General features: G+C 31.5%; 13 protein-coding genes and 1 long non-coding RNA gene across 23 annotated transcripts in view; 8 read left to right on the top strand and 6 right to left on the bottom strand.

The window, feature by feature from the left end:
• The first annotated feature begins 6,394 nt into the window (after nucleotides 1-6,394).
• Nucleotides 6,395-10,912, top strand: LOC101254171 (acidic leucine-rich nuclear phosphoprotein 32-related protein). Of its 3 annotated transcripts, none has more exons than XR_740326.4 (3): nucleotides 6,395-8,213; nucleotides 9,860-10,338; nucleotides 10,550-10,912. XR_740326.4 is itself a non-coding variant. In XM_004234512.5 (2 exons), the coding sequence occupies exons 1-2, from the start codon at nucleotides 7,104-7,106 to the stop codon at nucleotides 10,139-10,141; spliced, it is 1,392 nt and encodes a 463-aa protein (XP_004234560.1). In that variant the 5' UTR covers nucleotides 6,395-7,103; the 3' UTR covers nucleotides 10,142-10,912. The 3 variants fall into 3 exon arrangements, 1 of the variants encoding a protein (XP_004234560.1); XR_740325.4 differs by having other exon boundaries at nucleotides 9,860-10,342; XM_004234512.5 differs by having other exon boundaries at nucleotides 9,860-10,912.
• A 124-nt stretch (nucleotides 10,913-11,036) lies between these two features.
• On the top strand, nucleotides 11,037-11,811 carry LOC101253866 (uncharacterized). The gene has a single exon (XM_004234511.5). The coding sequence runs from the start codon at nucleotides 11,169-11,171 to the stop codon at nucleotides 11,622-11,624; it is 456 nt and encodes a 151-aa protein (XP_004234559.1). The 5' UTR covers nucleotides 11,037-11,168; the 3' UTR covers nucleotides 11,625-11,811.
• Nucleotides 11,812-12,718: 907 nt separating this feature from the next.
• LOC101249711 (proline-rich receptor-like protein kinase PERK1) lies at nucleotides 12,719-17,794 on the top strand. Its single transcript, XM_004234565.5, has 9 exons — nucleotides 12,719-12,819; nucleotides 13,120-14,093; nucleotides 14,559-15,101; nucleotides 15,508-15,594; nucleotides 15,744-15,814; nucleotides 15,934-16,010; nucleotides 16,234-16,381; nucleotides 16,671-16,832; nucleotides 17,288-17,794. The coding sequence occupies exons 2-9, from the start codon at nucleotides 13,235-13,237 to the stop codon at nucleotides 17,573-17,575; spliced, it is 2,235 nt and encodes a 744-aa protein (XP_004234613.1). The 5' UTR covers nucleotides 12,719-12,819; nucleotides 13,120-13,234; the 3' UTR covers nucleotides 17,576-17,794.
• A 495-nt stretch (nucleotides 17,795-18,289) lies between these two features.
• LOC104646174 (uncharacterized) lies at nucleotides 18,290-19,706 on the bottom strand. The gene is made up of 2 exons (XR_011220208.1): nucleotides 19,284-19,706; nucleotides 18,290-18,586 (listed from the first exon to the last, which is right to left on the bottom strand). It is a non-coding gene; the product is annotated as an uncharacterized lncRNA (long non-coding RNA).
• A 5,822-nt stretch (nucleotides 19,707-25,528) lies between these two features.
• On the bottom strand, nucleotides 25,529-27,580 carry LOC138347361 (uncharacterized). The gene is made up of 2 exons (XM_069295488.1): nucleotides 26,228-27,580; nucleotides 25,529-25,901 (listed from the first exon to the last, which is right to left on the bottom strand). The coding sequence occupies exons 1-2, from the start codon at nucleotides 27,432-27,434 to the stop codon at nucleotides 25,867-25,869; spliced, it is 1,242 nt and encodes a 413-aa protein (XP_069151589.1). The 5' UTR covers nucleotides 27,435-27,580; the 3' UTR covers nucleotides 25,529-25,866.
• A 1,521-nt stretch (nucleotides 27,581-29,101) lies between these two features.
• On the bottom strand, nucleotides 29,102-33,357 carry LOC101253563 (protein AE7-like 1). Its single transcript, XM_004234510.5, has 5 exons — nucleotides 32,905-33,357; nucleotides 32,038-32,143; nucleotides 30,360-30,459; nucleotides 29,699-29,744; nucleotides 29,102-29,350 (listed from the first exon to the last, which is right to left on the bottom strand). Exons 1-5 carry the CDS (start codon nucleotides 33,017-33,019, stop codon nucleotides 29,250-29,252), a joined length of 468 nt encoding a protein of 155 aa, XP_004234558.1. The 5' UTR covers nucleotides 33,020-33,357; the 3' UTR covers nucleotides 29,102-29,249.
• Nucleotides 33,358-35,393: 2,036 nt separating this feature from the next.
• Nucleotides 35,394-37,225, bottom strand: LOC101249151 (late embryogenesis abundant protein ECP63-like). Of its 2 annotated transcripts, none has more exons than XM_004234564.5 (4): nucleotides 36,908-37,225; nucleotides 36,559-36,623; nucleotides 36,330-36,479; nucleotides 35,394-36,245 (listed from the first exon to the last, which is right to left on the bottom strand). In XM_004234564.5, the coding sequence occupies exons 1-4, from the start codon at nucleotides 37,114-37,116 to the stop codon at nucleotides 35,836-35,838; spliced, it is 834 nt and encodes a 277-aa protein (XP_004234612.1). In that variant the 5' UTR covers nucleotides 37,117-37,225; the 3' UTR covers nucleotides 35,394-35,835. The 2 variants fall into 2 exon arrangements, with proteins under 2 accessions (XP_004234612.1, XP_010317711.1); XM_010319409.4 differs by having other exon boundaries at nucleotides 35,394-36,176.
• Nucleotides 37,226-52,395: 15,170 nt separating this feature from the next.
• Nucleotides 52,396-57,105, top strand: LOC101248848 (U-box domain-containing protein 5-like). Of its 5 annotated transcripts, none has more exons than XM_010319406.3 (6): nucleotides 52,396-52,461; nucleotides 53,214-53,278; nucleotides 53,899-54,084; nucleotides 54,616-54,723; nucleotides 54,856-55,964; nucleotides 56,234-57,105. In XM_010319406.3, exons 2-6 carry the CDS (start codon nucleotides 53,222-53,224, stop codon nucleotides 56,979-56,981), a joined length of 2,208 nt encoding a protein of 735 aa, XP_010317708.2. In that variant the 5' UTR covers nucleotides 52,396-52,461; nucleotides 53,214-53,221; the 3' UTR covers nucleotides 56,982-57,105. The 5 variants fall into 5 exon arrangements, with proteins under 5 accessions (XP_010317708.2, XP_069151588.1, XP_010317707.2 ...); XM_069295487.1 differs by having other exon boundaries at nucleotides 52,427-52,461; nucleotides 54,813-55,964; XM_010319405.4 differs by lacking the exon at nucleotides 52,396-52,461 and adding an exon at nucleotides 52,474-52,861.
• Nucleotides 57,106-61,330: 4,225 nt separating this feature from the next.
• LOC101252663 (U-box domain-containing protein 5-like) lies at nucleotides 61,331-65,663 on the top strand. Of its 2 annotated transcripts, none has more exons than XM_069296288.1 (5): nucleotides 61,331-61,637; nucleotides 61,745-61,809; nucleotides 62,774-63,879; nucleotides 64,687-64,794; nucleotides 65,016-65,663. In XM_069296288.1, the coding sequence occupies exons 3-5, from the start codon at nucleotides 63,709-63,711 to the stop codon at nucleotides 65,388-65,390; spliced, it is 654 nt and encodes a 217-aa protein (XP_069152389.1). In that variant the 5' UTR covers nucleotides 61,331-61,637; nucleotides 61,745-61,809; nucleotides 62,774-63,708; the 3' UTR covers nucleotides 65,391-65,663. The 2 variants fall into 2 exon arrangements, with proteins under 2 accessions (XP_069152389.1, XP_004234556.1); XM_004234508.5 differs by having other exon boundaries at nucleotides 61,340-61,637; nucleotides 63,697-63,879.
• Nucleotides 65,664-79,141: 13,478 nt separating this feature from the next.
• LOC101252363 (transcription factor BEE 2) lies at nucleotides 79,142-82,476 on the top strand. The gene is made up of 5 exons (XM_004234507.5): nucleotides 79,142-79,721; nucleotides 80,255-80,443; nucleotides 81,122-81,433; nucleotides 82,070-82,164; nucleotides 82,257-82,476. The coding sequence occupies exons 1-4, from the start codon at nucleotides 79,491-79,493 to the stop codon at nucleotides 82,136-82,138; spliced, it is 801 nt and encodes a 266-aa protein (XP_004234555.1). The 5' UTR covers nucleotides 79,142-79,490; the 3' UTR covers nucleotides 82,139-82,164; nucleotides 82,257-82,476.
• An 11,294-nt stretch (nucleotides 82,477-93,770) lies between these two features.
• LOC101251858 (cytochrome c-type biogenesis protein CcmE homolog, mitochondrial) lies at nucleotides 93,771-97,395 on the bottom strand. The gene is made up of 2 exons (XM_004234505.5): nucleotides 97,097-97,395; nucleotides 93,771-95,192 (listed from the first exon to the last, which is right to left on the bottom strand). Exon 2 carries the CDS (start codon nucleotides 94,874-94,876, stop codon nucleotides 94,031-94,033), a length of 846 nt encoding a protein of 281 aa, XP_004234553.1. The 5' UTR covers nucleotides 94,877-95,192; nucleotides 97,097-97,395; the 3' UTR covers nucleotides 93,771-94,030.
• A 5,628-nt stretch (nucleotides 97,396-103,023) lies between these two features.
• LOC101251554 (tubby-like F-box protein 5) lies at nucleotides 103,024-106,879 on the bottom strand. The gene is made up of 5 exons (XM_004234504.5): nucleotides 106,381-106,879; nucleotides 104,906-105,284; nucleotides 104,715-104,802; nucleotides 104,036-104,165; nucleotides 103,024-103,921 (listed from the first exon to the last, which is right to left on the bottom strand). The coding sequence occupies exons 2-5, from the start codon at nucleotides 105,254-105,256 to the stop codon at nucleotides 103,270-103,272; spliced, it is 1,221 nt and encodes a 406-aa protein (XP_004234552.1). The 5' UTR covers nucleotides 105,257-105,284; nucleotides 106,381-106,879; the 3' UTR covers nucleotides 103,024-103,269.
• An 18,013-nt stretch (nucleotides 106,880-124,892) lies between these two features.
• On the top strand, nucleotides 124,893-128,870 carry LOC101251261 (isoflavone reductase homolog A622-like). Its single transcript, XM_004234503.5, has 5 exons — nucleotides 124,893-125,180; nucleotides 125,559-125,693; nucleotides 126,341-126,581; nucleotides 127,398-127,601; nucleotides 128,470-128,870. The coding sequence occupies exons 1-5, from the start codon at nucleotides 124,998-125,000 to the stop codon at nucleotides 128,637-128,639; spliced, it is 933 nt and encodes a 310-aa protein (XP_004234551.1). The 5' UTR covers nucleotides 124,893-124,997; the 3' UTR covers nucleotides 128,640-128,870.
• A 4,682-nt stretch (nucleotides 128,871-133,552) lies between these two features.
• LOC101250965 (uncharacterized) overlaps nucleotides 133,553-134,367 on the top strand; it is a 6,306-nt gene continuing 5,491 nt past the window's right edge. For both annotated transcript variants that reach the window (XM_004234502.5, XM_010319404.4), the window contains exon 1: nucleotides 133,553-133,960. The gene's annotated coding sequence lies outside the window, so the exon portion shown is untranslated. The remainder of the gene's footprint in view (nucleotides 133,961-134,367) is intronic.

The raw sequence follows: 134,367 nt of genomic DNA, 5'->3' as shown, positions 1-134,367 counted from the left end.
TTGTTGTCCTTATAGAAGGAAACACTTCCATTACTTCTTAAAGAGCTAAGAAGAAGATGCCTTCTCGCGACGTCGGCGCTCGCTCGGCGTCAGCTTCGGATTTGATTGATAAATTTTTTGGACAAAATTTATTTAATCAGTTTTTGTTAAATCGAATAAATCCTGTTAAAATTATCTCTTATAAATTTTGCAGGTAACGATAACATTTTGAAAAGTTGTTACTCTTTCCGAAAAGTCGTTACTTTCCAAAAAGTCGTTATTTTCCTAACAAACACAATTTTCCGAAAAATTGTTATTTTTTCCAAAAGACACAACTTTCTAGATAAAATGAGTCTGAACAGATTTCACTGAACAAACACGTTCCTTGCTGAAAATGGCTATAAAAGGAAGTCAATTTTTGATTTTTTAAAACACTGAATTTTTTTTCCTTCTCTGCATTTATTTTTCTCTCAAATAAAATCAAACTGTCGATCGACTGAGTCTGTGTGACTTGTTGCTGTTCTTAAGTTCGTTGAAGTTAAAAAAGTTTGAGGTACCGTTATTTCTTTAACAGGTTTAATCCGTTTTATCTTGGGAGAAATTAATCCATAACCCTGGGTACAGTGAGGGGATTGAATTTCTTAAGGACACACAGTAGTTTCTGTGGACTCGGATTAATTCTTGTATTTTATGTATTTTCTGCTTCATCTTATTTCTGTTTCTGTTCATTGGTTAACCTTATAAATACGGGTTACTATAAGAATAATAGTCATTTGCCACGATATAATATTTTTAATAATTTATTTGTTATTTTAATTCTAATTTAGTATGAATATTTTACTATTTTCCTATCTGAAAGTATTTTTATCTTATATAGATGGAAAATAATTATTATAAATTTTACTGTAGTTATGAACATGTACAAATAACAATTATAGTATCATTATTCATCAGTTATAAAAGGGATAATGCACAAGTATCCATCAATCTCAAAGACACACTTATATTATACAAATGTCATGTTACCCTCTGATCTTATTTTATTAATAATTTTCTATCCCTTTTTTGGCACTATCTTGTGGACCCAACAACGGTTGACTTTTTTATCAAGTTAGTGCCACATAAGCAAAAAAAAGATAAAAAATTACTTATAAAATAATTTCAAAGGGGTAATAGGACCTTAGTACAGTATAAATGTGTCTCTGAAATTTCGTAGAGAATATCTGTGTATTTTCCGTTATAAAAGGTATGCAATAATTTTTTCACTTATATTGGCAAAATAAAATAAAATTGTTATAAAGTATTTGTATTATAGTGAATGTCTATCATGTGGAGTCCTTTTTAGGATATGATTAAAGAGTCCTCCTACTTGGGGACCAAGTTAGATTTCTCCTATAAATAGAGTGCTCCTCTTCATTGTAAATTCATTCATCAAGAGAAATAACAAGTTTTCTCTTCTTTTCTCTCTAGCTTCTTCTTCTTATTTAATAGTTTTATAACACGTTATCAGCACGAGACTCTAATTTCTCAAAAGTGAAGGTTAGATTTGAAGAATTAATAAAGGTATTATTTATTCTTTTGTTGGCCAATCTTACAAAACTAGAGTTCACTGCCCTCCAAAGTTCGGGCAGGAACTACCTCTCATGGGTGTTGGATGCTGAAATCCACCTTGATGCAATGGGTCTTGGAGACACCATAAAAGAAGAAAATAAAGCATCAAATCAAAACTGTGCACGAGCAATGATATTCTTGCGTCATCATCTTGACGAGATTCGACCACTTGAAGATGGTCATACATCCAAAGGCACGATATGGTTGTTTTCGTCAAATAAAAAGGAAAAAAGAAAGGATGAGAAACGTGAAGCAACTAGGGAAGGTTGTTTTCGATGTGGTGGAAGAGGTCATTATGCACGTGATTGTCGTACTCCCAAACACTTGGTTGAGCTTTATCAAGAATCACTAAAGAAGAAAGAGAAAAATCCTGAGGCAAATTTTATCTCTGAAAATCAAGTTGACATCACGCACTTGGATATAGCAGATTTCTTCACACATCCTGAAGGAAAAATAGATCACTTAATTGGTGATGGTTCTGTGAACATGGAAGAGTGATATTTTTTTTTCTAGTATTTATTAATAAATTTTATGTAATGATAGTTGTTTGCATGAATATTAGTATTTTAAATTATTTTAGTCGCTCATTAGCTTGTTCCTTAATTCTTAATAAAATAATATATATTTTTTATTGTTTTATTTATATGATTCTAATATGATAGAGTTAGTCAAATACTAAACTTTATCGCGTGTTTGTATTATATTAGGTCTTTAACTTGATCTAATGTTAAAAACATGCACTCTGTTATTAACTAGGATTAAATAATGATTTTATTTTATTTTCCAAACAACTCATTTTTGACTTAGAGGAAACAATAAATTAAGGCTCAATTTTTAATATTTAATCATTAATTTATTCCTTTGAATATATTGTACCTTTTTGACAACACTAATATTTAATATATATTTATTTTGTGTATGTCATTTCATGTGAAGATATGGATAATTCTAAGAACATATTATCGAAATATGAAGATATTTGTTTGATTGATTCTGGTACAACACATACGATATTCAAAAATAAGAAATATTTTTCTTATTTAAGTATGGGAAAAATAAATGTTACTACAATTTTTGGTAGTACTAATATGATTGAGGGCTTTGGAAGAGCCATTGTAATTTTGCCCAAGGGAACTAAACTCATCATTAATAATGCTATGTTTTCTCCAAAATCTAAGAGAAACTTGTTGAGTTTTAAAGATATCCGTGAAAATGGTTATCATATCCAATCAATGGATGAAATAAATCTTGAATATCTTGGTATCACCAAGTGATACCAAGATATGTCTCTGGGCAGACATGTGTTATAGAAAAGTTCCATGCTTTATCTTCTGGCTTGTATTGGACAAAAATTAGTGCAATTGAGGCACATTGTATAGTAAATAAGAAGTTTACTGATTCCAATACATTTGTACTTTGGCATGACCGTCTAGGACATCCTGGGTCAATAATGATGAGACGAATTATAGAAAATTCGAATGGACATCCACTAAAAGACCTAAAAGTTCTTTTAAATGGTGAATTTTCTTGTACTGCTTGTTATCAAGGCAAGTTAATTGTGAGACCATCACCAATGAAAGTTAAGATTGAGTCCCTTGCGTTCTTGGAACGTATACATGGGGATATTTGTGGACCTATTCACCCATCTAGTGGGTCATTTAGATATTTTATGGTTCTAATAGATGCGTCTTCTAGATGGTCTCATGTGTGCCTATTGTCATCTCGTAACTTGGCATTTGCAAAATTATTGGCACAAATAATAAGGTTAAGGGCACACTTTCCTGATAATCAGATTAAGTCCATTCGTCTTGATAATACTGCAGATTTTTCATCCCAATCATTTAATGATTATTGTTTAGCAATTGGGATAAGAGTTGAACACTCCGTTGCTCATGTTCATACTCAGAATGGTCTCGCTGAATCATTAATTAAACGTTTGCAATTAATAGCAAGACCATTGCTTATGAAAACTAAGTTGCCCACTTCTGTGTGGGGACATGCAATTTTGCATGCTGCAACACTTATTCGTCTCAGACCGACAAGTTATCATAAGGTTTCTCCATTGCAATTGGTTATGGGTCAAGAACCTAATATATCCCATCTAAGAATTTTTGGAAGTGCTGTATATGTGCCTGTGGCACCACCAAACCGCACTAAGATGGGCTCTCAAAGAAGGTTAGGAATATATGTTGGGTTTGAGTCACCCTCCATTATGCGCTATCTTGAACCATTGACTGGAGATATGTTTACTGCTAGATTTGCATATTGTCAGTTTGATGAGACAGTTTTCCCAAAATTAGAGGGAGAGAATAGTGAAATGAAATGAGAAATTTTGTGGAAAAATTTATCATTGTCTCATCTTGATCCATATTCTTCTACTTGCGAACAAGAAGTACAAAAGATTATTCATCTGCAGAAAATTGCAAATCAAATGCCAGACGCATTTACAGATTTGAAAAGGATTACTAAATCACATATTCCTGCAGAGAATGTCCCAATTCGAATTGATGTCCCTAAAGGACCATCCACTAGTGTCATAGCCAATGAGTCAAAAACACACCTAAAGCGTGGTAGACCATTGGGGTCTAAGGATCAAAATCCTAGAAAAAGAAAGATTAAATGTCAAGATGACACTATGAAAGAATCTCATATGGAAGTTCAAAATTTGAATAAGTCTGATATTCATGAAAGAATCAATGAACTTGAAACTCAAGGAAATAATGAACTATCCATAAATTTAAAAGATGTTGAAACTAATATGAATCGATCAGAAATAGTGGTTGATTATGTCTTTGCATATAATGTTGCAACAAATATCATGCAAGATAATGAGGATCATGAACCTCAATCTGTTATAGAATGTCGACAACGAAATGATTGGCGAAAATGGCAAGAAGCAATTCAATCAGAGTTGAATTCACTTGCCAAACGTGAAGTTTTTGGACCTATAGTTCAAACACCTAATGGTATTAAACCTGTTGGTTACAAATGGATTTTTGTGCGAAAAAGAAATGAGAAAAATGAAATACAAAGGTATAAAGCACGCCTTGTGGCACAAGGATTTTCTCAAAGGCCTGGCGTCGACTATGAAGAGACATACTCACCTGTTATGGATGCAATAACATTGCGTTATCTCATTAGTTTCACAGTCCATGAGCAACTTGGAATGCATTTGATGGATGTGGTTACAACCTACCTTTATGGATCACTTGATAATGAGATATACATGAAAATTCCTGAAGGATTTGCGATGCCTAAATCGTGTAATTTAAAATCTCGAGAAATGTATTCAATTAAATTGCAAAGATCATTATATGGTTTGAAGCAATCTGGGTGCATGTGGTATAACCGTCTTAGTGAGTATTTAAGTAAGGAAGGTTATACAAATGATGCAATTTGTCCATGTGTCTTTATAAAGAAAACAATATCGGAATTTGTTGTACTTGCTATTTATGTTGATGACATAAATCTTATTGGAACTCCAATAGAGCTTCAAAAGGCAATTGATTATTTAAAGAATGAATTTGAGATGAAAGATCTGGGAAGAACAAAATTATGTCTTGGTCTGCAAATTGAGCATTTGACAAATGGTATTTTTGTTCATCAATCTGCCTACACAGAAAAAGTGTTGAAAAGATTCTGTATGGATGAAGCGCATCCATTAAGTTCTCCGATGGTTGTTCGTTCACTTGATGTGAATAAGGATCCATTCCGACCTCAAGAAAAGGATGAAGAAATTCTTGGTTCTGAAGTACCATATCTTAGTGCAATTGGTGCACTAATGTATCTTGCTAATACTACAAGGCCTGATATAGCTTTTGCTGTTAACTTGTTAGCAAGGCAAGGTATAGTTCTGCTCCTACTAGGAGACATTGGAATGGGATCAAACACATTTTGCGATATCTTAAAGGGACAACTAATATGGGCTTATTTTATTCTGTTAATTGTAGCCCAAATCTTGTTGGTTATGCTGATGCAGGATGTTTATCTGATCCACACAAAGCTCGATCCCAAACAGGCTATGTGTTTATATGTGGGGGGACTGTCATATCTTGGAGATCTACAAAGCAGTCCATCGTAGCCACTTCATCTAATCATGCTGAAATAATAGCTATTCATGAAGCAAGTAGAGAATGTGTGTGGTTAAGGTCTATGATACATCTCATTCGAGAGAAATGTGATAAAGTACCCACCACTTTATATGAAGATAATGCAGCATGCATAGCACAACTTAAGGGAGGATTCATAAAAGGAGATAGAACAAAGTACATTTCACCGAAGCTTTTCTATACACATGAACTTCAAAAGAATGGTGATATAAATGTGCAACAGATTCGTTCAAGTGACAATGTGGCTGATCTATTTACCAAGTCTCTACCAACTGCAACTTTCAAGAAGATGGTGCACAAGCTTGGAATGCGAAGATTCAAGTCTCTGGATTAATGTTCTCATTAGGGGGAGTGAATACGCGCTGTACTCTTTTTCCCTCACGAGGTTTTGTCCCACTGGGTTTTTCTTGTAAGGTTTTTAATGAGGCAGCCTAGATGCGTATTAATAGATATGTGTACTCTTTTCCTTTACTAGAGTTTTTCTTTTCTTAAAGTTTTTTTTAGTAAGGTTTTTGACGAGGCACATCATCTATGAATTAGACATTCAGGGGGAGTGTTATAAAATATTTGTATTATAGTGAATGTCTATCATGTGGAGTCCTTTTTAGGATATGATTAAAGAGTCCTCCTACTTGGGGACCAAGTTAGATTTCTCCTATAAATAGAGTGCTCCTCTTCATTGTTAATTCATTCATCAAGAGAAATAACAAGTCTTCTCTTCTTTTCTCTCTAGCTTCTTCTTATTTAATAGTTTTATAACAAAAATAAAATAAAGAGTTCCTTTTCTATGTGAAAAGGAAAAAAGAAAATAAAAAATAAACTTTCTGTGTATAGGCCAGTGGTATTTCCGTGATATTAGAGAAACATAAGGGTATTTGTATACATCCCCGATATACAAGCGTCAACAGTGACATGTCCGTTCTCCATAATAACAAAATAAAAAACGAGTCATTAGCTTTTTTAATAAAGAAGCACACGGTACTTCAATCATCACCGTTCATTTCGTGTCCACGTCATCGATCCGCGTTTCTGAAAATAAACGGCTGTAAATTACTCTCTCAACAAACACATATAAACCATGACTCTGTTTAGTTAACTCAACCCTGATTACTCTTTTTCTCTCAACCCTGACTCGACCTCGAGTTTTCTCAACTCGCCTCCCCCAATATCAAGCGATAGTGTGTAAGCTTGTTAGAGAGAGAAAAAAACTAGAGAGAGAAAGAAAAAAAATTAGGTTTTCTATGCATTTTCCGGCGCCGACGAAGAAGATACTGGGAAAGTTTGAGGTAGTTTGAACTTTTAACGCTGTTTTCTTTCGACGTTTTGGCTCTCGGATATCGTTTTTTGGTGGTCCTGTAGTTTTTCTGAAAATTTGTATTTATATATGAGTTGTGGTTCTGATTGATGGACGAGATTTGGGAAAGAGCGGTGGAGACGGCGTTAGACGGCGAGAGAGACTTTGGTTCTGTGAGAACCCTAACGTTGGACGGAGCGGTGAAGTGTATTCATGGTAAGTTGGCTCCTCCGTCGATTTTCGAAAGGTTTCAGAATCTAGAGCACCTTTCGATTGCAAACACCGGTGTTACATCGCTTGAACAGTTTCCTAGGCTTCAGAATCTACAGAAGTTGAATTTATCGGACAATAGAATTGCTGGAGGGCTTGAGTTCCTTGTAGAGGCTGGTTTAAATTCTCTTAGGGACCTTGATTTGTCTAATAACCGGATTCAGGATATCGATGATCTTCGGCCTTTGGCTGAACTCAGGCTTGTCTCGCTTGATCTCTATGAATGTCCCGTAACGAGGGTTAAGGATTATCGATCTAGGGTTTTTGGTTTGATTAGGTCGTTGAAGTTTTTGGATAAGATGGATGCAGAGGGTAATGAGAGGCCTGAATCGGATGATGAGGAGGAAGATGAAGAGGAGGATGAAGATGATGATCCAGGGAGCGGGGAAGTTGATGGAGAGGATCGTCCGTTCAGGATGACAAATGGACATAGGGTTGAGAATGAAGGAGTCGTAGATGTGGATGAAGAAGAGAGTGATGCTGATGAGGAGGAGACAGAGATAACTAGAGTGACTAATGGGTCTAAAGGGGATGGTTCCAGTCACTCAAATGGTTTTAGAGTAGAGGCAGCTTCTGATGGAGAGGACGATGATGATGATGACGAGGATGATGAAGATGAGGACTTTGTGGAGGAGATAGATGAAGAGGGAGATGAAGATGATGTTGTGGAGGTTCATGAGATAGAAGACACTGATGAGGATGAAGATGGTGTGGAGGACGACGAGGACGACGATGACGACGATGAGGATGAAGAGGAAGTTGATAACGATGATGGGGATTTTGCTGAGCCCGAAAGTACTGGGAGGTTGAATAGCACAGAAGGAGAGATTGATGGGCATGAGCATGGGGAAGATGATGCAGATGAGGATGATGATGGGGAGACAGGGGAGGAAGAGCTAGGTGTTGAGGAGGACGGAGATTTCGAAGATGATGAGGATGCTGAAGATGAGGTGAAAATTTCTCCTCTTTTAGTTGGTTATTTCCTGTCCCGTTTTAATGTATCACATGCCATAATTTCTTTTGTTAAATGCCTTTTGCTTGCTGCATAACTTATCTGCACTCCTTTAAACTTTGTTGTTTCTCTTGCTATTAGTTTTATGAGAACTGTTAAGAGTTCTTATCTTATTGGAGCTCCATAGTGATTAATCAATTTGTTACACTAACTGCTTTTGGAAATACCAGTAATTTGGGCTGACTTGTTGGTGAGGAATTGCCCTCAGGTTACTCTGAACCTGGAAATTTGGTGTATAGATTGATTTTGTTACCTTCAAACCAATCTGATTTATTAGATTAGGATGGTTTGTAATATATATTATTCTGGTTGAAGCTGTGTATTCTACAAAATATTTGATGCAGCTACCCATCTAGGATTAATCATTTATATGCTACCTGAACTATAATTGTGTAGAAAACTGACTAGAGACACTAGCTAATTGATGTTTAATGTATGAATCAAAACTTGTAAGAAGATTGTTGAATGGTGTCACTTTTATAATTTATGTTATACTTGCAGCTTTATCGATGTGATCTTCCTTTCTTACATGATTATATTCTGCATGGCCAGTCTAATATCCACTGGGATCTCTGATTATGGCTGAGATCTTAATTGTATTATGTTTTCTGACCCAAATAACATGTGTGCATATGTTCCAGTGGATTGTTATTTGTTAGATGAGAGTTCTGAGTGTTTTTTTTCAAATGTTATGAGGTTCAAAGTGAAAAAAATTAGTGATTTTCCATAGTCTTCTGTGTCGCTGTTGTGCTATTATCCCAACTGTATGGCTCGCTGTTTTATGCACTATATCTTGATTTCCATTGAGCTTTGCTTGAACAACTCCCCCAAATCTCTTTTTGGGTCTTCTCCTCTTGGCTTAAGGTACTAGTATCCTTTATTTATAGAAAAGAGGGTATGGTTATGGTGGTTTAGTCCTTTCATCTTTTTGTTGGTTTTAAGTTGATGTCCTAAAAATGAAGCTTTAACACTGTTTTCTTTGATTTTTCTCTTTTTTTGCCATCATAATCCTATTTTTCCAGAAGGTGACTGCCGCCTATGTATAGGGGACCCTGCTTTGTTGAATCTGCTGCTTATGTGCTCTGTGCTTACCCTTTTTTTTTTAAATGGTTAAATGATGTCTATTTGCCATCCTTTTTTATGAAGTGATTATCCCAAGTTAAATGTGTTTTCTTGTTTTCCACCTCTTTGCTATTTATCTACTGTATTTCTTTTCTGGAAGGGACTGTCAAATAGCATTGCTGAAGTCTGAGTAATTTGACCTTGTTGAATCCACTGCTGTATTGGTTATTATTGTTTTCTTGCTTCTGCCATGATCTTCCTCCATGTGTGATTCTTTAGCGCAAGTGTCGTTGTTATGTATGTATGATTTCTACCTCTGAAGAATGTTTTATGGTGCTGCATTTTGTTTGACTCGGTATTCACCTCTGGAAAGTTTTTTTATTTTTTTTATTTTTGATGGCTTAGTTGGGATGATCATTATTATATTGGTTTGTGTCAAAGTTGTGTTGTGGATTTTGCAGTTGAGTTAGTTATATTTTTGGCATGGTGGTGTTTAACTGATTTTGTTGTTATGTATGGCAGGAAGAAGATAATGGGAATGGCTACCTTGTTCAACCAGTTGGTCAGGTTGTAGTAGATGATACTGAAGGCAGTGATGTGGAGGCAGTAATTGGGGATGAAGATGATGCAGATTTGGAGGAAGATGTTGATGATGATGAAGAAGATGATTATGGAGAAGTTCAGGAGCAGCCACCATCGTCCTCTCAGAAGAGGAAGAGAGATGATGAGGATGATGATGGTGGGGACAATAATGACGATGGCAACGCAGAAGAAGATTATTCAAAGTCATCCAAGCACCGTTAGTGAAAGTGATGATGGTGGCAGTTGACTACTTACTTTTGAGCAGGTGTAGGATGGAAGGGGAGGAGGATATAGAAATGTTGAAAAGTAAAATATATTGGCGTGGGTGCAGTAGCCGTTGGTTAATGATTCAAATGACAGTTATTCAATGCCCTAGTTTGTTGGAGGGGAATTTGAATTGATGGGAAAATCTTTGGCTAGTAGGTGATAGAAACTTGTTTTATTATTTTTTCTTGTTAAATTTAAAAAAGAAAAAACTTTATTCGATGGGGGATAAGTAGTTTTAAATTGGCTTTGTAAAACCGCGTTGTGGATAATAGTTGGTCTGTGTGTTTTTAAGTGTGAGCGTGTTGAGAGAGATGCTGATGATGGAGGGTAGAGTAAAAGCTAATATGTTTTTGCAACTTGCAGGTGATGCCAGATGTCAGTCAGCTAATTTGATTTGCATGCGATGACATGATATGATAACACGCCCGCTCCGGCTCAGAATATCTTATTTAAATAAAGAGAAAAAAGGAATGGTCCCAATTCGACCAAAAAAGGAAAAGCTTGTTTTTGTGCAAAGCTAAAAATAGTGCTGTTTTTTAACCCAAGATGATGGGATTGGTGCTCTATGATGCCTCCTTTTGCGTATTTAATGGGCCGTGAGCTTCAACAGTTTGGATTCCACTTTGTAGCAAAATTACAAAGACATGTAGCGCGCGTGTGCGCGCTTGGTTTTGTATCATTACATTTATTATTATTCAATTTAAATAAAAATGCAAACTACATACATATTCTCTCTCTCTCTCTCTTAGTAGCGCCCCCTCCAAATTATTTCCATCTGACTTTTATTCAAACATACATATATTTTTAATTTTAAAAAAACACGTAATTAAAATATAAATTAAATGATTTGGTGGTATTTGATTTTTTCCACTTAAAAAAAAAAAAATAGTAACAATAAAACATCACTCCTCCTATCCCTACCCCCAACAAAAAAGGTTATATTGCATACAAATACTAGCTGGGATTGTGTTTTCTTGTGAAAATGTTGGTCTTTGTATCTCCATCATGTCTTCTCCCATCACAAAAACCACATCCCTACTACAATCCCAAACCCATCAAAATCCAATGTATGTCTACCCAAACAACCCCCCCAATCGAAAAAATCGCCATAGCCGGTGGACTCATATCGACACCAGTAATTGGATGGTCACTATACACCTTAAAAACAACAGGCTGTGGGCTTCCACCAGGACCTGGTGGCTCCATTGGAGCCATTGAAGGTGTAAGTTACTTAGTCGTGGTGGGTATTGTGGGTTGGTCACTGTATACCAAGTCCAAAACCGGGTCGGGCTTACCTAATGGACCCTTTGGATTGTTGGGTGCCGTTGAAGGGTTCTCCTACTTGTCGTTGCTCGCCATTTTGGTTGTCTTTGGGTTGCAGTTCTTAGAACAAGGTTCCATTCCTGGGCCACTCCCTAATGATCAATGCTTTGGCTAAGTTCTAATCTTTGTAGCTATGGTTTTTAAAAATTATGAGTTTGTATTTTTATGGTTTATTCATGAATTTTTATGCATAACAATGAAACTATTGAATTTCGATCATGGACCTATGTATCGTGAAAAATCCAGTGCACACAAACCTGTATCTCTCTCAAAAGCAATAAAATGTCGAGTTATGTGTCTGAGATTAATTTTTACTTACTGTAACTTTCTTTTAATGGTGTATTATATATATATGAGAAATTTTACATGTTGCTATTAAAAATAGAACAAGAGTTGTTCTTTTTTACATTTTTACTTTACTTTTTGAGTTTGTGTTGATGATGGTTTGGTACTTTAGTATAGGCCATAGAATTGTTATCCAATGTTATGTGGTCTTGGTTTTTCTACGCAAAAAAAAAATCAAAGGGACGGGGTTCTGTTCATTCTTCTTTTCTTCTTCTATTCAAATAACTTATAATTATAATACTATAATAATTAAAAAATTATGTTGAGTAAAATTTTTTCTTTTAAAAAACAACACAAAATACGAACAGAAGTGCAAATACACTTAACTTTGAGTAAATGGAGCCCTGAACACATTGAAAGGGTAAATATCACAACAACACTATGAATATTCGAATTAAATTCAATGAGTAAATGGTATCAATCAGAGTGAAGAAACAAGACAACAATAATACGTAATTGTTATACATCTTATTTAATTAAGGGCATTTTGCTTTTTAAAATTTATTCACGTATTGCTATATACGTAGAGAGATGTTAAACTTTACTTGCCTTACACGAATAGTTGAAGATTAATACATAATCATATATTATATATATTAGTTATACAAAATTTCTGTTAATCATATCATATACATATATATATTCTTCTTTTGTCATTTTTTATTTGTCAAAGACTAATACTAATTTTTACTTAATGTTTTATTTTGGATTTAAATAGACGAGTAAAGAAAAACTAATGTTATAAGTAAACATGATAGCCTTAGTCGAACTAGAAAACTATTGACAATTGTTAGGTGAATATTAGAGAATTAGGTCTCCTCCAAATTTGAGGTGTTTAAAAGCACAAAAATTTGAGTGAGAGGAAAGAGAGATAGGGACTTTCTCCCTAAGAAGGGAAAATCGATCTCATTGTTAGTCCCAATAAGATTTCTCTCTCTATCCCTTCATTTTCGGTATTCATTCAGGTACATGTTTTCTATTTTTATTTTTTGTTTTACCTTTTTAATTTCTTTACTAAAAAAAAAAAATCATTAACCAACTTCAAATATAATTCAAAAACGAATGAATATGGCAAACCTTCAATGAATCTTAATGCATATTGTATATATGCATTGTAATGTTTGAAGGATCTTGACTTAATTCAATTCGTTAATATCTTTTACACGCGAATAATTTTGATAAGGAAGTTGTGTCACACTTTTTCTTTCGCGTTGATGTGTGCGAGGTAATTTTTTTTTTTATTCTTTTGCGTGGCAATGTATTAGGGGCATTGAGGAATTGTTGAGACAAACAATTAAGCGGTAAAAGGTTGATTTTCCGGCAGTTGCGTGTAGATTTCTTCACGCACAAAGTTGGCCGGAAGGTCAGCGTTTGATAAAAATGGAAGATTCTCCTTCTTCTCGTTCTTCAAACTCTTCATCTTCTACTCCACCTTCTTCTTCTTCTTCGCCGCCCCCTCCTAACTCTTCTCCCCCTCCTTCTCCTCCTGAATCTTCTCCACCACCGTTAAAATCTGACTCTTCTTCACCTCCACCACCAAAATCTGACTCTTCCTCACCGCCACCTCCACCATCAAAATCCGACTCTCCTTCACCACCACCTCCTGAATCATCACCACCACCAAAATCTGAATCATCTCCTCCTCCCCCATCGCCTAATCAATCACCCCCACCAAAATCCGAATCATCTCCTCCTCCTGCATCACCACCTCCTACAGAATCATCTCCTCCTCCTGCATCACCACCTCCTACGGAATCTTCTCCGCGTAAACCGTCAGATTCTTCTCCTTCTTCTGACAATGACAAACCTAATACACAATCACCACCACCCTCCTCGAACTCCAACTCCTCCTCCTCCTCCTCATCATCATCCCCATCACCAACCACGAACACCAAACCCTCTCCTTTAAAAAATTCCTCCTTTAACGAACCTAATTCTCCTCCATCATCTACATTCTCTCCCCCCGCTCCCATTTCTCCAGAATCATCTCAATTTCCGCCTGGAAAGGCGTTACCTACTTCTCCACCTTCACGAGATGCATCATCAAATAAATCACCTGGTTCCTTAGGAACCATTAACTCGCCAACGCATGAACAATCTTCTTCCTCAACTGTGGCAATAGTAGCTGCAGCAGCTGTGGCAGGTCTATTAATTTTTGCCATTATCATTGTCTGCCTATTATGCAATAGAAAGAAGAAGAAACAACCATACTATGTCGATCCTGCACATCCACCAAAAGGTATGTTAATTTATCATCACAAATCTACCATTTTCACATAATATGATTATATAACTAAGCACACGTTCAACTGAATCCATAACTTCTCATTTACACATATTTGAAGATCTAATCGTGAATTCATCTTTGTAAGAATATCACATTATGTTGTCCTTAAATTATTCAACTACTAAGTCATACCTTTCTATAATATGATTTTTTCACGATATATAATATATTAGTATATATGTTCAATATACCAGCATTATCCTATAATAACAAAAAACATATCCCAATAAAGAATATGTGATTATCGAGAGGTTTGACTGTATTTACTTTGGATATAAATTAGGGTTTATTGATATTTGTATTGTTGTATGTAAACATTTAGAAATTAAATAAGACATATTATGTGATGTTTTCTATCTATGTCGTCAATGTATATAAGTAAAATACAACTAAAAGTGTGATTGGGAATTAGTGTAGGTGGTGATCCTTATTACAATACGGGCAATTATTCTAGTCCTCATACAGATCACATTGTTACATTAGCTCCACCACCAGGTGTAATGGGTACTCCTCAAGAAGGGGGTCGCGGGTGGACCCCGCCACCCCCTCCTCCAGGCGCGAACACGAGCAGTGAATTTAGCTCAGGTTATTCAAGCCATGTTCCTGGTGGAGGGCCAGCTACGATACCATCCCCAAATTATGGTGGACTATCGAAAATACAATTCACTTATGCTGACCTGGCGACCGCCACGGGTGGATTTTCGGATGCTAATGTGTTGGGTCAAGGAGGGTTCGGGTTCGTGCATAAAGGTGTTTTGACAGATGGAAATGTAGTCGCGGTTAAGAGTTTGAAGTCTGGAAGCGGACAAGGAGAGAGAGAGTTTCAAGCTGAAGTAGAAATTATTAGTAGAGTTCATCATAGACATCTTGTTTCACTTGTGGGATATTGCATTGCTGATGGACAACGTATGTTGGTATATGAATTTGTTCCAAATGGAACTTTGGAGTACCATCTTCATGGTACGTATATTTATTTAGCTACAATATTTTGTTTCGAAACTAATGTTCATGTGGCTATTTCTAGGCACTAGACACAATTTTCACACCTATAGTTGAGTATATATAGATGTGACATTTTTTATTTTATTTAGAAATTTTTTATTTTTATTTTAATGACATGCTAAAGACTCTTTTTGTTGTCTTTTGTTATCTGTCAGATACGATCATATGAAAAGAAAATAAGACTGTCTTACTATTTATTCGCTCAAAGTTATTTAACTAGTAATTGTTAAGAATAAGTCGATGTCAGTTAATGGTGTGAAATAAGAATTTCTTATTAAGATAAAAAAAAATATTTAATTGTTGAAATACATTTCTGAGCAATTTAAGTGTGATAATTGAAAATAATTGTGTGGTGTGATTGCAGGTAAAGGTCGACCTGTTATGGATTGGGGACTTAGGCTTAAAATTGCTTTGGGATCAGCCAAGGGATTGGCTTACCTACATGAAGATTGTATGAAAATTCCCTTTCTACCCTCTCATTTCGAGTTAATTTCACTGAATTTCATCCATTATTACGATGATAATATTAGAAAATTATCTTTCATCGAATTAAAATTTCATTTCTTATAACGATAAAATTACAAAACTATTTATATGCAGGTCATCCTCGAATTATCCATCGTGACATTAAGGGTGCAAACATTTTACTTGATAACAATTATGAAGCCATGGTACAATGAGACATTTTATAACTTTCATTTGTATAATTATTTTTTGGTTATGCCTATAATTTTTTATTTTTTTTTAAAGATTTACAATAATGTTTTTTTTAAAAATTATATATAATTAGGTGGCTGATTTTGGATTAGCTAGACTTACCGAAGACAATAATACTCATGTCTCGACTCGTGTTATGGGAACTTTTGGGTAAGAAAATTTTGTTTTGTGTCTATTTTTGAAAATATTTATAATTCACACTTTGTATATAAACATTTTTATACACTTTATACAAGATTGATATATTAGATACAATTTTGATCAATTAAACAACAATTAATATAGGACAGAAAAAACAATAGAAGTCATTTTTAACTACTTTCATAATAAAAACCTAATAAAAGTTACTAATAAATTTTTTGTTATATAACAGGTACTTAGCTCCAGAATATGCATCAAGTGGAAAATTGTCAGAAAAATCAGATGTATTTTCATTTGGAGTTATGTTATTGGAACTTATAACTGGAAGAAGACCTTTGGATACTACCAATAAACTCATGGATGACAGTCTAGTAGATTGGGTAATTAACTTAATTTTTTCTTCATTTTAATATATTCTTAGAATTCATATTCGAATTCAGAATCTATAGTTTATAGATTTTGAATTCTAGAAAAGACTATTTACTAATACTAAACAGAACTAATAATGTATAGGTATATATATTAAATAAATTTCTTCATAACTTGAACTCGACTCTTTTACTAGGGTTTAGTAGTTATATTTCTATTACATATGTCTTTTATGAAATGCTATTTTTTTTAAAATTCAAATTGTAACGAATTATTTTGTAACATGTCCTTTGTGAACAGGCTAGACCTTTCCTTACAAAAGCGCTAGAAGAGAATAACTATGATGAGTTAGTAGACCCTCGGCTAGAAGGAAACTATGATCCTGATGAGCTACAAAGGATGGTAGCTTGTGCTGCTGCTAGCGTTCGCCATTCGGCTAGAAGACGCCCTAAAATGAGCCAGGCAAGTCCTCAAAACTCTATATATGATAACAATGTTTTGTTCGTCATATTAAAGTAACTGAATCTAAGTGTCCGCTATCAATAAAAATTATTTTACTATTTACTTTTTTTTACATTAAAATAACTAAAGTACATGTTAATTTCAAGAAAATACAAACGATTGGAAAGTCAAATTTCTAGCTCCAATGTCTTTTGCCCCAACCAAACCCCCCACCCATTATTTTTATTTTCTCAAATTTGACCTTCTGGTCATTTTTATTTTACGAGTTATATACATATGTATAATTCAATTATTTTACCATAAAAAAAATAGTATCATAATTTTACTGTTACGACAAAAGATATATAGTTAATGACTATATTATTATAGAGAGTAAAGTTAAAGTGATCATTCATGAAATTAGTTATATCATAATGTTACATTTAGCGCTTATACACATCATTATGATAATTTAGATTGTACGTGCCTTGGATGGCGATTCATCTTTGGAGGACTTAAACGAAAAAGCTGGCAAGAACAACACGGCTAACTTTGGCGGTGCAAGTGGGCCCGCGTCGGATATATACGACACACGTGCATACAATGCTGACATGGTGAAATTTAGGCAAATGGTGATGACAAATCAAGATATGAATAGTAGTGAATATGGTAACACAAGTGATTATGGACTCCATCCTTCTGATACTAGCAGTGATTTCAGCAGTGACAATAATCATTCTGGACCAAACAAGCAATCAAAATGATCAATTTGATTTAAGGTGGAAGTATATCGTGTTGTTCAGACTCTATAAAAATGTTATCGCTCCTGTCATATGCTTTTTAGGTGGCATTTTGTGAAGAGTTTGAAAGTAACATAATTTATTGAGAAAAAGGAGACTCTAAGTATGGAATGGTTAAGTTCCTATATATATATACATTTAAATAGGAAGTTAATGAAATATAATTATCCACTAATTTAATTAGTTTTAATGTGCATTATGATAATTGTAATATTGTGCACGAACTAACCAAAAAAAAAAAAAGGAAAAAAGAAGATTGTTATATATATTTTGAGGTTTTGTATCGATTATTGAATGATGAACAAAGTGATTATCTTGTGTTGGCTATGCAAGTTCTTGCAAATCTTTGATTAATTATATTGTATAAGTGTATCATATATTTACTATTATATAGTTTATAGTACGTATGTATTTTTATTATTTTGAAATTTATTGGGATTGAGAAGACTAAGGAGGGATGAAATCTATATATTAAATTAACTAATTTTCAAAGTAAATAAGGTTTTAATTAAAAGTACTTATTTTGTGTTATTGGTCACAGAAATTACCTCTTTACTAATCCGTGACTCAAAACTAGGGGATGATATGTATGCTTAGGGTTCGATTGAATTTAATAGGTTTGATCTAAATATTGAAATTGTCTTAACAAATACATTAAATATGTATATTCTAAGGTGCTTTATCGAAAAAGCTTTATTAGGGGTATGATATTATAAGACTAAAATTTATTTCAAACAAATAAAAAAGAGATGATCAAAAAACATTAATAAAAAAGAGAGAAAATAAAAATTAAAAAACATTATGACTATGAACAAGAATTCTTGATCGATTTAAATCAAAATTAATCTTCAATATCTCCATCCTTGAACAGGCCATCGTCTGTAAGGATCGGGAAGAAACGTAGGCGGCCTTATTTTCTTCTTTTTCGCAACCAACACTTCATCTTGTTTTTGTGTGATTTCACCATTTCTTTCCCTACGCATAAAGTTTCAATTTTTATTCATGATCTAGATGTTAAAATTGTTGAAAATTTTGTAAATATGTTCTAAACCATAATTTCAACTAAAATGTACAATTATTTTATTTGATCAATTTGATGTGTATATTCACTTATTTTTCTTTAAATGGAGTATCAATTTGATTGGTCTTTAAAGTTAAAGATTAGATCAATTCGGTAATTTCTTAAAATCAAAATTTTGAATATTCGAAAACTATATATATATATATATATATATATAGTAAGTTTCAATTCCCTAAGAAAAGTGTCATATAAATTGGAAAACTGATTAAATGTACTAAAATAAGACAAAGAGGAGGTTGCTCTCACGACTAAAAGATCACTATTTTCCCATCAAAATTTTTCACTAGAAAATGTTCAATGACTATTACGACGAATATTGTGATTTGTGAGAAAAGAAAATATGGTTAATGAATATTTTCAATATTTCGATAAGAATCTATTTTTCACCATGCGTTTTCCAGTTAGTTGATTTGATGAAAATGGGGGGTGTAAAAATCATATTTTATAGCTTAAATTAAAAAACTTTGTTTCTAATAGTATCAGAGGCAATCAAGAACGATCCACCTCCGATCATAAAGTTGTAGGTTCGAGTCACAGCAGGAGCTAAAAAGTGTGAGCTTCTAGGAAGAGATAAAAAAAAAAGAATCTCACCATGATAAATATTGCATCTTCTTCTTGTTCATCATATTGACTTCCATAGACTTTTCCTCAACAACAACATGACTTTCATCACTTGTTGTCATTTTCTTGAAAGAAAATACTTTCATGAGAAATACCCATGCTTTACTTTTCTTCTTCTTCCACTTGTGTCTTATTATTGGGATGGCCTCATCATCATCAATCATTTCAACATGTCTCATAGATTGTGAAATTCTCTCATAATAATCAGTATCTCCACAAGGAATGTTAATTAACTCTGAGGCTAATAGTGTGCTTTTGCTTCTTCCTAACTTTTTTAGTGATGATTTTCTCTCTAGCTTCATGTTCAACTCCATTTTTACAATTCTTGATTTATTTGGCTACTCACATTTATGCTTATTGGCTTTTGTGTAAGGGAAGAATATATATATATATATATATATATATGTATATATATATATATATATATATATATATATATATATATTATTTTGGTTTGTTGTTTAAAGTGGTTGACAACAAACTAGGTAGCTTATATTTTGCATCTTTGACTTAATATGGTACATAGTATTTGGAGATGATTAGGCAAAAAGGATACTATGAAAACTTAATTTGCAAAATAGATGTATAATTTCATTTTCATTTAAAAGGCACCTTAATTTTAAAATTTTGAAGAGTTTGAGGCAAGATTTCGAGTTTATTAATATATATATATATATTTTTTTGAGTCTTTTAATTTGGTTTTATATCATATCCTATATCATTCAATTTTAGGTGTGCATAATTAAACAAGTTCAATTCGTATAAAATTGAACAAGTAAAATACACGAATCTTATATGATATAATACATATAAAATTACATAGAAGACAAATTGTCATATAGGATATCATTTAGGACTTATGTGTCTATAAATAGTGCTATTTTGTTATGTTGTTTTAAAGTAGTTGGCAACGACTAGGTACCTTGTGTTTTTGCATCTTTGACTTAATATGGTACGTAGTATATGTACTTATTCTTCTTCTTTTTAATTAAAATTTAGTACTAAAAAATAATTAAAAAGTAGAAGGGTCTACACCAATATTATTTTATTTATGTACTACAACAACCACAATGCAGTGTACTGTAATTTTACAAGATGGATTTACGGAGGATGATGTGTATATAGCTTTATTTTTATAATTATAAGAGTAGAATGACTGTTTTCGATAGTCCATTAGGCATTAGCTCAAGTAAAATATATCAAACTCAAGTATAAAAAGAACAAAAACAAAATTATTTATGCACAGGCATGTGATAGTACAATTATAATCAACGAATTAACTATAATATAGTGAATAAAAATAAAGGAATACTTACCGATGTAATAATAATACAACTAATAATATGTATAATTTATCTATACTTTAAAGACATATCTTTAACCAATTCTGACCTATCGCTAACACATTTATTCTTTACATTTTATCTTACAAAAAATTATTTACATAGATTCCAACTTAATTTAGTAAGATATTAATTAATAACATCAACAAATACGATATTAATTATGCATAGATTTTTTCTTTTTTATACAACTAATCAAATATTGTATTAGTTAATAGTTATATGAGATTATTTTTTATAACCAAGTCAACCTAACTTGATAGTGGTACTATTGTTTTTTTTTTATGTGTTCTAAGTTTGTCAATATGGTAAAATGTGCCTCTCAATGTTATTTAAAAATGGGTTAAGTAAAGGTCATTAGTACTTAATTAGTAGTATTCTAATGCCTGATAATTAATTAATTCAGTGTTGAGTTTAACTAATTCGAAGAATAGAGTGTGGACATTTTTGTAAATTAATGGTAACTTTGATGCAGTCTTTTCTTTTGACTCCTCAATGTCAAAATGCTCTAAAATTCTAATGCATAGCATTTTTTGAAAAATACAATTACCTTTATATGATTTTTTTTTTCACTATCAAACTAAGAAAACATTCCATTTAGACTAAGAATTTGACCATTTCAAAATATATTTTTTCATCAAAATTAATATGAAGAAAAATTACAATCTATAATAATATTGTAAACATTTGAATATCTATAAAATTTAATTATAAAATGTTGGGTTAAATGTGATGTAGTTTAGGTTTGAATTAGTCATGTTAAATCTCAAGATATAAAATATGAAAATTCATTTCGAATGGAGATAGTATAATTTAAATCTTTTACGTATTTGAAAATTTGAAACTTATAATTCTTGGTATTTAGACGAGTGCGGAGCTAAAAGGGTAAAAAAAATTGTCAAAAATTTCAAAAGGGCACATCAATTTTTTAAAAAACCAAAACGGTAAAATCGCTCACGATGTAGCTGACTTTTGCCTTCTGAAAAAGCGAAATCGCTGCAATAGCAGCGATTCTTAAATTTGCTTTTTTTTAAAAAAAAAAATTAAATATATCGCTCCACTCGGAGCGATTTTCAAAATAATAATAAAAAAATTACTTTTGTTATAAGTCGCTGCAGAAGCAGCGACTTCCATTAAGTTTTTTAATTTTTTTCTTTATTTAAAAAATAAATTGATTCAATTTTTTTTAAAAAAAAAAATCATTGACAACGATTTTTAATTAGTTTTTTTTAAAAAAAAAAATCAAATCGCTGTAAAGCAGCAATTTACACTTAATTTATATTTTTTTTGAAAATTTAATTAAATCGCTGCAAAAAAAATAAGACGATTAAATTAAGTTTTCAAAAAAAAATGAATTCTTAATTAACACATTTTTTGGGACTGATCTTTATATGTGTTTATAAAATGAATTCTTAATTAACACATTTTTTGCTTTACACTTAAATTTTTATTTTTTTTTGAAAATTTAATTTAATCGGCTAACTTTTTTTTTACAGCGATTTAATTCAATTTTCAAAAAAAAAATTATAAATTAAGTGTAAATAGTTGCCTTTACAGTGATTTGATTTTTTTTAAAAAAAAAAACTAATTAAAAATCGCTGGCAATGATTTTTTTTTTAAACAAAAATTTGAATCAATTTTTTTTTTTAAAAAAATAAAGCAGAAAATAAAAATAAAATTAAAAAAATTAGTGCAAGTCGCTGCAGAAGCAGCGACTTATAAAACAAATTTTCTTTTATTTTTTTTGAAAATCGCTCCGTGTGGAGCGATTTGTTCAATTTTTTTTTAAAAAAAAAGCAAGTTTAAGAAATCGCTGCTATTGCAGCGATTTCGCTTTTTCAGAAGGTAAAAGTCGCTACACGGTGAGCGATTTTACCGTTTTGGTTTTTTAAAAAAATTAATATGCCCTTTTGGAATTTTTGACAATTTCTTTTACCCTTTTAACTCCGCAGTCGTATTTAGACATGTGTAATTAGATTATGAGAAGGGAGTCAGTCGTATGCACATTTATTGTTGATATTTCATCAACTCAAAATGTATCAATCTCGTCGTTTTATTGTGTTTAGGTATTTTTTGTAGAAACAATTGAACAAGATTAAGAGGAGCAAGATGAAGAAGAAGAAGAAGGATTTGGAAGAAAAAATCTCCACTTCTATTTCATTGGAGAGTAATACCAGAACTGCTAGAAAACCAACTAAAACACTACTTTATATAGAACTTAAAATATTAACTAACTAATCTAACAGATCCTAACTATAATTTGTTATAACTAATTTTAGTTAGCTAAGTAATAACACCTTTCTCATTACTCCCCCTCAAGCTGGTAGGTGTGAATACATTTGGTTTCCAAGCTGGGAGTTGTGAATACATTCACAACTCCCAGCTTGGAAACCAAATGCTCATGTTGTGCTCTTGTCAGCCCCTTTGTCATAATGTCTGCTTGTTGTTCTTGTGTCCTTATATACAGTGTTTGAATCAACCCCATTTGTATCTTTTCTCTGATGAAATGGCAGTCGACTTCAATGTGCTTTGTTCTTTCGTGGTAGACTGGATTAGCTGTTATCTGTAAGGCTGCTTTGCTATCACAGAAAAGCTTTACAGGTAGATGTATTTCTTCTCCTAACTCTTTGTATAATGCAATGATCCAGACCAATTCTGATACAGTAGAAGCCATGCTTCTATACTCTGATTCAGCTGAACTTCTTGATACTGTTGTTTGTTTCTTTGACTTCCAAGAAATCAAAGACTCCATGTTTGATTAAGAACCCTGTCACTGATCTTCTTGTATTTGGACATGATGCCCAATCTGCATCACAGAAGGCTATTAATTCTCTGTCTTTCTTGCTGCTCATCAACACTCCCATTGCAGGTTCTCTTTTTATGTATCTAACTACTTTAAGAGCTGCTTCCATGTGTGATTTCTTTGGACATTGCAGAAACTGACTTAAGGTTTGTACTGCAAATCCAATGTCAGGCCTAGTTAGTGTCAAATATAACAATCTTCCAATTAATCTTTGGTATGGACCCTTGTCTGCCAATACTTGATCATTTGTAACATTCATGGCTTCATCTAGCAATGTATTTGTTAACTTCAAATTGATGTCCAGTGGTGTCCAAGATGGTTTAGCTGCAGTCAATCCCATCTCCTCTATCAATTCTAAAGCATATTTTCTTTGGTTCATCAGTATGCCCTTTTCTGATCTGCTGAATTCTATGCCAAGGAAATATCTCAAAATTCCAAGATCCTTAATCTTGAATCTAGCATGTAACTCTTGTTTGGTGTGCTCTATTAACACCAAATCATTTCCAGCTATCAACATGTCATCTACATACACCAAAATCACTATTATTTGTGTATGATGCTTCTTTATGAACAATGAATGGTCTAGACTGCTTTGATTAAAACCAAGATCAACTAATGCATCAGTCAATTTTACATTCCATTGTCTACTTGCCTGTTTCAATCCATACAATGATTTTACTAGCCTACACACCATTCCTGAAGTCTCCCCCTGGCTAGAAAAACCCTCAGGCAAAGACATGTACACTTCTTCATGTAAGTCACCTTGTAAAAAAGCATTATACACATCCATCTGATGTATATGCCAATGAGATCCTGCAGCAATTGATAAAACACTTCTTACTGTGACCATCTTCACAACAGGTGAGAATGTATCTTGATAATCAAGACCCTCCCTCTGATTGTAACCTTTGGCAACTATTCTGGCCTTATATCTCTCCACTGTACCATCAGCCTTAAACTTGATCTTGTAAACCCATTTACAACCAATAGGTTGTTTGTGAGAAGGTAAAGGTACTATCAGCCATGTCTTATTTGCCTCAAGTGCTTGAATCTCTTCTTTCATAGCTGAAATCCATCTAGGATCTGAACATGCCTCCTTGTAAGATTTAGGCTCAGTGATGCTAGAGAAAGCACACAAATAGGACTGATATTGTGAGGATAAATTGGCATAATGCAAACAATGTGATAAAGGATGATGTAATGAAGTAGAGGCAGCATATGTGACAAAATCAGTCATCCATGTAGGCTGTTTCCTAACTCTTTGTGACTGTCTCAAAGGCACAGAGTTAACACCAGTAGTCATAGTATAAATATCAACATCATCAACCTCAATATTAGGAACAATGTCAGGCCTATCAAGAACATCATGTGGAGGAGACAAGGTTGATTCATTAATAGGAGAATCTTCAGTAGGAGATATGTCCAAAAAAACAGTAGGAGATGGAGATGTATTTTGGAAAGGAAATGAATCCTCCCTAAAACTAACATCTCTAGATATGAAAAAATTATGAGTGGCTAGGTTATATAACACATAGCCTTTTGGAACTTCAGAGTAACCCATATGTACTGCAGGAACAGCTTTGGCTTCAAACTTATCTCCAGGTGGTAAACACTTAGCATAACATAAACAACCTATTGTTCTGAGGTGTGTTAAGGACCCTTTAACACCATGAAACACTTCAAAAGGAGACTTGTTGTTGAGAGCTATAGATGGCAATCTATTCATCATATACACAGCCCCAAGCACACAATGACCCCAGTATATAATAGGTATAGAACCCTGAAATCTGATAGCCCTGGCTAGTTCTAGAATATATCTGTGTTTCCTCTCCACCACCCCATTTTGTTGTGGTGTGTAAACACATGTTTTCTGATGTACAATACCAAGAGATGTAAACAAAGCATGACAATTAGAGTTGACAAATTCAGTGCCATTATCTGTCTCAATACTTTGACCCTTTTTCCAAATTGTGTACTGACCAGCTGAAAGAAATTTCTTAACACTACCACCACATCACTCTTTAATTTCAGCAAAAATATCCAAGTCATACGAGAATGGTCATCCACAATAGTCAGAAACATTCTATAACCATCAAAAGTAGGAACATGAAATGGTCCCCATACATCCAAGTGCAACAAATCAAAAATACAAGAAGATCTATTCTCACTATTAGGAAAGGGTAATCTGGTTTGTCGAGCTAATGGACACACATCACATTTTTCTAAAATCCTTTTGCATTCATTAGGATCAATATTAAAAGAATGACTCATAGCTCCTACAGATGCATGACCCATCCTTCTATGCCAAAGAAGGATGTCCAGCTTATTCTTGGAAGCAACCATTTCTCTTGGTGAGCAATCAACACCTCTCCCTCTGTGACTCATCATATAGAGGCCATTCTTTTCTTCACCAATCTCCAGTACCTTCCCACTTGAGAGGTCCTGGAACACACAATAATCAGGAAAAAAATGAACTGAGCATTGTAGTTCCTTAGTGATCTGAGATACTGAAAGCAGATTATATCTAAAATCTGGAATGTATAAAACATTTTTCACAGATCTTCCATCCATCAATTCACAACTACCAATATGTGATACCTCTACGATCCCTCCATTTGGTAAATGTACTTGTTTGTTATAGTCAGTAACAGGCTTCATAAAATTCAACATCTCTTTATGAGATATCATATGGTTGGATGCACCTGTGTCTATTATCCATTCCTTATCATCATTACATGCATAGGAAGCAAATGCTTTAGAAAAGTTACCTCCCATGTTTGAATCAGATAATATGCACATATTTAAGGAGGAAGGTTCTGGTACATCATCAGCCTTGTGCTGTCCCAGATTAGACTGATTAAGATGTGATGATTTATCATATTGTTGCATCATCTGTAGGTGTTGTTGTGAAGGAATGTGTGATCTATTCCAATCAGCATGAAGATTATCAGTTCTAGGATAGTTATTGTAACCTTGATCATTACGAAAATTCACATAAGCTGCTCGAGCTTGTGATCCATCATTGTGTAATCGACTTTCCTCATCCCTTACATTGTGAGCATGACTTCGATTTTCTCCTTCCTTCTCATAAGAATCATTTTGCTGTCCAACTTTCTTCTTGAATCTGAAGTTGGAAGGATATCCAATTAACCTATAGCAATTTGCTTTAGTATGACCCATCATCTTGCAATGATCACACTGAGCATTCCAGCCCCTTTTAAACTTGTTAGGAACTTGACGAGTAGTCATAAGAGCTGCTATCTCCAGATTATTAACATTCCTGGCTGAGTTTGCTATGACTCGTTGGCTTTCTCTTTCAATCATCATTGAATAGGCTTGATTAACAGAAGGAAGAGGAACTAGCATCAAGATCTGACTTCGAGCCTGCTCATAAGTCTCATTAAGACCCAATAAAAATTGCAACAATTTCTGCTGCTTCATAAATTCTACAAAACCTCTCGATTCTGTGCAATTACAACCAGGAAAAGGCGCAATGCAATCAAATTCTGCCCAGCACAATCTCAATTTTGTGAAATACTCTGCGATAGTACTCGTACCCTGTACCAATGTGACAATTTCTCTATGTAGTTGAAAGATCCTTGATCCATCCGTCTTATCAAATCTCTCCTTAAGATCTCGCCAAACAGAACATGCATCTGTAGAGTAAACAATTCCACCCAATAATTCCTTTGAAACACAATTCATGATCCATGAAAGGACAATTGCATTGCATCTCTCCCACAAATCACTCAAATTAGGACCAAATCCATCCTTCCTGCACTTTCCATCGATTAGCCCCAACTTGTTTCTTCCAAGTATGGCTATTCTCATCGATCTGCTCCATACGGAATAATTCTCAGCACCTGTAAGTTGAATCGAAATCAATACAACTCCAGAAGTGTCTGCAGTACTCAAAAAAAGAGGGTGATTGTGACTAAGTTTTTCCGGTAACTCATTGTCGACAGTAACAGCCATTGTTGAACTTCATCAACAGCTTTAATTCTTCCTTGCTAAACTTCAACTCAGACCATATCAATGGCTGATTGCTCTGATACCATGTAGAAACAATTGAACAAGATTAAGAGGAGCAAGATGAAGAAGAAGAAGAAGGATTTGGAAGAAAAAATCTCCACTTCTATTTCATTAGAGAGTAATACCAGAACTGCTAGAAAACCAACTAAAACACTACTTTATATAGAACTTAAAATATTAACTAACTAATCTAACAGATCCTAACTATAATTTGTTATAACTAATTTTAGTTAGCTAAGTAATAACACCTTTCTCATTATTTTTACTTTGAAATATCATTATAGGGTATTATAAATTTTGTAATGATCATAAAATATTTTTTTCCGTTTTTTTTTCTTCTTATGCTTGTTAATTAATGTTTCTTAGAAGTCTATTAACTTATTATTAGAATTGGTAAAATAAGGCCCAACTTTCATTGTTTGTAGTTATCCTTGTTGAGGTTTTTTATTTTTGATATTAATATAGAAAATCGCTAGACAAGGGGGTGTGCGCCAATTGATTTGGTTTATATCGATTGATTTATCGCTTTTCAATTTTTAAATACGTTAAAATAATAAAAAATCAATAAGATATTCTTTATTGATTTTTAATATACGGTTATTAACCTATCGATTTTTAATTTACCCAAAAGAAGTGCTCAAAAAATAAATATACTGGGGATGAAGGTGATTTAAAGGACGCTATGATAATCATCAAGATTTACAGTGATTTTTTTTTTTTAAACTATAGGAAATTAAAGTAGTAGGGATTCTAGATCATTCATTTAGAATGTAACATAAATCCCATAATGGTAGGGAATAATGGAAAATAAGGGATTTGGAAAATTTTAAAAATGGTAGAGAATAATGAAAATTATGAAAAAAAAAGAAGATGAGTATATAGGTAATTTTTTCATTGTATATGTTTTTTCCTTAATATGTCGTAACTCCTATTCCTAAAAAGTTTCCTAGTTTGTTTTTTAATACCCAATCTAAAAAGACTTAGGACATATGCTCTTTGAACAATTGGTTAATCCTAATCCTAATCCCAATAGATTTCTAAATCAAGACTTTAATTATAAACCCTTCCCTTCTTAGTTCTTCCTACATTCAAAACTCTTGCTTTAAGAGTTTTTCATATAAATTTTTAATCCGCAACGAAAATACTATTAAAATGATGTCAATTAATCTTGATGTTGTTATGATTTTCTTAGGCTTGTTATTATGTGTGATCATAATGTTAACGATATGTATTCGTAAAAAATCACTACCAGATTCAAATTATGTCTCACGAATCGCGCCAGCTCATGTTGTAGGAGTTCAGGCAGCCCCATGTCCAGTGGAAAATTCAGCTATCGAAGTATGTGATTGATATTTTTGATGATGAAGGAGGAACAAGGTCACAACCAAGAATTGTAGGTGTAAACAGTGATTGTTGTATCTGCTTAAGAGAACTTGAACAAGACGATATATGTGGTGTGACGATACTTAATACTTGTGGTCATAGGTTTCATTCTACTTGTATTATTCCTTGGTTTGATGAGAACACGACATGCCCCATATGTCGAACTCATGTTAATGTCATGACATGTACTATGAATGATGAATAAATCACTTCATGTTAATCAACACTTATCAAACATATTGGTCATTATATTACTCCGATCCTAGCATTAAGAGTGATAAAATCTCGTAAAACAAAATCCATGTCCAGATAGCATTTGTTAAAGACAAGTTGATCTACTATACAATTCGTTAGGATATAAAAGGCATAGTTCGTTTAAAGCTCACTTGAATAGAGACACTCATCCACAAGCTGGCGAAGATTTGGGTTCTCCATTGCAGCAGCAACCCGTTCTTTATCGTTCAACTGCTTATTAACTGCAAGTGAATGGTAATAGAACATGCTTTAACATTGAAGGGTCTAAATTAAGAAGCTGAATGACTCTTATGTAACAAAAAGATAGAATAATGATTTTTGTGTGTTAAACACAAATCTGAATGACCACTGGCGAAATTTACTCCAGAATAGAACTAATACTAGATGCATTTTTGCAGGTTAACTTGTCACTAGTCTGTGTTTTCAACTCAGCGGAGAAGTTTACACATATTTCTCAACGTCCATTATAAGATCATAACTCATAAGACTTGTATGTAGTATGTATGCCGCAATTGAAAGTTTCATTTCCTATACAAATAAAATTATAGGTACTCGAAAATTAAATCTACCTGACTCTTCGTCCGCATGAGATCCAGGAGACACTTTTATATCCACCTGTCACACAACAAAAATAAGGACTTAAGGAGAGAATCGAATATATAAAAGTTGTGCATCACACTTTAGCAGTGCACCTTGTCATAGAAGTCAATTTTTTGTAGCACAATCTTAATTCTCTTAACGTGTCATTCGATTTTACAAGGAAAGTTACAACATCGAAAATAGACTCTCTCCACCTCTAAGGTAGGAGTAAGGTTTGCGTAATCTACCTCCCCAAACTCCCACTTTGTAGGACCACACTGGCTATGTTTTTGTTGTAATCATGGAAGCGAGACTTTGAGATACGTAGATCAGAATAAAATATATTTTTAAACTACACGCTCTTTGTTATTCTTGCAAGTAGTTATTGCAGGATGCTCCCCGAAAGTAAAAGTACACCCATGTGCTCTTTCCGAGTTAATAATACCACCATTTTACCTTGCTCATTTGAATACACACACTTCTTTACTCGTTAAAACAAGGAGTCCTCTGCTCTAAGTATATGGGAGATGTTTCGGAAAAGTTTAAAACTAGATATTCTTTTCTCAGATTAATTAAGTCAATAGACTAATATGAACAGCCAAAATCTAACACGACTTTATATCGATCCAAGTCAGAGATAAGGAACACCACCTTAAAATGTAGAGGGAAGCAATTCTTCAACTTTTCCCTCAAACAGAGGCCAATGACAGTTGCCATGGTACAGTGCTGGATGGTTGGGGTGAAAGTTATCCTACAAATAATTTTAAGAAATCGTAGATAAATAAGCAAAAGAAACATGAGTTAAGGATTTATGAGTAACTTGTTCATTACTCCCTTTGTTCCAGATTTCCAGTTTGTTTAGAATAATTTGACACCGCACGAAGTGTAAGAACATATGCAGACTCTAAAACTTGCTGTTTTTAAATGTCATTACATTTATGTGGCTATAAAAGCTTTTCGTTAAAATTACTCCTTCCGTCTCTTAATGTCCCTATTTCCCCTTTAGTTTGTCTCAAAAAGGAGTCCCTTTCTTTATTTGGCAACACTTTAACTTTAATCTTCCACGTGTCATACTTAAAACACATGATTAAAGGGCATTTTGGTACATTTGACATAACTTAAATTTTGAAACACAAGATTAAAAAGTCTTCTTTCTTTTTTAAACTCCATTCCAAGTCAAACTAGGTCATCCTTTTTGAAACGGAGGGAGTATTGTTTTCTAATTTAGAAATGTATGAATCTTCTAGGGATGGACTCATAAGAAAACAGTGCCAAACAAAATGGAAATATTAGGGCTCAACACAATATCTTATATAGCACCCAATGGACGCTTTCACAGGTGAAAGACAGCAAAGAATCATAGTAGACAACTTCATTTTGCTGTAAAAAGAAGGGGGAAAACAGCGTTTTAGTCACGAGTCTAGTTTACAAAGTTAGAAGCTATTTTGCTCTAATCTTGTATTTTTGGGGTTCTTCTTCCCTATTTCGCTAATCATAGAAACATATTTGTTACCAGAACTTAGGAAATTGCACAGGAATCTATGATATTGTCAACTCAAGATAATGAACCAGGTAACTGTTTTCACATTAGTAAACACGAAATCTTTGGACATAAGATGTATATTCTGGTAAAATTGTATTGAATTTATTCATCAGTTTCAAATTCCACAAAGCGTAAATCAGAGCATAACTTAGAGTATATGACATCACATTGCTAGTAGAGTGAAAAAAGGGTGGTGAAACTCCAAAAAAAAAAATAGTTACCTCAACAAAGTTGGAAGTCCAACTCATTTTATGGCAAAACTGTTCATGAATTCTAAACAATACAACAATAACAACATTACCATTGTAATCCCACTAGTGGGTTCTAGGGAGGTAACCCCTGCCTCGCAAAGGCAAGAGAGTTTATTTTCGGAAGACCCTTGGCTCAAGTATAGCAGATCAAAGTAGTTATGAGAAAGAAAATACAGCAACGGAGATAACATAACAAGTAATAAGGAAAGCAATACAAAGCATTCAGAAAAAAAAAAGAACAACTAAATGAATTCTAAGCAGTGAGCACGAAAAATTAACTCCAACACAAATAAACTGGATTTTCAACATTGCCTAGAGTGAAGATGATCAATGGGTCTGTTATAGTCTTTGTCGCGACTAGAGTGAAGATGACTTATATAACTAACTATAAGTTTACACGACTCACCAATCAGTTATTCGAACAAGATATGGCTAAAATTCCTTGTTTGGAAACGAAAGGAAAAAACAAGCAATATTTTATTTGGATATATAATAAACAAGCTAATATAAGAATGGAAGGTCACAATGATCATACAGAATGCGCCCAAGCTTCTCGTCAACAGTTATGGACTCCTCGGAGAGTACACTCAGCTGCTCTAAAGAATAAGGATGCTCCGGATCTCTTATATCCCTCACAAAATGTATCCACTTTTAAATCAAGGATCACATCAACTTCAAACTCAGTAAACTCAACAAACAATCAAATTACAGAAAATCAAACTCTAAATTTCACTCAATCAAAACAATAGAGATATTGCCAAAAAAAAATGAACATATTAAATTCACAAACACTTAGAACTACAAAAATCGCAACTCCAGATTTCAGTACATAAAAAAAAAATTGTAAAAAAAAAATACGAACAAACCAAATGTTATAGCTAAGTTTCTTCCTGTTCTTAACTCAATTTTTCCAGTAGAAATCTTCAGCTAAAACAACATAATATTGAAATTGCAGCTAGAACTCCAATTTAGCTGAAGCATTCAAAAAAAAAACACAGAGATGAATAGCAAAGAGGATGACGATAAATTCACAAACATTTGAACTACAAAAAAATCGCAATTCCAAATTTTATTATATAAATAAATAAAAATACAAATTAAAACTTGAAATAGCTAAGTAACTCCTTTTTCTCCAGTAGAAATTTTCAGCAATGAACTGCGATTTAGCTGAGCATTCAAAACACAGAGAAATCGCAAAAAAAAAAATTAAAAAATTTTAACAATCTAGAAAGAACAGTAACTCCAAATATCAGCAAATCAACATACTAAAACTGAAACAAATAGCTAAGTTTCTTCAAATAAGTAAGAAATTTACTACCGGAGTCAAAATTACAGCTATGAACTCCGATTAAGCTGAAGGATTCAAAAAAAAATTAAATGAAAAAGAAAAAAAAAAGGATATCATAAATTTCGAGAGGATCAACAGCGTCATCGGCGTGAGGAAGATCATCTGCACGAGCGATTCTTTCCTTCTTAGCGTGAACCACTGGATTTGCATTGATCAGTCCCAAAGTCATTTCGCCTAATTTTTCTCTAAATACACTCCTCCTTTTTACTACTCTATATTATATATAATATATATATATACCAGGGTCCGAGATTCTTTTTTCATTTTTTTTTTTTTTTGGTTTTTTAGCACCTGTCATTAAAATATCAATCTGCATTAGTTATTGAATCATCCCATTGAATTTATGTGATAAAATTGAAACTTTAAAAGCTAATAAAATTGAAATTAAATTAATATCATATGATAATTTCGTTTTTCATTTTTTCTTTTTCGACCTTTTAATAAAAAAAATAAAAACATCTGAATTGGATCCAATTGCGCACAAAGTTCACGGATACGGAGTCTTGTGTATCGTTAAAACAAGTGGTGATTTTTATAGTTATAAAAAAATTGTCTGGTAGTGCGCACTATACGTAACACGCTGCCAAATAGCAAGTACAGTACTTTTTTTTATATATATATATAAAGACAAAAATGCTTTACGAAGAAATGAACATTTCAACGTGAAAGTAGCTAATGAGAATATTATTCAAAATTATATCATAGATGTTAAAATTTTATGTGACTCTCCTTTGAAAATTTCACCATAAATTTATGAAATATTTATAAAGAAATTAATCTTTCAAATATTTCACAGATTCATGAATTATTTATAAAAGGATCAAATTTAAATTATTCTAATTCGAAAAATACGCTATTAACAGTGGTCGAATCTTGAAGATCAAGTCCAAATCATTTTAATTTGAGAAATAAGTCTCTAACGACCCTCAAATTATGAAAATCAAGTTCATATCATTCTAGTTCGAGAAATACACCACTAACGGTACTCAGATCCAAATCATCAAATTCGAAAAATACATTACTAACGACCCTCGAATCATGAATAAATCTCATGAGAGAATAATCAAGAAAGGATCAGAATTATACCCGTAATATTTATCAATAAAGAATTGATTTAATCATACAAAGATCGAAAATGATCACTTTTTAACTCTACTAATTAAATAAGAGAGTAGATAGGTCGAGGGCAATATAAGGAATACACGGTGCAATATTTATGTCAAGTATGATACGTCAAATGACATTAGTCAATATTTATGACTAGCTATCAAATACTATTTAAAAGATTATTCTAAATCTACTTTTCCAAAAAAGATGAGGGATCAGTCTTGTCATTTTCTTTTTTTTAAAGATGACTTTAGTTAGTATTTATGTTAATCACCAATTTGTTATAACCATAATCCATTAAATTATATTCGATAAATAGTGGATAATATAGTATAAGATGCCCACATAGTACCCCTTTTTTAGTCTGATTAAGAGATAAGTATAACAAACAATTAATGTCAATTTAGTAATCAAACTCTTCATGAATTGATATGTGACCTATTAGGTTTGGTGAGGTGTGATAATGGGTCACTTGCTTTGTGCAAATTTTGAAGATAATGATTTTAAATTTTTGTAGGGACAAAATTCATTAAATAATTTTTTTCTTAGTTTTCTAACCCTTATTCTCGAAATTTATATTCATAAAACATATTCCAGACAACCTGTTGTTACTGTTCTATTTCTGTATGTGCTTATCTATTATTTCTCTAGTACTTGCTTTGCCTGCTTCACTTCTGTATTTTATCTTTTTAAAATCGATTTTACGATTTTATGAATAATATCGAAGTAAGTATAAAATCAGTTGAGTCTAAATTTTTTCGCTTTCCCAAAATTGTTGGGATTGGTTACTAACGCGAAAGCAGAATCTCAAGGTCGTCTTTTATACCTCTGGCTTGGTTGCAGCCATGAGGTTGAACTGACCGTTCCACCTCCGATTCGTATTAAATTTGACGATTAATGTGAAGATATGGTAGTTAGAAGAATAATTTTTCATCGATAGAAAAATCAAGATAACACTTTTTATAAATAAAATTTAAGTGAACCATAAATTGATTTCACAAGATAAATCTTGACATTTTGTGATGTCATAAATAACATCAATTGAAAATAAATAAATAGCTCCTAATTCATTTGTAGTAACCTCTTAACTTGTCTTCTCATCTCCTAAGACATTTGTTCTTTCTTTCTCTCTCGTATCTTTCTCTCTCGTAGTATTTCACTTGTACTTTTTTTTTTGAAGTAAAATAAATATTGATAAACTGTGTCCGAAAACTAAAAAAAAAAAAAAAATTTATCGAACCTGGCTCATTTACTATTTATTAGCTACATTTTGATATAGCAGTTGTGGTTCTACCACTCTATATATTCGACTTCCGCAACAGTTGGCGTGTTCTGCTGAGAGTACATCAATTTGCTGCTTCTGTGAGGAGTTGTAAACCTCCTGAAGACTGAAGATATAACGTACATTGATGAAGTTACAAAAAAACAGCAGCAGGGGAAGAAATCAAGGTAAAGGTATAATGAACATCAACTCTTGTGCTTTCAAGCTAAACAAAGAACATAGAGAAATGAAGTCGATGAAAAATAAAAACAGAAAGATGTAAAAAGTGACTAGTGATTCCTCATAGTTCTGTACTTCCACTTCTCATCTTTTGTCCAAGGTTGCCAGCAGCATCTGAGGCCTTTTCTTTTGCATCTTCATACTTTTCCTTGGCTTTCTCATTCATAGTATCCTTCACAGATTTATATGCTTCGTAGACCTTCGATTGTGCGTCTTCATATTTATCTTTCACCCTCGTCGAGTCTCTTGCATCAATGGTACTTCTATCAGTAGACATTTTTATGGTTTGGTCGTCTGCATCCGACGCTTTACCTTCCACCATTTCTTTTACATTAACAGCACTACTAGATGCCATGTCTTTGGCATGATTCAACTTATCAGATAATGTATCTATAAGCTTCTTTTGAGCGATCCCTGGCCTCAGATGCTCTATCTTTTACATTAGCTGCGCTACTAGAAGCCATGTCTTTCGCTTGATTCATCTTATCAGATGTGTATCTACAAGCGTCTTTTGCGCCATCCTTGGCCTCACCTACCATGTCTGAAGCCTTGTCCATGGCTTGACCTGCTTTGTCAGCGGCAAAATTATAGGCATGGCTAGCTTTATCTTGCACTTCTCTCCCCATTTGGGAAGCTGTGTTCATTCCATCATCCACTTTCTCAGCAGCGGAATCATAGGCCTCGGAAGCTTTATGTTTGGTTCCTTCTTTAGCATTGGCTGCCATGTCATCAGAGGCAGAGTCATAAGCATGATGAACTCTATCTTTCGCTTTATTATTGATATCACCTGACCAAACAGGAAGTCCACAACAAAATACTAGATACAACTACAAAGAACAGCACAGCTAAGTAAGAAATTTCACTGCCATACCTGCTTTCTCCGATGCAGAGTCATATACGCGATGAGCCATTTTAGCTGCTGCATTCATTGCTTGATTTGCCTTCTCGCAACCAACATTCTTAGCGTCAGATGCCATGTTTACCATTCCACTAACCTTCTGAGCCGCCTCTCTTTGGGTTCCTGTTAGCAAAAACAGATCATTAGTTACTCCTTCAAAATGTTTCGTGGTGCATCATCATTGAAAAAAAGGGAAAATTACCATACGCAGTAGAACTTATAGCGTCCCTAGCATCTGATGCTGCATCTTTCACATCATCTTGATACCTAAACATAAAGAGTAAATACATCATCCGTTCTAGACATGTTCATATATAATAAAGTCGCAATGCATATTTCATGATCCTTAATTTGAGGCGCCAATTGTGTGCGCATAATTGGACGCTTAAACTTGTATAAAATTTGATTGTGATTGAACAAATGGACATGACAATTGAGTGAGCTAGTATGTCAACACTTGTGTTTGTTTACTTAATATTCAAAATTAAAAAGCACAATTGTTCATTAAGAATGATGTTTGTGTATAATAAAATGGCAGGAGGTTGCCTTACTGGGAGAATTTGTTAGAGGCCCAATCACCCAAAGAATTTGCTTTCTCGTTTGCACTATCCATAGCCTTTTCGCCTTCGATTTTCACCTCTCCGGTAGCCAAATTCGTTCTCTGCTTCGCAGCCTCTTCTTCCCCCTCCATCCAACACGCACACATAATCATCATCATCGCAGCTACCCATAGTATAAACAACAATCTCTTCTTCTCCATTGAATCCTCAAAAAAAAAAACAGCTCTACTTTGTAATTTTCAAAAAAATTTAGTTTAAGTATTAAAGTAAGTAATTTTTGGGAAATTTTTCTAAACTGTGAAATGAAAAAATGGAGTGAAATAAGCTAGATATAAAAACTAAAAAGGGCGGTTATTTTAAAAAAAATTTTAAAAAAAAATTTAGAGGCGGTTGGTTTCAAAAGTAGTAAATTAGACACGTGGCGATATTTTGGATGGTGTGTGTACATGTTGTTCTCTGATTCTGCCACGTATGTCGAGTCACCTGTTAATGGAATCTTTTTATTTTAATCTGATATAAATTAAAGTTTTTTTGTTTTTTTTTTTAAGATAAAGGTTATTTCAACTGAATCCTGGAATTTCTAAAAGAAAATTTTGTTAAACATTTTTTATTTGAATTTCATTTTTTTATGACGTGTGTTTTTATTCTTTTACAAGTAGTTACATTACTAGTATAATATATGCTATTGTTTTTAATTATATTATAACAAATTTAGTCAGTTTAGAATGATAATTTAACAATCGAGTTAATAACTAATAGAGTCTGTATCTTAAAGGGTATAAAATATTAATAAAAATTTTAAAATAGTATATGTAATTTTATATTAACTAAAATAGTAAAATTGCTGGAATTACAGTTGATTTACTCCATTGGAAAAAGCAGAATCGCTACCACTGCAACGGTTTTGCAAAATATGAAATTTTTTTAGAAAAAAATTCAAATCACTACCTAGGCAGTGATTTTCAATTTTTTGTTAATTTTTTTTTTGTAGAAAATCGCTGCATAGGCAGCAATTTCATTTATTTTTTAAAAAGTGTTTTTTTTAGAAAATTGCTGCCTAGACAGCGATTTTCAATTATTTTTATATATATAAAAAAATTTAAATCACTGGCAGCAATTTTATAAAAAAAAAATTAAATCGCTAGCAGCGATTTAATAAAAAAATAATTATGGCAGCAATTTTCAAAAAATAAAAAATTATAAAAAAACTTGGAAAAAATTTAAATCACTGCCTAGGCAGCGATTATACAAAAAAATTGAATTTTTTTTAAAAAAATAAAAAATATTTCTTTATTAAAAAATTAAAAATCGTTGCCTAGATAGCGATTTGAATTTTTTTTAAAAAAAAATTCACATTTTACAAAATCGCAGTAGTAACAACCATTTTGTTTTTTCCGGTAGAATAAATAGTTGTTGTTCCAGCGATTTTACCGTTTTGATTGATATAAAATTTTTATATATCATTTTAAAATTTTTATTAATATTTTGTACATTTTAGACTCTAGACTCTTAATAACTACGAGATTGTTATTTGTATATGCTCTTTCTTAAACTATATCAAAATTTCGTTTAATCAAATCATTTTTTCTCTATTCATTCTCTTAAAAGCACCACGCTTAACCTTTTAAATCTTAATACATGATCTTTTCAGAAATTAAATTTTAAATTCTAAAGAAAAGTTATTTTTACATAAGTTTTTAAGTGAAATTTAAATTAGATAGCAATGCAAAATAATATTATTTTTATAAGAATGTAATAGCCCAAGAAGTATTAACTTTTGTCTTCGTCTAATGTTCATCCATGACCTGCGAAGGCTCTCTCTCACTCTGTGGTCTTATGTAATGTCTTTTCGCTTATTTTTTTTTATTGTTTTGATTACTTCATATAAATAAGGAAACTACATAAATATATCATTCGATCATTTAGTATATGAATATGATCGAAGTGTATAAATTATCTATACATATCTTTATATATATATATATATATTATGTATAATATTATATGTATATATGGTATAAAATATGCATTACGTGTAGCACATATTTGTAAAACTAGATAGTCTTAATTAAAGACCTTAAACTGTAATTTTACCAATCCCACTTTAGAAGTTAGGAAGTCTAGTAATTGACTTTTTACAGTTGCGTAATTATCTAATCTTGATATCTTTGATTTGTAGGGTTCCTTTTTTATTCTCATCTATTAAAAAGACAACAGTACAAGACTATTAAGTTTAAACAAAGTATCGAGTTTAAGCTATATATATTAATTCATCGTTAACTAAGAAAGTGTTTGTTACAATCCAGGGAGATTGAAAAGAATCGTTCATAATGTGATTTGAGACACTTCAACACTTCCCGATATAAAGTTATCTCGAGACGAGGATTCCTATACGAAAGTGACCATACAATTAGACATCTTCACAATGATTTTCAGAGAAATCAACGATCAGTCTCAAATCTTGCGTTAGCCTGTTTTCATCGCGTAACATATTTAAAATTATCAAATTGAAGAATATTTGATATATTAAACATACTTTTTATTTACAATTGCAGAATTAAAAAGTTTTCTTTATTGTTTTAAAAGTTTCATATTAAATTAAAATATTTCAGATAAATTAAAACGAATAAGTATATTATACTTGCGACAATTGATTTACTTATTTCTTTGTAAAAAAAAAAAGAAGGGGGAGAGAAATGATCATAAGATGTTGATAGTTGAGGTTTGGAATCTTTCTCATGAAAATAAGAATCATTTAACGCGGAAACTTTAAATTTATGATTTTTTTTAAAATCAATTTTTTATAAATTATTTTTGTATATGATAACAATATATACATAATTTACATTAAATTACCAAATTTTAATGACGTTAAATTTCAAACTATGAAGTCTTCGTACAAATAGCATATAGATTGTCCATATACAAAATAGTGAAATCAACACATAATTATAATATTTTGTAATATGTATGTATGTTTTTAAAAAATCTAAACTAAATAAGTACAATTAATAAATTCTGATTACATATAATAAATCAAATGAGTTTTGTGATAGAAATTAGAATCTCAAATATAAATTTATAAAGTTTAAATATTGAATCCATCTCTAAAAATTATAATATGCTTTATCTTCTTTATTCTACTATTGATGCTTTGAGACGGAAAGAAAGTGATCGAGGCAAATTCAAAATTTTAAGTATATATAAAAAAATTTATCTTAAATAAAATGTTATAAAGGATAAGGTAAAAATTTGGTAATAAGTTATATGTTGTTTCGCTTATAATTATTTCATTTTGATAGTTGTTATTATTTATTGCTTCTTATATTTAGATTATAGTCTTATTTTATTCTAGTTATTATTTCTTTTATGGAAAAAATGATTTGTCATGTTATAGTTTTTTATCATTATTTTTTCGTTTTATTATTTTATTTTATTTAAAAGTAGAGGTATATTAAAAATAACTTATTTACCCTCTAAGGTAATGGTAATGGTGGGAAGATAAATTTATGTATGTATTATTCTCTTTAAATCGCACTCGTGAAATTATACTAGATATTCTGTTGTGCATTTGTTGTTAGGTTTTCTCAATCACAACCTTTTTTTTTGTTTGCTTATTAGATTATGAAATAATTACTTTACATATTAAATGACAATTTTAATATAAATTTAGAATTTGAGTAAGAAGCAAATTTTGAATTTATATTTTACGGGTTCAATCTTTAAGATTCTTTGCATTGAACGTAATATATTTCTAAAGTTATAAATTTATATTTAGTATATATTACTATAAATTTAATAAGTTTGAACGTTTCTCCTAGGAGTAGTTAAAAAGTATGATGAAAAGAAAACAATAACCTTACAAAAAAATTCTATTTTATTTTATTGATTTTGTGTTTTTTTTCATTAAAAATCTGAGGATAAGAGAAGGAAAAATAAGAGATGTAATTACAAGGTGTGATTAAATTTTTGTAAGATTATATTATTGTTTTTAATTAGTTATATACTTCCACTTGTGTACTATTATTCTTTCCCACGAGTAACATCTCCCAAAATAAATACTATTTAGAAGAAGGATAGAAGAAATATATTTGTAAATTTTTTTCAAAAAAAAAAAGATTTGTTATTTTTGGCCGTCACAATAATTAGTCTTCATCAACATCACATTACATCAATATTTTTGAACAACAAACACATCACATCATTATAGTACTAGAGTGAATATGTTTTCTTCATTCTTAACTAAATATTTTAAGTTTGAAATTTGATATATGAAAGCTAAAATTATAGAAAGTAATTTTCTAGGAAATGAGTCTTGGGACTCACGAATACAAATTAAAACAAATTAAAATTTTAAAAATAAACATCTAATATTTAAATAAAAAATATATAGTACATCAAATTTCTTTGACCTTGAGAGATTCCAAAACCAACCAATGAACAAAGTTGAATTGACATGATGTGTGTGTGTGTTTGTAAAGAATTGAATTGACATGATATATTTTAAACACCACCAATTTATGAGTAAAGAAAATTAGTAGATAGTAAGGTATATATATATATAGTATTATATTATATTATTTTGATAAATATAATGTTCAAATAAATTTTATTATTTATATCGTTACATAATATCACATGTCGACAATTTAAAGGATAAACTTATATACTACTATGAGGAAATAAGGCTACATACTGAGCTAGGTGGGAGTTCGTGGGTTCAGACGAACTCAATAATTTTTCATAAATTTTCTGTATTTGTATTAGAAAATTAAATAAATATATACGTATATTAACTCGTGAATCCTAACAATACTGATTGATAGCTTACACTTTGTTTGGATCATTGTTACCCATTGTTTCATAATGTATTGTATTGTATTGTATCATACTCTATTGTACTGTATTGTATAATAGATACAATGTTTGGCTATATTGTATTGTTTGTTGTTGTTTAGTAACATTTTAATTTGTTTAGTTTGATTGTATCGTACTGTATTGTAATTTATAAATTTACTTAAATATGCTTAATTATTCTAGGGTAGTAGTTTGACTAGATTTAAATAACTAAGGTAAAGGGTAAAATAGTATTTTGATATATTATGTAAAGATATAATTGAAAAAAGAAATTAAGTAACAATGGGAACACACCAAATTGGTTGTTTCATAAAATAGGGGTTTCCATTGTTACGTAACAACGAAATTTAACAATACAGTACAATACGTTTTAAGTAACAATCAAAACAAACATTTTAGGTATAATAACAATACAATACAATGGATAACAATGATCCAGACATAGTGTTAATAATAACTAGTAAGAAAGGGATCGTGAAAATATTTTTCATGCTAGAGTGGGTTCAAATCCTAAATTTATGATTCCCAAACTGCTAATCTTAACTGTACCTCTTACTGCATGATAGTATTATCATTAAAAGAAAAGAAGAAAAATGTCACAATCCAACGCACCAAACCTTGCAGACACATATTCTAACATCTAGATAGGATAATCATTAACCCCAAAATCCATTAAGAAATGCGAAAAATAATTAAAATATAGCCCAACACCCTACAATTATAATGAAATACCCTTAACTTAATTTAAAATCAATGTTATTTAAAAAGAAACTATTAACTCTTTCGAATAAATTAATCTAAACAAAATATACGAGCTATTAAAATAATACAATATAAAAAAAAAAAGGCTTAAATCATGTACCATCATCAATTATCACCAAAATTTTCTTTTGTTTGTCAATTCTTTAGTAGGCCAAATATTAGAATTAAAAGACCCTTTTTTCTTCACCTAGGGAACATACACGTAAACAGAAAAAAGGAAAAAAAAGACATTGGTCAATTTATTATATATTTTTCGTTTTTGTTTGATATATTTCTTTTAGTCAATAAAATATATCATTTTCTTTTATATCATTTTTTACGTGGAATATTTAAAATTATAAAATTAAAAAATATTTATTATATTTATCATCTCTTTTATTTATGTTACATAATTTAATTTAATTTTTTCATAAAAAACTGATGAAGTATATTATACTTGCACTAGCTGATTGACTTATTTCTTTGTAAAAACAAAAAGAGAGGAGAGAATTGTTTCCAACCTGTGTTATAAAATCAGAAATTACTGGTTCTAATAAATCATTCAGAAACACAAAGTAACTGAGATTTTTTTATAACCAGTAAATAAGATGAACAAAAATTTATTTGTAGAAAATAATTTAATCTGTAAAAAATGTACCAGAATCTGAAATACTCTTATTGAAATTTTAGGAAGAAAATCAAGTCCACTGAATTCACAGTGTCCCCTTAAGGAAATTATTCCCCTCTAGTATCCGAGGTTTGATTTGAAATATAACCTCCCAGGATAAAATGATTTTAATCAGCAGAGTATAGATACCAAAAACTCTACTGTCAGCGAATCAATCCACAGCAGGAAAGTACACGAAGAAATGTATGTTTTTAAGAAGAAGGAAGATCAGAAAAAAATCGTAGTAAATATTCTGAAGACTGAATGGTATTTATAGGCAAGAAGAATATATTCTGAAAGGTTGCAACCCTTTCAGAATTAACACGACCATTAATGAAAGGTTGCAAACTTTCAATTGGTATTGACTGTTCCTGAAAGTTGCAACCTTTCAGAACAGTCATGGCGGGAAATTTTGAATATAACGGAATTTAAAACGGGTCACTCGCGCGGATCCGAGTCGGGTCGGGTTAACTAAAAAGTTGAAAACATTTCGGTTAAGTTCTGTTATCAACTAATTTATTGAAAATAATTTTTGGCCATTTAAAATTAATTAATAAATAATTAAAATAAATTTTGTCCAAACAATTATCTCTTGATCGATCATTTGCGACGACGGCGCGAGGGGGTCCCTCTTTCCAACCCTTTTAACAATTAATAGGAGTGTTTATTTATTTAAACTCTCCTATTTTCCTTTCCATTACCGATGAGGGACTATTGCCTTTTTTCAATAAAGCATTAGAGGACTTTTCAAGTTCCCAACCTTTCAAGTTCTAAACCTTTCAAATTCCTCTTCTTCCCTCTATTTCCCATTAATTCTTGCTACATACCCAACAATCCCCCACATTGATGGGGAATAGTTATAACATAGGAATGCACGGACAATTGTGTACTTTACAAGCAAGGATTAATTGCATCTGGATAAGTAGGTTTCCCCTTGGACTTTCCGTAGTGAACATATGTCGGATATACTCGGTCAATCAGTAGATGTGATATCTTTGAACCGTCGAACTTTGGTGTATATCTAGACAACCATATGTCACACAATTAACCCTTTACTGTTTATGATTCTTACTGTTGTGTTCGTTTCAGCCATGAACACCTCCTGATTTCATAAGTGTATAGAGAATAGGCTTTTGACATAAATTCTCTTTGAAACGGCTTCCACTTCACACTCACATAGGTGATTTCTAACCGTGTCATCTCGTAGATACACTATTTGGTCAAATCTACCAAACTTAGCAAATCATTAAAAACTTTAAGCTTTATTACCTCATTAACAAGCCTTAAAGTCTTAACCTTTTCCTGAACATTGTCTTCATCATGAGAATGGATTGAGTTATTTGACAATGTCGAACCGTCAGCCACAACTTTGTTTTTCTCCTTGAATCTAGCTCTTGGGATCTCCAGTCTGCTAGATAGAGTTACCGTCATGCTGACTTGTCCTACGCCGTAAACCCATTCCCTTAGATGATCTTTCAACTGTCTCTCTCACTAGGCCTTTCGTTAGTGGATCTGACACATTATCGCTTGACTTTACATAGTCAATTGTGATAATTCCACTAGAGAGCAGTTGTTTTATGGTGTTATGTCTACGTCGTATATGACGAGACTTCCCGTTGTACATAATGCTCCCTGCCCTACCTATTGCTGCTTGACTATCGCAATGTATGCAAATTGGTCCGACAGGTTTGGGCTAGAATGGAATATCCTCTAGGAAATTCCGGAGCCATTCTGCTTCTTCACCAGCCTTATCCAAAGCAATGAATTCAGATTCCATTGTGGAGCGAGCAATACATGTCTGTTTGGAAGATTTCCAAGAGACAGCTCCTCCACCAAGTATGAATACATAACCACTCGTGGATTTTACATCATTTGACCCGTTGATCCAATTTGCATCACTATATCCTTCAATCACAGCAGGATATTTATTATAATGCAAAGCATAATGTTGTGTCCATTTTAGATAACCCAACACACGTTTCATAATCATCCAGTGAGTTTGATTCGGATTACTAGTGTACCGACTCAGTTTACTAATAGCACATGCTATATCTGGTCGTGTGCAATTCATAATATACATCAAACTTCCCAACACTCTGGCATATTCCAATTGAGAGTCACTTTGACCTTCATTTTTTTTAAATGTACAACTTAAATCAATTGGAGTTTTGACTACATTGAAATTCAAGTAATTGAACTTATCCAATACTTTTTCAATATAATGAGATTGAAATAATGCTAGTCCCTAGGGAGTTTTGATAATCCTGACCCCTAAGATCAAATCAGCAACTCCTAAGTCTTTCATATCGAACTTGTTGGACAACATGCGCTTAGTAGCATTTATATCATCAATTTCTTTACTCATTATTAACATGTCATCAACATACAAACAAACAATGACTTCATGATTTATAACATTTTTTATGTAAACACATTTATCACATTCGTTAATTTTGAATCCATTTGCCAACATTACTTGATCAAATTTAGCATGCCATTGTTTGGGTGCTTGCTTGAGTCCATAAAGTGACTTCACAAGTCTGCATACTTTCTTTTCTTTACCAGGAACTATAAACCCTTCAGGTTGTTCCATGTAAATTTCTTCCTCTAACTCTCCATTTAAGAAGGCTGTCTTTACATCCATTTGGTGGATTTTAAGATCATGCACTGCTGCAAGTGCTATTAACATCCTAATTGATGTTATCCTTGTTACTGGAGAATATGTGTCAAAGTAGTCCAGACCTTCCTTTTGTCTGTACCCTTTGACTACCAATCTAGCCTTATATTTGTCAATAGTCCCATCAGTTTTCATTTTCCTTTTAAAGATCCATTTTGATCCTAAAGGTTTATTTCCTGGAGGAAGATCAGTCAATTCCCAAGTGTGATTGCTTAAAATTGATTCAATCTCACTATTGACTGCTTCTTTCCAATAAGTTGACTCTGACGAAGACATAGCTGCTTTAAAAGTTTGAGGCTCATTTTCAAGCAGTAGTGCTACAAAATCTGGTCCGAAAGAAACAGATTTTCGTTGTCGAGTACTTCGCCTAGGTTCCTCACTAGTTAGAATATTTTCCATTGATTCTTCTCGTGGTCGTTTAGATCTTTCACTTGTTGACTCACTTTCAGTTTTATACGGATAAATATTTTCAAAAAACTCTGCATTACTGATTCAATTATCGTATTAACATGAATCTCAGGATTATCAGATTTGTGAACCAAAAATCGACAGGCTTTACTATTCACAGCATATCCAATAAAGACACAATCTATTGTTTTGGGTCCAATTTTAACCCTCTTCGGTAAAGGAACCTCTACCTTGGCTAAACACCCCCACACATTAAAATATTTCAAGTTGGGTTTTCTTCCTTTCCACAACTCATATGGAATTGATTGTGTTTTTCGATGGGGTACTCTATTGAGTATTTTATTAGCTGTAAGAATGGCTTCCCCCCCAAAGATTTTGCGGTGAACCAGAATTGATCATTAAGACATTCATCATTTCCTTTAATGTTCTGTTCTTCCATTCTGCCAAACCATTTGACTGTGGTGTATAAGGTGCAGTAGTTTGATGAATAATACCATATTCCAAACATATCTCTACAAAAGGAGATTCATATTCTCCACCCCTATCACTCCGAATCATTTTTATCTTTAGATTCAATTGGTTTTCCACTTCATTTTTGTATTGCTTAAATGGATCAATTGCTTCATCCTTACTATTAAGCAAGTATACATAACAAAATCGAGTGCAGTCATCAATAAAAGTTATAAAGTACTTTTTTCCACCACGAGATGGTGTTGACTTCATATTGCATATATCTGTGTGAATTAAGTCTAAAGTTTTAGAATTTCTTTCAACAGACTTGTAAGGATGTTTAACAAACTTACTTTCCACTCAAATTTCACATTTCGACTTATCGCATTTAAAATTAGGCAATTCTTCTAAATTAACCAATTTTCGCAAGGCTTTGTAATTTACATGTCCCAAACGTGCATGCCATAAATCACTTAACTCCAATAAGTAAACAGAAGCAGAATTTTTATTGATACTGTCAATAACCATTACATTTAGTTTGAAAAGACCCTTATTGAGATAGCCCTTTCCTATGAACATTTCATTCTTACTTATTACAGCTTTATCACTAACTAGGACACACTTAAACCCGTTCTTAACGAGTAGTGCAGCAGAAACTAAATTCTTCCTAATAGTAGGGACATGCAGAACATTGTTTAAAGTCAACACTTTGCCGGATGTCATTTTCAACATTACTTTGCCAGTTCCTGCAATCCTTGCTGTTGCTGTGTTTCCTATGAATAAATCTTCATCGTACTCAGCAGGAGTGTATGTTGCAAAGGCTTCTTTTGCAGAGCAAATATGTCTAGTGGCACCTGAGTCGAGAAACCACTCCTTGGGATTTCCAACTAAGTTACACTCCGATATCATTGCACACAACTCATCTGCATCTTCCATTTTTTCCACGATGTTTGCTTGATTTTTGCCTTTGCCTTTGTTTTTGTCCTTTCTTGGAGCATGACAATCAGAAGATCTATGACCAGCCTTGCCACAATTATAACAGTTGCCTTTGAATTTCTTCTTGGCCTGTTCTGACTTCTGCCCGTTGGACTTCTTTCTCTTTTTGTCTTTGGTAGGAGCTTCTTCAACAATATTAACTCCAATGATTGTTGAACTCTTACGCGACTTCTTTTCGGCATTTCTGTTATCTTCCTCAATGTTGAGCCGAATCACAAGATCTTCAAGCTTCATTTCTTTACGCTTGTGCTTTAGATAATTCTTGAAATCATTCCACGAAGGAGGCAACTTTTCGATCATTGCAGCCACTTGAAAAGCTTCATTTACTACCATATCTTCAGCAATCAGATCATGGAGAATAAGTTGAAGTTCCTGCACTTGTGATCCAACAGTTTTACTATCTGTCATTTTATAGTCTAAAAACTTTGCGACCACAAACTTTTTCAAGCATGCATCTTCTGTCTTATATTTCTTCTCAAGTGCATTACACAACTCTTTTGAAGTTGTTATTGCACTATAGACATTATATAAGTCATCCTCTAAAGCACTCAAAATGTAACCTTTACATAGGAAGTCTGACTGTTTCCATGCTTCAACAATCATAAATTTTTCCCTGTCTGGCATATCATCAGCAGGAACTGGAGTATCTTCACTTGTAAATTTCTGCAGACCAAGAGTGGTAAGCCAGAAAAATACTCGTTGCTGCCATCCTTTAAAATTCACACCTGTGAATTTACCCGGTTTCTCTGCTTGTGATACAAGAGGTCGGGTTGGTGCAGCAACAGCCACTGTAACACCAGTGTTTTCCATTTCTGATAAACAAAATTGATATAATATAAGTAAGCAATAAAAATATAATTGCAGACTTAAAGGAGTATAAAATCACAAAGATTTTTGTCTCCACCAGAAACACAGATTTAATAATTTCCTTAAGATTGTTTCCAACCTGTGTTATAAAATCAGAAATTACTGGTTCTAATAAATCATTCAGAAACACAAAGTAACTGAGATTTTCTCATAACCAGTAAATAAGATGAACAGAAATTTATTTGTAGAAAATAATTTAATCTGTAAAAAACGTACCAGAATCTGGAATACTCTTATTGAAATTTTAGGAAGAAAATCAAGTCCACTGAATTCACAGTGTCCCCTTAAGGAAATTATTCCCCTCTAGTATCCGAGGTTTGATTTGAAATATAACCTCCCAGGATAAAATGATTTTAATCAGCAGAGTATAGATACCAAAAACTCTACTGTCAGCGAATCAATCCACAGCAGGAAAGTACACGAAGAAATGTATGTTTTTAAGAAGAAGGAAGATCAGAAAAAATTCGTAGTAAATATTCTGAAGACTGAATGGTATTTATAGGCAAGAAGAATATATTCTGAATGGTTGCAACCCTTTCAGAATTAACACGACCATTAATGAAAGGTTGCAAACTTTCAATTGGTATTGACTGTTCCTGAAAGTTGCAACCTTTCAGAACAGTCATGGCGGGAAATTTTGAATATAACGGAATTTAAAACGGGTCACTCGCGCGGATCCGAGTCGGGTCGGGTTAACTAAAAAGTTGAAAACATTTCGGTTAAGTTCTGTTATCAACTAATTTATTGAAAATAATTTTTGGCCATTTAAAATTAATTAATAAATAATTAAAATAAATTTTGTCCAAAAAATTATCTCTCGATCATTTGCCAAAGCCGAAGCGAAGCAAGCGAGCGACGACGACGGCGCGAGGGGGGTCCCTCTGTCCAACCCTTTTAACAATTAATAGGAGTGTTTATTTATTTAAACTCTCCTATTTTCCTTTCCATTACCGATGAGGGACTATTGCCTTTTTTCAATAAAGCATTAGAGGACTTTTCAAGTTCCCAACCTTTCAAGTTCTAAACCTTTCAAATTCCTCTTCTTCCCTCTATTTCCCATCAATTCTTGCTACATACCCAACAAGAATAACCATTAAGATGTTGATGCTTAGGTTTTCTTTGTATTTATGAATTTTAATATATATATATATATATATATATATATATATATATATATATATATATAACACATAGAATTTATATTAAAATTACTAAATTTTAAAGACGTTTCAAAATAAAAAGTTTTTACCCTTCAGGATGACCGAGTGGTTTGGACTTGAGACTTTCATTTTAGAGGTCTCAAGTCAAAATCCCTTGCTAGCGAAAGAAAGAGATTTATTTTCTGGGTCGAGCTTATCGCACTGGGTTTGTCTAGTGTGAGTTACCTCTCCTATCTGATTTATAAGTTATAGGCAAGGGGTTGACCTTTTGAATTGAGTTCATCACAACGAATTCACATAGTACGAATTTTCTATCCTACGTGATTTGCAAGCTATTGATACTACATGTTTGGAATCTTCCTCATGAGAATAAGATTCATTTAAAACCTTAGAATACATGAATTTTTAATAAATTATTTATATATATTAAGTAACCTCATAACACATAGGATTTTCATTAAAATTATACAAAATTCTAATGACGTTTCAAAATATAAAGTCATTGTTATCCTCGGAATGATCAAATAGTTTAGACTTATGGGATTTTCATCTCGTTTGAAAGAATTTGTCTTTTGGATTTGAGCTCGTCGAAATGAATTTGTCTAGTGTGGATTACCTTTTCTATGTGGTTTGTGAGCTATTGACAAGGATTTTGCCATTCTCAGTTAAGCTCGTTACGTCGGGCTTGCATAGTGCATATTACCTCTCCTATGTGGGACTATAGGAATACAGATTTTACCTGTGTCCATCCAAAAAATAGCAATTACGATTTTCTCTTTGTCATAAAATAAAATTAAAAAAATAATATAAGTTGTAATAATATGAGTCGTAATTCAGTTAATATTATCTCTTCAATTTTAATTAAATAATTTTGGATTTGAAGCTTCAGTATAAAAAACAAAAAATTGTTAGAAACTGCTTTCCTAGTAAATGAGTCTTAGGAGATTCATGAGTAACAAGTTCAAATTAACTGAAGCTTCGAAATGAATTTAAATATTGAATGAATTTTTTTAATATATTACATCAATTTTTAAACAAACCAATAAACAAAATTGAATTCACACAATATATTTTGTTTTTATATAGGATTGAATTTGTGTTATATAGGATTGAATTGACATGATATATTTGAAACACCACCAAATTTAAAAGGAAAAAAATGACTTAAATATAGTTGAGATAAACGCCTGTTGTTTCTATCCAAAGCGTGACAAAATTGATTAGTCAATTTTTTTTTATAAGTACTTGTCATAGCTTAAGGTTCTTTAAAATTCATAGCACTCTTTTAATATATATATATATATATTTATATATATATATATATATATATTGATTTCAATTGAAAGTTAATAAGTAACGAAAAATGAAAAAGTGTCTGAAATATATTAACTATGATCGAAATTGTTGTTACGACTTACGACATCAAAGTCTGGAAAAGATCTTTTACACTTTTACTATTAAATATTATATTTTAAAGGTATATATGTGTCTATGTGGACATCATAAATATTGCGTTATTTTAAGTAAGTAATGTGTCCACATGAACACACACACACATATATATATATATTTAAAATACATTATTTTCTATAAAATTTGATATTATAACAATAATTTTGATTAAAATTAAAATATCTTTAAAAATCTTTTCATAAGGAAAAATGATGAAAGAAATAATAAGATAACAATGAGACTTCATTGGTATATAATGAAATTTTTTTACAATATTAAACAATAAATTTTAATCACAATAAAAAAAATGTATATAAAGTAGCAATAAACAATAAATTTTAATTCCAATCAAAGAATCAACTTACAAATTAACAAATAAAGATCATTTTGAAAGGATAAGTATTCTTTATTTTAACATTTTGAATATAAAATATCTTTATAAGAAAAAAAATAAAATATTATGCAATATTAAACCATGCAAAAAGGAAATATGATCAGTTAAATCACTAGCAACAGTGTTGTTGACTAAACATTCAAGAGAGTCTGCTACTTTTATTCCTGTCATTATTCATTATAATTTTCTTATTTAAACACATATTCTTTATTTAATTTTACTTATTTTTATTTCTCAAATAGATTTTTCATTTTTTTCGTAATAATAATAATAATTTTTTCATATTTTACTACATTATTCTTCAAATCGTTCTTGAAAATCTAATAAGTATGGTTATATTTATTTTTTCACAATAAGTTTGTAAAGTCAAACAAAGACAAGTAAAATAAACGAAGAAAATATCTGAATATTGTATTTGTTTTTATGACTTTTAAAAAATAATTAACATAATTTTAAAATTTTATACTTCAATTATACGCTATAAAATTTTATGAATAAATTATCATTATTTTTATATTCAACTTTAGAAATTCAAATTATATCACAGTAATATTAAATCCATATAATACTGAAGTCTAAAAAGAGGATAGTATAGTATCATACCTTTATAAATGTAATTTCAAAGGTGAGAGGTGGGTAAAATTTACTCGCATCATCGAAGGTTCACATCAAATCAATATTTACATGTTATGTATTTAAATTTATAATTTATTTTATTTTATTAAATCATATAATAATATATTTTACATTAATTTAATATAACATTATCAATAATTTATATACAAAACTAAAATGAAAAAAAAGAAACTTTATATAAGTCTTCGACGACCATAAAGTTATTGCCTTTACCACATTGACGGACCAATGTCACAATAGGTTGTTTTCTGTGTAGTTTTGGCATTTTGTGTTAGTCTTTTCAATTGATTTTTGTACTTTGAAGGGCTTATTAAAGGCTGAGCTGAATGTGTTATATAGCAAAATGCAAGTAAATGTGTTTCTTGTTTGTGGGGTTTCTCTTCTTGCGCATGTGTTTCTTGATTCTGGGGTTTCTGTTCTTGCCCACCAAGTGAATGATGAAATGACTTGTATAAAATTTGAACTTTGAGCAAAAAAATTGGATCTTTTTAAGTAGAGATATCTTTCTTTTAACCCCATGTTCTGAAATGTGAAATTTGGCTCAGTTTTGAATAAACTGCTGAAACTGTGTTGAAGGGGGTTTTGTATTTTTCTCTTCTGGAGTGAGAATTCTTGAAATTTTTTGTCAGCTTAGTTCTTGGTAAAATTCTGAATTTGATGGTCATTTTGATAGTTTCATTGTTTTCAATATTTGGAATTGCTATCTGTGGAAAGCTTTGTAATTGGATAGAGACTTGGTTGTGTTTATGAGAAATGAACAGTTCTGATTGTCTTTGAACAGTTGAAGGATTTTGTTATTACCACAAAAAAGTTGTAGTTCATTGTAATTTCAAGGCTTCTGTTTTTGATTTGTAGCTGACAATCACTTTTCTTTTTTTTTCACTTTGTATTTATTTGGTGTTGATAGTATATATTACTACTATGTCAACTGATCATAAAGAGATTAGTATTATGTTAAATTTGACACTTGGTTTTCTGCTCATTTTTACCAGAAATCATCATGTGGAGTGGTTCTTCTGAAGTAAGTGAGACGCCGCAGTCTTATCGTGCTATTAAGGTATATAATACTAAGCTCCTCTCTTTTTTTTTCCATATGCGTTAGTTCCATTTTTGCATCCCCATGGATGAGAAATTTTGCTCCTATATTGTTAGTGGAATGAGAGAGCTTACTCTAAAAGTAGGCTTTTTCTTAGCACAAGTAGTTATTAATTCCACTTCTTGGTTAATTACATAGTTAAAGTTAGAGGCTTTTCCCAGTATTAGAAGATGTCAATAGTCCTAGTTAGAATGGCACCGGAGGGTGTGGCCGAGGACTCTACGAAATAGGTTGAGAACCATAAGGTTCTTTGGTTCAATTTCCGACTGCAAAATGCTAATCTATTTGTTCAAGTCTTGGTGTACACGGTACCTGCCACAGTTGTCAAAAAAAAAAGGAGGAGGTCCTAGTTAGAATTCTATAAAGGGAACTGGAAATTATAACAAAAGATTCTTGCCTCAATGGAAAATTCTGCTGGCTGGGGTTTTTGTCGTTGAAACATTGTTAGTTTTCTAAATGCAATGAAGCAGTTCTCCAAATGTCATTTCTCCCATACCACGGTACTGTTTTCTGTAAGTCTTAAACTTATATTTCCCTTTTCGAAATTAACTCAATATCTCTGCTGGTTATGATGACGACAGGTGCATTATCTAATGTGCATGAAGCTATTTCAGTTTATAACTAGAGTTTCAGTATTACTTCCTGAAATTGAAGCAGCCCGTCCTGGATGCTCTTCTGGAAGAGAGGCACTTTGCCGGTTGAACATTGAAATTGACATAGCCAAGACGCTGTGTCAGCGTTGCACTGAATCTAGTAAACTGTACTTGGTATGCATTCTGGAACAAGCTAAGCCAACCAGTTTTGTTTTAAGTGTTTGTGTTAAATTTATCTTCCAAATAAGCTTACACTAAACTGTTTTTGTTAAATATATCTCAAAAATAATGGGAGATCTACCAGCTAAGCTATACTTTGTGTGCAGCCGACTAATTTCATCTTGGCTGTTTTTGTAAAGTATATCTCCTAGGTATTGGTAGATTGGTACAAAACTTTAAAATCTGGTGGAATTTCCATTCTAGATCAATATACATGGTTTTTTCTTGATGCCATCTTGTTTATGTTTCCTTGGAGGTCAGTAGCTTAGGTTAGTCCAAGGAAGAGTGTACAACTATACGGGATGGGTGGGATGTTAGAGGCACATTCAAAGTATCGTCTCATGCTTCTAACACAGTCCTTCGGTTTATGCAGTTATGTGTATGTATGATACCTATAGTACATCTAGACTTTATGAACGAATTATGATGATACTCTTATGTCTATTGTCTTCATTCACTGAACAACAATCTGTATTGTGTTTTCAGGCGCTAACAGGAGATTCCATACTTTCAAGATGTGAGAAATCAAGAAACTTGTTTAAGCAAAGCTTAAGCCAGGTGCAAAATCAGGTTCCAGTAGCGCTGGCTGCGGAGGTCAGTCAGAAAACATTCCCTTGATAGGTTCATCTATGCATATTTTCTATTCCTGTGGTCTTGATTGCATAATTCTTGATGTGTTTCAGTTATTTAAGTGTATTTATGAGCCTGTGGTGCAACTGGCTGCAGATTTCACAACTGATCGCTGAACTGAGTGGTGTGGTATTCAGCTTGGACCCATCTGAAGAGGAGGCAGGGAAGGTTCTAAAGGAATTACTTAGCCGATATGCAAATACAACAGATTCAGCTGAAGAACATGCCTTTGAGGCAATTCAAGTTGCTATGTCGAAGCTTCATATCACATCTCTAAAAGCTCTTTCAATTGAGAAAGGATCTATAAAAAAACTTCTGGAGAGAGTTGGTGAGAGTGAGACATCAAAAAGGAGGATCTTATCGATATTTCTGAAGCTCCTTAATAAGCATGGAAAATCAATTGTGACAGAGCAAACAGAGAATGGCTCTCTTCAGCAGGAAGACTCTTACCAATGTGAAGCAAACTCTCGTTTGGGATGTCGACTTGATGATGCTGAAATGGACGTTCTGAGGAGCTCTCTACCTCCGGATGAGTTTAAATGTCCTTTGTCTTTGAGATTGATGTATGAGCCCGTTGTAATTGCATCTGGACGAACATATGAAAGATTTCAGATACTGAAATGGTTTGCTGAAGGTAATGATACATGTCCAACAACGAGAAGAAAATTGGCTAACTTATCTTTGACTCCGAATCACACAATGAAGGACCTAATATCAAGGTGGAGTGCAACACATGGACTTAGCATTCCCGACCCCAGCATGGAGGCTGCAGGGGCTCACTTGTTGAAATCTCGTTGTAGTTCGATCGCTAGCTTGAGCAGCTCAATGAATAATCTACTTCTTCCCAGCTTCAGCAATTTATCTCCTGAATCTTCAGATGCAGGTCAAGTGTCCTATGCTAAGAAACTATGCAACTTCGATGCGATATCAGAGGAAAGCAATGACAGTATTCACAAAGTTCAATTTCAAGATATGGACCTGAATCCTTTAACCAGGCTCAGTTCACTTTCTTGGGGGTCACAATGCATCTTGGTCAGAAAAATTAGTAACATTTTCAAATATAGCGATCAAGCTTGCAATTGGACGTCATTCGAGGATTTTGTTCCTGCAATGATTAGATTTCTGAAAGATGCACATGATTTAAATGATCTAAATTCCCAAAAACTGGGATGTCTATCATTATCAACTGTTCTGCAGAAATGCAGGTAAACCTTTACCCCGCCCCCTTTGTGTTATAATTCTACGCTTTTTAAGTTAATGCTTTACTAGAGTGTGAAATGAATTTGTTCCATTGGTTAAGCCCTTTCAGAAGCATTCTGGTTCAGAATTTGAATACGATACTAGGATTTTAAGTTGTAGTCAATGATGCAAGCTCAACTTGTCCGCTGTTTCGTTTACTTTTTGGGTTCTCTTGCCCCTTTAGTCTTGTTTTTGTTTCCTCACACTAATCCTAGACGGGGTTTTTTCATATCAGGAGCAGTTTGGCATATTTGAATGACGACACTTTTGCACTTCTGGTATCATTTCTTGGAACGGATGTTTCCAAAGAAGCCCTTTCTGTATTGAAGGTGTTGTCCTGCCATCAATATTGTCAACAAAAAATTATGGCTTCGGATGCTCTGACTCCCATTTTAAAGATGCTTGATGACCAGAACAGAGAATTGCACGAACCAGCCATCAAAATATTATGTAACTTGTCCGGAAACAGCATAATTGTTTCATTCATCACACTTTCAGATGTCATTCCGAAGTTGATCCCTTTTCTAGAAGATAAAGCTCTAGCAAGAGACACTCTTATTATTTTGAATAATCTTTGCATCACTGAAGTTGCTACAGCTTCCGTAGCTGAGACAGATGGATGCATTCCTTCAATTGTGAAGCTACTCGACAGTGATAGTCTCGAGGATCAGGAGCATGCAGTGTCTCTCCTTCTTTCATTGTGCTCTCAATGCATTCAGTACTGTCGGCTTGTCATCCACACGGATGGACGAGTCTTTTCTGATCTTGCCAATATATATGCCAACGGAAGTAGCAACGGGAAGGTAATGGCTTTGAAGTTACTGAGACTGTTTAATAATAATGGAGAATCTTCAGTTGCAGATGTTGACATTTCTAAAGGCTCTACCGTTGACTATACTCAGCGAAAATCGAGTTCAAAGGTACCAGGATTACTCCGGAAGTTATTTTCGAAACAAGGTTCTGTTGCTAAAAGTAAAAAATAGATGCTTGAAACTCTCTCTAGTGTGCTGATTTCTTGTAAATAAACGTGTAAAGGATTGCATTGGAAGATACTATAATACAATTTTTTTTTTACTTTAGATTTTTTTCAAAAACTAAAGTTAACCACACACGTCTTGCTCGTATACTTTTATTACTTAACTCTATGTATTTTTACTTTAATTTGTACTCCCTATGTCCCAGTTTATATGACATAGTTCTGATTTTGAGAGTTTGACTCTATATCCATTAACCAATTTTCTTGACACAAGTGCACCTGGTGTGAGTGAAAATCAATGTATGTGTCAAACCAATTCTCTGAGCAGATAGATCCTATTACATTTTGCAGAAATATCAGTCTGAATTTAGTATCATCTATATTGCTTGGACTCTTTAAAAATGTTTGGTGTGTGTTAGACACTTCTAAAAATAGTGCATTTTGGAGAATCCGATATGGACTTGACAATTATTTTGGAGAGTCGATCTTCGTATCCATAATAGTTAGGAAGTAGTTGTTACCATCAAAAGTAGGAGTTACAAGGACTCCAGAGGTCTAAATGGATCATCTCCAGACTAAATTATAGATGGATGGAGCCAGCCACCTTAGGTGAACTGTCTGGTGCACACCCTTCATCGAAATATTATACCAATAAATAGATCTTGAAAAGCACAAAACTCAGGAAAAGATAATTAACATTGTAATTCCTTAACTTAGAAACCGAAAGAAAATTATATCTAAACAAATTATCCAGATCACTGATTAATTTTTGGAAAAAAAGTTTGATATATCCCTAAACTTTGTTTTTTAGAGTTGATATATCCTCATTATGAAAGTGACTCATATATATACCCTTATTTCTATACATATGACTCACATATACCCTAGTTCTTATGGCATGTCGAAAGATTGAATTCCTGGGTAGCTTCTTCTTCTCCATTACCAATCTGATTTAACTTTTCTATGTTGGTAATAATAATTTCGTTGCAAAGACTAGCTTTTTTTTCCGTATAAACAATGGATTTCTTCGATTTTCTATTTGCTAAATTTTCATGGCCCTGCGAGGATACACACTTCTTCTTCTGTGACATTTAAAAATACTAGGGTTTCAGGTTTCTCTTTTTTTTTTTTTCACATCAGTAGTCAATTTAGCGATTTTGAAATTTTTTATATAAATTTATGCACAAATGAATCCCAATTCAATTATTCTTCTTACGAATAAGTTTTTATCTTCTATAAATACTCGAATAGTGTGTGAAGAAAAAAATAATATATTTCTTAACAAAATGAAAAGAAATATGTTTTGCATATATATAAAATAGTTTTGAAATCTTTTTTTTTTTAAAAAAAAAAAAAACCCATAAATACATAGATATACTTATCAAAAAAAGAAGAAAAAAAATAAAGACCACAATGTGCATTGTTTATATTGATTTTCCGAATATTGAGACTAAATGAATCATAAAAAATTTAGAGAAAAATGCCTCTTCATCCTCTATTTTTTAATTGATTTGTCGTATGCTCATATTTCTTTTAATGTAGTATATATTGTTACTTATGTTTAACTGATCATTGTTCGGTGTAATAATTTTTTTTTACAAAATATGTATGAATTTCAACTTCACTGTACTGATATATTTATAATAAAAAAAAGTTAAGAATATATTCAAACAAAGTAGGGTAGGAGGATTGTTATTCAAACTAGTTAGAGACATTTTTTTTTATTTTAGAAAAGACTCAAAAATATTCATGAACTATCAGAAATAACTCACTTATATTCTTAAATAATATTTTTGTTCAAAAATACCCTTTCGTTAAAATATTGGGTCACTTTTACCCTTACTTTTAACAGAGGTGTATTAAGTGCCATGCAAACGCCACGTGAATGTCATGTGAACGCATAACTTTTCCAGCTTTTTGATTTTCTTCTCCCAAAGCATAACTTTTCCAGCTTCTTGGACTGAAACAAATTTCATTTCTTCAAACAAAATTTCTAGATTGCCCTTTTCATCCTTTTCTATTCCATCAACAAAACGAGTCTCTTCATTTTTCCTTACTGAAGAAATTTGCCAGACCATGGAGGTAGATGTAGATAAGGAAAGGACACAAAGCTTACAGTGAAGTATAATGAGTTTTAACAAGTTGACAAATTTGAGATTGATGTACCTACAAAATCTTCATCTTTCTGTCATAACATTTTGTAATGAAATTAATTAATATATATATATATATTTATATAACACTTGAAAATGTACGTGTGAGTAAGAAAAACACTTGAAAAGGTACATGGCGGCCATATGATACTTGACATACCTTTCTTAAAAATAAGGGTAAAAGTTACATAATACTTTAATAAAAAGATATTTTAAAACTAAAATATAATTTAAGGATATATATAAGCTATTTTCAATAATTTAGAAGTAATTTTAAGCCTTTTTCCTTTTTAAGAAAAAATATAATTTTCTGTATATGAATATAAAAATAAACTTTGGAAAGCCATGTGTGAGTAAGAAAAACAGTACAAATTAAAAAGTCTATACTCTTCCATTCATTTGTCTTCTTCAGGTATTAATAGTCAATTATATTATACTTCTCCAATATTAATATTTTTTAAAATTATAGTACAAAATTTAAAAAATAAATATAATATTAAATCTTACAAATCTTCAACATGTATAACATATAAAATATGTTTTGATATCACGATTTTAAATATGTTAAATAGAAGTTAAAATTTAAAAATTATCAAAAATTATTATTTTTTGAGAAAAATTAAAAACAAAAAGATAAATAAATAAAAATGTATTATTAATCTTCTTATAGTTGAGCTATATTGTTGCTTACGAATATGACACAATTTAATTACTTTGCTCCCAATGTTATTTTAATATTAAGATATTCAATTCATTAAATAGTTTATCGCAAATTCAAATCCAGTACCATCAATGTCAAAGCCAACCCAGTAGGACAGTACGTACCATCGATGTCAAAGCCAACTGAGATTTTGGTGAAAAATTATATTATTTGAATATGATTAAAATTATTTTTATATACATATAATAGAGATTTATTTCCTTTCATTATTCTGAGTTATTTCTTCATATTTTAACCTGAAAATTCTCTGCCATTAAATACTATACATCTAATTCGTCCTTAAATTTTTCAGTTAAAAATTATTTTTTATTCTCATTTTATGTGACATTATTTTCTTTTTGGTCAGTTGCAAAAAGAATGTCACATTTTCTTATATGATAAGCATTTAAAGATATAATTTCTTTTTTATCCTTATTGGTCCCACTTAATTTTCTAATACATTTATAAGAAGAGATAAAAGTGAATTATTTTTTTAAAGGATAATTTGATAAACATTTCAAAGTGTTCATTATTTCTAAAATTTAATGTCGAGTCAAATGTTGCCACATAAATGCTACGGAGGAAGTATTAAGTTTCATCGAACATAATTTTAGGTTTATTTTACTATTGTAAAAGGTATCAAATGAGTGGTTTGCGCTAATTGAATTTAGGGTCGTTTGGTACAAATATGCATAATGCATGGATTAGTAATGCATGGATTAGTAGTGCATGATTATTTTTTAGCAAGTGTTTGGTTCATTATTTCCTACCTAGTCTTATGTTTGATTTAAAACTTTAGAAAAAGTTTATTTCCTATTATACCTTTAGTTATTGCGAGATTATGTTTAATTCAACTAGTCAAGTTAAATATTAAAAAAATATAAAAATATTATTAATTTTGAGGTGTGATATGTCACATGGTATATTTCTAATTTTTTGTTGGTCAAATATACCTTGAACTTAACATGAATTTAAGGCTACTTAAATTGTTCAAATACGCTTAGCTTATTTAAAAAATAAAAAAAAATCATTCACGTGGTCAATTGACGAAATATATTTAAAAATAAAAAAACAAAAAACCAACCAAATATAACAACTCAAACATGGAGAAAAAAAATATTAGTTTGTGAAATCATCAAATTACATGAAATAAATTTGGAGAATTAAACGAACATTTATAAATATTCTCATATAAATAAAAAAAGAACATGAATTACAAAAAAAAATAGAAAAAAAGATTTGGGGATAATTTAGTCATGTAAGGGTTTTATTCAAAGATTGCTAAACCTTGGATTAGGTGTCTCCCTTTCATAGGAATAAAATAAGACCTTGTATGAGGTATAACTAATCCATGGATTAAGTTAAATAAAGTAACTAAACAATAATTTTATTGGATCATATTTTAATCCATGGATTATTTTGATTAATACTTCCTACCAAACGGTCCTCAAAGAGCATTAAAATAACTACTTTATAAATTGGACCCAACCAAAAGTTTACTTTATAAGCCTTGAATTTGTACAGCTGAAAGGCTTATTAAAGGCTGAGGCTGAGTGATTATAACTTTTATAAAGCAAAATGCAAATGAATGTGTTTCTTGATTGTGGGTTTCTCTTGAAATGGCTCATATTTGAAAAATAAGGAGAGAAATTGAATCTTTTTATATAAAGAAATCTCTATTTGAAACCCAAGTTTTGAAATTTTTTCTGGGAATTTTTATGAGTTCTTGAAAATGTGGTGTTGGGCTTAGTGATAAAGTTTTTTTTTTACATCTTAAGAAGAAAAGGGTTTGTGTATTTTTCTCTTCTAGGTAAGCATTCTTGATATTCTTGGTCCCTTGTTCTTTGTATTTGCTTCTTGTTGATATTATTTAGTAGTATGTCAAATGTGACACTAAGTTTTGTGTTTTTTTACCAGAAATTATCATGTGGATTGATGCTGCTGAAGTGAGTGAGACACCTCCATTTCATCATGATATTAAGGTATTATGAGTACTAAGCTCCTCCTCTCTTTTTCTCTGTTTTCTAGTTCCTTATTTGCATTCCTAAGGGGAGAGAAATTGAGAAAAAAATTGACAGTAATGAGAGGTTTTACTTTGTCGTTTGGTGTGATCGATAAAGAAAAATAATTTCCGGGTAAGTTCTTAGTACCCCTCAATTCTTTGTTTAGTTACAAAGTGTGGGATAAGTTATCCCTACTTGTGGCTGGAATACTAACCCCGAGGTAATTTACCTCGGAATAAAAATGTTAAATAACAAAAATACACCTTTTTTTTTATAAAAAAACAACTTGTTCGTAGAGGGTATTTTTGCAAACAAATAACTTATTATTAGAAATTATGCCATGCATATGACAAACCAAACAACCAATGGAAAAGAATCTTAGTAAAACTAATCTCTATCATAACTTATTTCAACATTTTCCGATCATAACTAATTCCAACATAATTTGTATTCAAACCAAATGACCCCCTAATAGTAGGGGTTGTTTGGTTGAGAATAAGTTATCCCGAGATAAGTTAACTATATATCTCATCACTAAGGTAAAAATTGTGGGATAAAAGTAGTCCTGCATTTGAGTCCAAGAATTATTATATCTTACGCCTTACATCAAATGATTCCTTAGTTAGAATGGCCCCTTGGGTGTGGCTTAGCGTTCAACGAAGTGGGTTGAGAACTATGAGGTTTGAGTCCCAATGGAGGCAATCTGGGAGCAATGATAGACATCGTAAGAGAAGAAACAACCTATGGAACAGTGAGGTCCAATCTTCTTTACCGTCTATTCAAAGATGGTGCAGGAAGAGCGGGTGTCGCCTGTGGAAAAGATGATAGGAGTGGAACAATGGCGTTTGCACTACGAGTACGATCCACTTACCGGACTCAAGGTGAGGGGGAGAAACAATAATGTGGTATGTTCACATTTTAAGAATATGCTAATGACTCGCAGGTTACCTGGAATGGACAAACAACACAAATGTGAAAAGATAAAGGTTGCCACGGAAGAGGTCAACCATAGTAGCATAAAGATGGTCTGGGCGTTGGATAGGGAAGAACCAATTATTGTTCCAATGTTATAGTGACCAAAGATGGCAGAGGATCGGACACAAGATTGATGAACATAGGCCTGACGGAACCACATTTGAGTATGACACGTGAATTGTGTCATTGAATTTATATTCCAAGAATTTTGTTTTAGTCTTGCTCAACCTGAAGCCTTTAGACTCGGGATACCGTAAGTTTTTTCTAGGTCAATAAACATCATATGTAAGCTGCTCTTCCTTTCTCCCTATACCGCTCCATCATTTGATTTATGTCTTCTATAGTCGAACACCCCACATGAAACCAAATTGAAGTTATTTGACACTATGTCGAGATGAGCCGTTGGTCGGTCATATATCCTATATTCCTCGGCTGATGTTTTTACAAAGGTATTGGAAGGTCGCAATATGATCTACTTGGAAAATTGGGCATTTGGAGATTCTCAAGCTCCAACTTGAGGATGCGAAGAGAGTACAATAATAAATATATGGTTGAATTGTATTTATGGTAGTTATATAATTGTAATAATTATGTTCATTGAATCATTGTAGTTCAATTAGAAAATAAAAGAAATTGTAGTAATGAATGTGATATTGTGAATATTGAACAACTCAAAAAGAAGAGGAAACCAATACAACATGTGTTAACGCAGTGCACACAAGCTGGCCAGACACTAAGGTTATTAAAAATATTATAGTTAGATGGGATTTTGTAGTTGAACATTGTTAGATTTCTAAATGCACTGATCTATTAGTCAATTCCGTTTAAGCTTTAAACTTATATTTCCCTTTTGCAAATCAACTTAATATCTCTTGGTTATGATGATGACAGGTGCATCATCTAATGTGCATGGAACTAATTCAGTTTGTAACTAGAGTTTCGGTATTACTTCCTGAAATTGAAGCAGTCCGTCCTGGATGCTCCGGAACAGAGATACTTTGTCGGTTGAACAATGAAATTGACAAAGCCAAGACACTACATCAACACTGCAGTGAATCTAGTAAGCTATACTTGGTATGCATTCTGGAACAAGCTAAACCAACTATTTATTTTTTGAGTTTTTTTTGGGTTAAATTTACCTCCCAAAATAAGCTATACTTCACTATTTTTGTTAAATATATCTCTTATGTAATGCTACATTGAACCCATTCCTCCGAAACTTAGTCAATTGAGCTTTATTGAACTGGTGACAACTTAAGGAACACTTTAAAGCTCCGTGCGGCACTTGACAACTTAAGGAAGAAAACTTTTTATTACTTGAAAGATTGTTTATACTTTGTTGGATGATTTACAAATGAGTGGCAACTCTATTTATTCTAACACCTAGGAGCTAAAGTGTAATTTATAATTATTTTACAAGTCCCTAAAATATTTACACTTTAATCCTATTCTAGAATTCTCTACATTTTCTAGGAAATTCTAAGACTTAGTTGGAAATTATCTAAGTTATTCTAGAGAATTCTAAGGAATTCTATAGCCTTTTTAAATAATCTAAAAGATTCTACAATTTTTGCAAACCTCTCCACAACTCTAGACTCTTCTGCCCCTATCCAAGTGCAAAATTTGACTGTGAGGTGGCGGGACGTGACATTAGGTTAGTCAAGGAAGAGAGAGTAAGACTATGTGCGACGGGTAGGATGGTAGAGGCACATTCATATCATAGCATTGCCATTCCTACTTCTAACACAATTCTTCTGTTTATATAGTTTACACAATTAAGTGTTTGCATGACCAATGTAACATTTCTAAACATTATATACACACAACGAAGGTACTCTATTATCTTCAGTCACTAAACAACAATCTATATTACATTTCCAGGCATTCACAGGAGATACTATACTCTCACGATGTAAGAAATCAAGAAACATGTTTGAGCAAAGCTTAAACCAGGTGCAAAATATGGTTCCAGTATCGCTGGCTTCCGAGGTCAGTCAAAACATTCCTTTGAGAGCTTCATCTATGCATATTTTCTGTTCTGGTGGTCTTGATTGCATAATTTTTGATGTGTTTCTGCATGCTAGTTAGTAGAATTTTCAACTAAATGAACAAGTCCATAATGCTCATTTGGCTGCACATTATGTTGCATGGAAATTATCTATTGTATTTTCTTGGTGGCAATCCACCTTAATGACAAATACTGGCTGCAGATATCACAACTGATTGCTGAACTAAGGGGTGCGATATTCAGCGTGGACCCATCTGAAGAGGAGGCAGGGAAGGTTATAAAGGAATTACTTCATCGGTATGTCAACACAACAGATTCGGCTGAAGAATATGCCTTCGAGGCAATTCAAGTTGCTATGTGGAAGCTTCATATCACATCTCTAAAAGCTCTTTCAATTGAAAAAAGATCCATAAAAGAGATGATGGATAGAGTTGGCGAGGGTGAAACAACGAAAAGGAGGATCTTATCGATATTTCTTAAGCTCCTTAATAAGCATGGAAAATCAATTGTGACAGAGCAAATTCATAAGGAAGACTCTTACCCATTTTACAATCAGTGTGAAGTGAACTCTCATTAGAGATGTCAACTTGGCGGTGCTGAAGTAGACGTTCTGAGGGGCTCTCTAACACGAGGACATGATTCTAGATAGGTAACTATGGAGGTTGAAGATTAGGGTAGAGGGTTAGTAGGTATAGCGTCATCTAGTTTCCTTTTTAGTATTGTTATTATTAGTATCTTATTATTCGACTGTAGCATTACCCATTATTTCGTCGTTGCTACTTTTCTCTTCTTCATTGTTTTCAACATGATTTCTTCGCTATTATATTTACCTTACATGCTTGTCTTTTGAGCTGAGGGTGGATTGGAAACAACCTCTTTATCTTCCCAACGTAGGGTAAGGCTGCATTCATTATACCCTCCCCAGATTCGACTTGTGGGATTATATTGGGTATGTCGTTGTTGTTGTCTTTGAGATTGATGTATAGTCCTGTTGTAATTGCGTCTGGACAAACATATGAAAGACTTTTCAGATTCAGAAATGGTTTGCTGAAGGGAGTGATACATGTCCAATGCTTTCTGGTCTGTTGAGAAAATAGGATGCACGCAGACTTTATCTCTATCTTTATGGAGTAAGTTGTTTCCTATATATAGGTCCTCAACTTAGATTAGTATACTACATATGATCCTAATTTCCCAAATATATTACATTTAAATTGCTTACTTATATCATTAGAAGCAACCAAGGTCCTTAGCTTTGAGAAAATATTTAAAATTTCAAAGAAAAAAAAGTATATTTTTAGCCTTTTTAATTCTTTCGGTTTAGGGATTTGTCATTTTCAGGAAAATCTCGCTCATGAAATGTCGAAAGAATCTAAGCATTCAACTCAAAATTTTAAGATAATAATTCAACTCATTTTGTTTCAATCCGCTGCCCTGCATGTGTTGCCCCACTCTAAACCCGTCCCGTCCTATTGCCATCTCTACTATGCAAGAAAGTCTGTAACACTAACTTGCACAATTAATTAGGCCTACATGAAGATTGCAATATTCAGATTGATCTTCAGGTGCAATGGATCATTTGGGTGTATGGCCCAAACATAGTTGTTTGGGGTAGTTGTGTAAAGCCTTTTCTTTTTTCATCTAGGGGTCGGAGCCTGTATTGGAGCTTCGACTGAATTTAGATCGCACACTACACGACTTATTCGGTTGACACTCCTATTATGATTTTCTCAATAGTCATAACTTAAAATTCAAAATATCTGGTTAAGGATGGAGCAGTCACATCACTACACCACAACTCATAATGGTGTGTAAAGCCTTTACTCAATGAGAATAGGTCCCAACTTTTAAGGGCAAAGATGTAATTTTAGCTATAAATTCGATAAGACTCAATAATTTAAAATCAAATATTAGATTTGTGTTTAAAAAAAAACTCATTTGATATGTATATATAATTTATTGAGAATCTATAAACAAAATAGGATTATAATTTTATGAAACTTTGGATACTGGTTTAATTTGTAGGACACCCAAGTATGGTTACCCTTCTGATGTTCTCAACTTTTTTGTTGGTGTCCACTCATATATTAGATAGGAATAATTAATGTAGGGCCTAATTTACTCTTTGCGAATTTAATGTGAACATATGTTAGAGGTGAAATCAAAATCAAAATTCAAGTTTTATCATTGAATCAATTATATATATATATATATATATATATATATATATATATATATATATATATATATATATATATATTATACTTTGCGCTCCTTCTCTACACCAAATCGAACAATTTTAAAATTAAAAGTAAAAACAGACTGCAGTTGACGATTGCTAAGTGGTGAATAAAAATGTAGTACTAGAAGTTTAAATTTCGAATCTCAAATTAAAGTGAATTGTGAATACACTAAATCATTAAGTTAACCTCTAGCTTGGTGTTTAAGAGATTCAAAATTTATAACACCTGATAGACCTTTAAAATGTGATGTAGATAACCTGTTAGAAGCATGCATCAGTGATTGATTTCACGTGATTAATCAAAAACTCATGAACAACAAGAGCCTGTTTGGATAGACTTTAAAAAAGTAGTTTTTAAAAAGTACTTTTGAAAGTACTGAAACTTATTTCTAAAATAAGTAGCTATGTGTTTGAATAAAAGTGCTGAAGTTAAAAAACAAGTTGTTGATGTGTTTGACAAATAAGTGCTAGTAAACACTTTTTTTAAATCAAAATATCTGAAATACCCTTAAAAGTTGTTAACATGATAAAAGTTGATTAATTTAAGGTTTTTATACTTAAAAAATGAAACAAAATTAATATATATTTTACATCCATAAGTAATTAATAATAATATATAATAATAATAAATAATAATAATAATATAATAATAATATGAAAATAATAATAATAATAATAATACATAATAATGATAAATAATAATAACAATAATAATAATAATAATAATAATAATAAAAATAATAAAAAATAAAATAATAATAATATATAATAATAATAATATATAATAAATAATAAATAATAAATAATAATAATAAAAAATAATAAAATATTAACAACAATAACAATAATAATAACAAAATAATAATAATAAAGAATAATAAAATAAAGAATAATAATAATATATAATAATAATAATAAAGAACAATAAAATAAATAATAAAAATATTAATAATATTAATAATATAATAATAAAAATAAATAAAATAATAATAATAATAATAATAATAATAATAATAATAAAATAATTAAGGGTAAAAAGGTAATATACATGGTTAACATAAAATGACTTTTAAGTTGAAAAAAAACATCCCTCACCTAGCTTTTAGCTTTTAGTTTTAAAAAAATCATTTTTGATTTTATAATTGTCAAATTAAAACCATCCAAACAAGCTCCAAATCACACGTAAATAATTTTACATTTACTTCAAAATTTCATTATTTTCCTTCACATATATACTGAACCAATTTTTTTTTTTCATCTTAAATTATTTGACATCTTTATGGTGAGTTATTCACAAGCTTCCACCTATTCAACTTACTTCCTCCAAAAGCAAAAAAAGGTTTTACTTCCTTTTCTCCAAGGGACATACTAACTAACTAGTAACCATTTTTGGAAAGAAAACATATCATATTATTAGTTCATTGTCTTTGCTCTAAATTTTGGCTTTCCAACTATGAAGAGAGAGAAGAAGAAAAAATCATTATTAATTATAATAATATTTGGAAACATTGCATCTTTCATTATTCATATCACATCAAAATTATTTCAATTACCCCCCAAAAAAAAGTATATTTTCTTTTTTACTTTTGGACTTTTTCCACAATTAGGGGTGGGCATTCGGTATTTCGGTTCGGTTCGGGTTTTTTTTCGGTTTTTTCGGTTTTCGATTTTTGTAAATTGCGTACCGAATACCGAATCGAAATATTTCGGTTCGGTTCGGTTTTTGTTAATTCGGTTCGGTTTTTATTAATTCGGTTCGGTTTTTTATTTCGGTTTTTTAATGGGCCTGTTTAGTGGGCTTTTTAAACTTAACAATTTTTTCAATTTTTTGTTTGATATTTCAACTTAATGGGCTTTGATATTTCAACTTAATGGGCTTTGATATTTCAACTTAGGATTTCTTATTTTTTTAAAAAAGATTATTTAATATTAATAATTATTAAATATAATATAATTTATAAATTATAATTTAATATTTCGGTTTAAACCGAAATACCGAATTCCAAAGTAACATGTACCGAAAACCGAACCGAAATACCGAAAATATAAAAAATTAAACCGAATACCGAACCGAAAACCGAAATACCGAAACCGAAATTCTGAAAAATTTCGATTCGGTTCGGTGTTTCGGTTTTCCGGCTTTTATGCCCACCCCTACCCCAAATCTTTAATTTATACAAGAATACTACTCTTAAGTGGATAAGGTACATGGATGACTTCAATTGGTTGACTTGCTTGAAAACTCATTCTTTATCCCTTCACCAATCATACTATTAGAATTTGGATTGGAGATTTTGAATTTTATAATAATTTTAAATTAATGTATAATATTTATTAAATAAAATATCTATTATTGAAAGTATGAAAATTTTAGGGATAATGCCCAAATACCCCCTCAACCTATGCCCGAAATCTCAGAGACACACTTATACTATACTAAGGTCCTATTACCCCCCTGAACTTATTTTATTAATAATATTTTATCTCTTTTTAGCTTACGTGGTACTATCTTGTGGGCCCAATGATGGTTGACTTTTTTTTCCGAACTAGTGCCACGTAGGCTAAAAAGGGGTAGAAAATTACACATAAAATAAGTTCAGGGGTGTAATGGGACCTTAGTATAGTATAAGTGTGTCTCTGAGATTTCGGGCATAGGTTGAGGGGGTACTTGAGTATTTTCCCAAAATTTTTCATTGTTTTTGTCTCTTATAATTTTTTTTATGTGACTGATCATCCTCTCGAATTAGTTAATCATCGTTAATATTGCATTCACAACCTATAAGTCAAAAATTTGTTTGTACTTTATATGTTCTATGGATCTCTATATTCTAAATGGATTTAAGAATATTGTAAATATTTTGACATGAAAAATATTTTGTTTAACAAATATGTCAACTATCACTAACCTATTTAGCCATGTTTTTCAAAAGATCAAAAATACTTATTTTTTAAAAAAGTATTTATTTTAAGAAATGAAGGTGTTTAATTAAGTTTTTATGAAACAATAAGTACTTTGAATTATATCATAAGATGGATAATACAGTTTCACCAAAAAAATAGCAATTTTGATCTTTTTTAGGACAAGATTACCAGTATACAAAAAATCACGTATGCATTGCAAATTATAATCAGTAAATAACTTTCCTTTTTGTAATTTTTCACTTAAAATCAATTTTTGAAAATATTGGTCAGGCACAAACTATAAACGAAATTACTTTTAAAATAATTAGCCAAACACGAAGCATAAATCACTTTTAATAAGAAATACTTTTCAAAATAAGTTAATTTTGACAGACTGATTAAACGTAGACACTACTTATTAAGCTATTATCAATTTCAATGTACACTTAATTAAATCCAAACACATAATACTTATTAGTTAAAACAATTTTATTACTCACAAATATTTTAATAATTAATACATTATCAACAACTTTTAATCAGTTAATTCAAATGTTATTATCACCCCTATATATAGTGGTTTCCTCATCACAAATTAGTAGAAAGTTTATGTTATAAACAAAAATTTCCATCAGATCATTTTCATCCAATCAATTTACTATAAATAAACTTCATTGAAATACCGAAAAGATTCCTAATTTTTCATATGAAAATATTTTTATTTTTTTCTCACTGATTCAATATATATATAGAAATATATTCTATTTGTTTGATATCGAAAAACACACACACACATCTATATATATATATATATATATATATATATATATTTTCGATGTCAAACAAATAAAACATATTTATCATTTTCATTAACAAACTCATATTTATTGATTAAAAAAAAAACTTAAAATTGATTTTTTAATTTACAAATGTACTCAACTATACAAAATATTACCTCACCCACTTTTCTTTTTTTAAAGGCTTAAGTTTGGAGGGCTAAAAAATAGTGAGGTAAATTTGAAAGCTACATGGCATTTTTGGGATTAGAAACCAAATTTTAGATTATTTTTTTAATTCAGTAAATATTAATTTGTTAATGAAGATGATAAATACGCTCTATTTATTAGATAACAAAAGTATATAAAACTAATTTTTTTATTGAGGGATATGTTAATTCTGTATCATAAAATTAAAGAATATGTCTATCATTTTCGAGATTAATAATTTCAAATCATACGTACTGAAATTGTAATATTTTTTTTTACTATATTCTATATTGAATAATAATGTTAGAATTATTATACCTTCCCAATTCATTAGGTCGATATATTAATTATTTTCTTCATTTAAATTTATCTGTCTTATTTTTTTTTATTTTTAGCTTGTTTTAAAAAGATGATTCTTACTATGTTTTATACATCATCTTGAATCTTACTGGAGTATTTATTATTCTTATTATTTTTATTATTATTATTAATTTTTTTTTAAAATTTTCTAATCTCACTTCTATTTATGATTTTCCATAGTAGCGTTACTTGTTACGAGTTGTCTCAGTCACCAAACGGGAGACAACTGTTTGGCTAAGTTTGTCTCTAGTTGCCTTTCACTTTGTTTTTTTTTTCTATTAAAAGCAATTTCACAATCTAGGCCCGAATATATTTTTTCCGAATATAATATTTATTATTGTGAGATAATTTTTGACGATATAGTCTTAGAGCCTGTTTGGCTCATCTTAAAAGCTGGTCAAACTGACTTAAAAGCTGGTTTTTGACTTATTTAACTGTTTGGCAATACTCAAAATAACTTATTTTAAGTTAAAAAAACTTATTTTAAGCCAAAAGTTAAAAACTGGGGTAGGGGTATTTTTATTTTTTTTTAGCTTATAAGTTGTTTTAAGTTGACCATATTTTTATCTTTTTGCCCTTAATATTTTTATACAATCTCCAAATTACCCATATAACCCTAACATCTCTATCTTCCATTTTTCCCTTTTCACGTGTAACATAGCAACTTCAGCACTTTTATCCAAACGCATAACTGCTTATTTTAAAAATAAGTTTCAGCACTTTTAAAAGTATTTTTTAAAGCTACTTTTAGTAAGCCCATCCAAACGGACCCTAAATATAGTTAGTGATGGTTATTTTTGAATATGAAAATATTCTCTGACACACATACATAGATCATAGATGACATTGCATGTGAAATTTAGAGTCCTTTCAGTTTTTGTTTTTGACATGCTATAAAAGGAGGTAAAAGGGATAAATTTCTCCTTGAAATTATACCGAAAAGGTAATTATATGTTTAAATTATTACGGCGATTTATTACATATCTAATTTTGTCCAAAGTGATATTAATAGAGTTCAGAGCCTAAAGGGTACAAAATATTAACAAAAATTCCAAACGGTATATAAAATTTTATATTAACCAAAACGGCAAAATCGCTGCATCAACAACAATTTACTCCACTGAAAAAAGCAAAATCGCTGCATCAACAACAATTTACTCCACTGAAAAAGCAAATTTGCTGCCTCTACAACAATTTTACAAAATGTGATTTTTTTAAAAAAAAAATGAAAGCGCTACTTAGGCAGCGATTTTAAATTTTTTTTTTTAAAATAAGGAAAATCTGTAACGACCTGTTTAGTCGTTTTGAGCAGCAGATTTTATTTCTGGAAAAACTGGCTAAGTCGACGGATCCCACTACGAACCGTCATGGGCACGACGGACCGTCGTGGGGGTCTCGTTCCAAAACACTTAGAATTCTGAAATTTGGGTACTGAAATCGACTCTCTGAACTTCGCGACGAAGTGGCAGGACGGACCGTCACAGGTGTGACGGGCAGTCACAGACCCTTGGTAAAAATCTAGTCTCTGAACTCTGTGACGACTCAGCAGGACGGACCGTCGCAGGCACGACGGCCCGTTACAGACTGCGTAATTCCAGGCTGGGTCGGATTTCTTTAAATGTTCTAAGGGACGTTTTGGACTATTTCTGCTATAATTATAAATTTAGTGGGTGAATATTAATAATCCAATTTCTTGAGGGTTAAAAGAGATAACCTTGAATTAATTAATGGGTTGATTTATCATCTGTTATACTTAATTATATGCTAATTAGGGTAAAAGAAAAAGGGGTTTGAATAAGAAAAATAGAAAGAACAAGAGAGGGAGAATCGATCAAGAGAGAGAGGAACGAAGAGAATAACAAGGCTTTGGGGAAATTGCTTGCTTGATCACGAATATTCGGTGGAGGTAGGTTATGGTTTTTATGCTATTCGTAGGAAACTCTTAACAGCGAATGATATGTATTGGGTAGTGTTGTAAACCCTTCTATATGCTTAATTGTATGCTTGCATGAATGTGATTATATAATTGTGATAAAATAAGCATGATGAAGCTATTGAATCCTAAATCTTGAAAAGCCCTAATCTACTTTGTTAATGATAATGCCTTGGTATAAAAGAAGGCTTGATGAACGAAAGTAGTGAGATTAGGGGATCGGGTGCCACGTTCCGGTACCAGGATAGTATATGAGGATCGGAGTGTCACGTTCCGACACCAGGATAGTATATGGATCGGGTGCCACGTTCCGGTACCAGGATAGTATATGAGGATTGGAGTGTCACGTTCCGACACCAGGATAGTATATGGATCGGGTGCCACGTTCCGGTACCAGGATAGTATATGAGGATTGGAGTGTCACGTTCCGACACCAGGATAGTATATGGATCGGGTGCCACGTTCCGGTACCAGGATAGTATATGAGGATCGGAGTGTCACGTTCCGACACCAGGATAGAATATGGATCGGGTGTCACGTTCCGGCACCAGGATTAGTAAAGAGAATGAATCTTGAAATATGTTAATATACTCAATTAATGAACCTAATTCCCAATGAGTATGATGGGGAGGCGTGAGTCCTCATTGATGTGCTTGGTGTTGTGACCAAGGGTTATGGTAATTGTAAATGCCGCATGTTGAGTATTGTAGTTGATTTTATGATATTATCTGATGTATACTGTTTTCTATTTTGAGTTGGCCGATCATATCTACTCAGTACCTGTGTTTTGTACTGAACCCTACTTGTATGTTTCTTTCTTCGTTATTTGTGGAGTACAACAAATGTACCGTCGTCTTCAACTCAACCGCAACTCTAGCCAGTCTTCATTACATCGGATTTCAGGGTGAGCTAACGCTTCTAGCTTGGACTGGATCTTCTTCTTCATGTCTTGATGCCTTGAAGTTCCGACATGGACTAGCTTTTTATTTATTCTAGCTTTCTAGATACTCTTAAAATTAGTGATTTGAGGATAGATGTTCTTGTGATGATGACTTCCAGATTTTGGGAATAATAAGTAATGAATTTTTAGAAGTTATTTAATCGATTTTTATTAATGAGTTTAAGTCTTCCGCATTATATTATGTTAATTATGGTTGAAATGTTGAGGTTTAGATTGGTAGGTTCGCTCACATAGTAGAATAAATGTGGGTGTCACTCACGACGCGTTTTGGGTCGTGACAAACTTGGTATCAGAGCATTAGGTTCGTTGGTCTCATCACACAAGAACGAGTCTAGTAGAGTCTTAAGGAACGGTAGGGGGACGCCTTTACTTTTCTTTGAGAGGCTATAAGACTTTAGGAAAATTCCATTCTTTCTTTCTTCTTTTGTGCTATTACTTGGGTCCAATTGGTATCTAGGTGATACAAATTGGTATCTGACCATCTTCACTCTATTTCGCAGATGGTTAGAACTAGAGCAACGACTGCGCCAACACCAACACCGGCAAGACAAGAAGCGTCTGAGTCAGCCACTGGGGCTGTAGCTCTAAGAGGAGTAGTGGCAAGAGGCCGTGGAAGAGGTCGTGGGAGGACGTCCTCTAGAGGAAGAGGGCAAGCACCTAGCCCCTCTGATACTAGGGTGGTGACTCCTCCACCGACTGAGGAAGTGGTAAGAGAGGGTGAGGAAGGGGAGAATGAACAAGTACAGAATGAGGGATTGCCACCCCAACCTACCCCAGAGATGATCAATCAGGTTCTTGCTTATCTTAGCGGGTTATCTGATCAGGGCCAGACACCTCCAGTGTTTTCTGCACCAGCACCTCAGGTTCCGGAGGTACAATATGCGGCTACTGTGGCTCCCCGCATGGATGCCTCATTGGAAATAGGCACGTTTCCTCGTCTGACTACAGGGCCTATAATGACAAATGATCAGCATGAACTTTTCAGTAAGTTCTTGAAATTGAAACCTCCAGTCTTCAAGGGTGCTGAATCTGAGGATGCCTATGATTTTCTGGTTGACTGTCATGAGCTACTACACAAGATGGGTATAGTAGAACGGTTTGGTGTTGAGTTTGTGACTTATCAGTTTCAAGGGAACGCCAAAATGTGGTGGCGGTCACATGTTGAGTGTCAACCAACAGAGGCACTACCTATGACTTGGGCATCATTCTTTAGCTTGTTTATGGAGAAGTATATTCCCCGGACTTTGAGGGATAGGAAAAGAGATGAGTTCTTGAGCCTAGAGCAAGGTAGGATGTCGGTTAATGCATATGAGGCTAAGTTTCGTGCATTATCCAGGTATGCCACCCCACTTTGTTTCAGTCCACAAGAGTGGATTCGCCGTTTTATGAAAGGGTTGAGGTCAGAATTGCGCATTTCAGCCTTACAGGTAGCGGCTACGGCAAAATCCTTTCAAGAAGTGGTAGACTTCGTGATAGAGTTGGAAGGAGTGAAGCCAGATGACTTCACCATGGCATCGACATCAAAAAGGTTTCGAAAGGGAGGTGAGTTTAATGGTTCTTACTCTAGAGGACAGGGTTCAGGAGGTTACTCAGTCCGACCAATTCAGTCTTCACTACAGACTGTAGTTGGGGGTCCACCTCAGACCGGTCAACACTTCTCTGAGAGACCTATGCTTGAATCCAGAGAATGTTATGGATGTGAGGAGACTGGACACATTAAGAGGTATTGTCCAAAACAGAGTTACAGACCTCAAATAGTCAGAGGTAGAGGTGGTCATGGAAGAGGCCGTCATTCTGGAGGGCGTGGTGGCCGAGGTAATGGTGGTCACCAAAATGGCGGGGGTGACGGACAAATGGGAACTACTGCAGCGCAACCTGGTAGAGGCAACGGGCAGACCGGTGATAGGGCCCATTGTTATGCCTTCCCTGGGAGATCTGAAGCGGAGACATCTGATGCTGTCATCACAGGTAATCTTTTGGTTTGTGATTGCATGGCTTTTGTATTATTTGACCCTGGATCCACATTTTCATATGTATCTTCCTCATTTGCTACTGGTCTTAAATTAAATTGTGAATTGCTTGACATGCCTATTCGTGTTTCTACTCCGGTGGGTGAGTCTGTGATAGTTGAGAAGGTGTATAGGTCTTGTCCTGTGACTTTTATGGAGAGCAATACTTATGTAGACTTGGTTATCTTAGAAATGGTTGACTTTGATGTAATTCTGGGTATGACTTGGCTTTCCCCAAATTTTGCAATCTTGGATTGTAATGCTAAAACTGTGACGTTAGCCAAGCCTGGGACAGATCTGTTAGTGTGGGAGAGTGACTACACTTCCAATCCGGTTCGTATCATCTCCTTTCTTCGTGCTAAGAGAATGGTTAGTAAGGGTTGTTTAGCTTTCTTGGCACACCTCAGGGATGATACCACCCAAGTACCTTCAATTGAGTCGGTTTCGATAGTTCGCGAGTTTCTAGATGTGTTTCCTGCAGACCTTCCTGATATGCCACCGGATAGAGATATTGACTTCTGCATCGATCTTGAACCGGGTACTCGCCCCATTTCTATACCCCCTTATAGAATGACTCCCGCTGAGTTAAGGGAGTTAAAAGCTCAATTTCAAGAGTTGTTGAGCAAAGGCTTCATTAGACCAAGTGCATCCCCTTGGGGTGCTCCTGTTTTATTTGTGAAGAAGAAGGATGGAAGATTTCGGATGTGCATAGACTACAGAAAACTGAATAAGGTAACGGTTAAGAACAAGTATCCTCTTCCTCACATTGATGATTTGTTCGATCAGTTACAAGGCGCTTGTACCTTCTCAAAAATCGACTTGAGATCTGGTTATCATCAATTGAAAATACAGGCAGCAGATGTGCCCAAGACTGCTTTTCGGACCAGGTATGGGCATTACGAATTTGTAGTAATGTCTTTTGGTCTTACGAATGCCCCTGGTATATGATGATCGGAGTGTCACGTTCCGACACCAGGATAGTATATGATGATCGGAGTGTCACGTTCCGACACCAGGATAGTATATGGATCGGGTGCCACGTTCCGGTACCAGGATAGTATATGAGGATCGGAATGTCACATTCCGACACCAGGATAGTATATGGATCGGGTGCCACGTTTCGGTACCAGGATAGTATATGAGTGTAGATACTTCTTTTTCTTTAATTTCCACATTGACTATAGTATTATTTGGGTGTAGATACTTCTTTTTCTTTTCATGATGTTTTGTCATGCATATTTAGTACTTTAAGATTAGAAATAATTAAATGGCATGCGAAGTCTAACAAAGCAAATCTTAAAGATCATGAGTAAGAAAATAAACAAGAAATATATATCAAAAGACAAAAATTTAACGTGATTCGATTTATATACTTACATTCGCTAGAAAAGATGAGAAATTCACTATATAAATGTGAGAGTAAAGATATCAAGAGAATTTGTTTTTGTAAAAAAGAAGGTAACAAACAGGTGAGAAATCCTGAAATAAAATATTTGTTTCGATAACGAAAATTTTTATACCACTGATCTTAGTTGTGATCCCCCAATCAAACTAGAGCTTACGGGCGCCTTTTTATTTGCATGAGTCAAAAGGAGGTTCATAGAAGTAATTAGCAACGTATCACTTGTGCCTTATCGTTTCTCCCCTACACATAACTCTCAAAGCCCACAGGAATACATTGTGAATGACATTAAGTTAGAAGGAATGAACTTCTATTTATAGAGTAATAGACATTTTCCTAAAAGAAATATGATTGGCCAAATATGGAGACTTTATGTTCTCCTTTTTATAAAGGAAAACCCAATTATGGTAAGAAACTCATGGTGAATATCCAACAAATCTTTCCCTTGGTCGAACAGTTGTATTTGGTAATTTTATTCTTTTTTTCTTTTCTAGTTTTTTTGTTCTATCTTGTAGTTGTCGCTCATTGTTTGACAATTCTTTGGTGGTAATTTTAGAGAACACATTCGTAATTCTTGTTGATTATAGTGGAGCTTTGATCTTGTTATTTTTGTTCTTCACTTTGAAGAGATTTTCATGTAAATTTGGTGTCTCGAATCGTGATTTATTTTGTTTTGTCTTGTTTGTTTTTGGTTGATTTATGAAATCAATAGATATTTTTACACTTAGATTCTTCATAGTTATTTCTCTGTTGCATTTTTCAAGAAAATGTATTTAGTATATTCAAAGAATGACATAATAAAATTATATATACTTCTATTTATAATTTTTTAAAATATCTACAAAATTAATAATAGACAAATATTATTAAAAAAAAATATATTATATCATTTATAATAATGGCTTTTGAACTAAGTGAGGAGTTGGATGTCCACTCATTGAACCCTACCATGGCTTATCAACACATTCTTGATTTGCTTTGATTTTAAGGCCCCTCTCTGTCCCTCTCCCTTTATCTGGAGGTCGGTATAAGTGAATTAATATATTTTATGTAAAATATAAATTTATATAATAAATAATATATAACAAATATTATTTTATTTATAGTATTCTTTATATATAATATTTTTATTCTTATTCTTACTATTGTTGTTAAAAAAGAGAAGACATATTTCACTATTTAGAAACTTTTGTTAATTTTTCAGTTTCTCAATTTAGTTTCAATAACAAGCTCTTATAATTATTGATATGTCACATACTTTAAGAATATTTGTGAAATTATTCAGTTTCTTATAGTTTCATGTCCAGTCATATGCCCCAAATGTGATAACATAGATGAGTAAATTATGAACACATGATGTTAAAAATATTCTTTTTTTAATTTTAATTTATGTGATATATTTTTTTTATCTGATTTTTTTTAAAAGAACGATATATTTGTACATTTAAAAGTAATTTAAATTACACAAAACCATATATTCATGTGCCCCGTATTTTTGCCTATAAATCCACTCCTGCTAAAAGGTATTTTAGTTGCGCGGACTCTTCACTTTTGTTGCTGCATTTATTTCAAATTCTTAAAAAATACATTATTTTTTGTGAATTTGACCCATATTCATTGACATTTTTGAAGAGTCCGAGCAATATAGACATTCACAGAATTTAAAACTGGGAGACTATACTTGATTCGATAATATCAAATCTTAACCGTTAAACTCATCAAGTTCTAATTCTGAATCTGTTTCTGCCTTTTATCTATATCCAAATAGTAACTTATACTTTATCTATATAAATCTCCATTCAATAATATCAACTTCCACTGATTAGAAGTACAGTACCACAAAACTCAGATTTGCCAAAAATTCATTTCCAATATTTTTCAAAATGAGCATTCTTGAAAGACAAAGAGCTATTTTTGAACATTTGTACCAATGCCAACAACAACAACAAACTTCTAATTCTTTGCCAAATCAAAATCTTGCTCAACTCAATAGTTTAATGAGTGAAAATACAATGGAATTCAGTCAATTTCAGAATTTTCCCTTCAAGATTGACACACAAATTGATTTTGGAAGTGAAAAGAGGAATTGGACAAGCAAGAAGAGAAAATCAGAGGTTTGTAAATGTTTTCTATTTTTATTCTATTAATGATTGCGTCCGAGCTCGCTTTCGTCACCTAGATAGATCGAACTTCACTAACAAGGTGAAAGTTTAGATAGTCAATCAACTGAGTTATTAAGATTTTCTATTTTACAAGCACCTCAATTAGGCCACCTAAGTAGATATTTCTTGCATCTCGATTTATGTGATGATGTTAACTGGATACGAAAACTTAAAAATATAAAAACAGATTTTTGAAATTTATGATATAAAATAAATGATAGTACATATAGATCATATGTATATGATATTTACCTCCCACGAATACAAATATAAGAATGTCATATCACTCAACTAATAGTTATATCTTTATTTTAATACGTTGAAGAAAATATAATTATGACTTTGTAAAATAATGATTATTACTTGAGTTGCCATCAGACAAATCAATCTATCGAGATTAAAATAGATAAAAAGAAATCACCTGACGTATTTTTGGCTTAGCAATTGGAGCCCTAATTTTCCTATGTTGTTTGTTCATTTTTCAGGTTTATGAAGAATATGAATGTAAAGTTGAAAGACTTGATGGAGAAGCAGGGGAAGTAAAGACAGAGATGATCGTGAAAACTGAAAAAGGGAAGAATTCGAAGGAGAATTTAGAGGCTAAAAATACTGATTTTATTCATGTTAGGGCTCGTCGCGGCCAAGCTACTGATAGCCACAGCTTAGCTGAGAGAGTAAGTGATCTCTTACTACATTAATAGTTTCTAGCTTGTAGCATCACTGTAACTTGAGTTGTCGTGGATTACAAGTTTGAGTCGTGAAATCAGTCATTGGTACTTGCTTAGAATAGAATGCTTATATTACGCCCTTTGGAGGTGTGATTCTTCCTTGAATCTTGGGTGAATGTGGAATGCTTCATCCATTGAGATGCTTTGTTTATTGTTATGTTGTTGTAGTTGTGGCTACCAATGGATTTATGTTTTAAACTCTAGTAGAAGGCAGCTAGTATAAGTATCCGCTTGTGGACCATAGGTTCAAGCTGTGAAATCAGGTCAAGACAGACCGTCTACATTACACTCCTATAAGATGTGGCTCGATTTCCAAACTCTAGGTGAATGTGAGATGCTTCATCCTCCAAGCTAACATGTTGTAGTGATGGCTATCGATGAATTTATATCACCTACCCTTAGGAGCAACAGTGAAGTTATTTCCGTGTGACTTAATATGTTACAGATTCAAAACCATGAAATCAACTATTGATGCTTACATCAGGATAGGTTGCCCATATTATATTACTCTGAGCGTGAGGCCTTTCCCCGAACCCTAAGTGAACATGAGATGCTTCCTGCATCGAACTGTCGTTTTTTTAGGAATTAATTAGGCTAATTACTTTTATCAATCAATTTTTGCAGGCAAGAAGGGAGAAAATAAGCAAGAAGATGAAATGTTTACAAGATTTAGTACCAGGTTGTAACAAAGTGATTGGCAAAGCAGGAATGCTTGATGAAATCATCAATTATGTTCAATCTCTTCAAAAACAAGTGGAGTTTCTTTCCATCAAACTTGCCACTTCCAATGTGAACACAGACAATTTATTTGCCAAGGAGTTACCTAATCCAACATTTTTACAACAACAAGGAAACATTAATATTGGTGTTACACAAAGAAGAGAAAATTGTTTGATGTCTTTCCCAGAAGCTGTTCTTGATTCTTCAAATGTTCTGGTAATTTCTTTGATCCTTTGAAACGTAATATAATTAAGTAATTAAAAATGTTGAGTTCGTTTAAAGACATGTCTTATGTCATATCGGGATAAATTTCAGGACTCCGTATGACCTGTACAATTATTCTTCCTTTGAGCTAACTTTTGGACTTCTGTTAGGTCGAAAAATCATTTCTTTACTCTGGTATCAGAGTTAGACCCATTGAATCCAATTTGTGGATTGTGAATACACTCTCCGTACATAATTGTGCACACTCCAGTCTAGAAAGTGTATGGGCGTGAGGGGGTGTTAAAAGAAATGTCTCACGTCTAACGATAGAGGCGAGATTTCAGGACTCTTTATATACCTTAGACAATTCTTCTTTTTTTAGCTAGCATGTAGGGCTAAATTAGAACTAAAAATTATTTATTTACAGTAACACGCAATTTAACATGATTTTAGCCACCTGAAAAGCGAAACTTTTTTTCCACTTGTTTGACCTAAGAAAAATCAGGCCAACATATAAGGGTGACGTGTGAAGACATAATATAATTAAGTAACTAAAAATATTTTCTGTTTTTTAATTCTAGCTTAAAATATTCTCAAAGATTTTCCATATTTTCTTTTATATCTCAAGTGGAATTGTTTCATTTGCAGGCATTACAACAACTACCAAATCTTGAAACTGATCTACAATGCCTTTTTGGTGTACGGTTTCAGAAGTAACAGAAAAACCAAATTATTTAATCAAGGTTGGTTTTGGTTTTGACTAATTAAATTGATGTGAAAATTCAAAAAAAAATCATATTTTTCTGACATTATTTTTTTAATGTTTTTTTTGCAGGTGCAGGAATGATAAATTGCAATTATAAAGAGTAATTAGCTATTGAAGTACAAATTTTCTTCACATCTTTTAGTACATTTATTGGGGCATATATATAAGAATATGTTCACATGTATAGCCAATGTTGGGACTGTTTATTTGGATGTAATTATCTTGTTAAAACTCTTTCTCCCTGTTTGTGTTGATTTAAAATGCTTTTATAAAAAAAAAATTATACTAATAGTGGAAGAACTTTGCAATAAGAGATGGTTGGGTTTATGTATTAACAAAATTCATTCAATTGAATTTAACGAAAGGTTCAATTTAGGGAAAAGGCTCAAATATGTTATCAAACTTTTAGAAAAGGCTCATTTATACCATCAGTTAAAAATTTGGCTTATTTGTGTCATTGTCGTTTAAGAAAAGGCTCATTCATGTAGTTATCTTTTAACAATGGTTTTGCAAAATCATTTGTAACACGTGACCAATTATAATTCGGTCACGTCATTAATTTTTTTAATTTAAAAAATTAATTCAATTTTTTTTCAGAATTTTGATTTTTTTTTAATTTAAAAAATTGATGACGTGACCAAATTATAATTGGCCACGTTTCAAAACTAATCTGTTAAAAAATAATGGCATGAATAAGTCTTTTCTTAAACGGCAATGGCATAGATATGTCATAATTTTAACAAATGACATAAATGAATTTTTTCTGAAAGTTCGATAACATATTTGAGTGTTTTCCCTTGAATTTATAATCCACAACATAAAAAGAGTGAAACAAGAAAAGTCCTTTTGGCTAGCTTAGCATAAAGAGTTTTTCAAAACCCCAACAAACTCATGGGTAAGGAATTGTTTAATAGGGGTAGTAAAAGCACACCACACTTAATAGACCAAAATTGTGTAAATGGCACTAGGGTTGGGTGGATAATTCACAAGGGCTATAGAGTCAACTTCATTGGATATACCTTGATACCATACTCAAATACTATACATGAGAGCATACAATGGCCCATCTTGAGAGAAAACAAACGCATTAAGATTAGGTACATCCACCAAAATAAAGAGTGTGATTTTGAGAAACTTTTGTTTTCCCTCCCTAAGAGGGGGCTCAAAAACATTATCAACAACTAACTAATCCTTGTAACCATATTAAGCAAAAGAGGATATGGGTCTAACTAGTAATTGTCTCTTATCAACCTACAATCACATCAATGAGAGTCTCTAGAAAAATCAATTAGAATCCAACAAAAGATTCAATTGGATATGATCAACAAATGCCCCTAATAAGGTCAAAACCTTCCTTTCGACTTTTATATCCATGTACACTATCGATGGATCACTCACTTTATAGTAAATGCCTGAAAGTAAATTTAAAATTCGACCTTTGTGACCTCCCCCAAAGGACATAGATCACATCTTTTGACTAGTAGCCTCAACCATAGACACAAATGCCACCGACAAGGAAATTAGACTTTTTATTTTTGTGGTTCTAAATTAAAGTTAGGTCAAATGTACATAAATGTCATTTAATCTAATAGTCTTAAATATATCATGTGGAAAGTTAAAGTTAAAATGTTGCTAAAAAAGGAAATGAGTCATTCTTTTTTGAAACAAACTAAAGAGAAAATAAAGTCATTCTTTTTTAAACGAAGGAAGTAATATTTTCCTAAGTTGGGTGGCCCAAATAAGTATCAATGCGCATTCCATCGAGGTGGATGCCCAGTACTCTCTTGAACTAAACTTCTTTTAGTATGAAATCTTTGATAAAAAAAAAAAAAGGAAAATGCATAAGTACCTTTCAAACTATGTTTGAAACTTCAGAGACACGCTTATATTATGTTAAGGTCTTATTATCTCGGATTTTATTTTATAAATAATTTTCTACTTCTTTTCGGCCTATGTGACACTATTTTGTGGATCCAGTGCGTGTTGACATTTTTTCCCAAGCTAGTGCCACATAGGCATAACAAGGGTATAGAATTATTTTTAAAATAATTTTAGGGGTAATAAGTGTTATTCTTACAATAACCTGTATTTATAAGGTTAATAAACAGAAACAGAAATAAGATGAAGTAGAAAAATATAATACAAGAATGAATCCGAGTCCACAGAAACTAATGTGTGTCCTTAAGAAATTTAATCCCCTCACTGTACCGAAGGTTATGGATTAATTTATCCCAAGATAAAACGGATTAAACCTGTTAAAGAAATAGCGGTACCTCAAATTTCTTTAACTTCAACGAACTTAAGAACAACAACAAGTCATACAGACTCAGTCGATCGACAGTTTATTTTTTTTTATTTGAGAGAAAAATAAACGCAGAGAAAGAAAAATTTGCAGTGTTTGAAAAATCAAAAATTGACTTCCTTTTATAGACATTTTCAGCAAGGAACATGTCTGTTCAGTGAAATCTGTTCAGACCCATTTTATCCAGAAAGTTGTGTCTTTTGGAAAAAATAACAACTTTTCAAAAAAATATGTCTGTTAGGAAAATAACTACTTTTTGGAAAGTAACGACTTTTCGGAAAAGTAACAACTTCTCGGAATGTTACCGTTACCCGCAAATTTATAAGAGATAATATTAACAGGATTTATTTGATTTAACAAAAACTGATTAAATAAATTTTGTCCAAAAAATTTATCTATCAATCACATCATTTGCCAAATCCAAATCCAAGCCAAAGCCGAGCCGAGCGAGCGACGACGACGACAGCGCGAGGGGGCATCTTCTTCTTATCTCTTTTAAGAAGTAATGGAAGTGTTTCCTTCTATAAGGATAACAATTTCCATTTCTTTTGCCGATATGGGAGAAATGACTTTTCATTTGCATTTTGCAAATGACTTTTCATTTTCCCTCCAAAGTAGTTCCCTCACTTTTCATATTCTCTCTTTTCTTTTCCCATTCACACTTGCTAAAACCCAACAATCCCCCACATGAATGGGGAAGGATATTGTTAAAATATATGCATGAAAAAACTTGTGTGTCTTGTAGGTAAAGGTTAATCGCATCTGGATAAGTAGGTTTCCCTTTAAACTTTCCGTAGTGAACATATATCGGATATACTCGGTCAATCGGTAGATTTGATATCTTTGAACCGTCGAGCTTTGGTGTATACCTAGAAAACATATGTCACACAATCAACCCTTGAACTGTTCTTAGTTCTCATTGTTTTGTTCGTTTCAGTCATGAACACATCTTGGATAGTAAGTGCTTAAAGAACTGGCCTTACTGGATTCTCCTTGAAGCGACTTACACTTCACACTTACATAGGTGATTTCTAAATGTGTTATCCCATAGATACACCATTTGATATTCCCTGTATCAAACTTAGAAACCATTAAAAAGTCCTTATGTCTTTATCCTGGTTACTAAACATTGTCTCATCATGAGAATGGACCATAAAATAATAATAATAGTTTTTTCCTTTGACAATGTTGAACCGTCATCAATGACTTTGTTTTATCTCCTTGAACCTAGATCTTGGGATCTCCAGTCTTCTAGGTAGAGTTACCGCCACGATGACTTGTTCTCGGCCATAGTCACATTCCCGTCGATGATTTTTCAACTCCCTCTCTATTTAGGCCTTTTGTAAGTGGATCCGACACATTATCTTTTGACTTCACATAGTCAATTGTGATAATTCCACTAGAGAGTAGTTGTCTCACAGAGTTATGTCTTCGTCTTATGTGACGAGACTTGCCGTTATACATAATGCTTCCAGCCCTTCCTATTGCAGCTTGACTATCACAATGTATGCATATAGGGGCCATTGGTTTGGGCCAAAATGGAATATCTTCTAAGAAATTCCGGAGCCATTCAGCTTCTTCACCTGCCTTGTCTAAAGCAATGAATTCAGACTCCATTGTAGAGCGAGCTATACATGTTTGTTTGGATGATTTTCAAGATATTGCTCCTCGACCAATAGTAAAAACGTATCCACTTGTGGATTTTGTTTCAGTTGACCCAGTAATCCAATTTGCATCACTATATCCTTCAAGAACGGCTGGATATCTGTTGTAATGTAAAGCATAGTTTTGAGTGTCATCTAAGTATCCCAAAACTCTCTTCATTGCCAACCAATGATTATGATTAGGATTACTTGTGTATCGACTCAGTTTACTGATAGCGCAAGCTATGTCTGGTCGTGTACAATTCATGACATACATTAAGCTTCCCAATACGCTAGCATAGTTCAATTGAGACTGACTTTCGCCTTTATTCTTTGCAAGATGAAGATTAACATCAATTGGAGTCTTTGCCTTTTTAAAATTCAAAAATTTGAATTTTTCAAGTATCTTTTGAATATAATTAGTTTGAGACAATGCTAGACCATTAGGAGTTTTAAGAATTTTAATTCCTAGTATCACATCAGCAACTCCTAAATCTTTTATATCAAACTTACTAGCAAGCATACGCTTTGTAGCTTTTATATTAGCAATGTCTTTGCTCATTATAAGAATATCATTTACATATAGGCATAAAATAACTTCCTGATTTGGAGTATCTTTAATGTAAACACATTTATCACATTCATTGATATTAAATCCATTTGACAACATGGTTTGATCAAACTTTGCATGCCATTGTTTTGGTGCTTGTTTTAGCCCATAAAGTGACTTAATAAGTTTGCACACTTTCTTTTCTTTACCAGGAACTACAAAACCCTCAGGTTGTTCTATGTAAATTTCCTCTTCAAGCTCTCCATTTAAGAAGGTTATTTTCACACCCATTTGATGAATTTCAAGACCGTATACTGCAGCTAGTGCAATTAACATCCGAATTGATGTAATCCTAGTCACTGGCGAATATGTGTCAAAATAATCAAGACCTTCTTTTTGTCTAAAACCTTTGACAACAAGTCTTGCTTTATATTTGTCAATAGTTCCATCGTCTTTCATCTTCCTTTTAAAGATTCATTTTGAACCCAAGGGTTTGTTCCCTGGAGGAAGATGAAGCAGAAAAATATAAAATACAAGAATGAATCCGAGTCCACAGAAACTACTGTGTCCTTAAGAAATTTAATCCCCTCACTGTACCGAAGGTTATGGATTAATTTCTCCCAAGATAAAACGGATTAAACCTGTTAAAGAAATAGCGGTACCTCAAATTTCTTTAACTTCAACGAACTTAAGAACAACAACAAGTCACACAGACTCAGTCGATCGACAGTTTTTGTTTTTTTTTTTTGAGTTAAAAATAAATGCAGAGAAAGAAAAATTTGCAGTGTTTGAAAAATCATAAATTGAGTTCCTTTTATAGCCATTTTCAGCAAGGAACATGTCTGTTCAGTGAAATCTGTTCAGACCCATTTTATCCAGAAAGTTTTGTCTTTTGGAAAAAATAACAACTTTTCGAAAAAAATGTGTCTGTTAGGAAAATAACTACTTTTTGGAAAGTAACGACTTTTCGGAAAAGTAACAACTTTCCGGAATGTTACCGTTACCCGCAAATTTATAAGAGATAATATTAACAGGATTTATTTGATTTAACAAAAACTGAAATCCAAAGCCGAGCCGAGCGACGACGACGGCGCGAGGGGACATCTTCTTCTTATCTCTTTTAAGAAGTAATGGAAGTGTTTCCTTCCATAAGGACAACAATTTCCATTTCTTTCGACGATATGGGAGAAATGACTTTTCATTTGCATTTTGCAAATGACTTTTCATTTTCCCTCCAAAGTAGTTCCCTCACTTTTCATATTCTCTCTTTTCTTTTCTCATTCACACTTGCTAAAACCCAACAATAAGATCTTAGTATAGCATAAGTGTGTCTCTAAAATTTCAAACATGAATTTGAAAATACTTGTGCATTTTCTCATTAAAAAAATTGATTCATTAAGAATGGGGACATACAACACCATCCTTTTAAGGGCTATTATTGAAGATTGTATATTTTTATTGGATACTCATAAATTTTCTAATAAACATATCTAGAAAGAGGCGAATCAATGTATAGACTTTCGAACAAATGACACAAGCAAGATGAAGAACTAATAATTTGGGGAAACAAGGATATAGGGTTTCTTCTCGTGACAAACTTAATTAAATCAACATTATTTTTAATATAATGTAACCTGTTTTAACCCTTTCCAGCGTAACAATAAGAAACATTTTCCACGAAATATTTTTTTTTATGTTCGCTCAGTTAAAATTGTTAGTAAACTTTTTTTTTATGAAAATAAGTTTCTTAAAAACGAGAAAAATGACTTTTTCACAAAAATAGAAAAAATTTCATAAGTATTTCACATTAATTCTAGGCTAAATACATAAAATGATCCCTAAACTTGTAGGTGTTTTTCCCTCAAGTACCTTAACTACGTCATTTTCCTATTGAATTATTTAACCAACCATTATTTGTTCCTTTAAAACACTGTTGGTTGATTTTGATCGGCTTTTCTATTGTAAATGCATTCAGTTGTGTTCGAATTGTAATAATTTTTATTGAAAGAATGAAGACAAATCGTGTTAGTCTCATATGTTTTCTAATGTGTCAAATGACTTAAGAAAAACACAATTATTCTCGAACATTTTCATCATCAATTGGACTAATGAGTTTTGGAACAACATATATATTCTCTATCAATACCCTTCACAAATCTGGTTCCACATCCAACAACGGTGTTTGTTTAAACAGAACAAATTGTGGGTGATTCAATTATTCAATAACAAAATGACATAGCTGAAATACCTGAGGAAAAAAACCCAACAAGTTTAGGAATTTGTTTATGTATTTGGCCTTAATTCTATTCTCCTTATCCTTCGACTTACTTTTATCTTTTGCTCTCCCCTAGCCCCCATGCCCCTCACCCCTATTCCTACCCCACCGTCATATAGTTATCTTGATTATATACAAATGCTATTAGAATACTAAATATTTTTTACTAAAAATAATAATAATTTCCTAACATACCCTTAGAATCGTTTTAAACTAGGGGTGTCAAATGAGTGGGTTGGATTGAAATTAAATATATTAAACTGAGTTGAAATACAAATTGGGTTGGGTTCTGACTCACCCAAGCTTACTTTGGACTTAAATGAGCTTTAAACTGGTTGAGTCTTGACTCACCCAATTTGACCCGCTTAATCTCAATAATTTTAATATATAGCTATATAAGTTTTATAACCCCAATTTAAATTTCAACTCAAAATTTTTTTAAAAAAAGATACTAGTGAATAGATAAATTCTAAAAGATATAAAATAGATAGTAATTTGTGCCTTCAATATATGAATATATTTTACATCAATACAAATAAAGAGCCTTAAAATTTGTTGAAATTCAATATTGTATTGAGCTCAAATGATGATTCTCTTTAAATGAGCTAAGTATTAAATGAAATGAAATTAAACTCAATTGAAATTATCTTGAGCCTTTCTGAACGAATTTGACGAATTACCTATAATTAGGCTCATTTATAGCTAGCTTTAGCTTTATCTTAAACTTCCAACAAACTTACTAAGAGAACATGGGGAAGGAGTCAAGAATGATATAATAAGCAATAAAGACTCCAAAAAAGCACCAAGGCAAGGTGGGACACAACATAATGAACTTTAGTTATGAACCTTAAAAGCAGTCTAGGGGGAAGAATTGAGATTAATAGGGAAAGATAAGGAAAGGTAGTGATAAATGATTGGTATAAAGAGATCTGACGACAGTAATGAGCAACCAGTCCCTTTTCTGACATAAACTTGTCTACTTATTCAACTTATAATAGCTTAAAAGAGTCTACCATGCACATTTAAAATTGAAGAACTTAGGTATCAACTGAAGCCACGTTTATGTATCAAACCCAATTATTATAATAAGATATTCAATAATATAGAATACGACTAGTATAGAGAGATCTGACGACAGTAATGAGCAACCAGTCCCTTTTCTGACAGGGTCTTTAGTACTTAGTACTGCACATTTGACAAACCAACAAGTTGTCTTGAAGTCTAGCTAGAGTACCAATCATTCATAAATTATTGCTATTGTGATCTATACCAGTAGGCAATAGTACCTTTTAAGATGACTCAAACAACAAGGGCCAGGGTCCTCTTTATAATCACATACTAGTGTTAATAACCTATATTAGAGTTAGGTATGACAGTAGGTCTGAGATGTACCACTAAGGTACATAGTGGAACGGAAGAAATCTCTTTATTCGAAAATATAAATTTGTCATTCAAATTATGAGAATAGAGAACCTTTTAGTAGGGGACGCTTTTCCCTTCAACGTCGAGCCAATAAATTTTGCATAGAAATGCATAATGCCAAAACCAAAAGAGAGTTAGACAGGTGGAGGTTAAATTACCAAACTTCGTCTTTTTTTCCATCACTCTCTACTTCGTCGTCATTTTTTTTATTTGAAAGGAAGTTCAGTTAATTGGTTGTATCAATCTTTAATTAGATGAATTTTCTTCGAACATCGAAAAATGTTTCAGTTTAATAAATCTAATATGGATGTGTCGTTGTTAAACTTTATTTGTTGTCTATCTTTAGTGAAGGGTGCAACTTTTTCAAGTGCAATTTTTATATTTTGATATATTTTTTGTGCCTGGTATAATTTTTGAAATTTGACGAATTTTTGTGTAGTATTTATTGTTAATGTTTTTTTCTTTCATAGGTTTCATTGAATTTAAGAAATATAATTTATTGAATATTTGAGGAGATCAATAGTGCTATTTTAAAGAAATTTAAAAGATCAAAATTACTTTAAAAAATATATATTCAAGAAACTACTTTAAACCTAAGCTAACCATAACATACCAATAATTATTATTATTTTCTATCTAAGATTTACTGGTGCAACAAAATGCTTAACTAATCAAATTGTGACACGTTGAAATAATATTTCTTTATTCTAAATTGATGTGAATGTAACAACTTATCACTATCTCTGTCAACACTAATTCTCAATTGCCATTATAGTAAATTAGTAACAAATATTTTATTTTATATATATCAAATAAAATTTTAAGATAAATAAAAGATTCAACATAAATTTTGCCAAACTCATATAATCACCTCTATCTATCATTACACAACTACAGAAAATATTGTTTTTGTATAAATTTCGTGAATATGTGTTTATTTATTTATAATTTAATATGTTCAAATTTTAAATTTACTAAGTTAAAACCAAAGATAAATTATACACTAGTGTTTAGAAGATAAATTTTAATTATTTAGTATCCAAACTAAATTTAATGTTCTTATCTTACTTCTGACCCTCCATCTCATATTACCCAAGGGCTGAATCTTAGTAGTAAGTACAACCTGTCAGAAACTAATCGAAGCGACTAGGGCTGAAACAAGTTCTTTTTTGCGTTTTTTTTGGTATTAATTTCTAAAATAACAACTTATAAGTATACCATGTGATAGAATTATACTCCATTTTTTTTGTTTCCCACTCAATATTTGACATCCATTGGGATTCCCCCATCGTGAGGTATCTCTAATAAAAGGTGGACGGATCTTATGCATCCCACCGCTACCCTTGTTGGTTTTATATATATATATATATATATATATATATATATATAAACAAATCTATATCCAACTCTAAAGGATGATTAACTAGATTGTTCTCAAAGTAAAAAAGTTATCAATCTTGGGAACTAGAAGTTTGGTGTAGAAAAATGTCAATCACAAACTTAATGTCATATCAATGTTTCATCTCATGTTCCTAACCCCCAAACAATGCAAACCAAAACTGGAGACAAAGGGAAAAAGAAGTAAGTAAATGAGACAACATATAAAGATTGGTTGTGATTGTAGACCATGTGGCAATAGCTTTTGGAATTTGTCTTGGAGCTTTTGGCTCTTTTAGTGCATCTCATTTCAATTTCCTCTATCAACCAAAAGTCAAATTTTCATAAACTTAAAAGGTCAGAAAATGTTCTTGAATACATTTGAGGAAGGCTTGAATTTATTTTTTTTGGATGACCCAGAAATCCGTCTGGGGGATGACTATAACTACAACTCTCAAAACTCGGAGATACTGAGGCATGCACCCCTTTACTATTCTCCACTTATACACTAGGCCTAGTTTTTATGGCGCTGTGGACTTGAATTCACAATCCAAGTCACAAGTCCATCAACCTTAGTCGCTTGAACCAAATGCATAGCAATCAGTTCTTCCTATAAGAAGCTCACACTAGCTAGATTGTATGCAAAGTATGAAGCTATAACAGTTTTAGTATGGCATTAATAGATAGGTTTCTACAAAAAAATGTCAGGCCGATGCATGTCACAAGATATGTACAGTAGCTCCTCCCAAGGGTTCAGTCATTCGACAATTCAAGTGGTACATGAGTTGAGTTTAGAAAAGTTCGGTTTCTACCTAGCTCTTTGTCATGCTCTGATGCTCTCCTTCCCTTTAGAACTACAACGGGCAGTAGTAGCTTCCTTTTTCCTTTATCTACACTTTGGCCAAAGACAGATCTCAAGGAACTCTGTCCATTTGATCCAAGTCCTGATCTTCTGAATTACCTATACTATTCAAAACTACGCCTAAATATAAAAGCTGCTAATACACAATTCCGAGGGGTAGGGACGTGGGTGTATCTCTTTAGGCCTACACCTAAAAAGATGAAAACATAGCAAACTGGAGTAGAGAGAATGTTTCATGAACACTAAACGTTAAGCCAGTTGCTGTCAAAACTCTGATTCTCATGCAAGATATGGCAAATGATTAATGATGCAAAATATTCTAAGAGATTTCACTTTAAACACTATCGAGTCTACAACTTTCAAGAGACTCAAACCAATGATATAAGTTATAACATGACTAGGATTTAACATTTTACACTCCCTTCCAGTTTATGTTACAAACTTTCCTTTTAGTCAGTTTCAAAAAGAACGACACACTTCTAAATTTTGGAAACAATTAGCTTTATAACTGAGCAAATGTTATGGCGGCATGTTTAAAGCTCTACTACTTTCAAAAGGTTTATAACCACACAAATGCTATGCCATATTTGAGGCCATAAGTTTCAAAGTTCCCATCTTTATTTCTTTCTCAACTCCATACGGATTTAAACCATCATATGAAAGCACATTCATTGTTGTTCCTGTAACATGAACAAAAGAATTAACGACCACAACACTTCTAGTACTATTTCCGTGAAAGAGGTTGCTGGCGTAGTTGTTGCCACCGAAAGCAAGTAGACCATGTGTAGAGTCACAATAACAACATACCCAATGTGAGGGTGGTGTGTACGCAGCCTTGTTTCCGATAGACCCTCCGCTCAAGTAAAGCATAATAAAATCACATATGGAAAGGAAAATATTGTAATGCAGAAGACAACGGTAACTACAACACATGGGTTAAAAAGCAAATAGACCATGTGCAGATTCATGCAAGAAAATAACAAAAAATTAACATCACAGGTTTCAACACGCAACAAATGAAAAATTGGAGGCGTCAACTATAGGGTTTGCAAGTAATGATAGAACTGCACAATTATAAAGAAACTTGGAAGTGATTTCTTTCTCCAATGACCTCTATATTGAGTGTACACACAGAATTACAAGCCCCCGATGTCATAAAAATATAATTACCGTCATTTATTCACTAAATATTCCAAAATTTCAAAACTGAAACCCCATTCCTCAGGGTTAGTACAGGACATAAATTCTATGACAACAAAATTCATTGTATAACCTCAGTAAACCAACTATATATCCCTTCATTTTTCTAACTTCCTTCAATAGTATAGTCATAATTGAAATTTAACAAAACTCCACCATTTCGGGAAAATAATCAATTAGAATTTTTACCATAATCTATAATTGGCTGAGCCTTACGCCCTCGCTGTAGCTGGAGGTGCTGCATCATCGCCCTCTTTCTCATTCCCTTCCATCTGACTAAGCAACTGTTTATTCTTCTCAAGTGCAGCTGCAACTTCAGGAGGCATATACTTCTCATCGTGTTTAGCCAACACTTCAGTAGCTGCAAAATAACAATCCCCACCTCTCGCCTTCTCAGTTAGCTGTAACTTTTTCTCACTCAAGATTTCATTCTCTTTCTTCTTCATCTCTTCAGTAAATGGCTTTATAAACCCTTCTACTACAACGGAGTGCCCTTCCCGAAAAAGATCCGGTAACGACCCATCATACTTAACCAAAATATCAGTTATCAAATCAGTTATCACAAATTCCATTTCTGGGGAATTGGGTATTGGTGTTACACTATTTTCTAGTACTAATCCACCGAGTCGAAATTTGGATCTTGTAGGGTTTTCAGCATGTTTTGCTAGAGCATCTGTAGGGGTTAAATAGAATACAAGTTGGTCTTGGAATTGGTTAAGGACTATTACTATGAATCCTGCTATGCAGCTGAATGTGATGGCATAGGTCCACAGACGGCGGGTTTGGAGTTGCCGGGCTTTGGCTGCGATATCAGGCCGAGCTGAACGGTGAGATCGTGCGGGCCGGGAGAGTGTGGAGAAGGATCTGAGGGTGAAAACAGTTTGGTTGGTATTAAAATGGGGAAATACTAACGGCTGCGATTGGTGGTGGAAAACTGAAATCAAAGGGTGAGATCTGGATAGAGCAGCGGTGGTTGTGGCAGTGGCGCCAGTGACGGCAGAACGAAGGCAATGGGAAGCTAGACGAGAAACTAAACGAGAAGAGAGTTTTGAAGCCATTGAGATTTTGTGGAATTTATCAGCTCCTGGATGGAGATAATAAGGAGGGAATTAAGGTTAGGCGTTGGGCGTTTGGTACTTCCAAAGTTCAGGTCCGATAATTCTGTAATTGGTAACTGAAAGTAGATATCAAAGACCAAACTTTCAAAGTTCACCAGTAATTTTACCAAATTATTGGCGTATCAAAACCTTCAAAAGTTTATTTATCACTGGCGTATATAGGTTGAATCGTCTAAGAAATAATATGGAGAGTTGGTAATACCATTCCTGGAAATTCCAATAAGTACAAGGCAATCCTAGCCACTATGAAGCACAACTGCAATACATGAAAAATAATAATTAGAAAGGTAACTGCAACCTATCAAATTTTAATAACCAAATATATTCTTGAAATTTTCGCGCATAAAAATTATTTGCAACCTTACTTCACAATTTTGATATGTTTAATAAAGGCAAGGGTTTTAATAATATCTTTAGAAGCATCTTCCTATTCTCTTTTCTTTTCTAATTCTACTTCTCTTTCTCTACTAGAATTATCTTCGATTAACTCAAACTCTAGCTGATTGGTGCAAATCGATCGAGACTCATTGTTCTAAGCTGTTGTAAATCCATTGTGTATATTAGCTGAATTTAGCTCCAGTTTACAATTAATTAACAATTCTACAATTCTGAGAAGTAATTCATAAATTGTCAGTATTACTTTTTTGTGATCATTGGAGCTCATTACAAGATCTTTTTAAACAAACACTACTAAAAAAAACAGTGAATACCGACCCACATGAGTAGAGGCAATTTGTGACTGGTATACCGAGCGAGTAGCTGAAACTGAGGCTCGTTTTAAAATATTAACTCGAGAGGGCACATCAGATGTCACGACCCCAGTGGGCCTTCTAATAGCATTGATCTTAAATTTGTTTTTTGGATTAGCGGATATTTTTTATTTACCCTTGTTTTTATCTACCATCTATATCAATTAAATATAAAGATTAAAACAGAGTAGTAATGTCACAATGTCGAACAAATATCAAACAAAGTTATCTAGGCCTTATAGGATCAACTAGTGTTGGTACTTACGCATAATAAACACATTATTCCTAAATTAAAGTTTAATATCAATACTAGATGGACACAAATCGATCTTACAAGAAATTAATTTTGTCATCAATAAGATCAACTAGTACTTATGCTTAAGAAACATACTATTCCTAAATTAAAGCTTTGTATTAACACTAGATGGACACAAATAAATCAATTTTGTCATCAATAGGATCAACTAGTGTTGATACTTATGCTTTACAAATATATTATTTCTATATTTAAGCTAAGTGTCAACACTAGATGAACACAAATCGATCTTCCAAGAAAAACACTCAATGGACACAAACAAATTATCACAAAATTAAAGCTAAGTATCAATATTAGATAGACATAAACACATTATAAAAAAAAATTGTACTTGAACTTTAGAAATTTAGAAACACCAAACTTTATCTCCTACTTTGATAAAAGAATCTCGTATCAACTTTTTTAGATGTTGAGCTTCCTCAATTGCCTAGCACCCAAAATCAACCCTTTCAACACTAAAAAAAAAAGATTCAATAATTATTAGTTACTACATGGCACAAACACAACATAGAAAAATCAACCCTTTCAACTGCCTATTTCCTAAATTTAGAAACAAATGATTTGAAAGATTCAATAATTATTAGTCAACATTTGTGTGTTATTTTTCCCAACAAGATCTTCCAAAAAGTAGTATAATCTTTTGAGGATCAAACTCATGCGGGCACAATACTACTTTTTGGATTCGACATAGGTACAACAGCTTTTAGAGAGTCCGAGCAACTAAAACTTTTAATAGGCCTGCTGTTTGCCAGGAAAGTTGTGTAAATCAGAATACAACAGAGTCTATCAGTATGGACAGATTCATATACCCAATCTCGAACTTTTTAGGATTAAGGAGCAGTTGATTGAAATAATCAATACAAAATGTTGATACAACACACAAATGCACTTCATTGAAGGTTAATCATTAGTACATGTTATTCTAGGCCTTATAGGCTTATATCATCAGCTGGGCGTTCACAACTAACAACATACTCGTATTCGAATGATGAGACTTATTTTCGATCAAAGAACGAAACAGAAGGAACAAACATCAACATAGAAAAAGAAAAAGAGAAGATTGAATTAAAAATTAATCCAGTAAGATAAACTTACCGTCACTGCCGGAGTTTGGTGTTACCAAGTGAGTTTTGATGTATACTCCCTCTGTTTGTAGCTGTTGCCGGAGATTGCAGCTGCCAGCCACGCGCTGCTGCTGCCGCCGATCTGCGCTGCTACTGCGACTTGTTGATGTTGCTGTTGATCGAGGCGGCGCGCCGCTCGGGAATGGTGGCTCGACCTGCTGCTGCAGCGCCGGTCGGGGATGGGTGGGGTGAGCGCCGGTCAGGGGTGGGTCGCTACTCGCTATGGGTTTGAGCTTCTCTTTTTTTTTTTTAAAGAATGTTAATTTTGTTAATTATCTATATTTAAAAATATTTATTAAAAACAGATAGGTAAAGTTGATATTATTTTAAAAAATAATATTTTAAAGGCTTAAGTCATATACGGCCACCTAAAGTTGTCTGCATATTTCAGTTAGACACTTCAACTAAGGTTTGTACCTATTGAACACCTTATTTATTCATAAATCATTCCTATTAGACACAAAATGATGAAAGGCAAAAAGAGTGTGTTCCACTCTCCTTTAGCGCGTATAGCTATTAAAAATTTAATTTTTTTCTTTTTTTCTTTTTATTTTTCAACTTATATACTTAATTTTTTAAAATTAAATAAAAAAATGAAAAAACTTGTCTTCTTCTTCACTTCTTCACTGCAGTCATCCTCTAAGTACTCTCTAACTCTGTTTTATTTTTCTTTTGCTTTTACCTTAATTTTTTAAAAGTTAATAGATCTAAAACTCAAATGTTGTAGCAAAGCTTCATTTTTTTTTTATAAAAATAATATTAATTGATTATTCTTTTAATCAAAAGTTGTTATTTTTTTAAGATAATTATGGTAGCAAGTGATTAAAGAAAATTCAAGTTGTTGTTTTCTTTAGATAATTATGGTAGTAAGTGATCAAAGAAAATTCAAAATGGACGAAAAGCTTTACAATGGCAGCAAATTTTGACGAAGAAGAACAGGGATGGGGGTTGATAAAATAATTTGTTTTTTTCTTTTAATTTTTTTAATTTAATTGCCACGTTTTATCATTTTATTGGTCTATCTGCTATGTATTTGTGTTTGAAACACACACACTTATGTCTTTCCATAAATTTTCATTTTGTGTTTAATAGATATAAATTTGTTAAGATTAAAGTGTTCAATAGGTACTGTGCTAAGTTAAGGTGTCTAAATGAAATATGCGGACAACTTTAAGGACTTGTATATGACTTAGGCCTATTTTAAATATATCGACCTTTTAGGATTTGTAATTATTAATTTATTTTAATATAAACTCACCTCTTATGGTTGATTTTATATATATATGTTTCATATCAGAACCACTAATATATAAGACTTGATTTATAAATTTTTTGAGGAGTATATAATTAATCAACATATTTTTTACTCTGATGAATTATCCTTTACATGTCATAGCCAGCGATATGATCACCACATTTGACATTCATTCAAGATCGAACATATAATCTTGATAGGACTTCTTTTGTACAGTAATTTACGGTATTATGTTGTCTATTTCATAAAATCAGATAAGACTTTGAAGGTTATATACGTACAAATAATTAAATAATTAATTGTATAAATATAAAATTTATAATTAATTGTTATCATGACATTTCTACAAGTATTATCTCACATTTCATTTTCGGATGGATGATATTTTAGCTATTCACCTCTACATCATTACATGGGATATTAAGTTCATGATTTGACGATACACCGATAGAATTTGTACATTACTTTAGAAGTATAAGTATAATTATCTCCTAATTCATATCAACGTAATTGCATACTCTAAATATGGATTGTTGATGTTCTTTTGTTTATTTCACAAATTCTAACGTTTTATTTATAAAATTATATAAAATTGTTACACTTTTTTATTGTAACTGTAAAATGAAAATTTAATGTTATGCACAATAGCAAAATTATGATTAATAGGAATAGTTTAAACAAACACACCTCGAATTTCGCTTTTATTAAAAGCAATTAGATTAAATTAAAATTACCGACCTCATGAGGTTGGTATTTTATATGAATTTAATCTTTAACTTACATAAAACCGTCATTCGGAGGATGATTTGTGTAAAGTTAATTAAAAATATTAATTTATTAATTTTCTGAAAGTCACTATATAAATATTTTACTGAAAACTTATTTAATTACATACTATTTAATTTTATCGACTTCCGGAAGTTGATATTATAATTTTTTTTTATTTTACACAAAATCATCCTCCGGAAGACGATTTAAATAAAATTAATTCAAAATATTTTTAATTTTGTTTTTTATATATAATTGTAAAAATAAAATATTTGTTATTCATTTATTTAATATCGACATCAAGAGGTCAGTTTTTATTGTAATTCATTTTCGGATAAAATTCCAACCTCCTGAGGTAAATGTTTGGTTTTTCCATTTTATTTTGCATAAAAACCAACTCCTTGCAGTCGATTTTCTAGAGTTTTTTCTTATTTTTTATTCTTCTTAACAATACTAACCTTGGAGGTCGAAAATACCAACTTTCAGTTGAGGTCGGTATTCTTTGTTTAGTATCTAATGGTATCAAGGAGGAAGACATAGTGATTAAGCGAAAGCTAGCTAAATTAATGCTTGATGCCATCAAAGTGTATAAAAACTTTAGTGGTAACAAAGAAGAAAACAGTTTTCACTGAAAACACTACTAGTAATTATTTGATACCATCAGGATATAGATACACTCTACTGGGATCAAGGAGAAAATATAGCGATTCAGTGAAAACTAGTTAAATTGATGCTTAATAGCATCAAAATATATATTTACTTTGATGATATCAAAGAAGAAAATGCAGTGCTTCACTAAAAACACTACTACTACATACTATTTGATACCATCAGAGTGTATGTATATATATATACAAACACTACTATATATATCACCATTATGTGAATCATCCCCAATCAACTTAAAACATGGAGGATCCCACATTTGTTATTCACCTACATCATCATCCAACAAAGAATTAGACATAGGAGCATGACACATCAACGACGTTGCTTACAATACATTAAACAAAAATACATAGATTATTGATGCATAAAATTCAAAAGAAGTTTCGATATCAATAATCCTTAGCTTAAAAATAACAAAGATTGAAAGAAGAAATCATATATAGGGTAATGGGGATTAATATATTCAAAGAGGGGAGTTATTGTAGCAATTTTGTGAGTTCGACGATACTTTGAATTCAAAATTTCTCTACTATTAAGCATAATTGTATTTTAATGGAGGACGGGGGTATGAGTGAACATAGTTTCGATCAGGGGTCCATTAAGGGCTGATAGTTTGGATTGGATCTAATTTGTATAATTTTCTCTTAATTATATACTTTTCATACACTTTTTAACATTTAATATACACTAAAAATTGCTACAAAAGGTTATGACTAGATGCCCAAAAAAAAGGGAAAACTAACACGATATTCAATAAAAGCAAAATAATTACAAATATATATCCCTTTGCATTTATATCCACTAGATAATTACACTATATACCCATCAACTAGTTTCGCTTAGTCAGTGCTAAATCAGTATTATATACTATATTGATGTCATTAAGACTGAAAATTCTGCTTAACTCATATTGAATTAATATTACATATTGTATTTGTATCATTAATATACATACTGTATTGGTATAATTAAGATTTCTTGTTCTAAAAGTATTTATTAGTGAATGATATTGTAAGAGAATATATATATATATATATATATGTATGTATACTGTTATTGTAGCATTGACTGATGATTAATTTCCAAACAAGAAACCTTAAGTATCATAAAATATTTATATATATTCTTATGGTATCATTGACTAATGAGTAATTTCTGAACAAGAAACATTAATGATATCATAACAATATACGAGTATATAGATATTCAGGGTCGTCTCAACAAGTTTGGGGGCCTAAAGCCAAACATTATAAAGAGGCCCTTATTTTTTAGTTGATAAATATAAATTGAATAATTATAATATACTAGTGTTATCCTATAAATGAGGTCTGGAGAAGCAGGATATATGTAGACTTTATGATGTAAGAACACAAATAATGTAAATTTTCAATGAAAATTATATAATATGAAGTTAGAATAATAAAACACAACTCAAATTTTTAAAATGATATTAAAATAGTGTAGCAATGAATTTGATAAGTTAATAAATAATATTAAAATAGTGTTGATTAGTTTTAGTGCTTGAAATTTGAATAAGACACCAAAAATAAATTTGATTTTTTCATAAACACACAACAATAGATATCACATAATAGAGTATTTGAATGTTTAAGAGATTTAAGAATGTTCAATAATGAAAGAATAAAAAATAGTGAAGGGAGAATAAAGAAAAGTAAATATTTTAAGAACACAATATTGTTGGTTCATGATAATTGTCAAAATATAAATGAGCTAGACAACAAAATAGATAGCCAGCCACATGCGAAACTAGAGAGGATAGATACTATAATTAACTAGCCACATAAGAATCTAGAAAAGACACTCCAATCAACTAAACAATATTCAACTTCTCAATTGTATTTTCAATACAAAAAATTATTTTCAAATTTATCTGTACATGAAAATTTTTGACAATATATATACACACATCTTTGAGAGAAATTTGGCACCCCAAAGCGATTTTTATTTTAGTGGCCTTATTGTCAAGACGGCTCTGTAGATATTTACTTATAGTAATTTCATAACAAAAAACTTAATGATACAAATACTATATATATATATATACGTATATATATATATTAGTCTTTGTGATATCAATACAATATATGATACTGATTTAGTATCAATTAAGCAAAAATTATCAACCTCAATGATACCAATACAATATATGATATTGATTTAATATCACTTCGAAAATTATCAACCTTAATGTGGGTGTATGGGTTGTAATTATTTAAGAGAGAATGAGTATTTTGGGTTTTTATTTTGAGTTTGTATATGAACTTGTAATTATTTTAGATTTGATGGTCCATTTATGCAGTCCCCCCCCCCCTCCCCCGCCACCTCCACCCCCAAAAAGAAATGATTGTGTATTTTACACAATTTTCTTAGTATTAAGAGCTAATTACATTCTATTTCTATTCTTTTTCAAATTACAATTTTAAAAAAAAATTAAGGATTTCGGATACCTCACTCAACGTTCCGTTTCATCACGTCCCGATTTTGAATACATCACTCAATATCTCAATACCTCGCGTCCCAATTTTTTATTACATCACTTCACAACCTATACATTGTGTTCCGACACATTATATTTGTTATTACAAGACATACTTGTTTCGGTACATCGTTCAATATTTCGATATATTACCTTTGTTGATAGAAGAAACACATATCCCGATACACTGTGTCACGATACATTGCGTAATGAATGATGTATTTGAAAATAGAAGAGAATTAAATTTTTTATATTTTTTTCAAATAGTAGAAAATTTTAGAAAATATGATAGAGTAATTATGCATTTAAGCAATTTTTCCATATTTGTTCACCCTGTGCTAAAAATATTAATGTTCCAATGTGTATGTTTTTGAGCCTGGGTTGCCTTTGAAGATTTATAATTCTGAAGAGAATTTACAACATATAAATCAAAATTTTAACCAAAAATTGATATTTTGTTAAATATTATAGACAAATACTGATCTTAAATTGAAACTTCCAATTTAGAACCCAATTTACAGGGTCAAACACCTACAACAACCAGACATCCATTTAATACATCAAGCTATGTTACAACTTCAAAAGTGAAACAATGAGTTGAAAATCAAACTATAAGTTGTCTTTCATTTTAGGTTGGATATGAAATTTTCACGATCAAACGCTGATTTTCGATTAAATTGTACCCCAAAAAGCAAAAAAGCCAATAATATTTATGGGCAAATGGATCCTTTACCTTCCAGCAAAAGTATTAAATCATAGAACTCACACAACAGATGCTGCTTCTATTTTAGCAGCTACTGTTAGTTTTACATACTTGCACATAATGATATTCTCATCAATAAATCTTGCCTTGCATTTAGAACTTTTCAGAGAGAATACACATAAATTCCTTAACATCATGCAGCAACCCGATACGAAATGTAAAATATCATGAGTTACAATCTCAGCACGAAAATCATTCACAGGCTGGTTTCGTGTCGAAGCTGCTCAAGCAGATTGCAAAAGCTTGGAATGCGGAAAGGGGGTAGCAGTAATCCATGGTGAAGATGTCTTTTCCAATTTTTCCAAATTGCAAAATTGTTGTTTCTTGTACTGCAGCTGGTATATTGTGAGATGGATCAACTGCTGCAACTAGTTGAAAGTTTTTCACGGACGCCACTGTGACTCGGCCTTTAAAGTTTAGGCACCAGCACTGCAATTGTTCATGCCATCGAGGGGCTTTGTTTTTTAGCACAAGTGGCTCTCGAGAAAGGACTGACACTGTCGAGCTGCTATTTACAGATGGCTCCTTCGCTTTTGAGACTAACGCGGGAGATGACTTCTCGTCAAAATGTTGTGGGAATGATGTAGGCGTTGGAGCACTACCTCCCTCTTGGATAGAGGAGAATGGGATGGAATGCATAGCGCAATGCATTCTCCTAGGTCCCCGTGTACGGAGAACGTTGAGTTCATAGGAAACGGTGGCTATACTGTAGTTGCACGCAGATACTGTCGGAGATACTTGCTTCGTACTGAATCGTCGACTAAGTCTACCACGATGTGGAATGGCTGCTTCACTTGGAAGTTGGTTATCATATATGGTGAATTTGGTCCCAAGGAAGTTAGATCTGGTCAAATTGTAAGAAAGTTGTTAAAACAAAATGGAATGAAATGAAAGTATTTTGACATTATGACCGACGTCGATGGTTTAGCTATAGAAAAAGCAGTTTGACGGAACTTGCCTCAGTTTTCCAACATACGTACTGCTAGCTCGAGAAAAATCATCAGAAACCAAGGAAATTACAAAGTCTGTGCTAGTTGCCCTTCTGATCCTTTTGGCAGCCAGCAACAATTTATCGCTCTCATCCTCGGCTGTCATGAAGTACCATATCAGACTGTACTTTTCAGTGACAGTAGATTATACCAAAACACCAAAAAAATAGAAAGGAAAAAAGGGGCAGCTCAGTGGACTAAGCTTCCGCTATGTGCGGGGTCCTGGGAAGGGCCGGACGCCCGGACCACAAGAGTCTACTATACTTAGTCTTACCCTGCATTTTTACAAGAGACTGTTTCCATAGTTTGAACCCATGACCTCCTAATCACAACAACTTTACCAATTACGCCAAGGCTCCCCTTTCTAAACCACAACAGTAAGAATCAATAAACAGTTCGGCAGTTCTGGTGTAGTCTAGTGTATATAACTTGATGGGTGTCTTCAGCCAACCAAAGTATAAATCTTCCATCAAAGAAGAATTTATAGAGACTTACGACGGAATTACATTCATCGACTAAATACACAAGGTAGATCTTGAAGTTGATACCAACTAAACACAATTATGGAAAATCATCTTCATGCTATAATAAAACTGTCAAAAGATGAAACAATACAAGTGTCAAGAAGAAAAGCAAAGTGTGACTTACATGGAGTCAAACCAAAGTAGAGGCGATAAACTGAATTAGCTCTGTCCCGTTTGATAAAGCAATGAATTGGGGATTCACGGGGACCCGGCTGGTACAAAACAGAAACGGAAAAAGAGGTTTCAGTTTCTTCTTCTTTTTTTGGTGATTGGCAAGAAGAACAAGATAATAATCGAACAGATCAAGGAATCTACCTGCTTTAGTGAAATGGGGAATGTAAGCCTACCACATTCTTCAGGAGTCTTGACAATCTCTTTTGTAACTTCCCTCCATGACTTACAAACAGATGCACAAAAGACTACCGCTGTCCGAGCAGGAAATGATGTCTCACTCTCTTCAACCCTGCGGACAATATCTAAAAGTAGTTCTGGTGGTATATTTGCCCATTGGCCTTGTTGATTGGGATCAAAAGGAACCACATCAGGCGCTATATGTGTTCGGGTTCTGTTTCGCCAATGCCTTCCCTCCACTTCCCCTCTCCTTGATATACTCCCTATCCCATCTTTCATTTCTTTCAGCTCGCGGACAATGCTCTTGAACGACATCTCTATTGATCACATCAACTAGCCTTTCCTACATTGGGATGGCAAAGAATTTAGAAGAATCAAAAAGGCATTTGAAACAATGAAAACAAGAAGAGCTTTGGCTAGTTCTATGAAAAAGAACTTTCAAAAATTTTCTATTTTTGACTATATACACTACTTCCAACAAGCAGATCTGACACTAAATAGTTAAGCCTCTTTCAATCAATCATCAACGACAAACAACATACCCCATCCCCTACCTTTGTGCGGTAGAGAGGTTGTTTCTGATAAGCCCTCGACTCAAACACAATTGTAAACAAAGCATGACTAAAGAAAAATATACCATGCACCAAAATAGCAAGATAAACCGAACAATGAATTAACAGGCAATTAGTGAAAATCAGGAGAATAAGATACTAGGAGCATACTAACTACAATCCCTTATCCTCATTCCACCTCTTCAAAAGAAAAGAAGTTAAGCAACAAATACTTAATACCATCAAAACTTCTACCCCAAGCTCACACAATAGACCTCCAAATCTCCAAACCCCAAGCACCCCAACCATTTCACTCTATTTGAGTCCAAATCATTACATTAGAGATCAAAAAAAGTTGAAAAAGGATATGCAAGAAGGTATTTGTATAAAATGAAAACTTTATTAGGAATTAACTATTCCCATTTTCAAAATTTAAGCAATAACAACACAGCCATACTTTAGAATACCCATCACCAGAAAGGCATATTAATATTTACACAATTTCTAGCACCGTTCAAGAATTGTAAAAAAATCAAAACTTTATTAGAAATCAACTGTTCCCAGTTTGAAAAAAGTGCAACTTAATACACCAACAACTTAAAATCCCATTCTCCATAAAGTCAAACAGATTTTGCACAATTTCAGCCAAAAAAAAAAACTTCATCAGAAAACAACCTTCAGCTCCAAAATTAAGCAAAAATAAACATAAATGAAGCTCGGATCTGAAATAAATTGAGGATGGTTGGGAAGAAAACAAAGCTAAGCATTAAAGTTTGCACAATTTCTAGCAAAGTTCAAGAAATTGCGGTAGAAATGAAAACTTCTAAATCTGAAAAAAAAAAAGCAACCCAAAAAAGGTCTAAAATAGAAGAAAGAGGAGAAACAAACCTGAGAATACGTAGCAAAAAAGACGATATATGATGAGAAAAAGCTCAAAAAATGGGTACAATCAGATCAGATCAAACACGGCTAGTTCCGGCCATGTTTTCCGGCGAAACCCTGGTGGGTAAACATTAAATTTTTTCCCGGTGACCACCAGTAGCACCACCAACTCCGCTGTATCCTCCGCCGCCACCACCAATTTGAACGGAAAAAATGGCTTTTCCGATAAGTATCGAAAGTTCCTCTCACCAATTAATTTTTTATTTATTTATTTGGTTTACCAGTTGTCTTTCCACCAAATGATTTATTTTTTTTCAATTTTAAGCTAGATTTTGGACCTAGGGAATAGGGACTCCCTCACTATTTATTTATCTTTAAATCCAATATTTTTTGGATAAAAGTTAAGGTGGTCAAAAATAATTATTCAAAAATATTATACTTCATACTTATTTTTTACGTTTCAAAATCTTTTAAAATGTTTTTAAAAGAATATGTTTAATGTTTTATCTGATATATTTAAAATTTCGATATTAAAAAGAATATTTTAGGTATGTATTCTTCTCAAGTTTTGGTTTCTTTACGGCATGAATTTACTGAGCAGTTAATGGAAAAGCAGACAGTTTCTGAAATAACGATTATTTATTCAATCCAAATCTCCTTTTAACATGGATCGACGTATAATAGAATCAACAGAGAGAAATTCTGAGTAACGAGAGTGATTCTTATATCTTTATTTTAGATTATGAATTCAAAAATATAATTTGTGTATATTTTATTATTTTTAGGGTTCAAACCCTACTTGTGCGACTACCTTAAATATTGTTCATTGTTATTATTGTATTATTTATGTCGGAATATACAATTATTTATTCTTAAAACATAAGAACAAAATTATCTTAGGAGAATCTCTTTTATAATATTTTTTTTCTCTTAAATTGGTAAAATTCATACCCTCATAAAAATAATTATTTTAGGATGTGATTTTATTAATTTATTTATTTTGGTAGTTTTTTCTTTCTTCCCGCATGGGTGGTGGGCCAATTTGTTAAAGCATAAAAATAATAATTCAAATATGGAAAAGAAAATGGAAAATACGCTGGAAAAGGTACAATGATCCTTAATAAGATTATGGTATTTGAAAAAGATGACAACAATGATTAGTATTCAAACAATTTGTAACATGCTACAATCATGACATGTATTTAGGTTGGTGTAATTATAATGCTTAATTAATAAGGTCGATCGCGGTGGAGTGATAAAAAAAAATTATTCTTTATTAGAAATTTTGAATTTAAATTTATTAAATATGAAATTGTTTTTATTAGGATTTTTTTTAAAAAAATATAATTTTTCAATATGAATTGAAATTTAATTGAAGTTTCATGTTTATACCAAACCTCGAATAAAAAACGATGATCATCCACTAATAAGTTGACATTTTTCATACTCTATCTGTCCATTTTTAATTATTATGTTGTGATTTTCGAAAGTTAATTTGATTGATTTTAAAGATTAAATTAGATTACATTAATTTGATATTTTAAACAAAAAATTAGATATTAAAAAATTATATGAAAAGTATTATACATTCTAATTTTTTATATATCAGAATGATGAAAAAAATATATCATAAAATATTACTCAAAAATTATTATCGTTTGACTCTAAAAACAAAAACTACGATATTAAAAATGGAAGGAGCTAATAATATATTTGTTCCAATTTAGCATGATATCTTTTTCCCATTTCTCAAAATAGATAATCACACAACTTCATAAATAAGATATCATATACATTATTACCAATATATTTTTGCTATACTTAGAATATTTGAAGTTGGAGTTAAAAGATGAAATTGTATGTGCAAATAATATTTAATTATCTTAATGCACTTTCTAAAAAGAACATTAATATAATTTAACAGAGCCGATTTTATAAAATTAAAAATTTTGTGATAAATTTAGAAAATATATATAGTAAAAAAATTAATATTTTTCAAATTTTAAATACAACTTTAAATTTTATTCATGAAGATTGAGTTGATTAATTTTGTGCATCTGAAATTATTATGGCTTTTAGAATAATGAGTTATTATCTAAGCTAATGTAAAAGAAAATTAATCTAGTTTCATAAGTGGTAGGTTCATTAGAGAACATTATATGAATTTAGGAGATTATTTTTTTGATTTCTCAAGTGTCTGAAATTTAGATTAGAATTTTAATTTAATTTAAATTACACACGATAAATATCATTTAAAGATAGAACAATTTTATCATTATACCACAATCCACGTTAATGATTCAAAAATTATTTATAAAAAGTTTCTTTTCGCTCTAATTTAAAGTGAGGAGATCCACTTTCTCAATCTCTTTGAATTACACCTTTCTATATAAAATGTCTTAGATCAAATTGAAAAATTGAATTGAATTCATTTCGATTTAATGATCATATGAACCAAAAATTGAATTAACTAAATAGAATTTACCCAAAATCAGTTTAACTAATACTTTCTCTGTTTCCATTTTTTTCCCCACTTTTTCTATTTTTAGTTGTTCTAATTACTATTTAATTATTTTAACAAATCAAGAGACGATTTTTTATCTATTATACTCTCAATTACTTAATTTGAAAAAGGTAGAACTTTTTAAAAATTTTAAATTCTTAATTCGTCTATTTCATAATTAATAGTGGTAAAATAATAAACTCACTATATTAATAATTGTTTTCTTAATATATGTATCAATTTAAAATTAAACAAATAATTAGAGACAGAGAAAGGAAGTAAATTATATACCATTATTATGATTTTGTAACTAGTGTTTAGGTTTATGCTAAGTTATAAGAGTAACTTTAAATCATGATTCCAATCATTGATTATTTGTAATTAAAATTCTTAAAAAAATACTCCTCTTCTGTTTAGTTATTTTTAAAATAAAATTATATACAATACATTTTTATATTTCTTTTTTTATTTCCGCACATAATTCGAGTTTTAGTGTATCATATTATCCTTGCCCCTAGGTACTTTACATATGTTATCTTAAAATTTGAAATGCACCTCGTACAATGCATAAAGGTACGCAAGACAAGGTTGTGACATTTTTTATTTGATTTTTTAATGATATATAGAAAACCAATGTCAATATGAGTGGCAACAAGATCCGATAAAGGATTATTAATTATTAAGAATTTTTATACTATCAATTCATTTTTGATTTGGCGTGAGAGATAATTTATTTTATTTTAAGCATATTATAAGTTATATATATATATATATATATATATAGATAGATAGTATCAATATATGAATCTCTAGTAAGATAAAGGGAACATTATAAGGTAAATTATATTCATCAATTTCCTAAAATGTCGATCTCAACTCTTCGTTGGCTTATATATTACAAATGATCATCTACTCACTAAATTTATATGTATAGTTGAATGTTATTAGTTGTGGATGTCGATTGTGATGACGTTGGTTAATATCGGTGGCAAATTAACGATAGCTAATAGTGATGGTAGTAATTGCGCTGACAATTGATAGCTATTAATAGTAATGCATAATTATGATGGTTGTCATATATAATGTGGTGACTAATGTTGGTTTGTATTATTGCGATAATGGTGGTTAGTGATGATCGATGATTTTAAATTATGACTAGTGGTAATGACAAGTAACTGTATATAGTGATTGAGATTAATAGTAATTGTGATTGAAGATGATGATTAATGATGGTGAGATATAGTTGATAATAAAAATAACAATGGTGGGGTTGAGAATGGTGGTGTAATATTCCAGAAAATTTTTTGAACTAAGACTCGAACCGTTCATCGTAATGAGTGAGATTTTACCAATGAATTAAAAATTTTTTTAGTATTAAGGTTATTACATTAGACTTAGCACCAAGAGTTTCAAAAATAACTAAATTGGAATTAGTAAAAATCTGAAATTTGGAGAGTTAAGTTAAGTATGAGTTTTCAGTCAATTTTCAAACGACCATAACTCCTAGCATAGGATGATTTAGGTGTTCTACAAGATACCATAGGAAATATCTTTGAATTATCTTTTCAAAGTCGCCGAGTTTGCTAAGTTTTGAGTTCAGATGAGTGAGATATGACCTTTTGAAGTTAGGGTGTCCAGTTAAGGAAAGTTAGCTGAAAATATAAGGGGTATTTTAGTCCTTTCCTTAACCAATAAGATTTAATTCGTTTTTAGTAATATGTTAGGGGTCTATTCCTTTTGGTTTTAGTTTTACAATCCTAATATACACCTAGGATTTTAGTTAATAGTTCAAGAAGAGGCAAGAAAAGAAAAGAGGAAAAAAAAGGCAAGGATGAAGCGTTCATCGACGTTCTTGAGTTTAGTTACAAATTTTCGCCATGATTTTAATCCCTAAGAGGTATTTAATATTTCATAGTGTTGGTTTAGTTCAGCCACACGCCAATCATGTTATATTCAGCGAAATTCATTTTTAAAGTTTAAAGATTAGAGTTCTTGAGGTTCATTCTAAATCTTGTTGTGTTAGGTTTGATGAATTCTTGAGATGAATTTGAGTAATTTGAGTGTAATTAAGTTAAGTAATCGAATACAAGTGATTGGGGAAGACATCGTTCGATTTTAGGCGAGTTAGGATGAGAAAAAAAAGTAAGGACGTTTAGCAAAATTTCTGGGTAGGGATCTGGCACGCCGCACATGCCAGAGCACCCAAACCCTTCTCTGTACCACCTATATCCCCAAGGTCACCTGCCCCATCTAGTTTGCCCCCGATTTCTCCCTTTCAGCTCATTTAAAGTGTATCTTCACTCCTTTCGTTCTAAACACTTTAAACTACTTCTAAACACTTGGAAATCATTCATAACATGAATCATAACCTTGAAATAATAATTCAAATTCAAGGTAAAGTTAAGATTAAGTTTTGAGAGTTCTTTCGAACCTTTTGTGAGAATCCCTTTGAGTCTTTTGGTGGAGTCTTCTACAACTTCTAGTAACTTGTTTCGAGACTCGAGCAAGTGTGTATGAGAATGAAGAGTATGTATTCATGAGTCTGCATTGTCATCATGAGATTTTCCATGTCATGAACCAAAACTCTTGAATTCATAATTCACATCTAAGAGAGAGAGAGAGTTAAGAATAGAGTTCAAGAAAGCTTTTCAATTCAATAGTGAATCCTTGAGGTAAACCATTGATTAGAACTAAGTTTTGAGGAAGTAAGTAAGAGAATGAGAAAATTTCTATACATGAGTTCCATTAGACCTTCAAGTCGAGTTGTTCATGCCCATAAATTTCGCATAACCCTCCAAGTTGAAAATCATGAAATCATCCATAGACATGAGATATGAACCATGAATCCATACTTCAATTCAAGGAAAGTTAAGAGTCAAATATAGAAGTCAAGAGAAAGTCAAAGTAAAGGTTATAATGTTTTCAAAAGTTTTTCACAAATGTTTTCACTTTGTTTTAAAGACTTAAAGCTCAAGTTGAGAAAAGAGTAAAGATTGAACCAATTCTTCGAATAAGTATATGGGACTAAGTATTTCCAAATAGATTAAAAATGTTTTCATATTTAGATAAGAACAGAAGCTGAGATTTCTAATGAGCCTTCGAGCTAATTTTTAGATAGAAGTAATAGCTTTATAAAATGAAGAGTAAATACATAAGTACCCCCTCAACCTATGCCCGAAATCTCAGACACACTGATACTATACTAAAGTCTTGTTACCTCCCTAAACTGATTTTATAAGTAATTTTCTACCCCTTTTCGACATACGTGGCACTAGTTTGAAAAAAAAGTTAACTAGCATTAAGCCCACAAGATAGTGTCACGAGGGTCGAAAAGGGGTAGGAAATTATAAATGAAATAAGTTCAGGCGGGTAATAGGACCTTAGTATAGTATAAGTGTATCTCTTTTCAGGCATATGTTGAGGGGGTACTTGTGCATTATTCCTAAAATGAAGCAAGCAGGGGAACTATGATTTCCAAGAGAGCTTTTAAAACTAAGTTTTGAGCACTAATCTCAAACCACAAAATCATTATGTTTGAAAAACATAACAGCCAGTATATTTTTGGGAGTAGTATTGAGCACCGATGTGGGGGTGCGAGTTTCAAATCAATTCAAGTCTCCATGAAAATCATGTAACATCATGGGTAAAAAAGGGTTATACTTTTTAGATGAATCATTTTCACAGTTTACTAGTGGATTCATTAGGCAGTTCAGGTCTATACTCTGGCAAGGTTAGGATGGTCGGGCAGCGTGGACCGAATAACGTTGTATCATTGCTTTAGCTCTTAAGTGATAGTTATCGGTTAGAGAAGCTCCCATAGAATTTATAGTATTTTTTATATACATCAGTTAATTGTATTTTCATATACATTTCATAGTCATGTTATATCCTTGTTATACACACAGAGTTGACATCATGTTCTTTAAACAATATTTCTTTATATTGCACTTGTTTTAAATTTCTTTATATTGAAATGAGTTTAATTGAGTATCTTGAGTTAATTAGTTCTTCATTGAGTTGAATATCATATCTTTGAAGTTTAGTATCTAATCCTCGAGTTGAGTATCTTATTCTTAAGTTGAGTTGAGTTAAGAGAGTTTGAAAGAGGTAAGTATGTTTCCTTTTTATTCAAGTTTCAAGTTTATGTTATACTTTAAAATTCCCCTAACATGCTCGTACATTCCACGTACAGAGTTCGTTGATGCAGAGACATGTATTCAGGATCATCAACTGGAGCTTCATTGATACATCCCAGAGTCCGAGTTAGCCATGGTGAGTCTCCTTACTTTTGGAGGACTTCATTTACTTTTCATTTTAGTTAGGAGGTCGTGGGTCTTGTCCCGACTTCCATCATTATCAGTTAGAGGTTTCATAGATAGTCAGTATAGTTGAGGAGTCTGTATTAATCATTTATTCTATTAAATATTTTAAAGACTAAAGTTTACTATTTTATGGCGAGTTGAATAATTTATTTTATTCAAAATTGTCATTTGACTTAAAGCTTTGAATTTTAATTTCATGAATCTTTATTCAGTAAGCTTTGTATGCTTAAGTAAGTCTTCCGCTTGTAATCTGTCAGGATGAGGGTTCACGTGAGGACCAACAATGATTTTCGAGTGCGATCACATTCAGGATGTAGGCTCAAATCATAACAGATGGACGATGCAGTAATAGCGAATAAATGGAACTAGTGAATCACCATTTTTGTAGAAATATTTAGATAGGTATATTAATGATGTTACATATTGACTGGTTACATATGTTAATCATTCAAATCTATTGACATCATTAATTGATTGAAACATATTAAGATATTAAATGATTAAGCTTCAGATGTAAAAAACAAATTTAATGACTAAAATATGAATAATTAAGATTAATATTTTTCATTAAGTCCATACAAATGAGACCTAACTATAAGTAATCAAATTGTACAAATACTTCTCACCACTACTAGGCCTATCGACACTCTTTCTTTCAAGTGTCATTTAATTGGTGATATAAATTATATAAAAATATTTAATAAATTAAAATATTTTACCATCTATGATATAATTTTAAAATTATATAATAACATTTATAATTAAATTATGATCCTTATCCCACCGATAAAGGGACCAAATTTGGCAACAAACATTGGGCAAACAAATAGTCAAATACTAAAATCTAAGAAAATAATATTTCATTGTCACGAGGGTGGTTTGCTTTTTAGGTCGCATAAGCATATGTACATGAACGTGTGACATGTCCTTGTCTCTTATCCACTCCTAACGTTCCAATTAATGTGAATATAATATATAGTATTTAATCATGCATTAAATTCAAATATCAAATTATTATTTTTTCAAATTTTAAATGTATGTATGATTGATATGACATTTTAAAAATTTGTGAGTTTAAATATATTAATAAACGGTTAAAAAGAATTCATAAAGAGAAACAAAAAGTATAAATTAAAATGATTTTGAATTTCAAAAGAAAAAGTAATTTGATTAGAAATAAAATAAAAATGAAATTAAAGTCTTTAAATAAAGTAGAGGTTGTACTTTTTTTTAGGGGAGGAGATATGGTGTTAGCTACAAATTTGATTGAATTAATTAACCATCTTAATTGAGGTATTTAGAGCCTGTTTGGCTCAGATTAAAAGCTGGTCAAACTGACTTAAAAGCTGGTTTTTGACTTATTTAGCTCTTTGGCAAAACTCAAAATAACTTATTTTAAGTTAAAAAAAAACTTATTTTAAGCCAAAAATTAAAAGCTGAGGTAGGGGTGCTTTTCTTTTTTTAGCTTATAAGCTGTTTTAAGTTGACCACATTTTTTTCTTTTTGCCTTTAATATTTTTATACAACTCCAAATTACCCACATAAACCTAACATCTCTTTCTTTCATTTTTCCCTTTTTCACGTTTGGCATAACAACTTCAGCACTTTTATCCAAACGCATAACTGCTTATTTTAAAAATAAGTTTCAGCACTTTCAAAATTACTTTTTTAAAGCTGCTTTTATTAAGCCCATCCAAACGGGCCCTTAGTTTTTTTTCGACTTTTTGTGATTTGTCTAAAAATTTATCAAATATGTATAGATTAATAATTTAGAATTTAATGTGTTTTAATATTCATAAATTTTAAATTCAAACTCTGTCTCTCTTGTTTTCTAATTTTTCTTTGTGTCCATGCTTGAAACTTCTAGAAATTTTCTTTGAAAAATATCTTTCTATTTATTTTGAAAATTAAATAGTTTGTGTTTGAATATTCGTATGCTATTTTCTAGGTTATCATCTTTTAAATCGACTTTATCGAAAGAAAGATTTTTTTAAAAAAATGAATGCTATTTTTTTTATCTATTTTCTAGCGAGAGTGAGATCACTTTTTATGCTACTTGACACCACAACGAATTTTTGATTAAATTTCATAATTTATGAAAATTATAACAACAACCATAATTTAAATATGAAACTAATGAAACATGAATAGTACTTTAGAAAATATTGAGATGTACAACATCAATTCTCTTAGTAACATTCATCCTTTATAACGATAATTTCCAAATCACAACAATAAACAAATAAAATTATTTTTAGATTTAATTTTGAATTGTATGTTTTTTTATAACATTTTACTATTGTGATTAAAGAATATTCGAACAACGTTATTATAAAAGATTTGATTATAATACTTGTCATTTACCCATTGCTTTTTAGCTAGAAAACTATAATCTATAACTTAGTTCGTAAGGGAACAAGAGGTACAACCAAAACGACACACACCTAAACTAGGCATTATCATGAATAGGAAAGGCAAATTGTGTTTACTTTTGGCAAAAGTTGAGTTTGGTCTTATCGACGTGATACTTTTATATCGTTAAAAAAATAATCAAGTAAATAAAAATATATTTTCTCTTATATTTAATTTTTAGACGAGATTATCACACAATTTGATATGATATTAAAGTAGACAAGAGAGCTTAAATTTCAATGTATTCAATAATCGGGAAAAAATTGGACATGCTTGATTCATGAAAAAAAAAGGAGAAGAAAACAATAAAACATGCAAGCATGTGACTTTGGGTGCATCAATATTGTCCAAGCTTAAATATGAGTTCTAAGATAAACTTCAAATAAGAAAATAGTGAAATAAACACTCCAACTGAATTCAACCTAGGTCCCGCGGATGGATATTCTAGCTTGTACCAGCAACACAATGCACTCCTATACTTTTCATGGATGCACTACTAATTACATCCTAATTTATGCTAGTTTCTCAAGATATATATACATTTATATACATGATTTCTTCCGAAGTTAACGGGTGAACGTGCACCTCCACCTAGACTAAGGGTGGATCCGCCTCTGCTAATAAATTACCTAGTTATTTATATACACTTTTTTCCTAATCCTTAATTAAGAATCAAAAGTTCAAATCTTGGTTATAATGATGTAACTTTTACTGGGGAGGAGCATTTTGCTTTTAACGTAGATTTTTTTATCATGAATTTAAATTTAATCGAATCCAATATAAATATTAAAAATCTAGTGGGACACCAAACAAAAGTTTAAACTCTCAACAAGATACATAGTATATTTTCTCACTTTCTTTGTCTATATATGTTTCTACTCTTCTGTTTTGACAAAACTTGGGAAGTAGTATTATTTAGATGGAATTAATGTTGTTTCCATTTGGTACTTGAGGAAGTGACCTTCCCTCAAGCCCCTAACAAAACAAGTGTTCACTAAAAACAATGGAAAAAAGACATAGTTATTAATTGAGAGGTTGATATTGATTTCAAGATATAACATTTAACAACCTTTGGTGATATTATACCAAATATGTTACTAGAGTTGAGGTTGTCTCTCATTCTCTCTTTTCTAAATTTGAAATTTGAAAGCTCCAATAACATTGCGCTAATGGATCAGTCAAATACGATAGATATAAATATTTCAAAAGTTGAGATTATTTGTATTTCATTTTTTAAATGAAATAATTACATATCTCGCTATTTATATTAAATTAGTGGGATAGAATGATTTTCAGATTAAATAATATTCATTGTCATGTCTACACAATAAAATAATATCATGGAATATATATCTTTATTCTACCCAACAAAGGAACTCTAAGGTTATTAAAATAGCATATTAGATTGAATTTGTGCATGTCAAAATGAAAAATTTACCTATTTAAACATAAATAACTACTATATTTATGATACATAACTATAGTTTTAAAATATTGCCTAACATATAGCTATTTTAGGGTTTTACAGAAAATCTCCCTTTTATATCCCTCTCCTCCCTCTCTCCCCCTACTCTTTCCGTCCTACCTCTCTTTCCTCTATCTATGTCACATCGCAAGCCTACACTTTGGACATGACTGACATTCAGAATCATTTTTGATCCCAAGCGAACTCTTGGACTGACTTGCTACAGTAATGAAAGTTGTAACACATATGGGGAAGATTTAAAATTAAAAATGAGCATGCAAGAACTTTAGAAACAAATTCACATACTTCATAGTAGAAAAAATATATAAAATATGTATAATATGCATATGTTTAGTTGTAAAACAACTAAAATCGTAACACAAGTAACTCGTCTATGAAGCCTCTAACATACGGAAGAAGGGTTACTGGAACAAGATTCCAGGCTATCTAAATATATACTATACTAACAACATAAACAAAGTACTAATGCTTGGAACAAATTGGAGCCCTCCGAAAGTAAGGTGGTCTCACCAAAGCAACAGAAAAGTGATCTTAATGATGTGTTCTCTATCATGAGTACCTGAATCTGCATAACAAAATTATGCAACACTGAATGACGTCAGTACATGAAATGTACGGTATGTAAAATAATTGAATGTAGCAATAGGCTAAAAATGACATACTAAACTGAATAAATAATTCTGAAGATAGACTAAAATAAAGTCAACCGGATAGTCATACATGCATGTGTGCTTTAACAACAAAACTTTAAAATTGAGTGTATGTAATAATAGCAAATATTGAAAATAATATAACTTTACTTTTCTTGAAGAGTTTTTACCATTAACATACACTATGTGAACTCATGATGTCAATCAACTAACTTAGTTTGGAGGGTTGTCTTACATTTTGTCAGAGTATAGGACCATATCATATCTATGCGGATCCACTAATTTGAGATTCCCAAGAATAAAAAGTACCGACAAAGCGGTGAAAACATAATTCTACAGTGGCACGTAGTTATGATACTTGAGGTTTCCTCTCAGTGCTAAATACTCCTTCCAAAATAACATATATTCATATAATTCTCATAGATATTAAAATCATCTATCATATTTGAATCATATGTGAGATTAAACTCAAAAGTAATATTCAACATAAACTGAAACATACTTTAAGTCTTTGCTCAAATTCATAAAACTATAATGTTGGTGAGACTAAGCTCATGACTATATGATAATTATATTTTGAGCTTACATGATAAAAAGAACATTTTCTTTGAAAATCATATCAATCTTTAGTGAAAAGTGATAAACTTTCATAATGAATCATTCAAGTGACTAAACTTTCTTTGAGAAAATAGTCTTAAAAGTATGTGTAAAGGTATTTCATGAAAATATTTTTTCTAGAACTCTGTTTTGAAATAATGTACTTGACAATTAAATTAAAACAGTAATATTTTCTTGAAATACTTCTTGATAATCTTTTGATTTTATGATAGTCGTTGAGATCATTCACACAAACACATTATTGAGATCATCAATATCGATATATGAACCTTACAATTCTTTTATAGGTCACGAACTCTTGATGTGCACTCTTTTGTGGTGGAAATTAGATCCTTAAAAATGTATCTTATAGAGATTTTAAGTCTGAGTTCGAATCATCTTGAAGTTATGGTGAGCTGTTTGGCTATTTTGTGGCTAACACCTTCATATGCCAATTTATTTTCTTGTCTTGGCATTCGGACAGAGTATTCTTACGTGTATACTTTTCATGTTTGCTTTGGACTTGTATAATTTTTAGAAATTCTTATTCTTATGATACTAAATTTTGGGTGATATTTTAGTTTTTCGCAATTTATATTTTTGAAAACCTGAGTGTTTGAGACATTCTCCTTGCTACTTGTTTTTCCCTCATTTTATATTGAAATGAATTGGTAAAAGTTTTAGGTTAACTTACCTATTGCTTAGAAAAATAGGTGTCATCACGATTTGTGATTTTGGATCGTGACAATAGCTAAGGGGTACACACAACGGGAAGGAATTGATTAAGAAGAAACTTTTTTCACCCGTTATACGCTTTACATCAATAAGAGTAATTTTATCTAGGGAAAAATGTCTTAAATATATTTGAACTTGACCAAAATTGTTGTAACAAACTTTGGAAAAGACCCTTTACCCCCGCACTATTTGATAGTGTATTTTAAAGGTATATATATGTCCACATGGACATAAATAATATTGCATAATTATAAATAGTAATGTGTCCACCTGAACATATATATATACCTTTAAAATACACTATTAAATAGTACATAAGATAAAAATGTCCTCCATAAAATTTGATATTGTAACAATATTTTCGACCAAAATTAAAGTATTTTTCAGATCCTTTTTCTTTTGACTGACTTCGATCTTGAATTGCATTAAGTGGATATGAAAACTGCATTTTTCAATGGAGAACTAGAAGAAGAAAAAATCTATATGAAACAACCTATAAATTTCGTGAAAAAAGAAGAAGAAAATAAAGTATGTTAGACGTCAAAGGTTGATTTCTGGCCTTAAAACAATTTTCTATTCAATGGTACTTACAATTCGATGATGCGATCATACCGTATCCAAAAGTTGTATGGATTAAACGTTTTTTAGTTCACTTGGGTATGTATATTTTTATTAATATATAATATAATATTTATTAATTAAAATTATGTCTTTTTGATTTGTGTAAAACATATAAAACTTGAAAATTTAATTAAATTTTTTATATGATTTTTTTAGATACTTTTAAGTTGTTAGTTTATGATTTATAGTATTTTTTACGTAATTTTTAAATAATAGTTGCTTCTTTTTCTATCTTAATTTATGTGACACTCATAGAATTCAAGCGTCAACCAATTCTTTTATATGTCTTCTAAGTTTTTAAGCTGTTAATTATTGTGATTTAAGTACTTCTTATTCCATTTTAAAAATAATTTATGGTATTTTCTCTATTTCAATTTATGTGACACTGATAAAATTTCAAAGGTGAGCCAAAGTTTTTTTGTATGCATTTTAAATATTTTAAATTATTAATTATTATTAATTTTTACGTAATTTTATCGTAATCTAATCCCCAAAGGGCAAGCTGGCAGGACAATCCCCATGTGCTTCCAGGTGGCTTCTATATTAAAATTTTTTAAAAAAATATTAAAAATATATATAGGGATGAATAAATTTGCCTTTGATTTCACTCTGAGATCACTAATAATTTTTTATTTTTTTATGTCAAGAGGAAAATAACAAGAATTCACTCTAATTGGATCGGAATCAAATAAGGTCAAATGAGTTTATTCAATTTGATGGAAAATTATATTATTTGTAAATAATTGATAATTCTTATACGTATGTATTAGATGTCGAAACTTCTTCATTAAAATGAATTATTTTAGTCCCTAAAGCTAACATGTGTTAAAAAGTTCTGATTAAAAACACGGAGTATTTAGAGTCTGTTTGGCTCAGCTTAAAAGCTGGTCAAACTGACTTAAAAGCTGGTTTTTGACTTATTTAGTTGTTTGGCAATACTCAAAATAACTTATTTTAAGTTAAAAAAAATTATTTTAAGCCAAAAGTTAAAAGCTGGGATATGGGTGCTTTTTTTTCTTATAGCTTATAATTTGTTTTAAGTTGACCATATTTTTACCTTCTTACTCTTAATATTTTTATACAATTTTCAAATTACCCGCATAACCCTAACATCTCTTTCTTCCATTTTTCCCTTTTCACGTTTGGCATAGCTGCTGAACTTCTTCATCTTCTTCCAATTTGAAGTGATACAAAAATTTATATTCCTCTTATAAATAATTTGTGATAATAAAGAAATATGTGAATGATAGACAATTATTATTACCTATGGATGAAACTAAAATAAATCTTAAATCGTTCTTTGATCTATTCAAATTATGTACCTTTAAAATCTATAATAAGTTTATATTCCTCTTATAAATAATTTGTGATGAGAAAGAAATATGTGAATGACAGCAAAATATAATTATTTTTCGTTGTAAAATATAAATTAATTAACTTTTATTATGTTAACAGCTTTTAAGGGTATTTCAGACATTTTGATTTAAAAAGCTGTTTATCAGCACTTATTTGCCAAACACATCAACAACTTTTTTTTTTTAACTTCAGCACTTTTATCCAAACGCATAACTGTTTATTTTAAAAATAAGTTTCAACACTTTCAAAAGTACTTTTTTAAAGTTATTTTTATTAAGTCCAACCAAACGGGTCCTTAATAGATTATACAAAAGAAGAGTTATAAGTAAAAAATGTGATATCATATTGTGATTTGTTGAATAAATGTGGGTGTAAATTGATTATTTTAATCTTTGAGGGTGAAGTATGAGCTAATAAGGAAAGCATAATTAATTATGAGGCAGATAACAAATTTTATTTTTTAGGGTGAAAGTATAAATTAATGATAAATATAAAGTCAATTGTAAATCATATATTTGACATACTTTCAATAATTGAGCGTGAAATATGAAACAATAATAAACACGAAGTAATATATTATTGCAATGAAGATGTAAGATAACCTAATAGCAAAAAATAGGGTGAAAATATGTACATTAAAGCCTCACCATTCACAAATAAAATGATTAACTAGTAGATTAGATATTCACTTTTAAAAGAAGATAACAATTAAATTTTATTTGAAGTAAAATATATCCGAGAATAAATATAAATATGCTCCTTTAGATAATAATCCTCAACTTTATTAGCTAACTAAATAAATCGTTTTAGTTAATTGAAGGTTAAATATACTAAAACGTATAATACAAGGATTAATATAAATTATTTTTTTTAATCATATGATCCTAAATGAGAGTTATGCTGCGACAATTTAGAAGTTGCCTTTTGCAAAACATTTTACCTTATGTTTTTTTTTAAAAAAAAAAAAACAAACCTTATGAGGAACAATATTTAGTAATAGTATTATTTTATTAATAACACGTTCTTTCATGTGCTAGCTTAGTTTTCTCCGTTTATTGTAAGGTGAGTGAAGAACTTTTAATTAATTTAGTGGCCGTTAGGATATAAGAATTGTAAATTTCTGGAAAAATAAATAAATTTAGTTTTAAATTAAAAATGATATATAAAAATTAGAATTATTTTTTGACATGAATACGAATTGAATTTTTTATTTTAAATTTCATGAGCCATATAAAGCAAAATTATGAAAAATATTCACGATCAAATATTGAGCACTTAATAGTCTTGATTATTCAAAATAATATACTAATTACCCTAGTGGTGTTTAAATTATTATTCAAAATAATATACTAATTACCCTAGTGGTGTTTAAATTATTATGATTGCAACTTGATTTTTTTAAAAAAAAATCCTGTTGCAAATTAAATTATTATGATTTCAACTTGACTTTTTTTTAAAAAAATCCTGTTGCAAATTGAAGTTCTTTTAATTTTAAATAACTTTTGGATATCTTGATTCTTAAATCAAACAACTCCTGATGGTCTGGCAAAACAGATGTACTCTATATATAATTTGATTAACTTTTTAAATTAATTATAAATTGGATTAAATTTATTAAAATGCTGAATTTAAACTTATGTATTCAAAGAACTTTAGGAGCAATTCATATAAGATACAATATTTTTCATGATTAATATGACTAAAAAATCTTAAAGTATTTGATCAAGATTTATATAGTTTAACTCTCGAATAGGAAAGATGTGACAAGTAATTTCACTTTCATTTTTACGAATAAGAATTAATTATCTTGTGAAATTATAATCTTAAATTGTCCATATAACTTGGCAATGCTTTTTTTTTTATTAATATGACCTCAAACATTCAATGAACAATATTTTTTTGGTAGATATTTAGATATGTAATTTTATCTCATAACTTAAAAGATAAAATCCTTTTTTAGATAGAAAATGAAATGATTAAAAAAAATATATATATTAATTTGAAAATTTCATATTATAATTTTAAAATTTTCAAATATAAAATTGATTCATAGATTTATATTTTGTAAAGAAATCTCACCATTTATATCTACATAATAATTATTTTTTTGCGAGAGTACTAGAAGATTAATAAAATATTCATAGAATATGAACACGGTGATACAATTACTAAATGATATTGACCATGTTAAATTTAATGACTCATTTTCAATTTTACTTTTATTGACCTAAATTTCAATCAATAAATATTTTTTTTAAGAATATCATTATGACAGTGTATTATACTTTAGTTATGAACTTTTGCTTATTTTGTAAGATCGTTATGAAATTAAAATAATTTTAATAATTTTCACAATTTATTATATTTTATATTTATGAACAAATAATACAACTTAAAAATTCAAACGACGTATCTTCTATTTTATTTCATATGATTTAATATCAAGATTTTATCTTACATAGCCAAATGTATATTAGCAGCCACACATAGTCATACTTCTTACGAATAATGTTGTTTGTCCGAATATTTTTTTAATTGTTATAGTTAGCCATATGCAAAAATGGATTTAATTGATAATTTGAATAAAAAATCGAATTAATTTTTTTAATTGATTTATTGGCATCTAGAGTAACCTTTTTGAACGATTTTGTAATCATTTTTATTAGATTAACAGGTCACTTTCTCATTTTAATTTTTTTTGTCAAATCAATAACTCAATAAAATTGATTTATTTTATCCCTAATTAATTATTTATTAAATAGTGACTTTAAATTTTGAATACAAATCCAATTTTCTAAATTTTTAATTTTTCTCCAAGTTTGCTACTTAATCATAAATTTAACATATTTCTTTCTTAAAATGACTTGATGGATGTGTTCATTTATAATGTTCTTTTGTTTGAGAATTGAGTGTCATTATTGTTTCTCAATAATCAAGACTTAAGATATAAAGCTATAAATGATTTTTGAGTATTATTAGAAACAAATGTTGAGACCTTAAGAATTAGAAAGCAAATAATCATAAGTCGATATCGATTTTATTAGTTTAATGGGAAAATGCACAAGTACTTCTCAATTTATGCCCGAAATTTCAGAGATATACTTATACTATACTAAGGTCCTATTACCCCCCTGAGCTTATTTTATACGTAATTTTCTACCCTTTTTCGGTCTACCTGGCACTAGCTTGAAAAAAAAGTCAACCAGCATTGGACCCACAAGATAGTGTCACGTAGGCCGAAAATTGATAGAAAATTATTAATAAAATAAGCTTAGAGGGTAATAGGACTTTAGTATAATATAAGTGTGTCTCTGAGATTTCGGACATAGATTGAGAGGGTACTTATGCATTATCCCTAGTTTAATTATCGATTTAGTTTGTTTACGAATTGAAAACTGATAAACCTTATCAGTAATATACAAAATTGGACTGAACCAATTGACAAACACTTTAAATTATATCAAGATGTTATTAAAAAATATTATATAGCACAATATAGAACTTAAAAGTGTTCCCAAAGAACTTAGCAGTTATATTAAAATATTGTTATAGAGAACGTATGATTATAATAAAGTTTGATATATAACCATTCCCTAGTATCGTATAAAATAATTTACGATTTGTGTATATCATTTCCACATTTTTGATTTGTTGTCAATTACAACATGGTTAAGATACCTTTTCTGTGTTTATTATTTTTCTAATATGTTTATCTAGCAAGTCAATGATCCAAGAAGCAACCAAGTAATATTATTGCAGAATTTATTAATTCCTTATGTTAGCATGGTCACTATCTTGAATTTGCCTATATAAACCTCATATTGACACCCAAACTTGAACACAAACCACTTTAAATTTGTGAAAAGTCGATTAAAATAAGAAACACTCTCTACTAAGAGTTTTTTTCATTATTCTTACCGTTCAAATCTGAGCTACCTAAAATGGAAGAGAAAAGCAAGATTTTAATAATTGGAGGGACTGGTTACATAGGAAAATATATTGTGAAGGAAAGTGTAAAATGTGGGCATTCAACTTTCATTTTGGTTAGAAAAAACACACTTGCAAATCCAGAGAAATCAAAATTCATAGACACATTCAAGAGTATTGGTGTTACACTAATTTATGTGTGTACTCACAATTCTATTTTTTTATATAAGAAATTTAACTTATAGATATCGATAATATAATATAAAATACTATGCAAAACATACTATAGTTGATAATATGTTTTATTTTGTAAATTCTAATAACCTCGTTACATTTCTCGCAAAAAAAATTTTGGATAGTCAAGTTGAGAAGGTAACATCTCCTTTCCTATTCTTTTTATTTTTTGGTTTAAAAAGAACGGATCATAATTTTGTAACAGATAATTTGTCTTATTTTCTCAATTGCTAACATGATTTTGGTGATTTCAATAGCGTAAAAATTCTTTTAAATTATGAGTGTGACATTACCATCATTTTAATTAATAGTGTTATATTTCATTTTCCTTAAATAATTAGGGAGATTTATCCAATCAAGAAAGCTTGATTAAGGCAATTAAGCAAGTTGATGTGGTGATTTCCACTGTTGGTGGAGGGCAATTTGCTGATCAAGAGAACATAATCAATGCAATTAAAGAAGCTGGAAATATCAAGGTAATTAAGGAAATTAAATTACTATATATTTAGGGTGTGCATGTTTTATATTCGTGAAAATATTTTTATATTATTTTTAGAAAATGACTTCCTAATGGGAGGAGAACATGGTACATAAATAGTATTCACCAAACGGTATAATCAGAATTTTCATTTAGTAATTTTTCAAATATAAAGAAGTAAAAATGCGTAGAAGTCAAAGGGTATGTCATTACTCAATATGTTACATACATACATAAAAAATACATATTTTTACTTAGCTAAACAATATAATTTTTCAACAAACGAAGAGGTATTGGTCCTCAAGTATACGTGGCTCCACCGCGTTGTTGATTATCTCCTTCCAACCCTAACACCCCACCCCATCCGCATTCTAACCCACAGAATTCCATTGTCATCCCGCCTCATATTATTTGATTAGATTATGGATGAGGAATATATATTTTGCTTACTTATCAATCAAACATGAAAAATAAATTAAAAAAATTACTTACTTTTTTACGAATACATTTTCATTAATTCATACCAAACATATCGTTAATTATTCAACTCGAACTATGTTTACATTTACAAAAAATATATATATACATTCAAAAAGATAATATTCATATTAAACTTACTGACTCTAGATTTTGAATTCGTATCAGAGATTTTTTCCTTCAGAATTTGGATTCGATGTGGATCATGTTGATGCAGTTGAGCCAGCAGCATCACATTTTGCTCTCAAGGCCAAAATCAGGAATATGATAAAGTCACAAGGAACGATTCCATACACATTTGTGATCTCCAATTGGTTTGGTGACTTCTTTTTGCCTAATTTTGGTGACTTACAAGCCAAAACTCCTCCTAGGGACAAAGTGGTCATTTTTGGTGATGGAAACACCAAAGGTATAATATGAGTCATTTGCAAAAAGTAAATATGTTATGTATCGATAAAATCAGTTCATAAAATTATGATCAATCTAATTTATGTAGATTTGGGTGGGTTGATGATCCTCTAATTAATTTATGAGGAAATTTCAAAAGTTACTACTAGAGTAATATTTTAAGCATGATTATAAATTTGTAGTTATAGTTTGAATATTTATAATTCGTAACAACAATTTTATATAAGAAGCGAAATTTGGGAGGTATTCAATGAAATACAACGAAAACAGTTTGATAGAGAGGAGTGAGGATCGAAGAATAAGATTGGAGAGATGGGATAAAGACGAGCGATTTTTGAGAGAGAGAGAGAGGAGAGATGTTAGAGAGAGGGCGACTAGATGCGATACGAGATGTATTTGATGAAAATAGGTTATATCAATGAATATAACCCAATATATACAAGTTCATATAGGTTGTATTCGATACATACATACATACATATATATATATATATACATACATATATATATATATATATATGAGCCGAGAGGAGAGATACTATAAAAAGGACATATACATGCGGATATAGGTTGTATTTAACGAAATACAAGTTATATCAATGAATACAACATGCCATATAATTTGATACATGCATCATATTGTATCACTTCTTCTACTCATTTATTGTTGTATTACTTGTATTGATTCGCAATATCCAACAACATCAACTCTTTGATATACATGCTAAACTTTTGAAATTAATATTGAGTAATAATCTTGTGTAAAATTTAATTCATGTCATGACTCATGTATTTCATTTTATTTCACAATTGTAAGCAATATATGTGAAGGAAGAAGACATAGCCACATACACTATCAAAGCAGTAGATGATCCAAGAACTTTGAATACAACTCTTCACATAAGACCTCCTGCCAATATTTTGTCCTTCAATGAGATAGTGTCCTTGTGGGAAGAAAAGATTGGCAAGACACTTGACAAGGTTTATCTTCCAGAGGAAAAGATTATCAACATCATACAAGGTAAAGTATCGTATCCTGTTTTAATTTGTATGACATAATTTGTTATACTCTGTATCAAACAAAAATCAGACAAATAAGTTGAGACAATTAAAAAGGTGTTTTTTTTTACTCCTTTAAGAAGCTCTTACCCTTTTAGCTGTGATCTCTTGGTGACTCAAACTCACAACATTAGGATCGATGGTAAATTATGCTTACCATCGGATCAATTTTCTCTTGTCCGTAGAATGCAACAATAACATATCTGATACAATCCCAAAAAGAACAAATTAATAGGAAATTCAAAAAAAAAAAAGGTTAATACATAGTCAATCTCTTTTATTTGTCTACAAATTTCATTTGACTACTTGAGCTATGATTTGTTTCGTCAATGAACACATAAACACGTGATAAATTAAGTGCTCATTGAACATTTTCAAATTTTAATTATTATTTTTTACGCGTGTTCTTAAGTGTTTATTGTGTAGATAAATTAACCGCTTAATATATGTCATTTCTCCTTTTATCTAATTATACATGCATGTTGGCCTCAATAAGTCATAAGATTTCAGATTTATTCTAATCGAGGTTGATATGTATAATTTAAAATAATAACTATATTATATAATTAGCTTAATTATCTAATAAAAATTAAAAAGAAGTCCAAATTATAATTAAATTGATTAAAAATTGTCTAATCGGAACACTTTCTTAAAATAATTTTACACGGTACAAACTAATGGCTTTGATATTTCTTTCACTTTTTAAAACAACACTTCAAATGGTAACAACCATTCCAAGCAAAATTAATTAATTGATGTTCGATTAAATTCATATTCAGATTATTAAATTCCGCTACTTTTAATTTATTCTTTTTAAACTTGTTTTGCAGAGGGGCCTGATCTTCCATCAAGTGTCAATTTGGCCATATGCCATTCAATATTTGTTAAAGGAGATTCTACAAACTTTGAAGTTGATCCTTCTATAGGAGTTGAAGCCACAGAGCTTTACCCAGAAGTCAAATACACTACTGTCAATGACTACTATAATAAATTTGTCTAGATTGTGTATATCAAAATGATTAAGTTGTTAAGTCGTCGATCTATCAAAAATAGCTACTTTTATGATTTTATTATATTAAGTATGTCAATTGTTGTGTAATTTGGATTATATTGTAGGATATTTTCTTTGTTATGTATCTAATGACTATTTTATCTAAGGCTGAATATATAGCCAACTCATTAAACTTTCAACATATTAAATTACTTAAATACACACTTTTATTTTTTATAATGTTCATTATTCCCTACTATTTTAAAATATCTCCAAAATCCCTTCTTTTCCTTTCAAATCTCATTGTTCTAGATACATTAAGTTTCACATTCAAGCACACGTTTCTATTCCTAATTTCACTCCCTTAATTCCTCCCTATTTCACTTCCTTTAACCTCTTCCTATTTTCACTCCCTCAATCTTTACTTCTTTTATTTTTTAATTTTCAGATTTATTCTCTCTCCATAAGATTTTTCAAGAATCAAGTAAGTTTTCGTTTCACAATTTTTTTCGAAGAACTATCAGATCTCCTCCATTTCCACATTTTTACAAATTATATAAGGAAAAAGTGAAAGAGATGATGTATCCTCATTGCTCCTTGCAACATCATCGTTTCCAGTGACGTCTTTTGTTGATGAAATCATTTTCCATTGTTGACAGTGAGACAAAGATACAGAAGTTGGTATAGAGCAAAGTAAACGTGTAGGGGGATTTCTTGGTCATTTGTTTCTTTTTGCTTTCAACAAATCAATTGTTGATTTATTTTTTTTGTACTTCATCCTTTATAATACATATGATTTCATATTTAATATATCTAGTTGATTTTGTTTCTTAACTAATGCACAATGCCTTCGTTGATTTTCAATGTAACTCGTTGTTTAATCGATGTACTGATACATATATTAGATATGTAGCACATGTTATAATGTTTAGTCAATGCACTGATACATGTAGTATATATGTATCACATGTTTTTCATGTAGTATGAATTTTCTGAAAACTGATATCATGTATCAGTAAGGTATTAGTTGTTTAGTTGATGTACTGATACATGTTTTGAAAATTGTTATGATGTATCATTCACTAAGTTTAATAACTGCGTCATCAACTGTGTTTGATGATACATATAGAATCAATGTGTATAGTGTTTTGTCGATGTACTGATACATGTATTAGATATGTACCACATGTTATAATGTTTAGTCAATGCACTGATACATGTAGTAGATATGTATCAACAACGATAGAAAATGAAATTGAATCTCCAACAACGATTCCGTCGATTTTGTAACTTTCATACTGCAATTCGTTCACCCAAATTCCGGAATGTCTCATCAAAATTGAAGTATTCATCTTGAAAATCCACAGTAACAACAATAAAATTACTGTAGTTCGAAATTTAACAGATTGTTCATAAAAAATGTATTCAAACTAGATGATATAATCTTTGATTTTTAAAATTTGAAATTAATATCCAATTACGTGCTGAATTTATGCTGATTAATGATCTGTTACCGTAAAATAAGCTGTTTTAGTAACAACATTAAATTTACAGTTTTTTCTCCATTTTTTCTCAACAGTTTAAACTTATCATGTATCATTTACCATGTATCACTAGAGTCTAAAGTATCACGGCACAACAAATTTAAGGGATTTTTTGTAAATACTAAATTTGTCGGAACAGAGTGTAATTATTGAATTACACTACGGGATTCCTTAAATTTTTACTTTTATTTATGCATACAAAAAATTGTGGTTTGTTTATATTGTATCTGAATGAATGACAAAGTGTTTCAATTATATATTTTTTATTTATATTTTGAATCTTTTTTGGGTATATCGTAAATAGTACATTAGATAGTTAAGTTAATCACGTAAAATATTTCATCTATTTTAGTTATACATATCAATATTAATTAGAAAATGCACGATTTTACGATTAACTGAGACAAATGTATATAAATTATATGAAAGAAGATGACATATTTTCATTAGTTCCTCGCAAAGGTGCAATTGTGTTTTAGGTGGCAGCACCTTATTGTTGACGTTACAATTCTTTTGCACACATGCTTCACACTACTTTGCTATTAGATATCATATATTTCTTTATTATCATTTTGTCTTTTTTTAATTATTTTGATTATCTACGCTTGAATCGAACTCTTTCATAAACAACATTATTACCTCCACATATATATACACTATCTTCTAAAGATTCAATACTCTGAGATTTCACTAGCTATATTGTTGTTATTTTTTTAACAGCTATCACGGTATATTAATGCATAGAAAGGTTTAAAGAGTTGAAGGATGAAATCACATCATTTATAATCCATCTAGGAAAAGTAGAAAGCCAAACAACTTTGCATACTAACAAAATAGAAATTTTTGCTAAATTATGTGGTACCAAATTCCAAGACCTTGGAATATGCATCACATTAACCACTTCATAAGGTTCCAAATATCTTCACAAGTAGTCTCTATCTCCCATGAGACAATAGTTCTTTGTAGTACCATATCCATCATATTTTTTGCGTTTGATAAGATTTGAACCTTTGTTCACCTCTTTTAGCACTCTCCATCACCATACGAATTACAATTGCTTTAGCACTGATGACTTTCCTAACGTATTGAATTGGGGTGCCGAAGGCATGAAGCAGGTTATCATAGCTATCCATAGCCACACCAATACAATCTTCTTTTCCTTATGTACACTATCATCTGCAAACACAACAATACCTTCTTGTGTCATAGTTAAAAATTTTATATCATTACAAGCAGGTATAACTATGGGGGAAATTGAGGGATCAAATTGCTTTCATACTCATGAAGATCAAAAAGAGTTTTGTTAACAATGTCCTTAGGATCAACAATTTCTCCATTGAAACTCTTTGAGTTTCTAGCCTTCCAAATTTGCCACAAAATAGACATTTTTAATTTAATCATCTCAATAGTTACAAGATAATTTTTAATATTTATAAAAAGAACATTCCATCAACCAGTAAAACCCATAATATCTTCTACACTAGGCCAATTAATTGAGAAAATTTTCCAAACTAATTGAGCAGTAGACACCTAAACAACATGTGATCAATCGTTTCATTCTCAAGTCCACAATCCTTACACACTCCACAAATATGCCTCAGTCTCCTAGAAATAATATGGTTGACCGATAACATATTCAAAATGCATTTCCGAATAAAGTGCTTAGACTTGTTTTTAATATTCACAGACCATAAAAACTTCCAAAATTCTTTTGAGAAAGATTGATTTACTAGATTGGTCTCTCTCGTTACTCACTTGTTCACACCTAATCATTTTATCGCTAAGTGATATGTATCCTGGTTTAACCTCATACTTCTCAGACTTGGTATGGTATCAACTAATCTTATTGGAAAAGCCTTTGATTAAAATAGGTATAGAGACTATTGTACACGTGAGTCCTGAATCCAGTTTTGAATTGGATTTGACTTTTGGTTCTCATGTTAATTATGTATGAATTTTGGAATTATATTTTAGGCCTTTTAACTTTGCTTTAAAAATCATATATTAGATCAAAAGAGAAAAAATATATTATTAAGCAAGCTATTTTTAATATGAAAAGTATAATATTTACCCTTTATATTTTTTGACAAAAAATTACACAGGAAATATACACTATAATTATGACGTTTGTTATAAAATCAAGCTCATAAAAATATAATCATAAAGACAAGAAGGCAAGAGAAGTAGATAGAAGAAGAGGAATTTTTCTTCTTATTTAAGTGTGTCTAAGTATCATTTGTACATCTTACAATAGTGAATGAACAACCCTATTTATAGATTGAGAAATCACTCAAAAAGTCATCATATTAAATATCATAATAAATAGATACATTATTATCCAAAAAGGTTCATTTCATTGTGCCTTCACATGCAAACAAATAGCGTGTTTGAGATCAAGCTTTATGCAGATTAGATAAATATTATGCATCTGCTTTAACCAATCAATTCTGCTTTGGATTCATCAGAGTATAATAAATCCATAACTATGGTCCTTCGAGGATATTCAAGTATGCTCAACACCATTTCAATGTCCTTTTGTTGGGAAAGAACTGCTAAAATTGAGTCTATTCCTTCTTTCAAAAAAGTTTTAGTGATTTGGGGACGAATGTTCCTAAGGGGTGGGGGGATAATGTAACACTTTGAAAATTCAAGACGAGTCTTCGATCCTAACATAGGTGCCATGGGGTCTAAGCACTGTTTTAAGACCTATTTTAATGAATATAGGTCATTTAGGAAGTTTAAGAACCAAAATATCCAAGAACGTCCATGACGTTCATAAACTAGTCTAATGGGTACTAGCGTGCCTTTGCCTATTTGACTAGCTTTTAGGAGTAGGATGTTGACACCCAATTTTGACCGACCTTTAATCATTTTTAGGAATGCTATTCGATTAAAATACACATTTTAAAAATTATTTAAAGTTTCGAATTGTAGTCGATATTGCATGAAAATTATATATTTTAGTATGTTTTACTTTATTATTGTAAATATTATTAAAATATTTTAAAATTATTAATGAATTTCAAATGTTTTAAAATTTAAATGATTTTCAATTATATAAATATATTTTAATATATGTAGTATTTTTATTAAATAGTAATTTCTACACTTTTCTTAAAATTATTTAAATTTTAGCCTATTTTATTATAATTTCTTTCAATTCTAGTCACTCCAATTAAATTTATTTCAATTATAGCCTCTCTATCATTCCAATTCTAGCCAATTTATATTATAATTTTAGCCATTCCATATCCAATCAAATCTGATTTTTAAATATCATTTGTTAATCTCATTCGTCCATTCAAAATAAATAAATTCTATATCGAATTCTAACCGTTCATCTCGTATTAAATCAATGATCCAAACTTAATCTAACCTAAAAAGAGTCTAATCCCTAAAAAATGTCACTCTCTTCTCCCTCCCTCTCCTTGGCAGCATCAGCCGCCTTCTCCTTCCCTTCTATCCTCCGCTTCCTCCCCCTTCTCCCTCTCTCCGCCTCCCTCTTCTTCTTTCTCTCCTCTCTTCGCCTCTTCCCCTCCGCCCCTCTTCTTTTATTTCTTTGCAGGACGACCGGCGACAACAACATTCAGGCGAGGCGACCAGAAGCTCCGACCGGCGAAGCAACATTCCGGCCACAGCAGCCACGCGAGGATAGCCGCAGCAGCAACAACGTGACCAGCAGCTCCGACTGGCGAGCTGCTTTCTTCTCCGGACAGCAGCTCCGGTCAGCGAACTCCATCAGGCGTCTTTGAAGTTTTAAGACGGATCTATGACAGATCCTTCCGGGTTAGTTCTCTTGTTCGATTCGTTCTATCTTCTTAGCGTTATTATGAAATATATTCGAATTTAGGGATTTGTAAGTTGAGGCACTTATGGCTTTAGGGTTGAGCAAATTCAAACTTTGTTGAAAGATGAATCTTGAGATGCAGCTACCGTTTGGTCATAGATTTTTGAAGTTGAATTTGGAAATTTGAGCTTTTGTATTAGTTGTGATTTTTGGAATTTAAACTTGTGTTAGGATAAGAGTTTAAAATTTGAAGTTTTGCAAGTGGAAGTCTCAAAAACCTAAAAACTGGTATGAGTCAGATTTTCTGATCAAATTTTATGGGGAGACAGATATTTGAGGATAACTTTTTGAAATTTTTGGCCAAATGCTAGTGAATACAGTTGGAATTTCTTATGTATGAGATAAT

Source organism: Solanum lycopersicum, chromosome 3, assembly GCF_036512215.1.
Source record: "Solanum lycopersicum chromosome 3, SLM_r2.1".
NCBI classification, from domain to species: Eukaryota; Viridiplantae; Streptophyta; class Magnoliopsida; order Solanales; family Solanaceae; genus Solanum; species Solanum lycopersicum.
Note: the sequence above shows the minus strand (reverse complement) of the source record. Positions and strands in the feature narration are given on the sequence as shown.

What these genes read in the sequence shown, in the direction of transcription:
- LOC101254171 (XM_004234512.5), top strand. Translation starts at nt 7,104, where the DNA reads ATGGACGAGATTTGGGAAAGAGCGGTGGAGACGGCGTTAGACGGCGAG. An exon ending in ATGAGGATGCTGAAGATGAG is followed by an intron (nt 8,214 to 9,859) that starts GTGAAAATTTCT and finishes TATGTATGGCAG; the next exon opens with GAAGAAGATAATGGGAATGG.
- LOC101253866 (XM_004234511.5), top strand. Translation starts at nt 11,169, where the DNA reads ATGTTGGTCTTTGTATCTCCATCATGTCTTCTCCCATCACAAAAACCA.
- LOC101249711 (XM_004234565.5), top strand. Translation starts at nt 13,235, where the DNA reads ATGGAAGATTCTCCTTCTTCTCGTTCTTCAAACTCTTCATCTTCTACT. An exon ending in GGCTTACCTACATGAAGATT is followed by an intron (nt 15,595 to 15,743) that starts GTATGAAAATTC and finishes ATTTATATGCAG; the next exon opens with GTCATCCTCGAATTATCCAT. An exon ending in CGTGTTATGGGAACTTTTGG is followed by an intron (nt 16,011 to 16,233) that starts GTAAGAAAATTT and finishes GTTATATAACAG; the next exon opens with GTACTTAGCTCCAGAATATG.
- LOC138347361 (XM_069295488.1), bottom strand. Translation starts at nt 27,434, where the DNA reads ATGGCTGTTACTGTCGACAATGAGTTACCGGAAAAACTTAGTCACAAT. An exon ending in ATCTGATTCAAACATGGGAG is followed by an intron (nt 25,902 to 26,227) that starts GTAACTTTTCTA and finishes TGTGTGTTCCAG; the next exon opens with GACCTCTCAAGTGGGAAGGT.
- LOC101253563 (XM_004234510.5), bottom strand. Translation starts at nt 33,019, where the DNA reads ATGACTTTGGGACTGATCAATGCAAATCCAGTGGTTCACGCTAAGAAG. An exon ending in GAGAAGCTTGGGCGCATTCT is followed by an intron (nt 30,460 to 32,037) that starts GTATGATCATTG and finishes AATTATTTGTAG; the next exon opens with GATAACTTTCACCCCAACCA. An exon ending in TCATGCGGACGAAGAGTCAG is followed by an intron (nt 29,351 to 29,698) that starts GTAGATTTAATT and finishes ATTCACTTGCAG; the next exon opens with TTAATAAGCAGTTGAACGAT.
- LOC101249151 (XM_004234564.5), bottom strand. Translation starts at nt 37,116, where the DNA reads ATGGAGAAGAAGAGATTGTTGTTTATACTATGGGTAGCTGCGATGATG. An exon ending in GCCTCTAACAAATTCTCCCA is followed by an intron (nt 36,624 to 36,907) that starts GTAAGGCAACCT and finishes CTTTATGTTTAG; the next exon opens with GTATCAAGATGATGTGAAAG. An exon ending in TATAAGTTCTACTGCGTATG is followed by an intron (nt 36,480 to 36,558) that starts GTAATTTTCCCT and finishes TTTTGCTAACAG; the next exon opens with GAACCCAAAGAGAGGCGGCT.
- LOC101248848 (XM_010319406.3), top strand. Translation starts at nt 53,222, where the DNA reads ATGTGGAGTGGTTCTTCTGAAGTAAGTGAGACGCCGCAGTCTTATCGT. An exon ending in AGTCTTATCGTGCTATTAAG is followed by an intron (nt 53,279 to 53,898) that starts GTATATAATACT and finishes TGATGACGACAG; the next exon opens with GTGCATTATCTAATGTGCAT. An exon ending in AATCTAGTAAACTGTACTTG is followed by an intron (nt 54,085 to 54,615) that starts GTATGCATTCTG and finishes TTGTGTTTTCAG; the next exon opens with GCGCTAACAGGAGATTCCAT.
- LOC101252663 (XM_004234508.5), top strand. Translation starts at nt 61,753, where the DNA reads ATGTGGATTGATGCTGCTGAAGTGAGTGAGACACCTCCATTTCATCAT. An exon ending in AATCTAGTAAGCTATACTTG is followed by an intron (nt 63,880 to 64,686) that starts GTATGCATTCTG and finishes TTACATTTCCAG; the next exon opens with GCATTCACAGGAGATACTAT. An exon ending in CAGTATCGCTGGCTTCCGAG is followed by an intron (nt 64,795 to 65,015) that starts GTCAGTCAAAAC and finishes TACTGGCTGCAG; the next exon opens with ATATCACAACTGATTGCTGA.
- LOC101252363 (XM_004234507.5), top strand. Translation starts at nt 79,491, where the DNA reads ATGAGCATTCTTGAAAGACAAAGAGCTATTTTTGAACATTTGTACCAA. An exon ending in GCCACAGCTTAGCTGAGAGA is followed by an intron (nt 80,444 to 81,121) that starts GTAAGTGATCTC and finishes CAATTTTTGCAG; the next exon opens with GCAAGAAGGGAGAAAATAAG. An exon ending in TTGATTCTTCAAATGTTCTG is followed by an intron (nt 81,434 to 82,069) that starts GTAATTTCTTTG and finishes TTTCATTTGCAG; the next exon opens with GCATTACAACAACTACCAAA.
- LOC101251858 (XM_004234505.5), bottom strand. Translation starts at nt 94,876, where the DNA reads ATGGCTTCAAAACTCTCTTCTCGTTTAGTTTCTCGTCTAGCTTCCCAT.
- LOC101251554 (XM_004234504.5), bottom strand. Translation starts at nt 105,256, where the DNA reads ATGTCGTTCAAGAGCATTGTCCGCGAGCTGAAAGAAATGAAAGATGGG. An exon ending in TCCCCATTTCACTAAAGCAG is followed by an intron (nt 104,803 to 104,905) that starts GTAGATTCCTTG and finishes GTTTTGTACCAG; the next exon opens with CCGGGTCCCCGTGAATCCCC. An exon ending in CTACTTTGGTTTGACTCCAT is followed by an intron (nt 104,166 to 104,714) that starts GTAAGTCACACT and finishes ACTTCATGACAG; the next exon opens with CCGAGGATGAGAGCGATAAA.
- LOC101251261 (XM_004234503.5), top strand. Translation starts at nt 124,998, where the DNA reads ATGGAAGAGAAAAGCAAGATTTTAATAATTGGAGGGACTGGTTACATA. An exon ending in AAGAAGCTGGAAATATCAAG is followed by an intron (nt 125,694 to 126,340) that starts GTAATTAAGGAA and finishes AATTCGTATCAG; the next exon opens with AGATTTTTTCCTTCAGAATT. An exon ending in TGGTGATGGAAACACCAAAG is followed by an intron (nt 126,582 to 127,397) that starts GTATAATATGAG and finishes CACAATTGTAAG; the next exon opens with CAATATATGTGAAGGAAGAA.